Source organism: Melopsittacus undulatus, chromosome 3, assembly GCF_012275295.1.
Source record: "Melopsittacus undulatus isolate bMelUnd1 chromosome 3, bMelUnd1.mat.Z, whole genome shotgun sequence".
NCBI classification, from domain to species: domain Eukaryota; kingdom Metazoa; phylum Chordata; class Aves; order Psittaciformes; family Psittaculidae; genus Melopsittacus; species Melopsittacus undulatus.
The window spans coordinates 7,264,014-7,365,867 of NC_047529.1; the positions used below are offsets into that span (position 1 = coordinate 7,264,014).

At 38.4% G+C, this 101,854-nt stretch overlaps 1 protein-coding gene across 2 annotated transcripts; it reads right to left on the reverse strand.

Moving 5' to 3' along the window:
• Positions 1 to 6,262: 6,262 nt before the first annotated feature.
• TASP1 (taspase 1) lies at positions 6,263 to 91,050 on the reverse strand. Of its 2 annotated transcripts, none has more exons than XM_034061155.1 (14): positions 90,991 to 91,050; positions 87,785 to 88,002; positions 86,595 to 86,662; positions 85,308 to 85,376; positions 76,820 to 76,940; positions 75,268 to 75,352; positions 69,042 to 69,106; positions 56,581 to 56,687; positions 50,038 to 50,157; positions 49,011 to 49,089; positions 35,241 to 35,351; positions 25,697 to 25,807; positions 20,980 to 21,053; positions 6,263 to 7,800 (listed from the first exon to the last, which is right to left on the reverse strand). In XM_034061155.1, the coding sequence occupies exons 2-14, from the start codon at positions 87,927 to 87,929 to the stop codon at positions 7,708 to 7,710; spliced, it is 1,248 nt and encodes a 415-aa protein (XP_033917046.1). In that variant the 5' UTR covers positions 87,930 to 88,002; positions 90,991 to 91,050; the 3' UTR covers positions 6,263 to 7,707. The 2 variants fall into 2 exon arrangements, with proteins under 2 accessions (XP_033917046.1, XP_033917045.1); XM_034061154.1 differs by having other exon boundaries at positions 69,027 to 69,106.
• Between the last annotated feature and the right edge of the window lie 10,804 nt (positions 91,051 to 101,854).

A 101,854-nucleotide genomic window follows, 5' to 3' on the forward strand; every position in this document is an offset into this window, starting at 1 on the left:
GTGCAATGAGGAGGCAGTTTCATTTTATACCCAATGTGATCGAACCATCAGCCAAAAGAAAGCTATCCCACCCTCCCCATCTCTCTTCCAGCTGTGTGCTCCCGTGTTTCCTTTACATTAGCTCTAACAAACATGCAGCTGCAGAGCACAAGAAACCAATTCACTGGCCCAAGAGAAAACGAACCTACCAAAACTATACCTCCTGCAACGCTTTTAGTCCTGAAGAGAGTTCTTGGTGCAATTGTAATTGATAACTGTGGTGGCTTTCAGCACCCACCCAGCCCCTCTCTTCTTTCCCCTCCTCAAAAGGACAACAAGGGGAGAAGATGAAAAAGTTATTGGTTGAGGCACTTGTCATATGCTATCATGGGCAAAGCAGACCCACGAATCACAGAATCATTAGGGTTGGAAGGAACCTCTGGAGATCATCCAGTCCAACACCCCTGCCAAGGCAAGGACACCCAGAGAAGGTTACACAGGAATACATCTAGCTGGGGTTTGAATGCCTCCAGGGAGGGAGACTCCACAACCCCCATGGGCAGCCTGTTCCAGTGCTCTGACACCTCCATGTAAAGTTCTTCCTCATATTGAGATAAAACTTCTTGTGTTTTAGTTTATGGCCATTGCTCCTCACTCTGCTGCTGGGTATCACTGAAAAGTCTGGAATCATCCTCCTGGCACCCCCCTTTGAGATATTTATATGCATTAATGAGATCCCCTCTCAGTCTTCTCTAGACCAAACAGGCCCAGCTCCTGCAATCTCTCCTCATAAGAGATGCTCCAGACCTATGATCATCCTCTCCTGGACCCTCTCCAGTAGCTCTTTGTCTTGTACTGAGGTGCCCAGAGATGGACACAGTGCTCCAGATGTGGCCTCAACATGGGGAAAACGAATTTAATTTCTTGCTAACTAAACATGGTTTGGATAGTAAGAGACAAAGGCAGATTAGAACAACTCAAATTTGGACAACTTGAGCTCAACTTTAAATCGAATCTCCTCTGGCATACAGGCAATGGGGGAAGCAGACTTCCAGCACAGCATCACAATGCCCAGCTGTATCAGTCATAGACAACTCATGTTTTAAGGAAACAATCCAAAATAATACATTCAGTAGGAGTTCTACCACAGGTACAGTACATACAGGTGTAACAATCCAGGCTAGCATCATGGTTTGCTTGCACTTAACATCAAACATAGTGGTATTGGCAAAGGTATCCTCGCTAACATTTGTGCTGTGATGGTATGTGGTCTATACCATCCAAACACATGCATCCAAAGTGAAACCAGAGCTGTGAGAAATTATCACCTTTAGGAAAACTGTTTGAATTATAGAATCATAGAATAGTTAGGGTTGGAAAGGACCTTAAGATCATCCAGTTCCAACCCCCCTGCCATGGGCAGGGACATCTCACACTAAACCATGTCACCCAAGGCTTCATCCAACCTGGCCTTGAACACTGCCAGGGATGGAGCATTCACAACCTCCCTGGGCAACCCATTCCAGTACCTCACCACCCTAACAGTAAAGAATTTCTTCCTCATATCCAATCTAAACCTCCTCTGTTTAAGTTTGAACCCATTACCCTTGTGCTATCACTGCAGTTCCTAATGAAGAGTCCCTCACCAGCATCCCTATGTCTCCCCTTCAGATACTGGAAGGCTGCTATGAGGTCTCCACACAGCCTAAATGAACGAATGCCAAGAGCCCTTGGCTACCGGAGCACTCATTGCGTGGCTGCATCAGATTATTTGCCCAGAGGAGCCTGCGGTTTGGTTCTTCCACTTGGCTTTTTGAGCCCTGCACACCCACCAAAACCCAACAAATAAGCATGAGTCATCAAAAACATCTCACATCACCTCATTTCCGACGTCTCCAGTGTTGACAGTAAAGGACTCATAATGCTTAAATCCTCCAAGAGAAATGCCTCCAAGGGTGATGTCCTGGCTCTGTCAAAGCTGATGGCTGAGCTCCAAGTGGCCTTGCTGGTGACAGGACCTCACCTCAAACACTTGCCTTCATGTGGTGCTTTCTGAAAAACTGCATTTTAACAACTTTGAAAGGCTTTTTGGTTCAGAAAGATGAGTTTAGTTCATCTCTGTATGTCTATGTGAACATTCACAGCAATATAATGGAGTATAATAAACAGGGCAAATCCAGCCTGAATATCATATCTATGATGATATTGTAGCTGATGAGCTCTGAGAGAGATGATGAGAGAAGCTATGGGAACTTCTCCTCTGAGAATCCACCTGGATGTCTGATTTATACCTGCATAGAACAGCCATACATGTCCAAAGGTGCACAGTCTAGTGGGGGTTAATCATGCAAGGATGTGACATCCATAGTCCTTAGCAGGCTCGTACAAACTCCAGGATGAGCACTGACACATAACTTCACAGCTCTTTTCTCTCTGGGATGATTACACTACAAGCAGGTTGAAGCCTGCCAGCTTTACTGCTTTTACACCCCACATCACCCTGGAGGGACTGTAGAACATACAGCTCTCTGTGTCTCTCAGATGCTGTTTAAGAAACAAGGAAAAGCAGCTGCTTCAGACTCCCTAAGGAAACCACACTTGCATATTCATACCATCTATCTGTACAACTTCAGCAATTCTTGCACCCGTCAGCCAATTTCTACACAACGAAGTGGATTACAATCTGTCAGGTGCTCACTGGCACAGAAAGCTTGCACAAAGTAGAGCCTGGGGGCTACAGACAACACAAAACCAGCAGCCAAGAAGTAGGAGTCACACAGTCACCACTTACGTGTGCTGTTTCTTGTGTAACAGACATGTGGACACTGGGAACATGAGGGTTGGCTGTTATATCCACTTGCAGTGGATGAAGGCAGAGGAGCTGGCATAGAACTTCTGTTCTGGGATAGGGAACATGGGAGGAGGAGCAGGATATTACCTTGCAAGGAACTGTGAACTCAAGAGTTAGTAGAGAAGCATAAGACATAAAGAAAGTGGATCATGTTACCATGACACTGGAGAATTCTAAGGTGAGGGCATTATGTTTAAGGCACAAAGCCATAGGAAATCAGGTCTTACTGTGCCCATGTGCTCATTAATGTATTTTACTGTGTTCATTAGACAGACAGGAATGGGTGACGAGACATTTATTGTGTTCAAATCATTATTAAGTGATGCTAATGATCCTTATGAGAATTTATTGCCCAGGTTATGGGGCAGATAAATGCTGTATCACTGTAGGATCTAAAACTGTAACAGTCAGTGTACAAGTCCTCCTTATCTCTGTGTTATCTCATAATGGAGTGAATAAGCAAGCACAGGGCTATTACAGAACAACCTCTCACAAGCTTCCCTGTGAAAAATGAGGAAAAGTGAAGTTGTATTAATAGACAGCACTGTCTCTAGACCCACAATCTTTCCTTTACCATAAGCTATTGGTGATGTCAGCTTCCATATAAAATCTCAATACAACTTCCTGCAAGCTATAGGTTCTCTGCATCTCTTGGAAGATTTGAACTCTGATACAAGGCAGTGGCACTTTCTCAACACCTCTGCAAGGCATCTACCAAAACCCTCTACTGACAATCCATGCTAAAGCCATGAAAATTCCCTTTGTCCTCACTTTGCCTTAAATCAAAATAAGTCTATCACATGAAAAGCCTGGCCAGGTATAAGGTAACAGTTCATACTCCTTCACCTCTTCAAATATTCCTTGGAAGATGAGCCTTATTAGCACTGTGAAAGATAAATCAGTCCTTACCCAGGTTTCTTGGAAGTTCTCACAACTATTTCCTCTTATTCTTTCTCTCCTTCAAAATAGTTATTTGATTCCTGTTTTCCCCTGTTGGAAAAGTTTTTTTGCATGCTTTGCTTTTTAACAGGAGCATTCATTTCCTTACCTAGCCACATTATAAGCTTTCCCTTCAACTCTCCATTCTCTTCTAAGCCTTCTCCTGATAATCAAGCTCACCTGAAAACCAGATTCTTTCTTCAGTCATATTTTAACCTGAAAGTTGCCTCTGGAATTAAGAGGACAGGATTTGAGTCACCTAGAATTACCTAAGTCCAAATACTATAAGAGTGGCAAACCTTTTGGGGTTCAGGAGGTGCTTTTAAAATAGGACTTCATACAGACTGCAGATGGCATTCAGTCATTTGCAAACATAGCAACATAAAAACTTCCCATGCAATTCAATGCCTTTGAATAAATTAATCCAGCTACCACTGAATGACTAGAATTCCTAGTCAAACTACCTTGTACATTCCAAGTCACTCCCAAAACAACCAGAAGAAACAGAAATTATGGTGGAATTCCAAATTTTCCTTTTTAAAATCTGTAGATATATAGTTTCATTCTGCATCACTCGGCTCAAAACCGAGCTCTACAGACTGTCCAGCTGCACCACTACCACAAGCCACTGTGAAACGTTGCACCTGCAATCTGGTAATACCCAATAGTTTTACCTTCTTTTTCTAGACTCTACTATTAACTTACATTTTAAGTCACAAAAGCTGTTACCATAGCCTTGCTAACACCCCTGGATTAATTACCAGCTCTGCTTCCTCTTAGGCCTCTTTCTCCTTTCATGTATTGTTCTTTACAGGTGAACAGCTGCCATTTCCCTAAATCAGGACCCCTCTTCCTCCTCAGTCAAACCTCCTGTATTTCACAGCTTTTCCAGAGGTTCATTCACAAGCAGAGGAGCATACTCTCCACACCTATAGAGTCCCCCAAATGGAATTCAAGTAACCTCCCAATGCTCTTTGGTATACCAGGCCTCTCCTCCATGACTTGCTCAACCACAGCTCTCTGAACATGGTGTTAAGATGCAGAAGCAAAGATAAAGGCACAGAAGCAAAGGAAGATGGAAAAAATATGGGCTGTATGTTAATTTGGTTTAGGCTATTACAAGCTTTTAGCAGTGAAATTTACCATGGCAGAAGACTGACTACTCTGGCACCAACCTGTCTGCTACAGAATACTCTGGGACATGTAATTGTGTGTTTGAGTACAAAATCAACAGTATTCAAATTGTTTGTATTTATATGCATTTCGTCTGGTTGCCCTTCCTTTATAATTTTAGCCAGCTATTGCTGTCAACTATGTAATTTCCTCTTGGACTGCATCTGCTTATGCCAGTGGCAATGGTTACTCATCACGTACAAGAGTTTACAGACCACGTCATTGCAAAGTGTGTCTGTGCTCACCATTCATTTTTCATAAGCCCCTTTCAAGTTCAAAATAGAACTAGCAGTAGAATTAGACCCATGATTAAAGTAGTGTAAGATCTTTCATTGGCTTCAGTGGGAGTCGGATGATAGGAAATTCTGCTCCTGCCAGTCTTCACAATTACTGACACAGACATTCTTGTGTGCCAACAGTTTTCTTCTCAAAAGTAACTTATGAGAAGCCCTGTACCTGCTTTGTGCTCTGGACCTTGCTTGTGATTCTCAAGACAAGAGAACCCCTTTCCTATTCATTTTTCCTCTACCTAGGCAGGAGGAGGAAAAGTCAGACAATGAAAAGCACACTGCTCCACTTCAAACAGTGATTCCTATGCAGCTTCCTGAAGAAGTCTGGATTATTTGACCGAAATAAGTTAAAAAAATATATTGGAGTATTATATAGATACAAAACCAAAGTAGACACAGAACATGTTACCTGCTGTTTGAGTTATGGTTTGTATCTATGTGTGTATATATACACACAAATAAAATATTGAGATAGTGTGGGGAAAAAATATATCTTGGAATACAAATCTCCATAAAGAGATATTAAGCAAGTAAGGAGAAGAAACAATTGATCAATTTACATTTTACAAGCCATTTTGATTCCATGAAAGAGTGAATTTATGCCAAAGTTACTATGACACTGACACTGAAAAGTACCTTCAGAATGAAAGCAGGCTAACACTGTTACCTTAGCTTTTCCCACAACAATGCCATTTTCAAATGTGGGTATGTATAAACCAATTTTTCACTCATTACATAGTGAAGCACTCACACAATGACTTAATGCTGCATGTTACAGCACTGTGAATGGCTGTGACAACACAGCTTCTTGGTTGCAACGTATCTGAAGTGTCATGGTACAGTTCTTCATCAGACTGAAGGATCCAGTCTGGTATCTCAGCACAAACTGTTTCAAGACAGATCATAGAATTATGTCTGCAACATGGAAAGCCCCTGTTTCATGTTATTTACAGAACTGCATAGAAATATCTTCAACTACAGGACTACGTTGATATCACAGTTAAAAAACCCCACAAAGATGACAATATCTCAATGTATACTATAACATAATAGTGAAAAATGACCTCAGGCTATTAAAAAAAATTTTATTAAGATTCTTTTCCATGAAAGATTGGTACTACAATCAATGTAACCATTTAATCAGTCAAGTATGTGTGTTATAGGCAGGCACAACGTTACAAAACAGGCAAGTACAATGCCCGATTAAGCGAATACAGTCTGAATTCATCCACTATTTCTGAAAACAGAGTTATCAAATATCCACCAGGGAAAAAGATGAACTGTTTTAGTTTCTCTTTGGCATACTTATCAGGACAATTAATTAATTGCAAGTGTCTTCCATTGCTGCCAGTGCTGTGAAGAAAAAAAGTACTGAATGGAAGATTGTATGTCAGAACTCAGTTTTAGGACTCGGGCGAACCAGCTAATGCATCAGAACTGGTGACAAATGACCATTCAGCTGCCAATGCTTCACAAGGCAGACAAGGACTACATTGTTTCATAATGCAGTTTTGTGGAAGGTATAAAAAGAATTACAGTAAATTTATGCACAGTACATACATATTACACACAGTTATATAAATACCCATGCTGTGGCTGGACTTCAGGAAGTTGATTTATCAATAAGAAAGCTAGTATCAGACCTCCCAGCATCCATTTAATACACATTGCACTTCGCATCCAGTAATATGTTCATTTCTGTACCTCTCTTAAAAATAGATTTTAAACAGAAGCGAAGAATAATATCGAATCTTTCCATAAACTTTGTTTTCTTATTTACATTGTAATATTCCATTATACATAAAGACTGCATTACGATACATTATCTTCATATAGCTTTTTGTGATACATACAGCTTGAAGCTATTAACATCTTGGTTTGGGAACGGAGATATGACCGATAAGACTATTTAACAACAATTCTAGCCTTAATTTTGCTTTAGTTTGTTTCACTGAAACCATTCTTTGACAAAAAAACAGTCCTCCTTATTGGGGAGGAAAAAACCAATTCATGTTGAAACCACTTCTGGATTTCCTTAAACCACTGAGAAACTTAGAAACCATAATAACTTTTGCATAATGATATAGCCACATAAAAGGCCTGTTACTTTTAAATTTAGACCATGAATGACAATTGTGACCATATCTTTAAATTAATTTCCTTTTTCTTAAGCTTTCAGTTATTTTGCAAACATTAAACAATGAAAAAGCAAACATTAATCATACATAATCTTAATCTTTGCACAACTGGGAAGAGTTCCTATTTCATTTGGGAAAAAATGAACATGCACACACCCCCATTCACAGAGTGAGAACATAAACTACAGCAGCACTTGCCTCAAGTTATGGTGCACGTGGTTGCAAGACCAGGTATAAAACAAAGAGTGGAATTTTCAACATCTGTTAAAACACAAAAAACTTATTGTACAAAAAAAAGTCATTCACATTCTTTGCAACGAAGGGAGGAATCAGCTGTTCAGCTTTCTGGACTCTCCAGCCGGCAAACTCCTCCTTCTATTGCCACGGACTGTCCTGCCACAGCTCCAGGAGGAAGTCTTGAAATGTGAGTCTGTGGAAAGGTCAAGAGAGTATTACTGAGTGGGAAGAGAGGTAAAATTAGGCAGGACACAAAGCAAGCTTCAAAGTATCGAACAATTACAATACAAAGGATTGAACAATGTTCCATCACTGAAGTCTGAGGGCAAAATACAAAGCAAGTTGAAAAGCTGAAAATAACTAGGATTCTTTCTTTCTTTGCATTAATGTTTAACACATGAAGAGAAGTACCACGACAGATATGTAAAAAAGATAAACTGGATAACCTAGGGCACTTGAAGAAAGGAATGTCCAGCATGAAGACAAAAGAAAACTTTGGCATTCCATGGTTTGTAAGTCTGTTTCTTAGGGAGGTATGAAAAAATTCAGTACTGTACAGAAGAATATACCTTACAGAAATCTTTTGACACAATGATCTACTTGACAACCTAACACTTCAAGGCATAAGGCAACTGCAATGATCAGGATACAAAGAAGAACTTTCCCTGTATAAAACAGAATCATAGAATAGTTAGGATTGGAAAGGACCTTAAGATCATCCAGTTCCAACCAACCTGCCATGGGCAGGGACACCTCACACTAAACCATATCACCCAAGGCTCTGTCCAGCCTGGCCTTGAACACTGCCAGGGAGGGAGCATTCACAACTTCCTTGGGCAACCCATTCCAGTGCCTCACCACCCTAACAGTAAAGAATTGCTTCCTTATATCCAATCTAAACTTCCCCTGTTTAAGTTTCAACCCGTTACCCCTTGTCCTGTCACTACAGTCCCTAATGAATAGTCCCTCCCCAGCATCCCTGTAGGCTCCTTCAGATGCTGGAAGGCTGCTCTGAGGTCTCCACGCAGACTTCTCTTCTCCAGGCTCAACAACCCCAACTTTCTCAGCCTGTCTTCATATGGGAGGTGCTCCAGTCCCTGATCATCCTCGTGGCCTCCTCTGGACTTGTTCCAACAGTTCCATGTCCTTTTTATGTTGAGGACACCAGAACTGCACACAATGCTCCAGGTGAGGTCTCACAGGAGCAGTGGGGCAGGATCACCTCCTTTGACATGCTCATCCTCCTAAAATCCCCCAGAGACTTACTCTAAAATATTTGTTGCCAACTGTCAAATAAATGGACCCAAAGAACAATTGTGTTTCTGTCAACAGGCACTTTTTCCATTGTGAAGTTTTAAAAGCAGGCCTTTGAGATGGCTTTGTTATATTCCAGCCCGAACATAAGAGTAAAAGCCAAAACATGGGTATGTGTGCTTGTGGACACAAAAATTCAGCTTTGCAACTCAGCAACACAAATGAATCTGTTAAATATCCTGTATATTCCTAGGTGCGTTTATTATTGATCACAGAATTACAGAATCCCAAGGGTTAGAAGGGACCTTGAAAGATCATCTAGTCCAACCCCCTGCAAGAGCAGGGAAACCTAGAGTACATCACACAGGAACTTGTCCAGGCGGGCCTTGAATATCTCCAACGGAGGAGACTCCACAACCCCCATGGGCAACCTGTTCCAGTGCTCTGTCACTCTCACAGTAAAGAAGTTCTTCCTGATGTTAATGTGGAACCTCCTATGCTTTCAAAAGATACTCTGAATTAGTTGGAAGTAATGACTTTTTTCTCCCCATGAACACACTTTTCTGAAAACTGTTTATGTTTTCATCAACACTGTTGATTTCTGAGCTACAGCAAAAGCCATTTACAGATAGATCAACTGCTTTCATATAGGTCAAGTGGCTAAAGCAGTGTTAAATCAGAACAAAGTCAGAAGTTCTACAAACTTTACCATTTCCAATTTTCAGAGCCTCAGTGGAACCCCAAAATGCAATAGGGCTGATAACAGCATTTCCACAGGCTTGAGGCAGAACATGGCAATGGCAGGGACCCACCAGCTCTCGTTACACTCCAGCCATCACACCCAGCAAAGCAGGAGTGCTGGCCTTCATTCCCCTCATGACTTACAAGCTTCAAGTGATTCATTAATGCTCAGAAAATATAATGTTTAAGCAATTATTAAGTTAGGAACTAGGTTTTACTCCTGCTAAAATATAAAGCTCACAACATAGAATTTGCTGGCATTTAGAAATACAGCTTCCTGTAAGCGCAGCTAGCCACATATTTCAGTTTCTCTACTTACATTATCCCATTTAAAAGATTTAAGTGCTGCAAAATGTATAACTTGCAATGAGGCAAAGGGTTGTGAGAAAAAGTAGAGATGTAAAAGTTCAGTAAAAACAACTTGCATCAATTGAGCAGAAAGTGATTTGAGACAGTAACCACAATTCATTGCATTGAAAAGACATTTTGTATCTTGGAGGCAGCTTCTTTTAATTCTTTACTTGATAAGAGCATCCTGGTGTCTACTCTTACATGGTCTTGTTTCCAGTTACATTAGAGGGGCATTTAGTTGAAAACAGTTAAAGGTTTTCATTTTACTGCTAAAACTTTGATCTCCTGCCTTCCTGCTTGATACAGGAACATCTTCCTACTTTCAGACCAATTTTAATTATAGCTGTGATTGACTACTTCAAGAAGAAAAGTTTCTTTCCAAATCTGTTACAGTTTCCCCCAGAATGTCACCGACAATTTTTGGAGATGTTATTTTGTAAGTTTAAGGAAAGAACAATAAAAAAAGGAAGAAAAACAAGTGGAAGAAATGTATTTTTTTATTTTATGACCAACTGACCCAAGAGGTTTTTCCAGGTCTGTGAAAATTTCTAAATGAGAAGTGGGATAGGATGATGGAGCTAGGCTTTTTTCAGTGATGTCCGGTGATAGGACAAGGGGCAATGGGTGTAAACTGGGGCATAGGAGGTTCCATGTGAACATAAGGAAAAACTTTCTTACTGTGAGAGTGACAGAGCACTGGAACAGGTTGCCCAGGGGGGTTGTGGAGTCTCCTACGTTGGAGATATTCAAGGCCCACCTGGACAAGTTCCTGTGTGATGTACTCTAGGTTACCCTGCTCTTGCAGGGGGTTGGACTAGATGATCTTTCTAGGTCCCTTCCAACCCTTGGGATTCTGAGATGACACTGTAAAAGCAGCATTGTTCAATGCCAGTGATTTTCTAGCGAGATGCTGCAACTAAAGCAAACCAGTGGTCCACTCTAAGGCAGGTATCAGTTGTGAGATTGCTTATTTATTGATTAGTCAGAATTATTAGCAGATGATTGTAGCAACACAAGAAAAAGCATAAAAGGCCCCAAGATGCTGCCAAGAGGCATAAGAAACTTGTTACTGAAATAGAAGAAATATTGTTATGTCACGATTCTTATAATCAATTTTCTTCATTACAACTACAACAGACCTGACCTGTGTAAATTAGTTTTCTGACCCAAGTTATGAATTGACCTTCTGCATAGGCTTGACTTACCCCCAGCCCAAAGTCAAAGGTCTAAAAGACCCTTATGTAATTGCAGGAGCAAAATGTGAGGCTTCACTGAATCCATATGAAATTCATAGATCTTGTTATTTTAAAAACTTAGTTAACCATCATATTCTAATAAGGTTTTGAACAAGGAAAGGAAAATATGCAAGAGGGATAAGCAGATAGATGATACCTATCAATATATTATCAAGTAGCTATGCTTAAATAGATTGTCCAAAACACATTTCCTCTACAAAAACTCATTTCCTATAAAAGGAAAACCATGTTTCCCATACAGAAGACCCCAAACCACTATACATTGCCACCTGTAAATTTCCATTTACAGAAACACCCAAACCACATACAATAAAACCTTTCTTAAATCCTTTACTTGCATCCTGGTCAACTGCAGGCTTTATATGATGGAGCAAATAAGGATGCTGTTTTACACTACTTCTTACCACTTTCACCAACGGCTGCTTTATGCACAACAACAACAAGACAGATCTAAGATGATTGTGTTTAAAATATGCTACCTAATCAGTAATACAAAAGGATAACATTGCCAAGTCAAGACAACTTCAGGTAAACTCCCAAATGAACTCCTACAGCTATATCCTCCTTGTTCTTAGCCCTAAGAACAATCTCCAGTAAATAAAAGGAAAGATCAAAGAACATGAATTATTTTTAAACACAACCACAGAACTTCTTTGTAGAGTCTGTCACATTTTTATATCCCAACATCATACTTTACATTGAGTCCAGATTGTGGATTAGGTTTAAAGTATAACAATAAAATCCAAACAAATAAAGAACAACACTGGAAAGCTCTGAATTGAATTTTAATTGATTAGTCTCTCAGCTTTACAAGTTGAATGAACACACACCTGGGGGAAATTGTGCCTGAGAGCACAAAAACAGGAGAAGAGTTTTCCTGTATTAATCCTCTACTCAGCTTCATGGAAGTTCCTCTGAGGAAACCATATGCCAAGGAAAGGTAGATTAAGAATGAAAGGGCTATCTGCATCTTCAGCTCCATACACAGAAATTCCACCATCCCTGAGAAAGTTCTTATTTATTTTGCTTTCCTAGAGAACACTGAGGTTCATGAGGGCCTAGTATGAGCAGATGTCCTGACAGGTAGGAAACCAGTTAATCACCACAGATCTGTGTCTGCAGCTTAAAGGAGGAACCTTATGCCCACACTCCAAAAGGAAAAAAGTCAAGATAATATACTTGATTTTGCTTCCCTAAAGGAAAAACAAGCTAACCAACTTCAGACACTGATTCTTGCTCCATGCACTTGTCATCCAAACACACGTTTTCTTCTTTCCCTCCTAACCAAACCAAAACCATTGAGCAACCAACTCCCTCAACCCCAGTGCTGCAGACACTGCCCATGGAATGTTACTATCTCTCAGCCCCTTTTGATGCATACTGGAAAGTTTCCCATTACCCTTCAAGTCCAAAACCAACAGGTCTTTCTGCCCTGGAATAAGCGTTAACTGCTATAGGGACAATACAGGGTTTCATCTTTTCGTCAGGAACATTCGATCTACCTTTGAAGTTACATATTTTTAACATATATTTTAAAAACCCCAGCAAAACAAATACAAGTTATGCCAAGACTTACTTCATGTCTCACAGACAAATATTCTGGAATAGCCTTGAGAACAACTAATATCAAAAAGATTTTATTTTTTAAGTCTTTAAAGAGCCAGCCTCCTTCTTTTATTCACATAAAAGTATCAGTTTGTCACAACAGCTTTGTTTTTTCATTAAAAGCATAAATACCATGTAAATTGAGCATAAAGTGTAAGCCAAGAGACAGACAGCGCTGCATGAGAAAACTGAAGTCAATTAAATGCTGCCAAGAGGACAAAGTACAACTACCAGATGGCAGCACATTCAGTTCTTCGGCAAATCTAGAGAGTATTTCATGTGTTTAGCTTTCTTATTACATGCTCAGGATGTGCTTTAGACAGAGTAATTTATAAAACAAACTTTTTCCATCCATTACACTTTTGAGATGAAATATAATGAAAGACCAAGGACATCATACACTCAATGAAATTGCTTTTTGCAACTTTATGCCACCAAATCCATATATTCTTTCGAAATTTGGAGCATTTTAACTGGGTACATGCTTCCACCATGAGAACCACCTGGCCACACTATCTCATTTATTTTCTAGGCAGTAATAGCCCATTTTGGCAGCAACAGCCATCTTCTGCTGCTCTGTCTCCTGAGAAGCTGTCCTCCAACATGGTTTGAATGTACACCTGCCACATCACAGGAGACAGTGCTCTGCAATGTACTGATACTGTACTGGTAATGCTGCTATCAGAATATCCCATGTGCAACTTGTTTGGTGAAATCTTAATAAGGAAGGAAAAGAAGAAAATAAAAAGGGGGGTTGGGGAGGCAGGGATGGAAATGAGAGAGAAGATGGGAAGAGAAAAAGAGGGCTCCAGAATGATTGCCCTTGTTGGCAAAAGACAGAAGGATACATGTACCAACAGCTTCTGTCTCTCAGGCACTGAAAATACTGATTCTGTGTAAAGGTTGCTCAGGAATCTAACAGTTTTCCAAGCTCATATTCATTTCATGGGTTAAGGTTATTACTATATACTATTACATATCTAAAAATAACAATATAAAGCATTATAGAAACACAGACTTTTTTAAAAAAGGTGAAAACTAAAGCATTTTCACATCTCTAAAACATTCACACATGTATTTAGACAGTCAAAAGCCATGTACCAACCAATCACCTATTCAACACAGTGTCCCAGGCTTTTGTAGAGGTATTCTAAAACACTGCCATATGTCTTAAAATTCTGAATTGCAGGCGCTAGGTGAGGTTATCTCACTGACATTTGCATGCCTTGGATACACAATCCCATTTTCTCTGCTCCATTTTCAAATGTTTGCCAAAAATGAGGAGAGTTCCAGAACTACTAGCTTTATGCAAGAAATCAACCTAAAAAACTGAACTTATCTGCCCATCTCAGAGCCCATAATTTCCATGAAGGTCTATGAGCCAAGTAACTGGTATCTTAGCACTGAAGGTTATTTCCAACAAATATAAATACCTTATTTTTATGAGGGAACTGGATGCTTCACTGTATGCAGAGTTCTTTTCAAGTGAAAATTTGAATGACTCCCCAGTCTCCAGACAAGAGTCCAATTAAAGAAACAACAAAAAAAGTATAACAGTGACATATACTTTTCCTGTCTCATGAAGTTAAAAGACTGTCTCTGTAGTCTGAAATGAAAGACTGAATTATTTGACTTAGTATTTCTGTTAACTAAACAGGCCCAGTAAATTTTTCCAGTAATTTTCAAATTAGAATTAGGATTCTTCCGAGATGTGTTTCTTCACCCAATAAGCACTGGATAACTGCCCTTATCCCGACAAAGGGCTTTCATAGACCTTTAACTCACAAAGTAAAACATAGAAGCCCATCATAAGAAAACCAGCAATAATCACTACAATCTGTGTTTGTCACATGTATCACTTCAACCATAGAGGGAAGTAATTTTGCTACTGTTAGTAAAGCATTCTGCAACATTAGTAAAGGTGAATAAATCTGATTACAACAGATCTCAACAGGAAAAGTGAACTGGAAATGGTCTCCCTGCCCACTCTTTCCTCATAGTGGAAAATGAAATTAACCCTCAAAGATAAGTCTCTGCATCTTGCAACCACAACTTTCAGTGTAGACAGCAGTTGTTGCTGATGGATGTTTTCAAGCACGGCAATATGCAACACTCTTCACTACTGTTACCCTATATCTTACAAAGCAACTTGAATTTGTTTCATTAGAAAATGGAAAGAACGGCATATGTAGCTTTGAAGTATTAAAACCTGTCATAACATAAAGATGAGTAATTTGTAAGAACCAAATATCTGCCAAAAGAGAGATTTAAACTGGCAGCTGAACTGGATCACATTCAATATTACAACTAGATTTTTAGAGATGTGCTGTCTACGTCATGTAGCTGTTACACAAACTAAAACCTATTAAACTGAATTACAAGGGTATCTCAAAAGTACTGCAACATTTACAATAACTGCAAAAGTTAGAACATGTACATGCAGATCATACAGTACATTTATACATACTCAGAATCATAGTGAGCTGAAAAATATTTCAAATACCTACACATAACACAGGACCAAACCTGCACATTGTTGGTATTGAGATTGGGTTTTTCCCTGCAAAGAAAGCACGCTGACTTCAAACACTAGTGAAAACACAGGGAGGAAGTACCTGTTTTCAAGCCAAAACATCCTCCACCAACTACTCTCAATCACTAAGATAATGCAAGACATGTGGGAGATCCAGGAAAAAGAAGTTCTCTGGCACATCCTGCCTACTTAAGACTTTTTGCACACAAAATACTGTGGGCCTCGACTGAACAAATACTCTGCAGACCCTGTCTGAGATAAAAGGGCTCCTGCTTGATTATGCACAGATATACAACATTAAATCAAAGAAAGGCTGCCTACCCATAACCAGAACCTTCAAGAGATGCAGTTGGTATGTGAATTCACATTGCAGGCATACACTGAACTGTCACTTGAGATGGAAGAACTTCTTTTCCTTTGCAGCATCCTCCACTGAGCAAGCAGACAAGGAACAAGAAGATACGAAGACTATTTAACTAAGAGAAGTCAGTTAATTTTTAACCTACCTACTAACCTCCCTTCCTTCCCATTCTCCATTTGTATCTAAAATCACATTATGGGTGAATTTCAGGAGTTATTCCTCCCCCTCCCAAATTACATGGTGGAAGGTCTCAAATCCCTCCATGCAAACTGTTCTACTAAATGCTATATTAGCTTTTAAGACCTCAAATACTACACATCACCATGGCAGTATTGACAGAGCTCCAAGAGGCAACACTCCAGTCATCAGAATACAGATGTTTTCCCAGCAGTGATAACAAAAATGCTTCAGCTCTCAGAATGTAGCTTAATCAGTTCAGGAAAATAGAAACTGATTATCTGAAAGCTGCCAGAGTATCTTTAAAGTGGTCAAAGCTCTGATTACAGGATGACCTACTTAGCCAATGCTATGGATCAGCTGTTGGATCTATTATGGATCCACAAAAAAAACATCTGGAAGGTTACTCTGAGGTCTAGTGTCTCAGAAACAGGAGATAGTTAGGACAGGGAATCTAAAAGAGGGAACTGCTTATCAAAGATCTGGAATTCATATCAAGTAATTAATGAGTCAACATCAAAATACTATAAAAGAAAAAAACACACCTCCCCAGTTCATGAAGTTATTTAAACTCCCAGTGCTTCAATCTAGAAGTCTTGACCTTTGCTGATGCAGCAGTTACTGCTACAAAAGGAGCTGGGTGAGTGCAGAAGAAGTCCACAGACTAGAATTTCCTATTCATTCTCATGGCCACAGCCAGAAACTTCCACAGCACCTTAGAATAATTTAACAGCCTCACTAACAGTTACAAAGAGCTGAGTATCACCTTTCCTGGGTCCAACAGTAGCAGTCATTTTTGTCCTTCTTAGTAGCTGGCGCAGAGCTGTGTTTTTGACTTTCAGCCTGGGAACAGCACTGATAACACTGAACAGTTTGTTATTGCTCAAATGTTTAGTGTGGCCAAGGACTTTCTGAGTCTCATGCTCCCGGAAAGCTGGGAGGAAGCAGAGACAGGACACCTGACCCAAACTAGCCAAAGACATATTCCATACCACAGCACATCATGCCCGGGATGTAACTGCAAGTTACCCAGAAGGGCTGCCTCACTGCTCAACTGGGCTGCGTATCAACGGGTGGTATTGTATTCTCTTCCCTTGTTATTTCCCTTATCATTATTATTATTGGTGGTAGCAGCAGTGGTTTGTGTTATACTGGGCTGTTCTCATTTCAACCCATGGGAGTTACATTCTTTCGATTCTCCTCCCCATCCCTCTGGGAGTGGGCCTGGCGAGGGAAGAAAGGGAGGGAGTGAGCAAGAGGGCTGTGTGGTTCTGATTTACAGCCTGGGCTTAAACCATGACATACCTTACATGACAATTGTACCATCATATACATGGCAATGCAGGAACTTGCTTCAGGAGATCTTGGGAAGCCCATTGATCTCCCAAAGACCAAAGCTATTGTTGAAACATCTGTCATGGTATTGCTTCAGGAAGACTGGGACAGGCAACTTCTAAAATGGAGTGCATCTGTCCCTTAAGCTCAACATAGCTGAGGCTCCAGTACCCAATCTGGATAAGTTGCAGCAACAGGCAGTGTGGGTTAGTTCCAAGAAGTATATAAAACCATCAAAGCTGTTCAGACAAAAGGTTTGTTTCTTTGCATATGCAAGATGTGACAAACACTGGCACTGAATTATTATGAAACTGCTTATGTCACAAGGGATGAAGACTACAGTTGAACCAGCAAGGTTATATCTTCATTAGTTGCTTATTGCAGTGATGTAAGGGTTCAAGGATGTAAGAATCAGAGAGAAGTCAGTGGGCTATCCATTGTGCAGGTAGTTAAGATGACATTGCCAGTGGTATCAGTGATGGAGGAGCTGAAACACTTCCAGCTTTGAGAGCGAGCTCAAGGCAAGTAATAAGACACACCACCAGAGATGACTTGTCAGCATTAAGGTGTGAACTTAGTTCATCTGGCAAGCTTCCATGGTATTTTTAAAGTAATGCTCGACCAAACATTTTAAACCAACATTTAACAGGAAACGGTGACTTTTCCAGGCATCTGGCTTTCCAAAAAAAGACTGGACACCTTTCCAGAAAGTATGCTTTAAATCAAGCAATTATTAGTCACAGTGCAGAACTGTTCCACAGCTCTTGCAGGCTCAGCCATTTTATGCTGGTGAGTTAGCATTCAGGCAGTCTAGGTTGGAGATGAGCAGACGGCTGCAAAACCCAACCTTTCCCAAAACTGGGAGGAAATAAACCCCTGCTGCAAGGATACTTCCAAATCAGTACTTGGAGAGCTCACAGTGCTAAAAGCCAGAAGCACTGGCAGGTCAGGATGTACAAACCACTTCAAGTCTCCAATTCCACTTTCCTGTCCCACTGTTCTTTTTAAGGAGTTGCAGATATTTAATTGATTACGTTTCCACTTCTCAAGCATACCCGTGTCAGCAGGTAAGCTGGTATCCAGCTTGTAAGTGTCTAAGAAAGGCCTCCTATATCTCCATAACCTTCATCTGGGGTTCAGAACCACCATTCGCTAGGTGCTATTGTGAAATGCATTAACCTCCAACACACAAAGAACCAATGCAGGATCTTTTTTTCCTTAGTATGTACCACTTTATATAATTATGATTCTAATATTAGTCCAATTTGTAACAGTAGACATTTAACCTTCTCACTTTCTAAAAGTCTTGTTATAAAAATATGTTTTCATGTTCATCAAATTAAAGCAGCCCAAAATCACCCACTGTGACAATCCCTCAGTTTAAGAATAAAACTTGAGTCCTTGACTGATGAAAGAAACAAAAACTGAAGCTCTTTACCACCCTAGGAAAACAGGAAAGCAAGATGTTTCCTTACAAGCTGCTGCCTGATCATTTTGCTATGAACTCATAAACAAGTTATATTTTGTACTTTCATGAAATCTTATACCATTATTTCACGGCAAGCACTCAAAATTAACTGTACCAAAACAGTTACTCTATTAAAGAAAAGGGCTTTTCTTTTTTTCTTTAACTTGCAATACACTGTGTTCTATTTCAAACCCAGTTTTCCATCTATAACTTAGTCCTAGCTGTAGCAGAATAAAATTCCAGCTTTTATGACACAAGACTTTTTTTGATCAATAGAAGTCAGCAGCAAAAGCGTTTGCGGTTTTTCTCTGGAAAGCATTTGTGGCCACAGACTCAAAGGAGGAAGAAAGGGAGGGGGATTAACTCTTCAATGAAGGTCAAAAACATAATTTAAAAGTGAACCAAGAAGAGCAGCTGTGTCTGTCAGCGCAATCAAGATTACCAGCTGGAGAATTTACCAGCAGTATGAAAACAATGCACACCAGATGTCAAGTGTTGCAACTGTGAGTAGGAAAACATCTCTGGGCACTGTCATGCTAGTACTCATTAGCAGACAGATTTAATATTTAGCATTTAGTTATTAATTAGATAGTACAGGAAGAAACAATGACATTTGAGCCTTCAGTGTAAGTCGGGGGCAGGTGTGCATGCTGGAATAATTTCACGTTGTGCATTCTAGGAATCCTCCTTTCACTGCGAACAGAAGATAATGATTTTAAAGCTAACTAGTGAGTACTAGAACATCTGCAGCTGAGCTTGCTTTAGTTCCACTCAGTCCAGTCTGTACTTTTAACTTGAGTTTGGTTTCTTTTCTAATAAACCTGAAATAAATATTAAGAAAAGAAGTAAACCCACATTCTATTCCATGGATAATTAACTGGAAAGAATTCTATGTAAGCCATGAAAGTGAGTACTTGACTAGCACCTCTACCAGCACTTCCTTCACCAGCTGCTTTTTATCTTCCTCTTCCTTCTGGAGCATTCTTGTCTTTTTTTCCTACACATTTTACTCCTAGAGAATGAACTCATCCATTCCCAGTGCTTTAACCAGCATGTTACACCATCCTTGCTGTTTGAAATATCTGATGTCAATTTCCTTCTTTCGTATGTTTTCTTGTTATCTTACTCATATCCTCCTTCATACTTATAGCAAATGGGATACAGGAAAAAGGAAGAAAGGAAAAAAGGAAAGAAATAAATTTTGTAGTCTGCTGATGACTAAACTTTCTTCTTCAGCAAATACATAAGAAGCCATTTCTGAAGAAAGTCAACAAATCCAGGCCCTCAAATCCTTTCCTTTTCCAGGCTTTAATATTCATCTTTCCATCAAAATGCTGGGTGTGTGTCTTGGGCTTATCTCCTGGTATAAACTTGCTTGCTGTCATCTTCTCCTTTAAGGCATGCAAGTATTCCAGTAAATGCTTCCACTTCCCCCATTACCTCAACCATACTGGGGAGCCGCCTTCTTATTCCCCCACTTTTGTCAGTTCCTTTAACTATCTCTCATTGTTCACTCTCAATCTCGAATATTTACAGCTGTACATGTATAAATAGTTACAAAATTATGATCCTGTTTCTGCTTGCAGCTTCTCCCATATTCACCCTTATTGTCCAAACACCTCTCCAAAATGCTTTCATTGCTACACTGTAATACAAGCCTTTTTCTCCCTTCAATGCTATGTGCCTAAGAAGAGGTGGCTCATCCTCTTGGTTAATCCCTACTCTTTCATCTTGACCTAAGGACTTCTCCAGGTTTCCATTGCCAAGCCCAATTATGACATATTATTTCTCTCATTAAAAAAAAAAAGAAATTATTAGGCTCCAAGAGCCTGTAAACATGGACATCAATATCCAAAATATTTATCACAGAGACTATTTTAGGAACCAGCTTTAAGGTTGTTTCATATCCTCTCCATTTTTCCTTGATGGTGCAATAGCTTTCTCTGAAGGAAGACATGCCCACAGAAAAATACCATACCACCCTAAATAGCCAGTATCACTGAATCAAGCTGGATAAAGTTACTGTATTATAATTACTTGTTAGCAGAGGAAATGGACATGTGCTTGTGGCACCTTTTTTGATGTAACACATATGTTAGCATAGGCTAGTTAACTGCTGTAATTAAAATAAAGGAATTAGAAATGCCCAATAAATACATTTAACTGCTTATGCCACCACTACTTTTTCCATTCTCTTAAAGACAGAAATTTCTTATATATTTCATTGTTTCATATTCTCCTTAGCTTCTGCCCTCACTCTACTGTATTACGGCCTATCCCTCATGGCTTACCTTAGCTTTGCCATCCTGTGCAGACATGTATCCTACACACATGCTCTCTGTCGTATGGCTCCACAGAAATTCCACTGTAAAGGAAGTCACAAAAAAATGCATTGGTTAAATATATAAAATGTAGGTTAACAAAACTGGAATCTTGAGAAACATATATAGCTTAAAACAGTTTGGGAAAGGACAAAAAGAACAAAATCTACTTACCAGGTTAATTTTATCTCAAAAGAAACAGCTATCAAATAAACAAGACTTTCCTGCACCATTTACAGTCACACACTGCAGAACTAATATCCAGAATGAGCCTCCAAGATGAGAAATATATCAACTACAACTACATTTAAAAGATGGGACTAACACTTAAAGCAGAGGCCCATTCCACCCATTAAGTAAAAGTAGATATAATTTGCATTTGCTTGCCTTGAACCCAGACAAGAGCACACTACAGCAGCATAAATGCAGGCAGTGCACAAGAATTCTGTAGAATTGCAACACTATAGACAGAATAACCAGTAACAAGCTTTTTTTTTCACAGAATTGAGGATAAACATATACATAACATGTAACTAAGTACCAGTGGGTAAATGGAGTTTCGTGATTTAGCTGCACAAGTAGGACACAGGAAAACATGTAGAACTAGTGAAAGTCTGCAAGATGAGAGCTGAAGGTATAGAGCAGGCACAAAAGACATCTGGTGAAAGTAAAATAATCCTGCAGAAAAAGCAGGAGAGATGACTGATGGAAGCTGAATAACACAGCTCAATAAGCAAAGAAGATACCTGGCAAAATTAGAGCAAGACCTGGTCCCAGAAGTATGGTAAATAACATCAAGACCATATGCAATCACCCAGTTTCTTTGGGGAGAGGGTAAAGAGCACCAAAGTTAAGAGAGGAAAGAAAGATGAGACCAAAGAAAGAAAGAGACCATTTTGATTTTGGCTTCCCTATCAAAGCACTCTCAGATCTGATCACCTTTGCTTATAGCACTAGCTATACACAATCTGGCAACCTATACTCAGCGAGATAATTTAGGCTATAAATGTAGGATATTTTATACATCCTACATTAGTATATATGCCCTATATATCCTAATGTATCCATTAGGATATATATCCTATACTAGGATATAAATATAGGATAATTAGGATATAAAAACACAACCAAGTGCTGTGTTCGTAGTGATAATCATTAAGGAAACTAACCACTGCTAACATATATTGTTAGTGTGTGTTATTCCAGTGAGGTGTTGTTCTTAAGTTTGAAAGTGTCACAATTTATCAATTGCTTAAGCAGCTCATCACATTGATCTTTAACTCCCTGATAGATACATAACTCTCTTTATACATGCACACACACTCCTACTCAGCTACAACACAAAATTCAGGCAATGAGCACATTATTCATATGTTAGGCTTCCATCAAATGGAGCCTTATAAACACTGCACTGTATTCTTCCTGCTCTATGTCACAGCCAGTGTTCTTTGTGTCCATTAAGTACATAATTGGGAAGGGAGGAAAGACAAACAGTAGCTGATCAGAATTCAGGGTGTTTCATAGAATACTGTAAGAGGGTTAAAAAATTGCACTGAGTTCTACATTTTTCCTCTGGATTACAGGAGCAGTTTTACATGAATTATACAAGAAGCCATGGAAAGCTATTTCCAGGTATTTCTTTACAAAGAGACTTTCACATACTGCAAAAAGCATCATTAGATGGTTTTAAAATTCTTATTCATTCCTATCCCTCACATTCCTTTAATATGGTTGATGAAGGTCACAACATGCTGAATGTGTTTATCCTTTGAACCATTTATCCTTGAATAGCAATTAACCCAGAGCAGAAGATCAAAGTTTAGACAGTCCCGGCAAGACTTGAAGATTCTGACAGATATGTAGATATCATCTTAAAAGAAAAATGAACTTCATTCAGGTATGTGCTTTGCTCCCCCGTAATAGATTCATGACTGATATTGCCAAAGGTTAGTCAAAGCTTTCAGAGAGTGAAACATATTTAGTGCAATGTAGCTGTGGTCGATGAGGCCAACCTCTCCCTAACACCCTGAAGGTTCAACTATCAGTGAAAGCATTTATTTTTTGGAGACAATCTTATCTATTTTGAGAAGTTGGCCAAATACCCTCAAAATAGTATGTCTTTGCCTTCTATAACTCTAGGCATACGCTTTTAACAACTTTTTCCTTCTAAATTGTACAACAAATGTGGCATGTTCTAGCATGAAACATGGTTACTGCTACCTATCACAAGTAGTGGAATTTCAATGAAAATCCTAAATTACATACTTATCTGAAGACATTTCACATATTTTCAACAATTTCATAAATCACTTTTTTGCAATTCATTTCATTACTTAAAAATAACCCACAAAATATCCCTGCAACAAAGACATGAGATTTCATTACTTTGCACACCATGTTCTTCAGTGTTACACAACTTATTTTAAGTCCAAACACCACAAATACTAGGTATGTTTAATTATACATTAACTCAATAAGCACTGTAAGGCAAGAAATTTCTGTGGTACAGAAAAAATACCTTTTAGAATAAGCTGCCCTGTATGAATCCTATTTCAGTGGAAAGAAAACCAAAGATCAATGGACAAAGAGTCTTTATTTATAGAATCATAGAATAGTTAGGGTTGGAAAGGACCTTAAGATCATCCAGCTCCAACCCCTCTGCCATGGGCAGGGACACCTCACACTAAACCATATCACCCAAGGCTTCATCCAACCTGGCCTTGAACACTGCCAGGGTTGGAACATTCACAACTTCTGTTGGCAACCCATTCCAGTACATCACCACCTTCACAATAAAGAATTTCTTCCTTATATCCAATCGAAACTTCTGCTATTTAAGTTTTAACCCCTTATCCCTTGTCCTATCACTACAGTCCCTAATGAAGAGTCCCTCACCAGCATCCCTATAGCCCCCTCTCAAATCTCTGGTTCTTTGGAATAGCAAAATATGTAAATGAAACTCTTTTGGGTAACATGAGATGTTGACCAAAAGCTTAAACAACACACAAATTTCAACTGTTAGGTAGAGAAACATTAATGTTATTGACTGGATTGAGCTAAATTACTTATTAAACGAGTGAAAAGCAGGAATACAATCAGGCTCAAGTTGATCAACACTAAGTAGTTTATGATATTTAAAGATTCTTGTAATGCAAACCAGCAAGGTGTAATATGAACAAAGACATGAAGTATAACATACACCTCATCCTGTACAACTGTAATAACTTGACCCTAACATCCTGGAAGTCACTGAACAGCCAGCCATAAATACTGGATTATGAAGACTATATTCACCAGCTCACCTTTAGCACACACTCTGCCTGCTACTCCAAGCTGGCTGTAAGCAGGCAAACACTGGTGACAGAATACTAGGATATAGTGGGACTAAAGTAGTACTAAATTTAAAACAAAGGTGAGGTGTCATTCTAAATAATAGCCTGTAAATTAAAAAGAAATGCAATTTAAGAATTACCAGGTAAGACTCTATAAACATGCCTTAATACAAAAAGTTAAGGCAGGTGATCAAATTTGTCATCTCAGATTCTAAAAGACATGAAAGCTACTTTCAATCTGTAATTCATACTTGGAATTTATGATGACAGTAGTTCATAAAACACTTGGGGAAACAATCATAAAGCAGATGATTATACAAAGGAATAAAACCTTTAATTCTCATAGCATAACATATATTAGACAGGTCCATTGTGACCCACTGCATAAGAACAACAAGACACATATGCCCACATCTGAGGAGCACCACACAAAAGGAGATGGTACAAGTGTCATAATGAAGTAATTCATATGCCCCCAGTCCCAAATCCCTGCCTTCAAAGAGGAACATGGGCCCTTACTGTCTCAGGGTTGTATTTCCACCACTGTCTGCTAGTGGTCAACAGCCTTTGGTTTCCTAGCTGCTTCCCTAAGATAAACCACATGATGGTTTCCTATAATACACTTGCTCTGCTGTAAGCAGCAAGCCATATGAGGATCTTATTTCTAGGACATAAACATGGCTGAAGAGCTGCAGAGCTCAGAGCTTTTTTAACCAGTCAGCTACTGATGGAGGTGAAATAGGAGGTGAAGTAGTTTTCTCCTGATCTCAATATAAACAGCAAGTATTCCTGTTGTCTGCATATGCAAACAGGAACCGTGCCCTAATTTGAACAGATTTTTCTGGGTGTAACAAAAAGCTTCTAGCCACAAAATAACTTCCCCTCCACATTTTAAATGTATCCTCCCAATTTTCACATTTTGTCATGCAATAAGGAGGAACAAATAACTTTTTAGATAGCATGTTTAGCATATAAACCACTGAGAAGCAGTGAACAGTCATATGCATTGCCCCCAAGTAAAAATGCAATGGTTTTCCTCTGAGGAACATACCCTGCCTTGCCACAGGCAGCCATTATTTCTCTGTCATGGTTTTAGAAGGATCCCACACAACCCTCTGAATCACAGTTCTGCTTAGAAATAATGAGTCAGAAAGAATGCTCTTTTCCACAGTTTTAGAGAACAAACAAGGCAAATACTATTTCACTTTCTAGTTTTATTATCTCAAACAATTTCAATTGTGTGTGTTTTCTCTGTGGCTTCTGAACAATGATAAACATGCACAGACAGTTCTTATTTCATCTTTCACTCTGATTTAGCACCTAGCTCAAGCTAAAAATCAGTAAGAATTTCTTACCTAGTAAACTTGGCTTTTCCTGTGATGATTCAGGCTCTGCTGAACACCTGCATGACCGAAGAACTATCACACCTCCGAGTACACCATCTTCATTGGCAAGAAAAGGTGAACCTAGGTAAAAATTGTTGGGGAGAATTATATGGAATAGGAATAGGTTTTTTGCTTGTTCGTTTTTTAATTGACTTTCCTGTCTTTCCCCTTTACTCTTGTCACCAAGGGTTGAAAAGACTGTCAGGTCAACCAATGCATCTACAAAAGCATCAGCTTTATTTTTACTAGCGTTGCTAATGAGTAGGTTTCTAAATAGACATCTACTGACTTACCAGTAATCACAGAAAGGAAAAGATCTACACAGAATAAAATAAACATACTGGAAATTACATTTGTGAGAGCAAAACCGTTTGTTCATGGATCAGTGAAGGTATAATAATGAAAAAATGGAGTGTCAAGTTGAAAAAACATCATGACTCATTTTGTTCTTGCTGTACTATAATTAATATAATAATGGTTGCATATGAAAACAATCAAGAAAGTTTGGGTCACTTTTACAGTTTATTCATTTTCCCAATTTAAGGCACTTTGTAGAGAGACATCACCAAACTGCTACAGACCGCCTTTCTTGCTGTTTTATGAATATTAGCAGAAAAGCCAAAAGACATCCTCCTTTTTACAGTGGCTTTTCTGTTGTTAATTTAAGACATATGATATAAAATGTCTTCTATCAGAAGCTGGAAAAGATTTAAAGTTAGTTGAATGAAGTCTAAGTATTCTGTTTTCTGGCTGGTAATTTGAAACGAGGCTCCTATAGTTTCAAATGTGGAAACAATGGTATGATTTTTATACAACATAAAACATCTTCAGCCACAAAACTAACCAAGTTCTTACACTCCAGCCCAAGGAGACTCTAGTCACACATTTGCAATATACTGTGATTTAAAGCTGAATGTACCACTGCAACAGGCATTTCATGCTATTTCTTTTAACGATCTTCTTTGAAATAAATTAACATATTATGTCTAGTATTATGGACACTGTAAAAAACTGGCTGTCCACAAGAACTTTGGAGCAGATCAGCCTCCTTCAACTTGCCCACAGCTATTTGTATGATTAAAATTACTTCTTTCATGCAAATAACAACAAAACAATAAGAACCAACTTGAAGCTTTACTGTAAGGAAAAATAAAAGCTTTACCATGTTGTCTCTTGCTGTAAGAGCAGCCATATTTAGAAGTGATACAAGGTGGTCATTAAAACAGAAACCCACATTGTAGGAAAATAATGTGTGGTATGCTCAATAAACAGCAGTATCTTACTTGATCTAATAAAAACAGATAGTATCTTTAAAGCACCACTTGCTTTGCACAAGAACTACTACTAGGTACCAATCACACCTACTCTATTACACATCGAATGTGGCCAAATCCCTGTGAATGAAGAATTCAGCCAAGCATAACATAACAGATAATAAAACAGGAAAATATGCTTGGTTAAAATAGAAATGCAAGGCCTGGGAAGATGCAAAGAGCTTTCCCACCCAAATCAAAATCCTTTACTCCAAGATGCTAAGTATCTCTCATACTTTCACTGCATTAACCAAGTGCTGGCTAAGTATCTGAAATGATTTCTGCAATCAAATGAAAATAAGTGGTTTTCTTCAGGGGGGACATGCACACTTTAATCTTTGCTTCAGAAACTCAGGTACTTCAAAGACAATGTCTTCACCTGAACTTGGTCTGCAGACCTAATCTTATATTTGGTTGCATTAATTCTTCAGGCTATAAAACATGATGTGGTGAAAGGTCACTGCAGACAGAAAAAGTTTTGGTTTGTTTTTTAACAAGTAACATTTCTCCTCTCGCAAGGCCTGTGAAAGCTTCTTTCAAGGTTCTAGTGAAAAATAACAATGATCTCTTTAATTAGAATTGTCAAAAATGTTCTACTTCAGCATAACACTGCCAAGCAAACAGTTTAAAGCAGATAGCATATTTAAGGCCATACTAAAATACTAAGATCGCACAAGTGCACATAAGAAGACAGCCACTACTGCTTATAGACTCAACAACACTAAGTCTTGTTTTAGAAATGCTCGCATTGAGTTAATTCACGTCATATGCAATCCCAGGCACAGCTACAGGTTGGGCAGAGAAGAGATTCAGAGCAGCCCTGCAGAGAAGGACTTGGGGGTGTTGGTCAATGAGAAAATGAACATCAGCCGGCTTCAGTGTGCGCTCACAGCCCAGAAAGCAACTGTATCCTGGGCTGCATCAAAAGAAGCCTGACCAGCAGGTTGAAGGAGGTGATCCTGCCCCTCTACGCTGCTCTCGTGAGACCTCACCTGGAACATTGTGTGCAGTTCTGGTGTCCTCAACATAAAAAGGACATGGAACTGTTGGAACAAGTCCAGAGGAGGCCACGAGGATGATCAGGGGACTGGAGCACCTCCTGTATGAAGACAGGTTGAGAAAGTTGGGGCTGTTCAGCCTGGAGAAGAGAAGGCTGCGTGGAGACCTCATAGCAGCCTTCCAGTATCTGAAGGGGGCCTACAGGGATGCTGGGGAGGGACTCTTCATTGGGGACTGTAGTGATAGGACAAGGGGTAACGGGTTGAAACTTAAACAAGGGGAGTTTATATCGGGTACAAGGAAAAAATTCTTTACTGTGAGGGTGGTGAGGCACTGGAATGGGTTGCCCATGGAGGTTATGAATGTTCCATCCCTGGCAGTGCTCAAGGCCAGGCTGGACAGAGCCTTGAGTGACATGGTTTAGTGTGAGGTGTCCCTGCCCATGGCAGGGGTGTTGGAACTGGATGATCTTAAGGTCCTTTTCAACTCTAACTGTTCTATGATTCTATGATTCTAATTACCTTTTCATTTCATGTTTTTCTTTCTCCCACAGTCAGGAAAGAGCAGATGAAAGAAAAGTGTGTAAATAAACCAATCACATATTTCTTCACTTTCTCAGTATTTGTGTCAACTATGTGTCATCATCACTGATCAGATTTTCAATTATCTGGATAACTTGCATATGCTAGGTTCTCTCTTATTAAACATTAGGAGAAGACTTGGCAATATATTTCTCTCCATGTAAAGAATCTGCAGCAAAACACAACACTAATTTTCATGTGGATTCTTTGATTCTTTTTCACCTCCAAACACATGCAGCAAATAGACACGAACACACAGACACCTGCAAACCCCTGCAATGGCTCATGATCTTCTCCACACACCATTTCTTTCGCCACCTGTTTTGTCACTTCTTCTGAAGGCTGTGATCCACAGAGTCACCAGAAGTGAATTGTGTGACTACACCATCATCTATTCCCTTTGGTGGCTTTCACTACCAACTCTGGGTAAACCATTTCAGTTCAAAATCAGCAAGAATATAGTACATGCCTCCAGTTCTCTTCTCTGGCTGAATTGTGGGGAATCAACCCCTAAATAGCAGCAGTAAAAACCAGTTGTCTATTACAGTATTCTACATTACAGTAAATTCAGACTGTTTCTTTCTCTTCTCAGAAATCAGACTCTAGCCAAATTAAATACACATTGAACAGCATATTCCTTAAAAGAGAGAATGTATTTTATTTTCCAAATAAAGCAATTAAAAACATAAAGTGAGAAGAGGGACTAATTTTTTTAAAACAAAGGTATTTCTGGATATACAAACTTATTATTGAGGATTGCAGTTATGCTGGAGACTGTATATTAACACAGCAATTCATTGCAAAGGAGTACGTTAAGCAAGATTCTGGATAGCTGAACACTATGCATCCATCATTAGATCTGTAAAAATAATGGTACAAAAGGAGTATTATACTTTACTTCTAAATAGAATCCACTCATTGGACACAGGAATTAATTTGAGTGTTTTCAAAACACTGAATTCAAAGTCTAGGAACACATTTCATTATTTTAGTTCTAAAAATACTTTTGCTACAGCCAAGCTATTGAGAAATAATAATGCAGTCTTCTGTAAAAATAACCATGTAGGTAACAACATTTTTTCATATACATTGTATTTAATTACTATTTAAACAGAAAAAGGTGCAAGTGAAATACTGTCATGTACATTAAGGTCATAACGCTTTCTCATCAGAAGGAGAAAGTAATCTGGCTCCCACATTCTTCCTCTCTCCACTCTTAAGAACGATTGATCTTGCTGTACATTAAAAAAATCAGTTAAAATAAATTAAAATATGCTTGCTACCTTAAATTTATGTTTTTCTAGGGCAATAAAATAGGATTGCTAGGCAAATCTTTGATCCAATAGCTTGCTAACGACAAAACTACAAAAACCTGGGGCTTTAAATACCATTTTGAAGTCTCATGAAGCTCATGGTTCCTTCCAGTTACACTGGCATAGCACAGAAGAATTTGGCATGAAGAATCCAAAGCAAAACTTCAACTACAGCATTAACTAATAATGTTAGCAGTGGCTGGCCACACCAGAGAGAAAGAACAGGAAAAAACAAACAAAAACTATCTTTCAATAGTTTTGGTTTAATCCTCACCTCCCCCAGTCACAAAATTATACTTTATGAAACACATTTCCCTTCTTCAAAGCTCCACTGTTCTGTTACAGATATCTGGCATACAGAAAGCATTACCAAGGTTTTATTTATATATTTTGCATGTTATTAATTTGCTGTAATGGTGTCTTAAAAATAAGCAAACAGGTCTTTGGAGCAACTCCACGTTCACTAATCCCATCAGTTCTGTAAGAGCAACCATAACTGAACATGAGGATCCAGGTTCAGCCTCAGACCGTGGATAGATCATATAGATGTTTTAACAGTATAGACAGTGTTAAAGCAAATAATGGCCTCAATATTCAGCTTTGTTCTGAGGAACTAGAGCTACAATAGAAGACTTGTCTCTTCTACGCCCCTTGTAGATTAAATCTCCTCACACTCAAGATTCCTTCCTCCAGAACTTGTGATCTTCCCCCAGAGCTGTGATTGATACGAGTTGTTCATTTCTTATCCTGTACTTTTTTTCCCAGTTGTAGCTACTGGACAGATCCACTCTAGCACAGACTCAAAACTAAGCTGTCTAAGTGTTTTATTGACACTAACCCAGCTGAAGGACCAGCCGGCTGTTCATCGGATGTTTTACATTCATACTCTGCCACAGTAGAGAAAGCTTTATTGTTTGCATTAGCTTTCAAAGCCTTCAGAACTTTGGTCTAAACATTGACTGTGGCATGGTGTAACCAATTAAGTGCTTCAGCATCCCCCAGTTTTAAAGGGGTGAAGCTAAACAGTTCTAAACCTTCTTGTACTGTTATGTGAGTGAAATTCAGACTTTTTTAGGTCCACATCACCTGCACGACTGGACTTAGCTTGTGTACACACCCTGTTCAAAGTGAAACTCTTTGCTACTCTGCTTTTACTACGTATCCCACTAAACTTCAAGCTAACTATTTAAATAAACATTAGAGGACTACACAAGCACTAAATGAAGCCTGCTTTTAATTTCATGCACCATTATTTGTTAAATGTTTAAGCGCACACTGTCTGAAACCAGAGATCTTTGTATTTCACGCTAAGTCAGTTAAAACATCTGGTTAGAATTTGTAAAGAAGCTGCAAGGAAAAGCACCTGTGCTGTCAAACTTCACAGATTTTAAGTTAGGTAACTAAGGGTACCACTGTCCAGTAAAATGCCAATGCTTTTGACAAGGAGAAGCACAGGCAGGACCCACACAAGCCCCCATCTAGCATCACCATGTTGTGTTAGTTTTTCCAGCTGGTTTTCTCACACAGATAACAGAGGCTGCCTATTCATCTTTGTCCACCATCAAATATAAACTTGTGAAGTCATAAACTTGCAGTGGATAAAACAGATTACCTGAAACTTCAGGATTACGCCCTGCTCAAATCCTTTCCTCTGCATCACTCAGAAGACACAATAATGTTTCCATAGCATGATTCCTTTGTTACAAAACCATGAATGATACTGCAAAGTTTAGAGTGATGCAGCACCAAAATATGAAGTAACAATAACACCGTGCAACGACAGTCACTGGCAGTCTTGTAACTGTTTCAAGTATGAGGCTTTTTCTCTCCTCAAGAAGCATAACTTGTAGTAGGAAAATTCATATCCTCTGACTCCTAATTGTCCAGACCCCTGCTCCCAGGAGGGGTATCTGACACAAAATTCCTAACAGAGAATGTGTCAGCATTATCCTTCTGCAGACACTGCTCATTTGTGAAATGAAGTACAACTTAAAAAATACAGGAATAGACAAACATTTTTCTGCTAAGGAAAGAACAAATATCAGATTCTAACTATGTCTTTCAGCTTATTAATTTCTAATACTTTATAAGAAGCTTTAAAAGAACAATTCAAAAGATTGGCATTGTTAAAACCCAGATTTCCTGCCAGTGAGATGACACAAACATTTACTTTAAGACTACATTCCACAAACTTGGCCACATTTGAAAGGAATGATGAGTAAGAAAACCCTCTGTTCTTCTGCTTGGAAGGTATTTGTGTCTACAGAACACCATTCTTCAACTGTGTACCAAGCCTTCAATGCTCTTCAACTAATGATACCAAGGCCATTGAATTTACAAATAAATCTAAATTTCATTTCTCTCACCTCCAATTCAACCACCAATTGTACATTATCCATAGCAAGCTGGCTCCGAGAAAAGATGAGTGAAGCACATCTGCCATTAGTTTGCTCATCACCTGCTGTTTAAACAGCACTCACTGTTTAAGCCAGGCATTCCCTAGCTGGAAGGATTCCCAGGGCTCTGTGGAGAACTCAAAGAGTTCTGTAAACAGGAAGCGCTGATCTGATGGCAACTGCCAAAATCAGCTGTTCACCCCTCCAATACAAGGAACGCTCATTTTGACTTCTGACAAAACCTTCTAGATCTGCTTCGTTAAAGCGATTTGAAAAGAGTATTTTTTGGCCTTGTTCTATTATAATTCTGGCAAAGTTTGAGAAGCCCACAAAATAGGGCTTAAAGAAAGGCTAGCAAGGAAAGGATCCATGCCAGCAGCAAGTAGTCTGGAAGCCCCAGTATCCTATTGCTTCACAACAGTAAGAAACCCTGCACCACGCCAAACATCCTGAGATATCCACTAGCACATCATCTATGAAAACTCACAGGAAAACCCCCCTATTTGATACAAGTCTTTTGTTTTAAGTGCATGCTTAAGTTATGTTTTTAACTGTTGTGCTACAGTAGCAAGGCATAACTTTGCATTCCACCTGCAGAGTTGCCAAGTTGTCTTATATTACACTACTAGCTACAAACTTGGTACTATGCCACTGGTCAACAGCAAAACGTATTTGGGTTTTGAGGTTTTCCTCAATCAGTTTTCATTCTAGATTTTATCCTTTCTCACCAAATACAGAATCCAAGCACTTCACCTGCACACACACAAAGAGGTGGCTTTACTGTTTTTCTCCCATGTCAGCACTACCCCAAAGTACAACTGAGAAGATAAGACACATAGGTGCTGTCAGGCAACACAAACTTGCAGTGGTAAGTTTGTGAAGACACAAGACAGACCTATCCCTAACTAAAACATGAAGCTTTAAAAAGGAATTATAAGCCCTTTTTTCCCCACATTTTCCTATCATGTCAAGCATTACTTGGGTCCTGTTTCTCATTCTTTTCACTTTCCCTTGGGTTTTTTTTGGTTTTAAAGTGTTTTCCCAAAGCAATGATGTCACACTGCTAGCCTGGTATCCCTGTCTGCACAGCTCCGCTCTCTCTGCAATTGATAACTTCAGGTATGAAACAAGCTTTAGCAACATTAACCATGTTTTTAAGCCCAATACAAATACTTGCACATTTTCAGTAAAGAATACAATGCATGTATCACAGACTAACAAGTTACCATTTAAAATAAAAACACCTGCTATGCAAATTGGTGGCAAAATACATTTGGACTAAACAGAAAGAGAAGAACTGCATTTCTGCTAGCAGGTACCAAACAAGAAAAAAGAAAACCCAGAAAACTCAAAGCAACTTAAAGCAGATATGTCAACTAAAAAAAACCTGCATTTTTTGGTCTTCTATCAGACAGTTTCCATGAATTACTTGGCAGTAGCTTTCTACTTTCTGTGTGTGTGTGCATGCACTGACATGAAACTGCACAAAGCTATGCATAATTTGTGCTTGCTTTTAGTACTCCTTGCGCAATAAATTTTGAGAGTATGAACTACAGATCTGACTTTCCTGAAGTCAGTCACTTCCATACAGCACCTTCAGAGTAGGGCTACAAATTAGTGAAGCTATTGAAAGCATCCTCCTTAAAGGCTTGCTTTGGGTAAATAAATCCCAAATTTTGTGACTCAGTGCACTGGAATCATAGAATAGTTAGTGTTGGAAAGGACCTAAAGATCATCCAGTTCCAAACACCCTGCCATGGGCAGGGACACCTCACACTAAACCATGCTACCCAAGGCTCTGTCCAACCTGGCCTTGAACACCATCAGGGATGGTGTTCAACTTCCTTGGGCAACCCATTCCAGTGCCTCACCACACTAACAGTAAAGAATTTCTTCCTTGTACTTGATATAAACTCCTCCTGTTTAAGTTTGAACCCATTACCCCTTGTCCTGTCACTACAGTCCTTAATGAAGAGTCCATCCCCAGCATCCCTATAGCACCCCTTCAGATACTGGAAGGTCTCCACACAGCCTTCTCTTCCCCAGGCTGAACAGCCCCAACTTTCTCAGCCTGTCTTCATACAGGAGGTGCTCCAGTCCCCTGATCATCCTCGTGGCCTCCTCTGGACTTGTTCCAACAGTTCCATGTCCTTTTTATGTTGAGGACACCAGAACTGCATACAATGCTCCAAGTGAGGTCTCACGAGAGCAGAGGGGCAGGATCACCTCCTTTGACCTGCTGGTCACGCTCCTTTTGATGCAGCCCAGGATACAGTTGCTTTCTGGGCTGTGAGCGCACACTGAAGCCAGCTGATGTTCATTTTCTCATTGACCAAAACCCCCAAGTCCTTCTCTGCAGGGCTGCTCTGAATCTCTTCTCTGCCCAACCTGTAGCTGTGCCTGGGTTTGCTCTGACCCAGGTGTGGAATTGAATGAAGTGTACATCACTTTCTGTAGAAATTAATTTCATCATGTAAATAGCAAAACAAAATCTGTTTGTCCAAAGCATTTAATTAGAACATGCAGTGGTTTTGAGGCTTGTTATATTTAAAAGGGTTAACATGACGGATAATTTGTATTAATGTTCCTAAACCACGAATTCTAAAGTATGCAATTGTACACCACAGGCAATGATTCAGGCAGGAAATTCTTTCTTCAAACCTCTCCGGGTATTCTGTGACTCACATAACAATTGAGATATTTCCAAGGGTTTTCCTTTAGATTTCCTAAAATATTCTTCTGTAGTTCGATTTAACATTTTTCAGATGTAACTCAACATGAATCTGAAGCCAACTGCAACATAAGGCTTCAACAGAAATCACTATAATAAGTATCTAAATTTTATTTCATAGGCTTAGTTGCATTTTAAACCATGTTATGCAATGGTTAGGCAATTAGCCTCACACACTTACCAATAAACTTATTTTGCATAGTCTCTAGGAGAGCTTGGTGGGCATCTTCTGTTTGCAATGCACATGAACATTCTCTGGCCAGTATGGTTCGGACAAGGTGCTCTCCACAACCTAAGGAAATATCGAGATTGGGAACAATCAAAATATAGGAATCGTTAGGAGGAAACACTGTCATTATTTTACATCATCACAGCCAAATAAAAAATAAAGGGTGGGGGGGAAAGGAGAGAGGTCAGTATGAGAGGTTTCTGCCATACTTTTTTATTCTTTAAAGAGAATGACGCTGAGTCACACAAAAATTTAACAATGTCAGCAGTTTTTCTCTCAACTTTCCTGGAATTTCTACTGCACAAAGTCATAAACCAAAAGTTAAATACAGGAAGAAGAAACAGAACTAGTGAGCATAAACAGAAATAGTGAGAAGAAACAGCCAGACTGTCTCTGACTTGTCATCTTTATCCAGATCCTGCAATCCTCTCTCAAAGAATCCACTTACTAATCATTCTCACAGGAATGATACTTGGAGGCAACTCTTTTCAAACCAAGAACATCTTTAGCGAATGCCACTAACTCCTCTACATGATGCAATCTTCTACTTAGCCTTTGTGATTTAGCCTTTTGTCAGCAGAGAAATACATGAATTTACCTGTGGTTTTTCTTGACAGGATGGCTGCTCATTGGACTCCTAATAAAAATTCCTGTAATTTTTGCATGTTTGAGAAACAAAAAAGCTCCAACAAAACAAACATTGCCTCAGTGCTTCCTGTAACTATCTGCTGAAACTTGTTGGAGACAAAGACAAGCAGGCCATGAGTGCTACTCTTACTATCAGAATGCTTCCACATCTGCTGCTTTTCTCCCTTACTCTTTTCCATTCCTGTACTGTGCTTTGGTACATACAGCTATAGCTGAATGGTACAGTGTGTGTTTATTGGATCAGCATTTTCTTGGACAGGGAAACACTCTGGTGACACCTTCTGTATGTATACTAAACTCATTACTCCTATTTGCTGACATTTTTCCTCAATGGCAGGGAAGCAGGTGAAGCAGCTACAAGAGGTCTAACCATGTGCTGGTTAAGCTGTAATGTGCTACCCCGTTGAGAAAAAAAGGAAAACGCACAACTAACTTATAGCTGCAATATTACAAGGATTTCAAATTATCTACATTTAGATAATTACAATTTGATCAGATCCCAATTATCTACATGCATATTTCTAGCAAATTTCTCATGACAAGGTGACTGGCTTTCTCATGACTGGCTCCATAGAAAATACTGTTACTAACCAGTTGGATTTATTAGCTCAGGTGCAGAACTACATAAATACATCTACATAGCTTCCAGAGACAACTTATGGCTGGAAATGATCTAGCTGCTTTCTCGTGGCAGAGAGCTGGAGCTGGTAAGAAATCCAATCTAAGCTGCCTTGAGAGAAAGAGCAGTCTCCATGGATAAAACTCACTTTACTGGAAGCACTAACAAGCCCAGAACAGAGAAAACTGCGCAACTCCAGCTGAAGGCAGCCTAGATCTGGCACAAGAAGAGAACTAATAAACAAACCCAATCCAAACTGGCTCCATTGCAGCCTGCTGAGCTGCACGGCACATTGATATGCTTCCCAATGTGCTGAGTTTAGAGCACTGACTGGTTTGGGCACAATGCTGCACAAACACACATAAGCAGGTCTAGTGCTGCCTTGGAGCTACTTACAGACTGTCTTCTTGTCCTTCCCATCATTTGGAAGCAACACACTGCAACAATCTCGCCTGCGTGGTTACTTTTCACACAATTATACCCTTCCCCTTACAGGCAAAGGGAGCTTAGAAACACTGTTCTTCAAACATTGCTAACACAGAAGGGAAAGAAAAAAAGGACCCCCAACCTCCCCATTTCCACTGCTAATGGGCAGTGTCTCCTGATTAATACAATTCAATTTAACTGAACTGTTTGAAGTGGGGTACTTTGGCATTGAATCTACATACAATTTGGACATCAGAAAGGCAAAAAATCCTCTGTATAGCAAACAGATTGAGTATAAACCAGTTATAAATTTAAAAGAAAACTTAAGAGCTGAAATACTACAACAATTACATAGCAGAGGGAGGAAGTTCTTGAGAGCACAAAAGAAGTGTTTTCATTGAGGTTAGCTCTCAATAGCTCTTGAGCTATTGAGAAAAGCATCCTAGTTAGGACAGTATCAAGAGACCCACACAATACAGTGTCCTCAACAGGAGGGTCTATCTATTCATTGCCTCATTATTTCCATGCTCGAAACTTTTGTCCACAAGAGAATTATCTAATATTTATTCCAGACTAAGTAATGTACAAAGAACACACAAAAACCTGCAAGTGCATTTTACCCATGGCTCTCACTGAATCATTATGAAGTTTTACAGTTTAGAACAAAACTTCATAATGCTCCAGCAAAAGCTTAGCAAGTTGACTTGTTTCTTGAAAAGAACCTGCTAATACCTTTAAATATCTCTAAATAGAACCCTGTGTGGTAAGAATCATGGGAGTTAAAATGTGAATCAAGCAAACGAGTCTATGCATTTCCTATGCATCGAGTAATGAAAGCAGATGTTACTACACAACTTTTGACTAATTCCTAATAAACTGGTGTCAAAAAGACAATAGCCATTTTTCAGTATGATGTATAATGTTATTTTCCTCCCAAGACAATGGCTTTATTGAAGAGTTCCCATAATATTAAGTCTGCTACAAAAAAAAAATTGAGAGAAAATTTAATATGGGTTAAGAACAGCTGCAGCTCACTGATGTGATCCAGGATCAACCACAAGGAAAGCAGCCCTGCAATTCCACTAACACATCACACATCTCTACATCCCCACAGACAAAGTCATTTCTTTCTGTCATATTTATGTCAACCTATAAGGCAGCAAACATATAGACTGCTGCGGGCAGTGTACGTACGAATATCTTTCAACACATCACATGCCAGCAATCTGCAGGGACAGATAACTAAGGAAAATAATCCCCCATTTTGAAAAGAAAGATTGGTTACTGAGTGCAGTTTTTGATGTAGGAACATCTATTTTGAACAAGAAAAATAGCTAAGCAGTGATTCACATACTTTGACCAGAAAAAGAATCACCCCAATTATTCCAACAGAATTGTCCTTCCTATTATCTCAAGTTAGAACCAAATACTGGAGTCTGAACTGTCTTGCAGGTTTAGCAGACCTATATGTCTCTGCAGTCTCAAACTAGGAAAACACTGTAGATAATACTAGGACTAGACACAAAATAAATGTACACAGAATTATAGCCATCAAAAACTGATTTATAACATATAATATAAAGTTGTGGGCTTAAGTTTATAGTTCCATTCACTTGTAATCCAACCACCAGCATTAGCCAACTTCTGAAAAACTTATATTAACATGACTCAATCCAGCAACTACAGTGAAAGCTACTTAACACATTACTGTATCAAGCACATAAGCTGATGAAAATGTAAATCTAGTTCATTTGCTCAACTATCTCACAGTACAGTACATTTAACTGCATGTATTAGTATACTTTGTGGGTTTTTTCACTAAATAATAAGAATTTTTCACTTCTACATGAAAGTCTCAAATACACTTGTTTTAGCAAACTTCCGGTAAACAGAGTTTAAATCAATTTATTATCTTTTCCCAGTTAAGATGATGACTTCTTCAGTAAACTGAAGCTCATAATATCTGAGAGGCAAATACTTTGCAATGACAGACCAAATCTTCCATAGGAGTGACTCAAATGGAGATGACTATCTGGAAAAATTTACTGGGTTAAAATTAGTGCTTCTCACTAAAATAACTGTTTCCTATAGTGAACTAATTATTTCCCTTACAGTAATACTGTGCAAACACAATGTTGCCTGCTCATAAACCCTCTGCTGACAAAAATACTACTGTTGTTCCATGTTTGCAGGGCTAAGTAACATCAGATTGCCTCCTCAGGGATCTCTATGGTCAACGTGAGCAATGTTTGTACAGGAATCACAGAATCCCAAGGGTTGGAAGGGACCTCGAAAGATCATCTAGTCCAACCCCCCTGCAAGAGCAGGGTAACCTAGAGTACATCACACAGGAACTTGTCCAGGTGGGCCTTGAATATCTCCAACGTAGAAGGCTCCACAACCCCCCTGGGCAACCTGTTCCAGTATTTAGATAAACTCTGCCTGACAAATTTGGTGGCCTTCTATGATGGGGCTACAGCACTGTGGGATAAGGGAAGAGCAATCAGTGTCATCTACCTAGACTTGTGCAAAGCATGTGACACTGCCCTGCATATCACCCTTCTCTCTAAATTGGAGAGGCACGGATTTGATGTATACCTGGTCGTATTAGTAATGAACAAGGCTTAGCAAAGTCAAGTTTTATGAACATACGAACCACTGACCATTATGCTGCAAAGCCAGGCCCAGTCTTAGCATTTAAAGTATTGTTCATCTGTACACATATAATGCTTTTTAAGCTCCAAGTCTTTTCAAACATTTTGTTTTGTTTGGCTTGTCAGTAAATGAAAACAATTCATTCAATGGTGTACCACTGGATAGGTGCATGCTGCAGCACGGTAACTATGGAGACAATTCAGATGCTGCCTGTGAATGTGTCATCTGTTGAACTGAGAAAACAGATAAGGCAGTAATATTGAAGACAGAGCTTTGTATTTTGTATTTTTCCTTCTTAAATGACCTTTAATAGTTAAAAGCTCTATTCTACTAGTTAGCGTATGCACAACTTTCACAACAACCATGGTACATGGGACTTCTTGTGGCTTTGTTTAGATTTTTTAAGCTCATTAACATCTCTTATTTTCAGCTATTGGATACAATTTTACACTGCATATTATTTTGAAGAAAAGGTAAGAAATCTGACCTGTAATACTTGAATTTTAATCTAAACTTCTGCACCAAACAGTAACTAATACTCAATCCAGAGGTTATACAAACCTTCACTTGCTGTAGACTTTGGTCCTTAATTTGAGTTCCATGCAAGAAATTAAGGATTAAATTACTGTTTTTTCCTCAGCACAGTGACCTCTCAAGTAGATTTCTAATGCTTAAAATAACCACAACAAGAGGAGAAGGATCCCAGCACAATATAAGCTGAACGTCCCATACAATGCATGCTCTGCATCTTATAATGTTCAACCAATGGAACCAAGATGGCAAATGAAGGGAAGGCCTTCTGCAGCGCAAGGGCCTCTGAGCAGCGTGTCAGAAAGAAATTGTTTTTCTGCTTCTTTTGATGGGAGATGCTTTCAAGTCAGGAAATTAGAAGCAGGTGTGCCAGAGGGCACACACACATCCATGCACCACACTGAAAAACACGCGTTTTCAATTTTCAGACATGAAAGAGACTCCTGTTGAATGGAAGGAGAAATGAAAATCTAGCTTGCTTTCTGCAAGCCATAAGCAGAGAGCTTATGGAGCTTTGACAAGCTGCCGGGGCCTGCCTAGCTATTGAAACATACTGTACCTCAACACGAAAGTGTTGGAACTTGTTTTAAAGGAGTACAAAATGGAAACTTGCGCTACTCACATTCATTCGAGAATGGAAAAATTAATCTAGTTTACTGAACTGCCAAACTATGACTCTTCTCTTTTCAGAAGCTTAAGACAGAAGTTACAGGTTATCTATATTTTATTATCTATTCCATACAGCAGAGCCTGAATCTAGTCTTCTTGTTTTAACTTTCACTTTGTCCCTGTCAGTTAAATAATAGTACCTAGATGTGTCAGTTAACAAGTTAAAAAACAACCACTTCTGCCTTACTTCCTGAGTAACTTCTAGTTATGCCTAATAGGAACACAGTGAAAACTGTATTTTAGTAAGCTCTGGTTGTCATTTCCAGCATCTCTAGCTGACTAAAAACATGCAAGCCAAGGGTTTTAAAGAACAAAATCTAGTACATTAAAAATATCTGATGAGATATCGATAAATTTACTTACATATTAATATAAAAATTGAAAGTGTAATTCTGAAAAGACATTAAATGTTACAGTCCAGCAGAATGCACTGCAGTGCTAAACTAAAGTTGAGTAACTTTCAGCTTGCTGCGCTCCTATCAGCTGCTGCATCTTGCCTGAGTACTAGCTGGGGAATTTTTAACTTACTGACCTGCTGCCAGGAAGAACACCTGCAAACAAAGTCCTGTCCAATTCCTAAAGCATTGATCCTAGAGGGATCAATGGAGCACATTCTTGCTGCAGACACAAAATCCTTAGATGATTTAACTTCCAAAGTAATGAACACTTACTAAGAATATGCAAATGGAAATCTTCCAAAAGGCTGTCACTTCAGTAAATTTGGGTAGGTTTCAAAGATAACAAAACCCAAATTCAACATCCAGACAAACTGTGTCTAAAGTATCTTCTCTAAGAAAAGGTGGAAAAACACCTCCTATAGCTTTAAGTTTTTAATGTGGGCAAAATAAGCTAAAACCACTCTGAAAACACATCCAGCTTTTCTGCAATTTTACAGATAAGGGGGGAAAAAAGCTAAAGGGTTAAAATATGCCAAATGCATGAATCCTTCACTTCTAAATAGTGGAAAATGCTAGATAACTTGAACTTTTTAAGAAAGACCTACTTGTTTCAATTAGCATGAACAAGAAGAACTTCAGGTATACCTTCCAGAGAGGTTAGAATGTCGGAAAAATGTAGTTCCATTAAAGAGGATGTGCATCTTACATTCTTCTTTATGTTGAATATATTTTAAAAGACTAATTTCAGCTATACTGTAAAAGAAAAAGCAACCTCTTTTTTTGCCTAGCCCTTCATCAGAAGCTTTGTTGCTAGATCTCCTTGTAAAAATACTACACCTTTCCAAACTATGTCACTTTCGCCATATAAAACTCATAGGAAAGGAAAGAAAATATTAGATTATGTATTAGCTAACTAAATATACCCAACTATTTTCTCCCTATCGCAGACATAAAATGAGAGTTCAGTTTGCTGTTATCTCCATTTCATTTTATATTCTTTCACCCACTTCAAGCCATTTGGGAAATACAGCAAACAGGAACCAGTGTTCAGAGTTCAGGTAATAATGCTCAGAGAAGACAATGCTACACATTTGGCTGCTGCCCCAGGTTATGAACATGTTGCTCTGTGAGAAGTGGCTCTTCTGCAGCAGACTACCACTTCTAAACAGCCCAGGCAGCCTCATGCTTACAACAGATTATTACATTAAGCCCAATTAAAATTTCAAGAGGCAATAAGCACTCTTTGATTATTGCATTCATCCACTTCTGCTTCACAACAACCCTTCCAAAGGCAATTCAAACAACCATTAGGATTATTTTGTGGACAAAACCCTCAGCTTTGAACACTGTGGTACTGTGTTTAATTGACTGCTTCTTAATGCTACCATTCCCACAAATCATCTCTGCCTGTTGCTTCCTCTCCTTCACACAGCCTTGTGGTGGTAGTGAGTTAGTTCAGACACCACATGCTATAGCACTGAAGCCTCCAAACAGCATCTGGATGCAAAGACTGAACTTTTGACAGAAGCATTCACTTCAGAGGTAAATACTGATCTGTCTGGAGATAGACTTCTTTCTTCCTCTACCCTCTGGTTCACTGAAATAATGACATAACTCCTCTCCATATGGAGCCGCTCCATCTGTGATGCATTAAATTACCTATTATTCCCAAAAACTTACAGGACAAGACTGTTTTTGTGAGATAACACATTTTTCTACAAAGGGATTAACTGTATCGTAATATCTATCTCATACAGTTTAGCTCAAACCTATACAGGATGCAAGATTCATATGTGAAATTCCACTGGATGTTTGGAGCACGGACTGAGATGGACGCAGGCCAGACAGACAAGTGACACCTGCCAAGGATCAGCAGTCCCTGGATCCCAGAACACAGCCACCACTATTCTCAATGTATGGGAATCACAAAGCCAAAGTGGTATATCACAAGCCAATTTATCAGCATTAAAGCTTCCGTGAAAAACATTTACTCTACAGATTTGCACATTACTGTCATTCCTGTTGAAAATGAGTTTTCAAGAAAGAATCTATGCTTCAATGGCATCCATAAAGAGAGACCAAAATGCTGGCTGATGGCATAGCTCAACAATCAATTGAATAAACACAAGTCATCTCCCCATAGGTGTCATTTCCCAGTTCACATTACCTGTTCCATTTTGTTAGCAAAAGCACCCATGAGGCACACAATGAACTGGAAAGAAGAACAGATATGTACAAAAAAACTGAGCAGGAAAAGGCAGGAGGAGGAAGAGTGGATTTCCTTACTCACTTATTCCCTTATTGATAAGGATTTCAAAAAACAAGAAAGCCCTCTTTGAGCATGGGGCTGGATTAGGTGATCTCCAGAGGTTCCTTCAAGCTAAGAAATTCTGTAATTCATCACAATACAAAATGTGCTATTTTTCACTTCATGGAATGATGCATCATATGTCTATGTATGCCCAGATTTTAAAGTATTTTGATGTAATCCCTAAAACACCTTTACGAGAACAGAAGCCACTGCTTTTGACCAGAACCTTAACAGCCAGTCCTTTAGTGTCCTGGTGAATTCATAACACAGTAAGTTGTTAAGGAAATAAGGGCACATTCTGCTTATTTATACAGAAAACACAGTCTGTGCATGTATTCCTAAAACACTGCTGTTATCTGTGTCAGTTAGGAACAGGGGAGAAGAACAAGAGACGTAATGGAAAGACTTTTCCCCGACCGCATTCTCAACTCCATGGCAGTTTGGGTCTGTCAGTCTGATGTCCCTGCCATTTTCTCAACAAAACAAAAAATAATTGATTTGTCAAAAAATGCTCAATAGATTTACAGATGCTACTGGTTTTCTTTAGGATTATAAACCATAATTAAGTCCCATTTAAATTCTCCCTAGGACATCTCATCACTGTACCTTTCTTGTATCAAATATTCTTGAATGGATTCTATTGCAAGCTGGAGCCTTTGCAGCTTTGTGTTACAGCACTTCTGCATTGTGTAAATAATGTAAGACCTTCTGTCCATCTTCAAAATGCAGTATTAAAAGGTTTGCCGGCTTCAATGGCTGACACACATACACAAAGCACACCAGCCATGCATGAAGAAGAGTAAGTGTGCTTTCTACTACCTACTGGTGTAAAGATGTAAAAGGGAATGTCACAACTTATTCTCAGTCTCTACACTTCTACTCAAAATCTATTTTATATTTAAGGTTCTGTGTATCCAAAGAGAATTAGCACTTTTCAACTTATCTCCCATAAAAAACACAGCCTGCCTCTTATCCTAGTAGTATTACTTCTGGTAGTATCTACTTCTGGTAGAGTTAGTAGATGAATGTTCACAATCATCATGAATGTTCCAACTGGGGAGGAGATTCAATGTCACAGATGATACTATTTTGAATTAGATGAATATACACAAAGTCTTTGATTCCTATTATGTTCAGGAAAAACTAGGAAATGCTTTCTCAAAGTACAGCCAAAAATATAGGCTATTGTTTCTCCTGCATTTGGGTTTTGTTCACAATGTTTTCCCTCCAAATAATACCCATCTTCCTGTGTTTACATTCATATACCAACAAAAAACACTCACTAAAAAGTTTCAAGGGGCCTCCCAAGTGTAGTTTTGGCCTCTTTTTTTGAAGGAGTACTTAAAGAAAAGGCTGTTCCATTTGTTTCTGTGTGCATGTGCAAATGTGTGCATGTGTGCATGCATGAGCTTGTAAAGACCAAATTGGCTTCCACTATGTTGAGTAAAACCCATACTTTAGCTGTTACTTACATTTATCCTAAATAAAGGCCACTGGTAATGCTCATGTAATTTAACAAGATCTCACTCAGTCTCTACCATCACTCTCGTGGGGAATGGCACTTGCATTGTGTTGTTACATGTCACAGTTAAGGTTGCTCAGGCATCTTAGCTATGCAACTGAGACATTCTCTGAATTCCTTGAGTTTTAACACTGCTTTTGAGATACCTACAGAATTTCTGTGATGTTTATTCTTCAGTTCAAATAAATTATCACAACCATATTGACCAAAAAAACCCAAGACAATAATACTTCAGAGTTCATATGTTGAAAAGGTTCCAAAAATTGATACAAAACCTGAATTTTAGACCAAGAGTTACAGATTAAACCTTTATATTCACAGCCATTCCTAAGCTCCACCGTCTCCCCCATCCTGTCTTCAGAAAGTCTTCAGCTATTGGTTTCAGTTGTCCTACCCCGTGTCAAACTGTAGCCATAAAATACGAGTTTTGCAATAGCCTGTATTTTATAAACCACAAAGTAACTTTTGAAAATCCCCAAAAAATAAAACCACAGAAATCTGGTTAAACAAGGCCAACAGACTGTTAGAGGTAAGAAAATACCGTTTAAGAACTTGAAGTCACACCCAGACAAGTTCAGAACCACCAGCACCGGCAAATTCTATACAAAAATCACAATAAAAATGGTCAAGAATACTTGAGGAACAACTTGCTAAAGGCATAAGAACTAATACCAGATCCTCCCTGAATACGCAAAAGCAGGAAGCCTGCCACCATCCACAGGGAAAACAGGAGATGTAAACGCATGTCTTCAAATGAGAAATGACCATTGGAAGAAAGCAACATGAATTTGGAAGTACTTTTAATGAAGTAATTTATGGTGATGCCTCTTGCCCCCCTCTCCCTTTTCTTCACGGAAAGGTATTGAAAGCTGTGTCTCAAACTGAAGCATAAATAGAAGGATTTTAGAAATAAATTAATAAAAACCACAAGAATAAACCCTACTGTGTAACTAACTGTGGCACTGAAACTAACACTTTTCTTTGCCCAAGAAAGCTTCTACAAAGGTAAACCACAGAATATGAAAAACATGCCAAGCAAAATTTAAATAACTGGTCTTCTAAGTACAAGAAGAAATGAGAAATCTCAAGAAAGCCATCCCGACCTATTGAAAACAAATATATTTCCAGCTTATAAAGTCACAAATTGCTACAAGCTTGGACAACAGAATGGAAGTGTTTTTCCTGGTCACATATTTTAACTTCAAAACCTGCAAACACCCTCTCTCTGAAACAGGACACCAAACTATCTGGAGCTCTGGTTTGACCCAGAGTGACCATTCTTACATTCCTGCCAATTCTGCAATGATTTCAACGTGCAAGAGTTTGTATTCTGCATACTTTGAATTACTATTCCAAACTCTCCTCACTGCACAGGTTCTCCCCAACCTGTTCAATCTCTTGCTGATCATAGCCTTCAAATCCCAAAGGCATGAGCAATTTCCTAAGTATGGAATCAAAATGGTTTACAAAACCTGGTCCTTAAAAATTGCTGGTAGGAAACTAATGCCAAAGAACATCCCTTTTCAAGACTAAATATATAGCCTAATATAACAATTCTAAAGACTTGAATTTTTACCTATCACAAAAAAAAGTTACAACCAACACAAATGTGAAACCTCTTACTTCCCAAGGAATCATAAAGTTAGAATTATTCAGTTTAAGATATACTAATACCTAATGATTTTGAGCATAATTTCAATAAAGCTTTATGGGAATCAGAGTTAAACTTTTCATTCAAGTTTGAGGTTTTTCTAATCCTAAATGTGCTTTGATGAATCAGCTACTCTGAGAAGTCATTTAACAATAAATACTAAGTCTGCGCTCACAGTACTCAAATACACACAGCAACCATAGGCTAATTTTCTTCTTTTTTCCCTTGCTATAGAAGAGAAAATATTCCCTGTAAAAAATGTTAAGCTAAATTTGTGCCAAATTTACCACCTAAACACAAATTAAAGAGACATGAAATTAAAACAATAAAATGTTATATTGTGAAAACCACGGAAACCTAAGCTGACTTTAAATTTCAGTTATTTAATGTACATATTTTAAGTGCTTTTACATACAGTGTATAATGAAACATGAGTTTTTATTTATATGTGACATGCAAGTTTCATTTGTTGCTGTTTTTTTAAATGCATGTTCACACAAAACCAGTTCAGAAACCTACAAGAAGGGGGTATAATCACTATTACAGATATAGTCTAGTCTGATTTTAGGTACACCAAGAGACAACACTTATATTCTCTTAGAGCTTTCCAAATTTTAGGCAGCACCTTTATTTTCTAAAGATTTCAGGCAACAAAGATATATGTTAACATTATTTTCTTGCTCAGCCTTGGCAATTTCACCTTTTGAATATTTGCAGATGTTTATGCCCCCATTCCCACTCCTGTTGTCATCCAGCCAAGCTGTAAGTTTCATTCTTCCAACCTTTCCTATAACTTAATTTTTCCATCCCTCTACCCCTTAATTAACTTCATGGTCCACATTGTTGGATGCTCATATTTTAAACAAAAGTCAGGCATCAATATATTTTAAAATGGCACTAAACATAAATTACATTATAAAATAAATCATTATGAGCTTCTGAAAATGGAAAAAAGAATGGTACTGATTACAGAAGAGTTCTCGCTTCCTGTAAACATTTCTATCTTGCACTCTCTCCCTCTCTCTCTCTCTCTCACACACACAAACACTTTAAAGGAAAACCAGAAACAAGAGTTTAATTAAACACCACGAGTCTGAATTTCAAATCACTGAATAAACAGATGGCCATGCTTCATAGACCGCCAGCAGTCTATTCCAATTAACTGGGATTGGTATTAATGCAATGCCATGGAAGCTAGAGGATTTGAACCAAAGTAACACACACAAATATATATGTGCAATAGTTATAAATAGTATAATGTTATTACCACTATATAAAATTGGTAGCAGCAAAAAGAAAGGAGGTTTCTATTTAAGACCATCATTAAACCCAGACATCTCTAAGTGTATTAGGGTGCTTCCTGGTACTTGTATAGACTTCAAATCCAGCTGACTTTGTAAAGAATGGTTTTAAAAGATTAAATAAAGGTGCCCTCAGCTTTTCTACTAACAATCTCTAATACTGGACTTATACTCAGTATTATTATGGTCCCCAGTATGGCAACATTTAAGTATATTGGCTTACATAGGTAAGCATTTATTAAACTAAAACTAATACGATGTTCCTTGAGTAGAAAGATCTCCAACATTTCTGCATTCAGTAGAACTTTCCTTTGCCTAAGTACTAAAAAGGACACTTGTTACTACTAACACTGAACTTAAGGGTGAGCATCTACACAAGTTTTCAACAGTGTGAGACAGACTTAAATATATGGGAAATTAGACATGTATAGGACTTCACAAGCAACACAGGCTATTTCTGATGCTCTTCAGTCTCTGACAAATTTTAGTTCTACAAACTGTTACCTTGCTCCTCCCACTGTTTCTGTAACAGGACTCTAATTTTACAGTACTTGGGTAATTTACATTACCTAAGTCTGAAATCTGCATATTATTTTCACTTCTCTCTATACTGACCACTGTTAACTCTGACTACTGTGTTTAGCACAGTATTAGGCTGGTAACAGCACTTCTTTACAAGAGAACAGGTCCTTTAATGCATAGCAAATGCAGTACATCCCTTCAGTGCAATACACGATGAAAACTCAGATGGCTATTATTTAAGCAAAAAGACAAAAATAAGCAACCAACAGGGATCAAATCATGGATTTAAAGACAGTACTGAGAGATACATAGATTTACATGTAAAGAAATCATATAAATGTATAATGTAATCTGGAAATAATGTTAGTATTTTAATTCACCATTCCTAGAAATACCTTAGTTGGAAATGGCAAACTAATTATTGAGAAAGACTGTAACTTTTTGAAATATTTATAAAAGTAGTAAATACCTGAAGTACTCACAGCAGTGGAGTAAGGGGTATGAGCTCCTGTGTTTTCAGCCCAGCAGCCACAACCATAAAGAGCTGCCTAAGGAAGAAGGGCATCTTTCATAAGTCTAAATAATCAAAGTGTTTTGTTTGCTCCCTCCCCTGAAAAAGAAAATTAAGCAAATCCCCCAAAAAACAAACCAACCTAAACCCAAAAGTCCCAACAAAATAACACCAAACCACCAACAAATAAAAACCTCTAAGAAAAATCCAAGTATTAATAGAAAAGATAAACAGAAAATCATAACAGTCTATTACAATTACATCTATTACAGTCTATTACATCTTTCTTTCACTGTTTTTCAAAACTGAGTGACAATCACAGACATATGGTAGTCTAACCTAACTTCACAGAAAATAAGGGTACAGGTATCAAAAGACAAAATAATGCCGGCTCTTCCCTGATTACATGAAGTCCTTTCCGCTCTGCTATTCCAAAAGAAAACCTTAAATGCATTTCCAAACTACTTTTAGGACAGTAGAAAAAGTCAGCCAAGAATACAGCTGTACACCCATGGAGTATGACATTTCCTATGTACCTCAAAATTCCTTTACCTAATAACAAAGAATGCCTCTACCTGATGTGTTCTTCCAATACCTCTGTCACCTCTATCAATTCACAAGATCATTTAAAAATTAATTAGGACAGCTTTCCTAAATATTGATGAAAGCTTTATTTAAAAACTACTCTAATTATTTAAGAGACTTTTAGTGGTATTAAGTAGATATCTTTCTTGGGCAAGCCCAAAAAATTAACTTATTAATACCTCTGACAAAAGGTAACTAACTATGGGACAAGTTCTTACCTATTAACATTTTATAACACTGATGGAGGACCCTGAAAACAAAACTTGCATTCCAATACAGTGGTAATGCCTTCAGAGTTTAATGGGAAGGAAGGGAGAACATCAGTTTGCTCCCTCAGCTCTTAATACCACAATTGCTTGTGACACTGAAGAGTCATTCCCAACTGAAAATTTATAATCACCTGACCAACTCTTCCAGGATGCTTTAGTGCTAAGCCTCCACTGGAGACAGCAGCAGCAACATTTCCTTCTTGGTCCACAACAACTGCACCAACTGTATCCAGTGTTCCTGAGTCATTCTCCTGCAGGACACACAAACAGAAACAACCAGTAAAAACAGTATATTAAAGTCAGCTTATGTTTCTCGGGAGTATGCAAACTTACATGCACAAAACCAAGTGACAGGCCTAGCAACAAAATGGATTTGTTATCATACATGTTTTGCTGCCATTGATCTTCCAAAAATGCATTCATGCCTCAGGCAGGACCTAAAGAAAACTTCTCTGAAAACAAGAAGGTAATAAAATATCTCAGAACTCATTAAATTACTAGACTACCTGAACGTACTCACAAAAGTACCAAAAATGGTTTTTCCTTAGTGGAAACTATGGAAACTTGTTCACTAAGAAATGATTCAGCTACCTATTCCAAAGATGTTGTGTCAAATGCCTTTTTCAAAAGCTCTGAGATGGCATTTTCAGAGACCCTGATCTCTAAAGCTATGTAAGAAAAAAAGAATCCATAAGATTGAACAAGAATCCAAAGAAGATGCTTACCATGTAAACAGAAAATTCTGATATTCTAACCAAGATGCTATGATTTCTATACAGGGAAGAACTACCAATGTGATGAAGGTTTTGTTATTCATCCCCTGCCCCCCTTTATCAAAGGAAACTATGCCCATAACAAAAAAGCTTGATTAATAGACAACTAGAGATATGAAAATCAACCCATCAATGTTAGGAAATGACAAAATTAAGGCCACCTGTTTAATCTTACTTCATATTAAATCAAACATTTGGAGCTCCCATAATGAACGCGAATACATTTGAGAAGGATGAGGCTTAGAATGATCAGTATGTTTTCCATATCATCTGACAGTGAAGAAGAAATGCTTGCAGCCTTCTTTGCAGCATCTGTAAAACTTTGCTCAATCTACCATCCATCTTCTACTTCGGCTCTCGTATAAAATATATGCCTTCTGTAGCTATATTACTAATTTCTGTTTTAAATGATATTTTAATCAAAAAAGCCCACAAGCATTTACAAGTATATGTTGCACAGAAATTTTCTTCACCATTATTTCCTTTCAAATAACTATTTCCTATCTGTACTTGCTGTAAATTCAGTAGTATAGTTTGCTTGCTCTGGCTCAACGTATTTTTAGATGCTGTAATTTAGGAGGCTGGAAATCTTTACCAAGGGAAGCATTTTTTTAACCTGGCCCATACAACCTTCTGAAGGAAGCCTATATCACTGAAGCAAAGTTTTTCTTCTCAGTAATATAAATCGGGGGGAAAGGGGGTGTGTTTGCTATCAGCAAAAGAATCATTGTTAATACTGTATATATTCTTACTCCACAAACTGAAAACCAGCAATGACCAGTTCTATTCCATATCCAATGGGAAAAATACATTGTCAGATCTTTCTAGACCTATTTTTATGTTTCCTCCCGTTTCAACATTATTGACTGACACATTTAGAAGTGACACCATGAATCAATTCTGTAGTTCAGTACTAAAAATCTACATTTGTAAACCAAACTGATGACCCTACAATTTCTGAACCAGTAAATGAAGAGCTCATCACAATTTTACAAAGGAAAAACTTTACTTCTCCACACAAAAAGGCATTTTGTGCCTGAGAAGTTCCAGGAAGAATGCAGCTGGTAAGAAGACTTTCAATGTCTCACATTTCAACTCTTCAAACCATATGAAGGCTGAAAATCCCAGGATCCCATCAAGATAATCAGAAGAAATATGTTAAACAGTACAATTCATGAAGTCTAAAATAAGTCCAAATTCTATACGGGTCCAACAAGGACTAACCAAGATCCAGCTTGTTTGCCATTACTTTTATGCATTTGATGCCTTAATTTAGCATGTTTAAAAACAATTGCAAATTCCAAAGGGACCTAGATTATTACTTGGTGAACAAATTCCACATCTGACTTCAGCTAGAAATTTATACTAACATATCCACTACAGAAGCAGTTTGAGGGTTTTAACAATATAGTATTGCAACCTAAAAATAATCTATGATGCACTTAATATACATGGAAGAACTGAAGGTCAATGTGAAAACTAAGACCTCATATTACTTACTTAGCACCTTGCACAGGAAAGGAAGTTAATTTCATTAAATAATGGACCAAATATTCAAACTTAGCTAAGAACACACACAAAGGAAGATGCTCATCTGCACAAAAGCAGAGCTCTATCAAGTATTTTGTAAATCTCACCCTTGCTTTCTTCTGTACATAAGAAAACACAATAAATAGTCCTCATTTTACAAGCCCCTTATGAAGGAGTTAACAGTTTAGGAGAGCTCTACCCAGTGCCCGCTGAAAGATAACTACACACTGGACATTTTGACTTGAGATGTTCTGAAATGCCATAAAAAGTAATTACCACTGAAGAAATTAATGGCTATATACTATTACCTAACTATCCACATGAATAAACAGGATTTTGTATTTCATGACAATTAGATCAAGACTGCCCTAAAAATATGGGGTTTCACAGTATCTTCCTACTCAAAACAGGGCAACACATAAATCTTCTATTATGTCCCACACTGCCCTTTACGGGAAACAGAGAAAGTACAGTAGTGGATATAAACACAGTAGTGTTGTTATAAAATAATATATCAACCATTAATATACTTTGGTCTTTTAAAATCTCAGCTTTAAGGTGCTCTTGATGGAGCACTTGTGTTGATTAAAGCAGCATTTAGCAAGCATTTATCAAGGCAAAAGGCAATCTTTTAAGCAGCATTTTATTTATTAAAGTATTTTAATTAATTAATTTAATTACTTTAAGTTATTTATTGTTTAATTATTACCTACATTCATTTAATTAATAAATTTATTTAATAATATTGAATAAATATTATTTAATTATTAATTAATTTAATTAATTAAAGTATTTTAAAGAAACATTTATAAATCCATCTTAGAAAAGGGAAAATGTCACTATTCTGTGAGCATTGGGACCAATTCATAAATACCAATTTCTGGAAACATTTTCCTCTAGGAAAATTGACAGCATAATGTACTCTCATAGCAATCTAATCTTGACAGTGTATGCATGACTGGTACAACATTCATGTTTTTGAAAAAGGGGCAGTTAAGATCTAATGCTACAAAGCTTGATAAACAAGCCTAGTTGTTCCAGTTTAATGGCTGCTTGGTATGTAAATAGAATATTTGGTCTGACCTCTGTGTTCAGAATGCGGGAATTATTTCACACTGAATTCCACAGATTAGTTTTGTTTTGTTTTTATTTTAACTGGAATGGATCAAGTCTTTATCTTTCTTTTCCCATATTTTAAAGTATACCTTTGAAGTCTAAACAGCATTATCATCATGAAAGATCATTTCAGTATGGATGTGGGACAGAAAATTTATTTCTTTAAGGGAAAGGAAATGCATAAAATTCAAACTCCTGTTCAAAGTGCAAGAATAAGTAAAACTGACATAAGGACTCCAACAGCTGCTGCTACTCTTACGATTGCCTTCAAACTGCCTTAAAAAATTGATGTGAAGCAAACTTTAAGTGATCAAAATTCACCATATATAATGGGAATAAATACATAATGCTATGCACTGACTGTTGCTCACTCAAAGTGTTCAAGCTGGAACTGGCTAAAAGTTCACAGGATATATTTAAGATGATCAATGACAAGAAATGAAATGCACTAAATACTGAAAGAAATAATGCTTTTCTGTTGGACAGATGTATTTTTCTTTTCTAAACACATTCATTAGTATTGTCCCAGTACAGTAGCCGAAGAACATGAAACTGAATTCAAACTGTTGTATACATACTTGAGTACATGTGTTAAGCTAGGCAAAAACAAAGCAGTTTTAATAAAACTTACAGAAAATCATATTATTTATGGCAATAAATAACTACCCTATAAAAAACTAACTTGGAAACACTAACCTATATAAAAGAAATTACAAGCACTGGAAGTTCTTAGGGCCACTTATTCAAATCAAGGACAGGACAATTCCTCTTACAACTTCAGCAGAGCCATAAGAAAATCTTGTAATAGCAGAAGACAAATTAAAAATAGGGCTTTTGGCCAAACTGCTAAGCTTTTTTCAATGACAATTTCCTCTGGTAGAAGACAGGCTGACTATAAGACAACAAACATTTACTTCTGATGTTTACTGGTGCTTGAAGTGGGAACTTCAGAATGGTATCTGGCTGAATTAACACATCATACAGTCACCCTATGAATGTGTTTACTCAGTTCACACAGAAACAAAAATGATTTCTTAGCTATGTAAATCAATATCTAAGTCACTACAACTTTCTACACCTTCACAATTTGTTGAAGTCATTAACAGACTGTGTGCAGCCTCAGAACCCTCTACAAATCCCACACACTGGGTAAACAATGAAAAACACAGCAAAGAGAAATCCCATTTATTTGGGAAGTAAAAGTCCTTTAGTAAGTTACTGCCAAATACTTTCTACATAATCTTTATTAAATTTTAACAACCTCTCATTCTTTTTGAGGTTGGTACAATTTAACTGTTACTGAAAAGTATTTTGTAAAACAGTATGTTTCGTTTTAGCCAGTAAAATTTATCAAGAGCTAAAACTTCCAAGTACCTTCAGCCTTTTTCAGTCTGCAATATATCTCCTCACATAGGCCTTTTAGTTATGATTCCCATTCAACTTTAACTTTCTTAACATCCTTTCTACCTTGCTCTTCTCCCAACTTCTAAAATTTCACAGATGAAAATATGACCAGAATTTATAACAACTGTGCAGCAGAAGCACATAAACTAAGCTCCAGCATAGGGCTGAAGCAGGTGAGGCAAACCAGACAATGAAACAGCTGCTAAAGCAGCCCTGCTGGAAGGGACAGGTCTGCAGCTCCAGAGGAGCACAGCAAATTGAAAAACTGAATACTTACCAGTTAAAACTTAACTTTGACAAGATTAACTTCTAATTATACAAGTATTTAAAGGGATTTTAAACAGTTCTTTTTAAACCTTTTACGGGAGCTCAACTTTGACAGGGGAAATTTTGGAATGACTCATCCCAAAGAAGTTTGGGGTGCCTCATCCTTGCTAAATGACCATTTCCTAATAGCTTAGAAAGAATTATTCTACTTTTGGGGGTGTTTGGGTTTAGTTTTTTTTTAGAATTTGCTCTTGTAGAATTTGATTTTTCATTTCCACTTCATTTTGAAAAACTGAACTTTATGTAAGGCTGCAACTGTCTCACACTCTGGGGATAATGTAAGCAGTCTACATTGATAGCATGGTTTGATTTTCATCCCCCCGTCATGGATAGGAAGTTGACAAGACCAGTGTGTTGTTACTGGATTACTTACCAGTGAGTAGAGCTCTATTTGATCACCTCCTTTACCTACCACCATTGGCCTTTGGGGTTCTCCCACAAGCGCTGCACATGACTCTGGAGCCCTTGAAATTTCAAATTGCAGGTTGGTAAGCTCATGCATTGGCATATGTTTCAAGCATTGACTTGCCCCTTATTACATGAACATCAATACTGTACAGAGACCCCTCCTCCCTCAAGTTACATTTTAATACTGTTAGTTTCACAAGGAGGTACGTGAAGTCCTGTAACTAATAACTAACTTCCTCCCCCCTCTATCCTTACAGAACATAAGGTCTCATGTACTTGAAAAGAGAAGTTTTAGCACCCTGCTTGGGGAAACTTCTTATCTAAGAACACAGAATATAACTGCCTAACTTATCACTGGCTTACATTTGCACAGAGTATAGGGAATAAACTTTCTTTGTCAGTTCTCTGGGATTTATATGTTATTTGTATCAACATATGCAACTATGTAAGGCAGTGGTCAGTTCAGCTTACCAAAGAAAAGAGAAATGGCCAATCTGAAAACCCACAGGCCCCAACTAATGCATAGGAATTTAATGAATGAGGCATATTTTAATATTCAACAGTAAACACAAATACTGTGATGGACATTTGAGAATGTTAAAAAAAGCTGTAAATTCAAAATAATAGTGAGGAGAACAGAGGGAATCCTAACAGTTTTGTAGTACAAGTAATATGGGCCATGTCAATGCTAGATGCATGCACAGATGCACATGTTTACCTACCTGATATTTCAAATTTCATCAATTCCAGCTCCATAATGCAGTGCGCTCAGGGAACATTAAAAAGTGGGAAACAGTGACAGAGATCCCAAGCTAAAGAAAATGTTTCAGTAAATAATTATCTGTTTGTGTTTACATTTGTCAAACTTCCAGTTCAAAATGAGCAAAAGAATTTTCATAGCACAAACAAGATACAAAGTGACAGTTTGGTTTTCAAATAGCAAGGCAGAAAGTTTTAGTTGTACTAAGTTATGATTATATCTGTCATTATACCATTAGGATGGCCAACAAGAAGTGGCTTCTATTTCTACATTAGTTTCATCATATATAACATTAAATGCATTAGCAATCTGCTATAAGTTTAGGATGACACAAGAAAATTTTAGGCAGAACTAACCTTTTCATGTGATTGTCTTCTTTTCTTTAGATGAATAAGATCTGTTTCCACCTTTTCAGCCAACTCCAACTTCCTCTTGTTCCTCTTAAAAGCTGCTAAACTAAACCCTACGAAAATAGTTCAAAAGCATTTAAATAATTACAGTTTACTTAATTTAAACAAATATTGATAAGTTGACATTTTGGAAGTCTCATCCCCCACATTTTTACTGATGCAAAACACACCAATAAAAATGCCAACAACTAAGTATTTCAGTTTCAGTACAAGATGTTTACATTTTTTCCTAAGTTAAAAAGTTCTACTATTGTTCAGCAACAGTGATGGGTAAAATATCTGCTAGAAACAACTCGCTGAACACATATGGAAGCTATGTTGGTCTAAATGTCTCTCTGGCACAGAAGCAGCACTGCACAGAAGAGAACGGAATAAGTGGCTTGTGTTAAAATTATTGTTTTTGACTGCTGACAAGTAAATAGATACCATGTGAACTCATTCTGATATCCATAAAATTAGGCTACTATTTTATTACCTTAATTGCATATGTGTATATTTACCCATATATTTAAAGCCACACAATAGTCTAGCAATATTTTTATGTTCCATAATCCAGCACAGTCTAAAGACCACCTAGTTCTTGAAAAGACAAACATGTATTTTCCACATCTAAGTTCCACATTCAGAAAGGAAGTGCTCTCTAAAGTGGAGTATAAAAAAACCTGTTATGCTTAAGAGACCAAAATGACATGTTCCCATTTTAGAAGTTTCAGTTCATGAAAGAAAAAATTGCAGATATTGACAGATTTAGTTTAAATCATTTTCGACTTAGCATTATCCATAGGTTGTTCTAACATCCCTTTTGAAATGCAGAGAAAAAAAGGGGGTGAAGGAAGGAAGAGGGAGAAATGTCTTTTGTCAACTGTTTAATCATGCAAAATCAAGCAATTAGGAGGGCAGAGTTATACACAGGTCAGTCACAAATTCAGTGGAAGTTAAAAAGCACAGGTTTCCTATTTAATCTATAAGCCTTAAAAACTGTCATTTTAAATGAAATTCTAAACATAGCTACATCACTATTATTCAGAAGATTGGAACAGCTGCAAGAACAGCCTATGAATAAAATCAATATTGCATAGCCAACAGAACACACAGCTTGCATTTACAATTCTCACAAAGCAAACAGACAGTGAGCATTTTACTTCTTTGAAAGCTCCCTACACAGGTGCCAAAATCACCTACTGAACTCTCCTTTAAACTTGTTTTTAAGTGCATAAAACTAGACCTTAAACTACCACAGTTATTCAAGTATATAACCTAAAATGAGAAATCTGTCATTTCTCTCCAAAAAACTTAACGAATACCAGTTTCTTAAAACTGCAAATATGTATTAATCTGCCATCACCAAGAAAGGAACTGTCTGGCATACAGAGCTGATTAATGCAGCTGCTTTGGACAACACATTCATGTTTGAAATGAGCTCCAAAAGGCAAAACACAAACACTTGATAAGGGAGAGCAGACAAAGAATCATTTTAGTCTACTAAGAGGAGGAAGAGGAGGAGGAGCAAATAAAAACCCTCACAAGGATCAAGAATTTGTAAACAGAAGTACCCCAGAATAAGCCAACCAATTGTTTTTAACAGTTTTTTTTCTACCAGGAAAGCTTACAAGTTGATATGTCTTCAGTAAATACCGCAAATACCTACAGGCAAAGCCACAATATGGGTAAGAATGATGCTTGGCCTTGGTACTCATCCAAAGTAGGTATGACACAGGGATAAATATGCCTAAACCTATTATCCACTGCTGCCATTGTCTCCTGTCAATTCAGCAACAAGGTGCACCTAGAGAACAAAAAACACAAGGGTGCAGGAGCCCATACACACAAACCTGAACACACCAAGTGTTAAGTTGTCCTTGTACTGGAGCCTAATGCTAACAGTGCCCTAAAACTGTCTGCAGTATTTGCATGTTCAGCAGTTCAAATATATGCACGAATATCACATCAAAACTAGAGAACATGGGCTAGTTCCAAGCTGCCCTGCCAGCTACAGAGTGCTGCTGTATGGCCACTCAGAGCCATCACTCCAACTATACCCTACTTGCCACTTATCCTGCCATTTTTTTCCACAGCATAAGAAATTCCCCAAGCTTGAGAGATGTTTCATTCATGGAAGTGCTCAGTCTCTGGCTAAGCAACTGCACCACTGTCAGAGTTTACCTTCTGCTTTCAGATTCTGTTTGTCTTTACAAAATAAGAAAAAACCTGAAGATTCACTTTGAAGGATCTAACTGTTAAGCAGTAACTTCTTATCTGCATTGTTAATTCAAAGTGGTACCAGTAAGCTTGGAAATACAGGGCACAAAAATCATTATTAACAAAGTAGGACATATTTTACTAGGCAATAAGAAACACTACGTAAGACATTAGGCTAGCAAGGGCTGGAACATCTTAAGTTCCTTTCCAACCTTAGCCATTCTATGATTCCATGATTGTCCATGTTTACAGAATGGACTCTATTCTACAAGGCAGTAATTCTGGCTGACAAAAAATTGTGCTTAGCCCCCAGGTGTTAGGAACATCTTCAGTTCCTGGGTACTCTTACTGCATAATCAGATATCCAGAGCCCCAGAAGATGCTGTGATGTGTATTGTTTGCCCACCTTGGACCATGTCAGACAGGCAGATTAAGAAAGTTTTCCATTAACGTACAATGATGTAGTTATGAAAGGCTATTAAGAGGTCATGTAGTCCAACCTCCTAGGAAAAGCAGGTCCAATTCAAAAGACCTCCACAGGAACTTGGTCAAGTTTTGTGTATCTTCAAGGACAGAGATTTCACAACTCCTCCTGGCCTCTGCTCCAATTCAATCAAAAGCTCAGAGATTCTAATTTAGATCAGTCATCTACGGTCCCCTCCCTGTGCATCATACAGCACCATTACTTAAGTAATATGCCTTAAGTATATTAGTATACTTATAATTAATATAATTAAGAATATTAATAATATACTTAAGTAATATACCTTAAGTAATAAATGCACAAGCACAGAACAGTGTAGGTTAGGGAAGGTAGCATGTTTGCCTAGTAAAACACACAAACTGTCCCAGCTCCTCCATCACACTATCTACAAAATCTAATCATCAGCTCCTACGGTGACAAATACTGCAATTACACTAGAGATAATAGGTGCCAGTCATGGTTCTGTACTTCCAGATGACATTAATTTTGACCAGAAACAGCTAAGTGTCTTCTGTCTGTGAGGGGGGCATTATTTTAGGGAAGTTCTTCTGCAGGGTTTAACATCATGCCTCCTTTCTCAGAGTTATATGAATTAATGCATTAATTCAATCACTTTTATGTTCTATTCGGTTTAGCATGAAATGTCGTATCTTTCCATATTGTGAGGGGAAAAAAAGTCTATTCAGGCTTCTCCAGGGGTGAAACTCTTGAGCTGAGGCTACATTTAACTTCAGAATAGTTATTAGGATTAGCTTTCATCTGAAAACTGAAGACTTTGTTTTAGCAAGGACTGATGAATAACTGCCTTTCATTATTTAAGGCAAATACTTATTATCAGTGATTACCAATTTTCTTAGCAAGATGAAACAGCAAACGCCTCCAAAGTGGCCAAAGAATCGTGAAACAAAGGGCTTGTTTGTAAAACAAACCCTAATAATTTCTCTTTTTTTCCTCTGCCATAGTTTTACGCCCAGCTTCAGACGATCAGTTAAAAATAAAATGCATCGAATCTTACACTTTATTTTTCTCCTAGAATAAGGGGATGAAGGCTAATAGCAAATAAAAGGCTCCCTGCTCACAGTTTATTCCTGCCTTCACAATGTTCTGTCTATGTAAAACCACTATAAATGCCATTAAACTGGCTAGTACTCTAGCTGTTTTATCTTCTACTAATGACAACAGAAACACAATTGAGCTTCACACTAAACAAATGAAAGATATAATTCAAGTTTTCTGAAAACATCCCGTAAGTTTGGTCCTTGACAAAGAATATATTATGCAGTTTAAAATACAATAACATTTTCTAAACTAAAAAAAAATCTGGGATTCAAATGTGCTTGGTTAATGGTGCACCAGAACATGGAAAAATAACCCACTGAACACCTACTTTGAAAAGAAGTGCTACACAGAGAAGGAAAAAGCCTACAAAGAGTTAAAGTTCATAATTCCCATTACTTCTAAACCTTAACTTTGTGGTGCAAGGAAGCTGAGAAATTTCGTTTGTCCTAAATGACAATACAAAACCCACTCTCACTTTCTCCATCAAGACAGCACATTCCAAGCTTGAGAAGAGGAAAGGGACGCAACACAGTGCTGAAGGCAGGCATGTTTTACTAAAACAAATGCAATATAGCTACATCAGCATGATGTTGCTTGGGCTAAGGAGAAAGGGAAGCAAGAGAGGGAGAGCTTACTGACTGGGAGGAGAGGAAGCAAAAGAAAGAGAGGGTAAATGGCATTTTAGTTTGAAAACTTCTTGGATCACAGTCCAGAGGTATTGTTACAGAAAGTTATTTGGAAAACACCCTTTGATTTTGCTCAAGAATTTGAAAGTTTAGATGAAAATCAAATATGTGCTCTTAGATAAAAGTCCCTGACAATTACTACCCTATGCAGTAATAGCATGTGGACTCAAACTCATTTAAGTGAACCGTGTCTCGGAAGCCACAGAGTACAACCAGCCGCTCTGTTTTGCTTTTACATTTATGTACGTACTATAATAAATAAAACTACTTCAGAGCTGCTGGAAGAGGAAGGAAAAAGAACAAAACCCTTCACAGCTTTACAAAATGATTGTCTGTTAGTGTTTAAATGCCATGGCTCAGGCCTCATCCAGATTAAAGACATGTAAGAACTGACAACAGAAGCGTATCAGAACATTAAAAGCTCAGGACTTCAGTCTCACATTTGCAATATCTATCACATGTCCCTCCAATGCAGCATGGAGCTGTCTCTTTAAGAATGAATAAACTTTAAAGATCTGAAAACATCTTCCCAGTTTTCCACATTCTTCCTTCAAGCCCACAAGGTACTAACAGGAGCTACCCACAAGTCCTCTGCAGTTACATGCACTGCATTTTGTGCTAGACAGTGGGAGCACTGGGCAGAACACTTGGTCCCAGCAGAGCTGCAGAAGTGTAAGGGTTTGCCATGGAGAAGGCTCAGTGGCTGAGCACAGAACAGGCAGAAGCAGCTCCTGCTCAACACTCTTTGCCTGCATGAGAGATTGGTATTAGCATACGTGGTATCAGAACCTGTGTTTGATACTATGATACACTATCTACAAATGAAGAAGAAAAATCCTGCAGCCACATCTTGCTTAAAGTTAAGACTATTTTCAAATGTTCCAGTGTTACTGGATACTCTCATGAGAATGGACCACAAGACCTGCATTACATAACTCATCAGAACAAGATCCATCTCCCACATTATCATGGCCGGACAATAAATACAGCTTTTCCACAGGCTTTTTACATCTCTATCATCCCTTCACAGAAGGAGATGAGAGTAGTTTTCAGCAATCAGGTCAGGGGAAGAAAAAGAAAGAGTTCAGTGATCTCCGAGTTCAGAGATGTCATCTGTGTGCCACTTGTTTGCCATAAAACTTCCACATTTACTCATCTCTTGTACTAATCCTGTTGGCACTTTGGCAGCCTGATCAGTCCCATAACTCCTTTTACCATTATACTATGTACAAGTAAGGATTTAACAAAAAATATGGACAGTTCTACTAAATAATGATATGACGAATAATGATGAATATGTGACATACATGATACTCATGATATATATGAATATATGATATAGATGAATAAATAATGATACAGTGAAAGACAACTGCATTCCCCATTCTACACAGCTCTTCAGAACTTTTTCTTAGTCACCTTTCAGAGTCCTTAGGAATGATCCAGGGAAAATCAGAATTGTCCTGTTCATGGAGTCCTTCAACCTAATGAATTGTACATACAGGACAAAATGCAAGGCTGAGGCACTTTTTTAAAGTGTGGTAAAATTGATACATCTCTGCTTGTTAATTCTAGCTCTGTGTACTTTAAATAGGCATGTAGCTGATACACTGGTTATTATACTACACTAAATTCTTGCCCAAAGTTAATACAAAGCATTTTTAGTGACAAGTCCATTTCCTTCAAATTACCATGCTTTTACAACCCACGTCTATTCCCTTATGCATTTTCAGGCTAGGCTGAAAATGGAGAAAATATTTAAGTGAAAAATTACATGTTCAAATAGAAGCAACAAATATAAGTTTCTAGCACCACTATATCACAAATCAAGGACAATGCTCAAACCTTCCTATTTACCATGGTGGAGCAGCAAACTAGGAACACAAACACTAAGTCCCACATTTCTATTACAGGTAGAACAAATTATAATACAACAAACCACTCCACAACCTGTAAGTGTTCGACAACCCTTGTTTAGAATCAAACTGTAAATTGAAAATACTAAGGAAAGTCTAAGAATATATTTAAACCTTCGAAGTACAGCTTAAGCTCTGACCAATCATACAGCACCCCCTGGCAGACAGTTCTTAGAGTCAACTGAAAGAACCAGCAAGGAGAACGTTCTGCATTTTATCTTTCTAGTCCATATTAAGAGAGAATACAACTATTGAAGAGAAGCAAATTAAAAAGGAATATACGAGCAAATTAGTTAACCCACAGGAATTAAAATGATCCAGTGAAGAATTCTGTTGAGCAGTTGCTAAAATAAATGGCACAAATGAAAACAGACAGATGAAAATTAATTTAATTTTAACAAAGCTACTTTAAATGACAAATTAACACCACTTACGCTCATGTTGGGACCAAAGACTGCTCGAGCTACTTTCCATGTTGCCACACTTTTAGCAGACAGCAACATGAATAGGGAAAACAAATGTACTTGGCATCAAAAGCATATAAAAAGCCCCACCACTCTTTCTCAGGGAACTACTATAGAGGTCTGTCCTTCCTTACAAGAACTCAGAGTAAACTGTTGCTGAACATACCATTTCCTATTACTTCCTGGAAGAAATCTCTTTTTTCCACCAAGAAGCCTTTCCTGCTCCCTGGAAGATTCTAATTTCAAAGCATCTTCTGGGTACTTTAACCAGCCTTTTTTCCTGTCTAATTTATAGCCATTCTATTGGCTGCACTTAGCTGTTCAGATTTCACAACTGCAAATGAACCTACAATATTATGCCCAACTCTAGGGAGCATTTACATCATGTCTGGCTTTTTTTCTTTCCTCCTTTTTTATTAGCAGTGAAAAACGTGCACTTAGGAGACCTCATTTACTTTGCATATTATGGAACAGAGGTGGCAACTTTTATTGCTAAAAGACACTCGTTTATCTGAGAAATACTTCTTCATTTCCTAAAACCAGATATGTATTCAGATTAACCAAGTGTCCTAATCAAATCTCCCAAACCCTTGGGTTTCTCTCCAGATCTCCTCCATTCTCACCCTAAATACAAAGGGACAAAACAGGCCCTGAGCCACTGCCTGAACCTCATAGCAGACTTCCAGGAAATAGGGCAAATGTTTTACCTAATGCAATAATAGTTAAGTGGAGAAAAGAACTGGGAGTGGGATGAGGCTTGGTGGTTTGGAGGAGATGCAGGCTAGATAGGAGACATACAGTGTCACCAGAAGTATGACAATCTGCATGGCACTTATCTAGAAAAGGCTCTCCTTCATTAAAGAATCCAAGCAGCTGTAAGGTAAAAGGGAATTTCCTTGCATACAAAAAACTAGTTAAAAATGCAAAACCAAGTATAAGTAAATAAATGGCCTGTTACAAGATGAATGACAAACCAAACTATATTTGCACTTTGTTCAGTAAGATGTGACTTTACCAGTAACACTAACTTATTCCTGAAGAAGGATTATGAGTAGTGACCTGACAATAAGCCAGCAGATTTTATTCAGCAAATCTTAAAATAATGAAAAACAGGTAGTTTTTCAGACACCCTATAGTTGTAAAGGTTTTTGCAGATGCTGGGAATGAAGATGGGCTCAAGAGGAAACAACAGTTTCATGGCAGGAAATGCCACTCATAACCTCCATATATGCAGGAACTAGTCATGAGTCAGGAATTTAAAGTCTGGGATAGCAAACGGGGTAGGGAAATAGAAGTATCTATTTGCTCTGTTCTTCTAGTCTTCCTGAAGCATCATTTGTGGCTACTCCTGGATTCCAGTCATCAAGCTATGTGGACTCACAGCAGCTATTTCTGTTCTTAGGCAGTATGAATTACTGAAGTACTAGTATTCACTTCTACATTGTTAAGAGCTAGAGGTACAAGTCTGCTGCAGATGTAACACTGTAAGTAAGATGCTGTCTTCCACCACATTATCTTTACCAAATCAACTACAGGCTGAACTGAAAAATTCAGATAAAAGTATTTTGGTTATTACTAGTGCAGGCACAGATATTGATAGTCGAAGATGTACCTCAAATTTACATTGTTTATTTAAAGTATACTTTTAACATCGATAAGAGGATGCATGATACAGTAAATCAGCATTTCTAAATTGTAATTACACTCTTATTACTTTGATCACACTTTCAAAGTGTGCACAGATAACAAGCCAGTATGGAATCTAGTACTGGCAAGAATTCAGCTCTAGTATGGGTAGGAATTAATAAATTCAGCTTTCTTGCAGACTATAAGCAATACAGGCAGATCACATTTCTTGATTTAAAAAAAAACACCCACTCACTACACTGGAAAGCCACCAGATTTCTACAAACAGTAGAAATCCCATTTCCTCACACACTTGGCAAACCAAAGACAAAGCAGGTGAGCCCTGACATAACCTTGATGCAGTTCAACAAGCAACATGGTTTAAAACATCATTTCAGTTTGGTGCTCAGATACTTTGATAGTTCTAAGAGAATTATGGAGTGTGATCACAAAGCTGATCGTGCAGCTTTCTTTGTTACAGATCATACAGAGTTCTGTCCATGCAAAACCAACCACACCATCCCACAGCCTCAGAGCACGTATAACATGATTCCTGCCATCTCAGGTCTGGGAAAAGGGAGACAGAATAATGTGACTTTATCCTCCATGTGCAGCACAGAGAAGCCAAAACATATGTCTGCATGTTCTCCTGCTAATATTTATTGCAAGTACATGTCTAAGATTTGGATTAGGGGTTTTGGGGGGTCGGGTTTGGGGTTTTGTAATTATATTACTAAACATATTTTCCTGATGTTTGCAATTACTCCAGTTTTACAGAGCTATTCAACAGTCACATAATTTCTAGTTATTTTTCCCTTAATTCTCCATGCAAACTCTACTACAGCAATTGTAGCAAGCACAATCAAAAAGTCTCCCTTTGGTTTTTAAGTTCGTTACATTATTTAATGAAATAGATCACTTCAGATGAATCTGTCTGTGGTTGCTTGGAAACAACATTCTCTTTCCAACTTTCCTTCCCCTGTAAGACTGGAAAAAATCCATTTTGTCTTTCTCACATGTTACCTGTAAGGCAGTTCCCAACTTCTTTTCAGCTGTAACAAGCCTCTGTTGTCACACACAGTGTTAACGGTTACTTTTCAGCCCTGCTGACCTCATGAGCTTGTCCATGTGTTACAAGACTAGCTTTGCTAAGCACTGGTATGGAAATCAACTTCACATTTTCTGGAACTGAGTTTTCAGGTTTTTCTTTGCTCTTTTTTGCTGTTACGATTGTTTTTCAAAAAAGAAAACCCTCAGATATACTTCCATTAATGATTATACTGCAAAACTGAGAGCATCTTAGGAAAAATTACAACTTTGAAGCAATATTTTCCCAGACACCTCTTAGAATCACTAATAATGCTGTCTTAACATAATCTAGTATTGTTTTCTCCTGTGTCCATTTTAGGCCATGAAATAGAAGACACTGCCATCTCATCTTTTTTTGACAGGGAAACTGAAGCACAAGACTATAAAAGTCATATACCTCCTTTCTGTAAATCCAACTAGACACAGACTATCATTTACACTAAGGTAGAGAAACAGAATTAGACAACATCCATGAAGAATTCAGTTTTAAGTAACTCCCTCAGTATGACAAAGAATATCTGATTGACTCTCAGTGTCTGCCACTGATTTTTTCAGTATACCCTTCAATTACTCTCATCTGAAATCATTCTTCCAGCTAAACATTCACATACACTGATAGAATGGTTTGGGGACCTTAAAGATAATTTCGTTCCAACCCCCCTACCATGGGCAGGGACACTTTCCACTAGACTAGGTTGCTCAAAGCCTCGTCCAACCTGGTCTTGAACACTTCCAGCTTATCCAGGCAACCTCTTCCAATACCTCTCCACCCTCACAGTAAAGAACTTTGCCCTTACATCTAATCTTAATCTCCCCTCTTTCAATTTAAAACCATTACCTCTTGTCCAGTTACTACATGTCCTTGCCAAAACCCCCTCTCCAGATTTCTTGTAGGTCCCCTTTAGGCAGTGTAAGGCCATTAAAAGGTCTCTGTACAAGAGACTCCTCTTCTCCAGGCTGTATAGCCCCACTTCTATCAGCCTGTCTTAACAGTCACAGTCTGCTTCACAGCATCAGTTCATTCCTAGAGCAGGTTCATCCTGTGCAATGGCTCAACCATACAATTATACAGATGTGTGTTCCAGCCCTGGTGAAAGCAGAGGGTACAGGGAGCTGAGGGGGGTTTGCAACTTTAATACCAATACTTTTTCCCATCTACATTGCAACAGCAAATGGCATTTCTGCACTGATTTTGCAATAGGATTAACTCCCCAATCCTGGTTGTGGTCATTGTTCTAAAACAAACTGGTTTGTTAAATAGAAGTATGCTGAATGTACTGAGGAGACAATGACTGGTGTTTAGGAGCAGGTTTGTGAAAATATATTGGCTGGGATTGTTCTTCTCATGCAATTTCAAAGCCTTTCAAAGTAAATTCAAATTTATGTAAATTCAAAACCTGGGTCAGTTAAACCAAACTAGCAGTGGTCATCATTATTTTTAAGCCGTTAATATGTAGATTTGCTCTGACCAGGAGATCTTTTAGCTGGTAAAATATCATCTAGCAATTAATGTTACAACATAAGCATCCCTGTCACAACACACTGATACTAGAACAATGAAAACTCAAGCATGCAAACAGATTTAGACAAGAAACTTTCCTTCTAGACTACTTCTCTATTTCCTACACATAAGCTGCAATGACTTTCTTAAAAACAAAACACAAAACCAAACCACACACACAAAAAAACCCAAAGCTTTAAATGTTTTTACTCTTTCTGTGACTCTCCCTAGGGTCACAGAAATAAAGGTTTTCTGCTTAACTGAGCCCAAAACTTGTTCTCCAAATGCTGCTTTGGACAGCAGATGGATAAAGCAAAATTTCAGTCCATAGGAATCAAAACTTTCTGTTCAAAATGAAATGTAGCATGAATATGTATGAATATCGGCATCATCAAGTAAAATGGTGCCACTGTTTCAGGACATTTAAGCATGGAGTACTGGCAACTTTGAACTGCAGTTTCTGGATATTCATCTACATTTAGAACTAAAACAAATAAAACGGTTAATGGGAGCCCTAGGTTAGGAACTACTCATATATTTTATTCTGTAATACTGAAAGTAACATGTAATCTTCTGTGTTCTCCTTCTTTGGGTGATTCCTGCATAACATAACGTAACATCCACAAGAAGTGTAGGACTTCTCATCTATAGCAAACTACAGACTAGTAATAATTGCACTTTCCAAACAGGAAGGCACTGAAAATAAGGAAAGGGAGCCACATCCTCCTTTTCACAGGTAAGTGCACTAATTTTTAGTCTAGCTTATAGATGGTGTAACAATATAATGTAATCACTTCTTTAAAAAGAAAAAGGCTCTTGTGAGAGACTACTGCTAGAATACAGTATAGTCTAAGTCCTTTTTCAAATCAGGTTATCCCACCGTATTACATGAAGTAAAGCCTACCTAGGTTAAAAAAAAAGGTAAATTAATTTGACAACCTATTTAAACCAGAGCAGTTCTGGACAAAGACTCAGAGATGGGTGTAACTACAGAATCTGAGAGTCAAACTGGCACCTGATGAATTCAGACAGGTGGCTAGCTGGTGCTTCTAGGATCCAAGATGGATTACATCTGGAGACCTGCAGGACAGCGCGGTTACAGAGCCTGCCAAGAAAAGTCCTTCACTGGATTTAATCCTAGAATCACACTTGAATTAGATGTTGCTAAATTGCAGCTCAAGTAGTAGTTTGTCATTTTTTTCTATTTACTTAATAGAAAATTAGTAAACTTAAACCATCCTTATATACCATAATATCATCAGCTAGTTGAATGTTAAGAACAGTGAAGTGATGTACCCCCCAAAATAGGAGGTACCATTTAAAATTACTCTGTCCTGTTCTTCCTACTGACACCACCAGTTTACTCACTTGTAGCCATGATACCTGGAGGACATGCTGGTATCCCGTGATCAACTGCCCATCTGTAAGCTCCTTCACCAACTAAAAAGCTAGGAGACACAGAAGAGGGAGTTTAAACAAAACCATATAGCAAATCCCCCTTTTCTTGCAATTACTTTTTTCTGTTTAGTTTGGTCAATTTAATATTGTAAGCTGTCTACATTTCACAGAAATGTCAGCTATAATTACATTTGGCAACCTTATGTAGTTTCATTAAGAGACTATGCAGCTCTGATAGTAAGGTTAGTATTGGATAAAAACAAGTGCTATTAAGTTTGAAATTAATTAATAAATAGCACCAGCTTTTAATTGCAGCTAAAAAAAGGAAAAAGCAGTCTAAAGTCTTGCTCTCTGTAACAACTTAGTGAGATCCTGAAGTCCAACAACATGAGATGAATGAGGCGAGAATGGTTAAAGTATTTCCAGTAAGTTAGCCAATGCCACAGGAATATCAAGAAGTATTTTGAGAAGTACAACAAAAGCTAAAGATAAGTCTTATTTAGAAGGCTGAAGGTTTATCTCATGGAGTTTTATTCAGCAGCTGCAAATAGGACAAGTTACTGAATTTTTAATGTACTTGCTAAAAAAACAACAACAACCAAGTCTTAAGTTGTTTCTTAGTCAGTAGTGAACACTTTGCAGTAGTGAGACAGTACACACTGCCATGACAATGAATGACAACAAAAAAATATACATAGACATGTCGCTTCTATGGAGAGGAATAAACAAAACTAACAAAGAAGTCTCAGTTATCTAAGCTTCCCTGTAAAGAAAACCATCTGATTCCATGAAAAGGGGAATGCAATATACAGAAATCATATACTTTCAGAAAGCTGCTGCACAACAGTACTGACAACAGCAACAGAACAAAGGACAACTACTTCCAATCTTAACTTCATATCCCACTTTTGAAATAAAAATAACACAGCTGCCTAAGGGACACGAGAAGTAAAGACTGTTACAGAAATACCAGACTTATGAATATGAGGCTATAGAAGATATTTCAGATACAGAGTAGTCTCTGGGGCCACCTGATACTACAGTTTCTGAGAACATTACTGAGATAACAAATTTGATAGCATTCATGCTGTTGGAAGTTTTCTTGACGGTGCTATATCTGACACCTGCAGCTTTCAGTACGTAGTATTTTGAAGTGGTACTTTCTATCTGATCACACAGAATCACAGAATGGTTTGGGTTGGAAGGGACTCTAAAGATCATCTATTTCCAGCCCCACTGCCACAGGCAGGGACACCTTCCATTAGAGCAGGCTGCTCAGAGCCCTGTGTGTGGCCTCCAGCAATCTTCTCTCTGACTTAACCAATGCAGGAGGGGTGTCCAGTCTTCCCTTACAAAACTCTCCAAAAATAAAGTTTATCTAGATGAGAATTTGAACTGTTAAATATGTATTTCTTACCATTGTTAGTGCAGCTCCAGATAAATACTGTTCACGTTGCAAGACACTGTAGGATAGTTACTGGGTACTTTGCCAGAACTCAAATGTCTCCTATTAGGTAAGCTAATGCTCAAGAAACAACCTGTCACTTTCATTAACCAAACAGAAATGCAAACCATGGCCAAACCTAATTAAACAGTATTCTCTACTGAATAAAGAAGAAGGTTTGGTAAAACAATTTATATTGAAAGGAAGGGTAGGTGGAGAAAGTATCAAGCTTAAGCATTAGGAGATTTATATATGGTAACTAGAATAGCACAGATCAGTCAGAAATATTGCATTTTGCAAGGAACATCATATTTGTCTTTTTAATACTTAAAAACACAGTCACTAGTATTTATGAAGACTGCAAGAAAACCACACAAAGTGATGTGCCTTTTTTGCTGCTCACGCTTTAATTCCTAGATTCTTCTCCTTCTTGTAAGATGGGCACAGATAAAGTATTTTACAGCTCTGGTCCCAAAGAACAGTTAGATTACGTGAAGCAGACATTTAATTGAGGCTCTGCAACACCACAGAGATCATCCACCTATTTTAAACTTTTCAGTTCAGATTTCTGGAAAGGACAGCAGAGTAAGTTAAAATATACAGTTCACCAAAAAAAATAAGTAAATCAGGATACTACCTAGACTGCATCTCCTATAAACTGAGAATTATTTGGTAAGAGACTGCTACAGAACATAGAGCATGACCTCAGTTCTGCAGGTAACCAAATAGGTTTAACTTAAAGAAGACTTTTTACACCATCCCAAAAAGCAAGTTCTGTAATCACACAGCCACACACATTTATACTAGCCAAAGATGACAGGGTGGCAAGAGGGTGGAAACCAACAGTCTGGCACTAGCAACTGCTTTAGTTGCCATGAGAATCATCCATGTAGCCATGTAGAAAAGCTGCAGCAGGCAAGGATGAGTAAGGAATACTATAAGCTGATATAAAACCAAAACTATCTTTAAACAGCTATCATTAACCTTAATTTTCTGGGGGAGATGAAATATAGGGAAAAAAGCCACTGGGCTACATGAAGCAGTCAAAATTCCTACCAAGTTTCAAAAGCCATTAGGGTAATTCAAAAGAAAATTTTCCAAAAGGGTGGAGGAACCCAAAACCAAACTGTGAATGAGTTTGTGCTCTGCTACTCTGATAGTTGGTTTTGTACAAACAAGATAAAAAGACCTCTTTGCAATTATAGTAACTTAAGAGTACTCTACAGTTGTTACAAGATCAGAATATGTAGAAAATGAAAACATCCTCCCAGCAAGGAGCCAATGCTTGGACACCTTAAGTTCCAGGCAAGTTAGACCATACTAATAGTAAATATGATTGAAGGTCTCTAAAAATGGTCCTTTTGGGGCAATTTTCTCCCAGAAGACAATTATCCTTGCTCTATCTGCTCCAAAGAGGACCATTTAATATGGGCTGTAGGGAGATAGGCCAAAGCAAGCTATACAGAAGGTGAGACTCATTAAAGATGCTCAAGGCAATCCTGAATGTAACAAACTCATTTTGTGATGTTTACTACAAAATGCAGCAATCACTCTGAAATCACTGCTACAAAGAAGAAATTGTTTGAATAAATATAGTTCAGAGATGAAAGGTGGTCTAAGTCTTCACTCTAGTCACTTTCTCGACTATACATTGCCCTGAAAGCTACACAAAGTACATAACCTACCTACAGTACTGTAAAACTGTGAAGTAACTATAAAAGCTTGTATACACAAAGCAGGGAACAAAACCCTAATAAGGGATTCTTTCCCATATGGGTTACTACTACTGCTATTATTAATACTGAAAAAGGGATACAGACATGAACTTAGGCATCAGTAGTACTAAGGAGTTCTGAGAAAGGAGACATCTGTACCATCCTGCAATTCTTACATGTCTACACTTAATAGTAAACAGATGTAAATAAGCCTTTTCCCTTAGGAAGGTCACCATTTCAGTATAAAAAATAGAAGATCTTCAAACATACAAAACATCTAATCCACTATTCCTATGACCAAAGATCAATTCCAAAGATCCATCCAGTTTGTAACTGCACTCAGAATAGTGTTTTCTTTTGTAAAATCATACAATGACCAGGACACATATCATCATCTATAACACTTAATATTTACAAGGTCAGTATTTTCTGTTCCTGCATACACAGGGAGAGAAAATCCTGACACTGAGCCAAATAAAATATGGCAGAAAGATGTAACTTGGACCTTAGAAGTTTCAGCAATTGCACTCATGCATTCATGGATTCTCTACTTCCAACTTTTGAAGTTTTAGTTTGGACAGTGGGATTCTGTGTTTTAAAGAAGAAAAGATGTTGATCCAGAATGACATGTTCCACAGATCAATTTACAGCGAACTGCATACACATCAGTTAGGACACTTGATCACTCCTTCCCAATAAGCTTACCACTTGGAACAAACTCATTCCCACTCATCCGGATTTCTTCTACTGAAAACTAGAAATGTACCACTTTGAATTTATTTTCAACTGTCACTATAAAAATGGGTGCAGAACAGCAATAAAGGGGCCAAACTATCGGCCTCCACATCTTCATTTATAGACAAGAGTCTCCAGAATGCCACTTTTACTAATCTCAGTTACTGATTTTTGTTGTGGGTTCATGTGCCAAACATTCCGGCCAGGAAACATCAAGTTAGTTTAAATTATGCTATAGTAACAGTGCCTACCACTAGGCTTCTTTAACAAAACAGGTCCTTAGGGTAAGCAGTACCTGGAAAACTCCCCAGTACATTATTTGCCCATGAAAAACACAATGAAATTTGGCTATCTTCACAAATAAAAATCAGTTATTAAAATCCTGACACTTGGTAGGAATGCCAAAATACAGCTGCTCTCTTGTCATTTGACTACATATATTCCCAGCTTGTGCGGGTATATATTTCAGTCCCAAAACAACGTGTCATGCCAAATCCTGCCAAAAAGGCAAGGCATTAAATTGTCAATATTCATCACCTACAATGAACATTAACTCTATCCTTCTAAACTTGGGATACCCCATATGTACAGGAACATCTATCACAGTAAGTCTATAGTGCAACCCATCATATCCTGCTAGTGTAGATTGTTTCCAGGATAACTAAATTGCTCTAATAAAATATACGTGCAAAATCCAGAATGGCAAAAAGGAAATTAAAATATGTATTGGGTAACTGAAGTCCACAATGTTTGCACAGTAAACTGTATGTGTTGGCTCTGAAGACAGTTCACCTTTCGATTTGAGAGTTCAAGCTCCCTTGTCTTTAAAAACATCTGCTAGCTAAGACTTTGCATAGTGTTTTAAAAGATTAAGTCTTGTCCTTTGAGGGTAAGAGGATATAGCTTGTTTTCCATTCGGGTTTTGGTTTTTTAAGTAACAGCAGCATAAAATAGGTCATGACGTTACAGCAAACATGCTAAAACGCCCAAGTACTCTTCCTTACAACAATCTGAGAGAACACTGTGATGATACAGACAAAACTAAATCACAAGTGCTTTTTCCTGTAGCTGACTTCAGTTCTAGTTCAGGAACACCAAAAAACCCACCTCATTTGATACTCTCTTTAATGTAACCCAGCTAAGCCCCGCTTTCTCCTAATATCTGAAGAAATGAGCTACTAACAGCAATAGAAATTGAAGTTCTTATTTCTTCTGAATACTTCTTCCCTGAAAAAAGAGTAAGTTCTCTTACTAACTACAGTTACTCTTTTCTTTCTTCATTAAAGAAAAGTTTTAAATGCACAATCTGCTTGTTGGTGGTTTGGTTTCAGGGTGGCTTTTTTTTTGATCTAAGAACTTCCTTTGCAGCATGACGGAACACTGAAACAGTGCTTTTCCTCACTGTTTACATTGGAATACTATACCATCCAGCTACAGACTACTTGGCTGATTTTACAGAATAACATAGGAAGGAGAGTAAACTTTGTGAATCTAAATATATATATTTTAAACTACATAAATCATGGTTTAATACATCTGCAAATACTGTAGTTCATTATTTGGCAATTGGTAGCAAATCTCTGCCGCAGGTATGACAACTGAGTATAGCAGTATATTAATATGAATCACTTCAGTTCTCTACTTGTCAATTTAAGCTGCTCATGAAAATAAGACAGTTTTAAGAGCCATCAATTCTGACACATCACTTAGATTCTTCCCAAAATGATGCATAGTATTCCATCTAAGTATTAAACCCATCTTAATAAAGGAATGCACATTTTCATTGCTGTTGTAAATGCTATTAAATCTACCTTTAAGATAACTTCCCATTTTGGCTAAGAGGAAGTTACTAAACACAGCACATTTCCATGCTATACCTACCAAACAAAGCCACAAAGACAGCAGTAAAGCAGGAATAAAGCAGGATTCTTTTATATACTTGTAAGAATTATATTGGGTTTTTTAAAGGTAGATGGAAGCAAAGGCAGTAGAATTCCATTTTAATCTTGATGTACTCAATGATTTCTCAAAATGCTACAGTAACAAATGTAAGAATTCATTATGACATAACTGGAAATAATCACACAGACAGAAATTATCACAAAATGATGTTGCCATCTATACACAATACTTCATTCTAACCACAGCTTCACCAAGTGCACAAGATGTTTCAAGATCAGAGAATAAAGCTCATCTTCTTTTTAAAGGCTGGTATGTAAAACAGCACCAGCCTTCCTGGGGTAGGATATAACCTTCAAACATTGCATGCAGTAGAGACAAAAGACCAAAGTAAAGTCAAGCAGAACAAAGCAATTACCAAGGTGGAATTCTGCCAGCAGAGAGTTTTCCCTTCTGCCCTTCACACAACAATCTATTTGCAACTGAAACTGGATTCTTGATTCCTGAAAAGAAAAATTAGCAAAAAATGGGAACAGATCATTAACATATTTTTCCACACAGCAATGTAGTGTTCATTTTGGCAATGGAAGTCAGCTTCCTTTAATTTCCAGAGCTTTGCCAAGTCAGTAAGAGACACCTTATGTTATATTTCAATGTAAAATCAACTTCATTACTTTCTCCTTCACATACCCTATCAGTAGTGACAAGCCTTTCTTCTAATCAACACACACACACTTTCTCTTTTTTTAATGAATCATATTGAAATATTAGGAGTGACCTCCTACCACAGAAATCTTAAATTCAATCTATAGTATGCTACAAGCCAAAGATGTTTTATAAGCATTAATTTTTCACGATGGAAAGAGCTTTCACTTGAGTCGATCCAGACAGAATAGGGATTATAGGATTCAGGCTTAGCTTTCTCTCACTCCCTCATTTCCTCCTTTGCCACGGTTGGAAGGATACATTTTGTAAGAACCAAGCCCTGAAACACTTCATTTTACTATTTAAGATTCATATCTACATGAGGAAGTTATTACCAAGGTTTAGAACTATTCTATGACAAAGAACAAAGCTTGAATTCTTGTCAGAAAAGCTATTAAATAGGAGCAATTAAGGCTGTTTAACATACTTGAGAGAAACCTCAACAACCCCTATTTGGGATGTATTACCTGTATTTGTTTTGTACTGAAAGCTAGAACTGGACACAGAAAAACCTCCAAAACAACCAAGACACAGAACCACACTAGTTCTCAGACTAAGTCCTGTATTCAAATGTATCTAATCTTGTAACAGTAACAACATAAAATAAACCCAAGTGTAACTGGCCATGTGAAAGGAATTACAATGAAAAAATATCTACAGTTCAGAGAAATGTTATGTCCCAAGCAAACAGCTTGACAGGTGAGCAGCTGTGCACATTCTCACCAATACATAAGAGGCTTCAGTCTGGAGGCTGGCACCCTACATGGCCTTCTGATGCTATAAAGGAAGCTTTGGCCCTGTAGCATTCTAATCTGACCAACTGAACTGAGAGATCAAAACACCAAGCAACCTTATGATTGAATTACATACCACTAAGTTCTTCACGGAGATAGAGAACAAAAACTAATATATGCTTAATTTTAATATGTTTTAAGATAATTCCATTTTATTATGAAGTTATCATTCTACAAATTCATCTGACCAAACTCTTCTCCATTGTGAATACTGTATAGTACTGTACAACTGTTCTGCATCAAAGGATTATCAGTGAATCAATAAGACAATATTTTACACAAAGCAAATGAACACCAAACAGTATTTTAGGGAGCAGGAATGCTTCCCCCTTTTTTAAAGGGGGCAGGTTTTATTTAAACAAGGAAGTACATACAATGTGTCCCTCCCAAAACAAAAAAGTAACAAAAAATAACTAAATTGATCTTTGCACTTAAACCAGTAGTTAGCTTTATAATATGGAGTTAACATACCACTCAGTGCTCCAACTGCTCCAAAATTCAATGACTTCCCATCCATTATACTGGCATCACATTCTATCTCACCCAGAAGGTTTAGGTTAGACCCCAATCCTGCATTTGTAAAAGGAGAATCCTAAAAATAAGAACAAAACACTGTAAGGCCGTATCCATAACAGACTCGATCAAAACCTTGCTGTAACTGGTAAAATGACACAGATCTTAGTGCAGTGCACTTTCTTATTCTAGTGGTTTAATCTTCCATGACAAAAACATCAGTGTGAACAGAATATCTCAAATTACAATAATAGAGACCTTACACCTTCTACAAGGTGTGATGTATCTCAAGTGTAATGATGCGCTAATACAAAAAAAAACAATCACTCAACAATTTAAGAACACCATGTATATGCAAGCAGAAGCCTGACAACACAAGTGAAAACCTCTTCTTCCATCCCCCAAAATACACACTTCATTTGGTCTCTAACCCACCAAGTAACATTTTAAGTAGTATCTAACAATCACCGTACAGAACACAGCCTACCACTGAAACTCACTGAAACTGTGACATAGCAGCCAAACAGAACTGTATCTTTCCTTAACATTCTAAGCCTACGACTGCAGCTGGCACTCAGAAATCAAGACATTCAAGAAATCAAAACAATTCACTTTGTAAGATCTCTGTGATCACTAGCATAAGGACAGTCATTACTGTGATCTGGAAGCTTCCTGAATAAAAACCAAAATGCATTCCATAGCAAATATGGAACAACATTGAATATACTAGTTATAGACCTAACTCGTCTTGTATTAGCACCTTCTTGTAGCTTTTTGCAAAATCAAGGTTCTCAAAGAAGCTTTGTATGCTAGAATTAAAAACATCCATTTCTGCCCTTCCCATTTCATCAGAGCGTCCCCAGGATTTTAAACCCACAGAATGTCTAAGCAGCCCCAGTTAAGGTATCTCACTGCCAGCTCAATATAATCCCCTTCCTAGGTGCAAGAACAAAACAAATAAGAAAAGAAAGGTAACAGCCCAGACCAGGCAAACATTGAAATTTCAGAGATGCTGTTTTCACAGTTTTATATCTGTTTTTATTCTATAAAATAACCTATGACTTACTGATGCAACTTTATTTCCCGATTTACTGATGCAACTATAACAACCTGATGCAACAAAGAAAAATGATTGTCCAAACCACGTGTGAATATGTCAATGAAATTAGATGGCCATGCTTTTAAAGTATATGTAATAAAAGCTGAATCAGGAAACAAGCTACTGGAAACAGCTCAAAGTTCTGTCTTAAATGTTAAGCGAACTGATTCTTTTTTGTACATATTACTGTGTATTGAATGCAAAGAAACAAAAGAAAGAGCACCCAAGTGAAAGACAAATTTGATGTACATCAGTAAGCTTTTGTTAACTTTAAAATTAACAAATTCAAAACCTGTTTTGCAAGATGTTGTTTCTAATTTACAAAGATGTTTGACATGTTCTTAGTGTTGGAGTCATCAAAACACTATCTTCTTGGAAAATCATGAATATATAATACATGATTAATACATAATCATGAAACAGATTATAATCTCTCCATCTTCACTTTGTACGACTCATCCATATTACCTGCTTTTTCCTTCTGCATCCAAGAAACAACACAAGATTTTATCCCAATTTATTGATCCTATTTTATCCCACACCACAACAGACCTTCAAACTCACTGTGTATATTCACTGTGGTGTTCATTTTGATAGCTATGCCTCACAGCAAATAAGTAAATTTGAAAAGATTTTAGGATAATGAAATATTTCCAGTTTAGCACACAGGGAATAAATTTCAGGGATTGGGGTGGGATATGACTGAAAAAGGCTATCAAGATGATGGCCTTGAAAAGGTGGAAGACTGCAGAGCAGCTGCTGGCTGAACCGACTTCATTCTCCCCAGGCTCTATGAGTATGAAGAAAAGTAATCAGTGAAGTTTGCAACAAAAGAAGCAGGGAAGTGAAGAAAGGAATCTGTACACAAACAGTGAAAGGTACTTGGAAGATGAAGGAAAAACAGGCACGTGTTAGGATGAACAACACTTACTCCTAGTGCTGTCCAAGTTCCTTGCCCATGGGTAATCAAGAGAGCATCGACCTGCAAGCCTGGAGACAGATTTCTAATGTTGTGTTCCAAAAACATTCACTCAGTACATTATACTCAAAAGCATTAGCAAAGAGGAAGAATTTTATGCAGTACAGATTTGTCACTGCCTCAAAGCAAACACAGCTGTTACCTTAAGAGCAGATGCCATGGCCAAATAAACGGAGTGAGAAGGACCCATCAGAACAGAAGCCCTAGTAACACTGTCCAGAGCCCTTCTGCAGCCAAGACACAAAGGTCTCTATCCTCCCATAATAATCAAAAGAGGGAAAGAGGGTAGGGAAAAAATACAGGATAGAGTGTCAAATCTAGGTATGTTCAATGCTTTGGCATAGCACCTTCTCTGCCACAACATCAAGGATGGATCAAGGGACAACTTACTCAGATGATCTCAAGACAAAGAGAATGCCTATGGAATATTTATCAGGATACCACAGAATGTTGCATAAATAAGAATTCTACATCAACAAATCTGTAAATGCCTCTTTGGTGGCTTAACTCTTTCATTTCAGGACTCAGAAGGAATCTGACCAGTACAATCAGTCACAACATGAGCAACTTCTCCAGTAAAAGAAATAAAGACCCAATTCCAAGCACCTGTTCAAAATTTCTGTGGAGGTTTACAACCAGACTGCAATTATGAAGATGGTCTCAGAATTGCCAAGAAGATGGTCTGCTCTATCTTTACAGATCTAAAAGGAGATCTGGTATAGACAGTGCAAACATGAAAATTTTGATACCTACCCGAGCATCTCTTGAGATGAGATATAAAGCCTTTGAAATCAGACAGGGGAAAACCATTATAAAACAAGGAAACAGAAATTCACACCTTCTTCTATGAACGGGCAAAGACATGAAATACACCAGACAAATACATTCCTTTTTGAAAATACAAATCTCTGTAAAGCCTGACCAAAAGATTTCAAGACTCTGATATACAAATGGAGGAATACAGCTTATGACAATGAAAGTGGATTTTGACATGAAAATTCAAAACCTCAGAGGAAAGCAGAAGTATTATTAAAACAGAAGTGTGCCTGTTTCAATGGGGGAAGAAAACAGAGTTACCTGAAGCAGTCCCTTCATACACTCAAATAGAAAAATGCAGTACTGCAAGAACTATATGACTACCATGGGATGGGGAAGAACCCAATCAAAGCATGTATCCAATAACAGGGAAGAAGGGAAAGGAAGGAAAAGGTTTATTCTATCATTCTATTATAATAAAAAGGTTTCTTCAGGAATATACTTTTATGTGTTTCTGAAGACATAAGGAGCCCAGGCAGAGATCAGTCTGATATCACTAAGGTGACTGAAAAAGACAAGAAAATCTAGTGTGAGCTTGGCATGTTAACAGCAAGCCCTATCACCATAGAAAAGCTGAAGAGAGAAAAGACAAACAAATGGCTATTCAAGGAATTTTAACAAAACATAAGCTTTTAATTAGGTGAAAAATTCCAGACTACCTGGCAACTACTCCACCACTGAAGTATCTCTAACTTGCAATGTAAACCTGTAGCAAAGGAGATAATACAAAGCTTTAAGATGGGAAACAAGTTTAATTTTCCCAAGCCACCCATCTTGTAAAAAGCTTTAAGCTACCGAGGGTATCATTTTTATTTTTAGAATCCTTTTTACTTCCAGATATATTTATAAATCTTCCAGCAGCAAACACAGCCATGCTGAAGTTTCTAGATGTGGTCAGAGTTGGAATGCTTGAAGAAGTTACTCAACGCTATTACACTAATACTCCTGAATTACATCTAGGCAAATAGTTAACAGAGCTCTATTTTCAACATGTACTAGAGAACATTCCAACTATCTTTGATACAGTTTTGGCCATGGTTAATTTCCAACTTTAGAAGGGATTCAATGTCTACAGGCATTTTTTTTACACATTCTAATTAAAAATTTATTTTTTGAAGAAATTTAGTGACAAGAAGTAATAATCTGCAAGGATGTCATGTCCCTTTCAATGACAGCAGCTAAATTGTTTTCAAAGAACACTTTAGTCGTCGATTACTGTTAGCCACTCTGCTGCAAAACATCATTGTATTGTTTTTAACTAGAATTAACAACTTCCAGTTCATTACCCATTAAAAGTTCATCTGTGGTAACTGCCTTAATACAACAAGGCCACTGGCATTGTGCTTTCATCTTGGAAGACAAGTTCTTGGGTCTGACATTGTGTACTCAAAAATCTTAATTACTATAAACTTAATAAAGAAAAATAAATAGTAAGTTATTTCACTGCAAATTTTGCTAACGACCACACAAACCCACTCCTTGAGTAAATCCACAGGTTCAAAATACCCTTTGCACTGATCCACAAGAAAAAAAAACAAACAAAAAAAGATATCCACAAACAAAAAGGTAAATTGAGCATTTCCAGTAGCAAGCAAATCAAACCCCAAACTGTGACCTCCACCTCCCCATCATATTCATTTTCCATTTAAAGAATGCTCATAACGAACATTCTACTGAAGTCAGATTAAAGAAACAAGTGATGTACACACAGTATTAATAAAATCAGAGTAAATTTAGAAGTTTGAAGTCTTCATCATTCTTTACAACCAACTTGGGTTCTTGTCTCCACTACCTGAACAGCAGACTTCCTAAAGTGCTCAACAGTTGAAGAAGAGCTTGAAATTGTACATCATTCTCACAGCCAGCCATAAATGCAACCAGCATGTAGTTTTGTTGAAAATTGCAAGTTCTAAGGAAGTTGCACAGAGGGGGACCTTTTTCCCCCCAGAAAAAATGCCCAAATTCCTTTGTTTCAAGAAAAACTCAGACTTCATATGGTGGCTGATAACAAGAGCGCAAAAAGAAATGTTACTCCAATACTGTCTTTGTAAATGATGAGTCTTACAAAGCACCTTGTCCAGAAACAATTTATTAACAAAAGCTGAAAGAGGTAACATGCTCATTTGTTTCTCTGCAATGACAAAAGTTCACAAACTGAAAACATAACTGCCTTTAATCAAGTTGTCAAATACAGCTGATGCTTATGAAGACCAGCACAGTTATTTTAACAGTATTCTGGGTCAGCTGCTCTTGTTACTTCACAGAAGGAATCTACCTTTTCTCTAGTAATTATTATTTTAATCACAGAATCAAGATTCACATACCCCAACAAAGAAAGGCCGCTCTTTCTCCATTTAGAGGCTGCACAAATAAAACAAGAAAACAGACAGCATACCACAAGCAAACTGTCAGCTTGCTCATAAAAGATCAAGAGCAAGTCTTGCGCCTCAACAAGTCTTTGAAGTGATGCCTCTTGGATTAGCTGAAATACCATGTAATGGGAGTTGTGTAATTGAGTGGAACTGAGGAATAAAATTAATCTTTCATGACACTTCCATGAAAAAATACTTGTGCTGTGCAAAGGCCACAGATTTTTGGAATACAGCATTGAAAGTCCTACAGAACTGTAAAGGTGATTAAATATTAGAGATAAACTCACTGCAATGTGTCCTACAGCAACCAAAATATCAAGTAATTACATACAATGCTCCACAATGGAATTTGTTATCACATGTTATGCAACCTTTTGTTGTTCTGTATCTTAATCTGTATTAGTGACATGTGCAGACGTCATTTTCATACAGATTTTCACTACGTATTTGCCAACTCAAAATACTGAAATACTTTGAAAAAACAAAGTCAGGGTTTTTCCTGCATAAACAGAAGTGCGTGTCAGCTCATTAGAGAGACAGAAGACATCATACAAACTCACATTTTTACCAATTAAATGTTGTGATTTATGAGAAAAACTATTCTGTTTGCTTTGTTGACTTGTCACATACAGTTTCTGTTTTCCACAGAGCTATATTAAAAACAGCAGAATTAAAACAGAAGATGCAGCTCCAGAAAAGCCTGGAGGTGGTGTTCAGAATGAGACAGGAGTAGATACAAACCTTTCAACATCTTGAAATCTGAACTTGGATTTTGGAGTTTCTCATACCAGATCCAAAAACCTGCCACTGCAATCTGCACCATTTTCCATTTTGAGCGTACCTTTGATTTTTCTCAATGTAACTGCATAGCTACGTACCTTAACTTAAAAGAAGCCCAAATCTCAAACCAAAAATTCTTTATCCCAACAACAGAGAACAACTCACAATTAAGAGGTTATATAAACCACTTAATGGATAAATGAAAGCCATTAATGGAAGCAGTACAACCTAAATAAATTGATATTTAATCTGAAAAAACAGGGAGAAGTGGGGGAAAAAGTATGTTTTGTGCAACAGTACTACCTAAGACAATTATTAAACCAGAAAGCGTAATGATGGTACACATCATCACAATAGTAGAACAACAGACAAGGAAAAAGAAAAGGTTTCTGACTAATTTAATAAATTGAAATAAATTTCATAAATTGAGGCACTGGAATGGGCTGCCCAGGGAGGTTGTGAATATTCCACCCTTGGCAGTGTTCAAGGCCAGGTTGGACAGAGCCTTGGGTTACATGGTTTAGTGTGAGGTGTCCCTGCCCATGGCAGAGGTGTTGGAACTAGATGATCTTAAGGTCCTTTTCAACCCTAACTATTCCATGCTTCTATAAAAAGGTTTTAATTTCACCTTAAAGCCATAACTTTTTTACACGGAAGCCACTTGAGAGAATTTACATCTATTAAGCTTAAAGAAAAATTTCTTGGGGACAACAAAAGATAAAATATTTACCCCAGGTGCAGCTCCAAAGAGATATGTAACTGTTATGTTCAGCTTCTTAAAACATGTTTTCTTCTGTGTAGCTCATTAAAAAAAATCCCAACACAAAGCAGATCTTTTTTTTGCCTAGCTGAGGAGGTAGCTGACACACAAAACAATCTTGTGAAGTAGCAGCAGCCTCAGCTTATGGAAGTTCATTAGAAATAACTCCATTAGAGAGAGATTGTTTGTTTTCACCTAGCTATATTCTGATGTTTAAGATAACACATGAAAGCATATTTGAACAGCTCAGTGGAGACCAAAACTACTGTTTAAATCCAAGAAGCTTGCCAAGTTAAAAGTATGACTGAAGTCTTGGCTCCTAGTCAGCATGTCTAACACACATTAAAGTACATACTGCCTGCCTTAAGCTAACCCTATCAAGTATGTTAATTTACACTTTCCCAACATATGTGTAAGCAAATACACTGCTAATCCTCTTAGAATACTACCATAAATTCCAAACCCAGCACAACACTTACATTGCCTTCTATCTTTTCTAATAAAGTTGGAGAGGAAGAAGCAATTACTACTTACAGGAGAAGAGGAATACCTGTTTCAATCATTACTGCCATGAGAGATTAGTGGACTTGGGACAATAACTAAACTACCTCATTTATATATCAAAAATACTTGTAGTTTTACTCTCTTCTACATTATTTCATCGGGACCCTTTACTAAAGTTAGATGCCATAAAAGCTTCACCACTCCAAAAAGAGGTTTCCAGAAAGCTCATAAACACCTACCCATCTCTTTGTGATTATCAAGACTTTATCTTAATTAATAAGTACTATTTTGAAATAAAAGCGGTACTTATCCTTCTACATATATTTTATCATAAAAATCGGAAAAAAAACCTCATTATATTACACTGAAGTCACATATCTCTGACCAGCCTGCTTCTAGTCTCTAATCCTATCAAGAGATCACAGTAAAAATGGAAGGAAAAATGCCTTTGGAGTTGTACTAATTTAAGCTCATAGCAAAAGTATGTTGTGGTATGAATGAGAACTTAAAACTCCTACTTGATTTTCACTGAGTCCTTTAATCACATAGAGAGACAAGCAGCATTACATTTCTACAATCACTTGTAGAATTACCCTGAAGAACTGAAAAAGTTACAAATAACACAATGCAAGAAAGAATCCTCAGAAACAGGTACCTAACTCTAATTACTACATGAGTGTTAACAGAACTGCTAAAGACTAACTACATCTAAAATCCTTGCATCATAATTTCAAGATATGACAACATAGCTCAGTGTGAGATATTAATGCAAAGAAAAAGAACAAGAACTTTTAATTTCTAATCAACATATACGACCAATAACATGATTTTCTTTCCTATCTAAGAAGCAGAGCCAGTAAGTCCTTAATAGCTATTTATTCTTGAAGGTTAAAGACAATCTGACAAGGCATCCCTAAGATGACAACCAAATGGCACCAACTAGACAACTTCTCTTCAGCTTGCATTTTTTAAAGTCTTTAAATACATTTACTCCAAAACAGAGTGGAAAAACAAGATAAAATTAGTGTAGCACAAAACGGGAAATCTCAGTAGACTTCCCACTTGAATTAGCATCTTCCTACAGAAAAATCTGGCAACTGAAGAGACCATATTTACTCCTAGTCAAAAATTCATACCTCTAATTCTATAAGTGCTGCAGTCACTGCATCTGTTGCAAGAGCGCCAGCCTGTAGCTTTTCAATTGCCTGTAAAAACAGAAGTATTAGTTGATAATTAGGAAATTCTAACATTATGTGACTAAGCCCTACATTTTCCTAGTCCTGTACAAAACAAAATCTTCACCAATTAGTTTGAAATGTAATCTTCAAATTATATACACACACTAGTTTTTAGATCCATATTGTACAAGACTTTACATTCAAGCTCTCTCTCCCCAGGAAACAACTATGTCTGCAGCTTCAGTTGCAGGACAAAATGCAACTGTTTGTTCTTCAGGTAAGTTATTTAAATTGGATACCAAGCTTAAGGAATTATATTGAATCTCAAATTAGAATTAAATACAACAGCGAACAATCTTTTTTTTCACAGATAATTAGCTGGAAAATTGATATTACCAGGGCTAATGCATAATTTTAATGAAGATAGTATTAAGTTTGGATGATTTTTGAGACTTTTCATTACAAAATTAGATAGGTATTAGGATTGAGCAAGAGAACTGCAAGATGAAGTGATAATTATCAGAGGCCAACTCTGAGACTCTTCTAAAAAGCCTGCCAACCTCTCTAGCTCCTTCTCCCTGGAGAAAGCAAAAGGCAACAGAAATTTTGGAGGAAGATCTTCCAGCTTCTTGTTCAAGACACAGCAGACAAGACTTGCCAGTTCCAAAGCTAAGTTCTTAGGGGAGATACAAAACATTAATTTTGATGGAAATCCAAGTCTTGCCATTACTCGCTTTACAGGGTTTAGATTTTTTTGTTTTGTTTTTCCTGTTTCTACCACCCCTCTTATTAAGAAGTTAAGAGCTGTCAAGAAGAAACAAATTACAGAAATCTTTGCATTCACAGAGCAATCTGGATGCTACAGATTAAGTGCATTTCAGAAAGAGTGGACATCGATAAAATAAAAATATAGATACCATATTTAGTTCCAGAAATCCTACAGCCTCAGGAACAGTACAGGAAGCTGCATGAACATTCCACACAGGTACCACTGTTCCCTCTCCTGCTCCTCCACTGATCCTTTGGTGTCTGCTATTTGCAACACTGATAAGAATGCTGCTGCACCTCATGGCCATGCACTCTATTGACTTGGTATCATGTTAACTGCTCCATTTTCCCTCTAGAAATGCATACACCCTGTGTAGCTAAACCCAGATATGCCCATTCATAATGAAGGGACAGTACTAGCAAATACCTTTCTTGTATACCCACTAAAGGGTATATAAGGAGGTGGTTAAGACATACCTTCTGACAGGCTCTTTTGCACACATGCTTGTATTCTCTAGCTTTGGATTCGGAATGATAACCTGCACCTACAATTAAGGCAAAAGGAAAAGAGATTATGCTACCTATCAAAAGCCTATAGTTCGCATAAAGATACATGCAGATACTGCCTTCCTGATTCCAGATTACACTGGCATTTCCTTTTTGTACCAATGACTGACAATTTTATGCACTTCGACACTGATTCAAATACACTCAGTAAAATACAGGATATAGAGCATATATGCAAAAGCATGCAGGTATAAAATTCAGCATCATACAATCTCTTATGAAGTTCTTTACTGTGAGGGTGGTAAGACACTCAAACAGGCTGCCCAAAGAAGTGGTAAATGCTCTGTTCATAGCAGTGTTCAAGGCCAGGTTGGACAGAGCCTTAGGTGACATGGTCTAGGGCGTGAGAAGTCCCTGCTCATATCAGAGGGTTGGAACTAGATGCTCTTAAGATCTTGAGGTTCTTTCCAACACAAACCATTCTATGATTCTATATTTTCAAGATTAATAGTACTTAACTAAGAACCTACTAGAAAAGAATTAATAAGAGACACGTAACACATTATTTGTGCATCACATCTGAACAGATATCTTTTCATTAGATGTGGAAAGAATATATAGTAATTCACTAAAATATGGACAAGATAAAAAAGTCAAAAGTTGGAGGAAAGCTTTCAAAAGGCTAAAAAAAGTGAGTTTCTAGAACAAACAGCCTAAAGAGCTTTCAGGAAGACTTGACTAGACTGCCCTTACAGTCAACTTAGAGAAGAAACTGTCAGTAGTGAAACAGCTATGTTTCATCTACCCTTCTACAGGATAAGGAAATAGACCAAAAGACCTCTCATATTTTGTAGGTCTCCCAAGCTTAGCAGATAACTGCAGAATTTGACATTTTATAACCATTTAAACTTAGGGGGTTTCTTTGTCAAGGAGAAAAAACAAAATACCATTCAGATCATCCCAAAACTTGCATTGTTATTAACAGTTTCCAACATCCTCCAGCCAACACAACTTCCAATCAAGCTCTCCACTCCCAGATTTACACTCAAAGTTAATGTCATTTTATTAACATACTAGCAGTACAAAATCCATATAAGATTTTGATATTTAGCTTGTATATGCACTATTTCTATTCCAGCTGTTATGCTTCTGCATCTTACCTGCATGGACAAGCACAAATCCCACTCGTGTCCCTCTTTGGGTTTGCTCTGTTTCGGGCTCTTTGACCATCACTTTTACAGCTGTAACCTGAGACGATTCGGAAGGTAACACTTCTACTGAACTTAACCCCTTTTCCATGATCATACATTAGGATCACCATCTTCTACTGGAAAAGAGCACTCTTCCATTCAGAAATAAACTCTGGAGAGGAATCATCCTAAAACCGAACCACATGCATATGTTAGATACTGATTTCAAGAGATGAATTTCATACAAGTAACTTCAGAAAGCACTTTTGGAAGAGAGGTTTGAAACAAGAAGATTATGCCTTTTGAAAGAAGGGCTTGTAAATTCTGCCTCTTTCCTAGCTGGCAGTATTAATGAGACTTAAAATAACCAAAGCCCATGGTACAAGTTGAAAGCAGCCCTTTTTTATGACTTACCTTGAACCTACTAATCCTTCTAGACATTGGAGGGAATTGTTGATAAAAGGCTTGCTCGTGCCTGAGAGAAGACTGCTTTCCATGCTCTCCTTTTATTCATCAGTACAACTTATTTCTCTATTCATCATGCTTAACTAGCTTTTAATGTGATGATGCTCCATAGCCATAATCTTTACTTCTTAGAAGTGTCATTCCCTGCTTGCTTGTAAAGTCCTAAGCAACACTTGTAACAATGCTGGCAAAGCTGAGAGAGACATTCTACACGCTGAATTAATCCAGGAAATGAAAAAGCATGTAGTGTTAATACATGCATGGAGAAACTCTATAACATTTTGAGACATTCCAATATGATGCCTATCACTCCTACCACCTCGAAAGGGTCTGCTTGTAACCTAAGAAGCACAGAAAGTGAATACAAGTGAAAAAAGAGATGTTTAATACATGGGATTTAAACCACAGTTTTTGCAAACACTATATGGCTTACTCCAGTAACTAAATACCACTCCATTCAAACAACCAAAACAATGCAAATTATGTTTAGCAAGACTCAGTACTGGCACAGAACAAACTTTCTGGTTTACCACAACCATCCTTTCAATAATGAAAACTAGCACAGCTTTCTAGGAAGTTATTTCTTTTCATTCCTTTTTTTCTTAGGTGCTAAACATACACAGGTATCTTCATATATTTAAAAAAATAGTATTTAAAAACTAAATATGAACTTATTATTGTAATTATAACTGTGTATATTGATACAAAATGAGACCACTACAATATGTAGATCCTACAGACAGAAAAAGCACATAAGGACTACATCCAATGGTAACAGTCCCCTGTATAAACTTCAGAGCTAAAATTTAAGTCCTGATCACTGCATTTATTTCCTTTTTGCTTATAAAAATGAAGAAAGTTCCAGCAGCCAATAGTACAGGCAATAAGCTGAAACAGTCGGTTTTCCACAGACTCCACTTTGCTACATTGTATTACACCACACAGTATGTCATTACAGCAAGGGCACGACAAAGACTTAAGTAAATGGACGGAGGAATAAGTGAGGAACCTATATTCTTGCAAAAATGGAAGAAATAGCGTCGTGGTAGGGAAAGTAATAATGATGGTAGTTAAATCAGTTTTGAAATTAAAAATACAGATGACACAAAGATTAAATAATAGCATAACTCCAGACTGAAAACCATAATTAGGCCTTTGCATACACTTGGGTCTGAACATATATGTTTATTTTTACCAGTCAAACCCACCTCAATAATTTCTGTAACATTCACTCCACATCAACTCGATTTTGTCAAACCTCTTCTATCTCAAACCATTCTTCAATTCCTTTCAAATTTCACTCACAAACCTGCTGGACCCAATCTGTCCCTTTGTATCTTCTTCTAGAATTCAGCTGTTCTCCTTCCTGGCTGTCATACATTCATCACTTCTGATCCCATCCCTCCATTTTACACAGTTCACTGTTCTATATCTGCACAGTCACAGGAACACTGGAGGAATATACTCTACTTTGATTCCTGATGAATGCAGAATGGTTTGGCTTGGAAGGGACCTTAAAGCTCATCAGTTCCAACTCCCTGCCATGGGCAGGGACACCTTCCACTAGAGCAGGTTGCTCCAAGCCCCCTCCAACCTGGCCTTGAACACTGCCAGGGACGGGGCAGCCACAGATTCTCTGGGCACCCTATGCCAGCGCCTCAGCACCCTCACAGTGAAGAATTTCTTACTAATATTTAATTTAAATCCATCCTCTTTTAATCTAAGGCATTCCCCTTTATCATATCACTACATGAATCATAAACCATAATAAAAAGTCATGAACCAAAAGGTAAACCAAAATGATTTCAAACTGCACTGAAAATGTAACTCTGAGTCCTACACAGGCACTCAGAAAAACGAAAGCACATGTGTCACACCTAATGTAGAAAGACTTGCTTATGCTTTCACAGGGCGCTTACCATAAGCACTACATCTAATCCGCCATTCCTCACAGATTTAAAGCTCTACCTAACGCTCACTGCACAGAGAACATCCCTACAGAGCAAACACTTACAAACTCAGAGGAGGGATGAAGCGAGAGATGTACACACCAGTGTCTCCATCTCAATACTGGGAATGTGGCAGAACTTCTAAGAGCTTTTAGCGTTTACAGTAGGAAACCTGAGAGCGGTAGAACGAAGAGCAACAGGGCGAGAGAGAAGCGCTTGACCCCACGACCGAACAGCCGTGTAACGCTTCGATACCCGGGATGGAACAACAGCAACCGTGACGGTGTCGAGGAACCGGACAACCAGCAGCCACGGAACGAACCGGAAAACAAACTTTTATTGACAAAACACCCCCTGCGGAACCGATCGCGGCCGCTGCCAACCCCCCGGGAACCCCTGGGCCAAGACGGGCCTGGCCCAGGGGCAGGAAGGAAAGGGTCCAGGCCCGGTTCCCCCCGCCCCCCCCCGGCCCGTTACCACAGCCCGGTCCCAGCCAGCCCCGGTGTCCCCATGGCAACCACCAAGGGGGACACCCCCCACCCCCCCCCCGGGAGGTGGGGCCGCAGGGGCGGGGGTGACGTCACCCGGGGAGCCCGCGCGGCGCGGCCGTTACAGCCCTGAGGCGGCCGCGGAGCCCCGGGACGGCGGAGAAGCGATCCGGGGGTGCGGGGAGCGGGGAGAAGCCGGGCCGGGGGGGGGAGAGGCGGGACCGGCGCGGTAAGGAGGGGCGGGGCAGGGCGGAACCAGGCGCGGAGCACTCACCCTCCGCCGCCGCCAGCCCTGCGCACACCCGGAACCGCCCGCCCGCTCGTTGCCTCGGTGAGGATGAGGCGTCCCGCCCACAGCCTCGCTCTGATTGGGTAACACAGGCCAGGCGAACGGAAGTGGCGTATGAGTGATTGGCGTTCTGATAGGCGAGTGGTGCGGCAGCTGCTGCGGGAAACACCAATCGCGATGGGGGGGCGGGTCTCAGACCCGTGAGGGTCCCCGCCCCCCATTTACCTCAGGACGGGCGGGCAGGTGTCTCCGTTCTCTTACCATTGGCGATGATGGCGGTAGGTTCGGGAAGGGGCGGCTGGAGAGCGGCCGTGCCCCAGCAGCTCCATCGGCTTCCTCGCGGGATGGGGAAACAGCGGCCAAGGCCTCCCCGAGGAGAAGGCAGCGATGAAGGCGCTGCGAGGGGAGAGCCGGGGCTTACCCGGGACTATGGGGAGTAAGGTGGGAAGCGGGCACGGCTGGGCCTTCGTGCCGCCTCTCTCCCTGCGCTTCCTCACAAACGGCTCCTTCCACCGTTCCTCGTAAAGACCGAGTCCCGTCTCTGAGATGGGTTCTGTGTGAGGAGTTCGACTGTGGCCTCGGGTTTCGTTACCTCACACCCAGCAGACATGAGTTGTGACAGCTGCCCAGAGCAAAGCACAATACGGTGATTACAGATGAATACATTTTTAGTTATGTCAGAGAATGCTCACAACAGCTGGATATTTTACATCCTTCTGCTTCCATTGGCACTTGAGTCTCATGTAGTGCTACAGAAATACTCGGTCCCAATTAATTTCTGCCTGCTTTGCTGTAAAGATGTCACCCAGGAACAAGGGTGGCCATCTCTAAATTCTATATCCTTGGTACCTTCTCAGGTGAACATTACCATCAGCCTTGAGATCCAGCTGTGTACTGGTGCATTCCCCCAGTCATCCCATTGTCTACAGTTCCCAAAGTGCCTGTAGACTTAAAGGCTCTGCTCCTCTTCTGTGTAGGACAATGAAACAAGACTAGATGTCTACTATAGAATAGAATGGTTTTGATTGGAAGGGACAATAAAGCTCATCCAGTTTCCTGCTACAGGCAGGAATGCCTTCCACTAGAGCAGGTCGCTCCAAGCTCCGACCAACCTGGCCTTGAACACAGCCATGGATGGGGACTTGCCTGTGTTGTAGAGTACGCTACACTGACGCTAAGATGAATGTACTCGTATTTAGGTAATATATTTAGATACAAAGATAAATGTACCTCAAATTTTCATTTGCAAAGGTCAGCTTTTTCAAGTTGAAACTGTACAATTTGCATAAGATCAAGGCAGGCTTGTTCTTTTGGATGATTCACTTAAGAGGTTTCCCTTTTGCTCAGGCTCCATTGCTCCAAACTGAAAAGCAATAGGAAACATTTTCTACAAAGGGTATATTTATATAAAAGATACATAATACATATATAATTTATTTATTTAAAAGATCTATAAAAGATTTCAATAACTCCCCATTTTTCTTTCCCTCTACCTGAGCACAGCATGCAGCTTTTGCAGCAGTTCCTGCCACAATGGATAGGATCATTCATTCTCTGCAGATGTGCTGTCAGGATATCACCCACTTCAGCCAAACTACAGCTACATCTTTAAAGGGAAGTTTCACACATCGAGTTTCTGCAGTACTTCCTCTGACACCCATTTCACTTGGTGGCCAAAATACATTTCAAAGCAAATAAATAAAGTAATAGATTACTTTACACTTTTTATCATGTAAGACAAACATAATTTGGTCTTCTTTTTACAGTGAATGTGCTTTAGACTGTGGCCACCATGTTGTACACAAGTTGTATTGTATATTAATCATTAACAAAAATTTGAGCACCGAATTGTTAAGAACCAAACAAAAAATCTGGAAACTAACCTTTTTACCCCAAGATTTTATTCCACCTCCACTGTGTCCTGACCTTCCTACAGCAGATCTTAGGCATTGAGGAGGCTCCTTCCTGGCCTGTCTTACAATCACAGAAACCCCTTTTATGGCTTTTTCCCCAATAAATAACAATGTGCTTCCATTATTTATTATTGATGTTTCTGTTTCCAAAGACCAGCCTTAATTTTTTTTTTTATGACACAAAAAATGCCAAGAACAAATGCAAGTCTCTTTTTTCAACACGTGTTCTTGGCACACAAAACTACGTGGCTTACAGGGATCAGCTCTGGTCTTCCACATTACCAGGTGCTTCCTCTTCTGTTGGATAAAACTACAAGGAAATAACATGAAGTCCTCAAACCCTTAGAAAATCTTTGGCCTCCTTTCACAGAGGTCCAAATCCCAAGTGTGTGTTGCTCTGTTGCCAAATGATTTTTTTTCAAAGTCCCTATTACTCTTCACAGCAATGATAAAAGTGAACCAAGAAGATTCCACAAAGTGCTTTTTTTGCCTTGCATAGTATGTTTAAGGTAGGACAATGTGATCTGGGGGAAAGGAAAGGTGTACCACACTTGCCTTCTGACTGCATCCTTTCTTTGACACACAGCATTGACCACGACGAAAGCAGCTTTGATTTGACCATGTGCATTCATCTCTTACATCCTGCATAAGGTCCTACACCCTGTCTGCCCCCTGTTTTCCCTTCCTCTGTTCACTTCTCCTGTGTGTTGGCTAAGAAAGAGGCAGCACATGTGGCTGACTGAGCTACACATATTTTGACTTGACCCTTCTGTCAGATCTCCTTGAAGTTGGCCAGCAGGTTCAAATTATGAAGATAGGCTGACAGACTGATGGATGGACAGCGCGATCACAGAGCCCTGCTTTCTTTAGGGGGGGAAGCTAAGAGCATGGGCAATGTTTGGTCCTACCCTATTCTCCAGAACAGTATTTCAAATCCAAATGTCTGTTTTCACTTGGGTTTTTTGATGCTTTTACTTAATTTTTCCCGTGCTGCTGGTGACAGTTTCCAAACTGTCCAAATATTTCTTTTTTTTTTCCCATTTTCTGGTCCTTGCTCTTCTCTAGATTTGTGGTGCTGCTCCAATAAAAAGGTGATCTCATTCCATAAATCATTCCTCAGTATACAGGTTTGAAATGAAAGGCTTCCTTTATTCCTTTTACAAAGTTCCCAGCTGTGCTTTAATGCCTGGTTTTGGTTTTGTTCTATTTCTTGTTGATTATCTTAGATTTTGTCTTACACTTTGTCTGTCTTGAAGCAGACTCTACTGGTTTTACTTCCTAATTTGATAAAGAGCTTATCTGCTGCTTGAATTTGTTCTGAATAGAAGTGGCTGTTTAAGCCCAGAGGCTTCCATGAAGCTTCTTCTCACTTGCTGCACCATAATGAAACCATTAATTAATTAAAATATGAGGTAAGAATGCAGACACACATGCCACCCCTTAATTACTTCTTGGAACTTGAAGTATTGTTTTAATATCAATAACATCCATTTCCTGAAGGAAAAACTCATTCCTGAAGGAAAAGCTCAGAGAATGGGTTATTTTGGGGGTTTTTGACCAAATATTGAGGGGAGTGATCCCATGTGCTCAACAAGAAGAATTTAAATGTGAGACACACACATCCATGAATATTCAGGCAGGTACAAGTACATTCCTACCAGAAGCACTTAAATGCAACACAGCTGGAAACTGCTCCTTTGATCAGGATTTTGAGCAGCATTCTACTAAAGAGATGTGAGCAATGCTCGGGTAGGAGCCACATGCAAGCAGTTCACGTCTGCTGTTACTCTTGGTGAGCTGCTTACTACCATGCCAAGCAAAATAATTTCCCTCAGCTCAGGGAAACAAGATGAAATTCAGCCTGTCTCATAACTCCCATTTCAGACTCTCGTCAAACAGGGTTAGGGTGGATACTCTATACATGTCCTATAGTTCCTCCACTGAGGAAACTCCTTGTGAGAAATTTTGGAGCTTCTTTGAGTAAGTCTAGGCAATCTCGTATGCATGTATGAAGTTTTCTCAAATCAGGCCCATGTGTCTGACAGTATACATTCAGGTATCAGACTGGATTGTTACAATGATGTGGACAAAGTAGGAAGAAACTGTTTGATATTTCCACTAGTTACAACGCATCTGAGACTGGGTTTTGTCTGTAAGATGACATAACTTCATTAAGAAACCTATAGCAAAGTAATTGTGCTACCTCAAGGCAGACTAGAATTTGGAGATGATAAACTGTGGCTTTCAGGTGCAGTGACAGCATATTCAGTTTAACATAGAAGACAAGAAAGGCAAGATTTTCACCACCGTTTAGATGTTCTTTCTAACAATTCTTTAGCCTTTTTTGTAAGGCATCAGGAGAGCTGCTTTGAATAAAGAGATCCTGACCTTAACAAAACCGCTTCATCCCTGCTTCACAAAAGGAGACATTCCAGGCAACACAGACAGCTGAACCAGGGAGGTTTCAGTGATTTTGGGCACCTGTTAAAGGATAGAGATGCTGAGAAAAGGCAGTAGAAGAGGAGAGATCCGTCTCCTATCTCTTTTGACCCAGATGAGAGGACAATTGTAACCAATCAAGTCAAGACTACTTTAGCATAAAGTGTCTGTTAGTGAAGTGGCCGTGAGGGGCAAGAGGGAGGAAGGCAAGCACCCAGAAATACAGCCCATTCTAGTTTAGGTTAGGAACTTTGCAACTCATTTCTACAGTCAACAGAAAAAGCTGAATTTCATCAACAAATGCGAACAGGAATTGTTCTCTGAATGACTGCATGTAAAAGGAGAATAGCACATGAAAGGCATTGTAAAGGTTGGAATCAGTCCACATGGATACCACATTGTTAATCCCCATGAAAGACCGGCTGATCTTTGCAGGTAGCATAAATAAGCCTGCACTCTTCTCCAAGCATGTTGTTTCCTCTGCCTATGAAGAGGCCCCTTCTTTGACTTGCAGCCAGTAAAATAATGTTTTTTCCAGATAATGAGCCACTTCACATGAGGAAAACACTCCAGTATCCTGGACCTGTCTAAACAGCATTCCATATACTCCCGGCTGCTCAAACACCCACGCATGGTCACTTCCAACACTCATTCTATCACATCTTAGAAAACTCTAATTCGGTGTGATTGCAGCCTTCTTTCAGCCAGCTTTCACAGTCGCAGCTCGATGGGGGCCAAATCATAAGACACAGAACTTTTGAGAAATTAAACTTCAAATATCCATATGTCAGCTGTTGCCAAAATAATCACTCGTAGTAAATCCCTGTGAGGTTTCGTCTTTATTCCTTAAAGATGGGAAGTGAGTTATATGTGTAGTGGGTACATACTGGCCTTTGTAGGAGGATAGTCATCTTCCCATCAACCTCTATGGGAAATCAGGAAGCCAGGACTCACACAGAACTGTGGTTTTCAGAGTCACAGATCATTTCAATTCACACCCACACAAAGCATGGTGCAGATTTCAATATGACAATTTAAAAGTACATATTTTGGCAAAACAGGTCAAGTTGGTGACTAAGTAAGTCCTAGATTAGGTTTTCAGCCCAGGCTTTATCATCTCATTATTTTTATGGGTTTTGACCTGCACGGTTGCTTTCTGCAGCTCTCCATGGGTAATGATTTAGTCAAAACCAAAGCTGGTTTATTGCACTCTAGGTATGATACAATTTCTGCAGGGCAGTCTTCACAACATCCTCCTCTTTGGATTCTGTGAGACTGACCCAATTGCAACAAAGAGAGTTCAGGATACTTAAGTTCACTGTGAAGCTTTAAGAATAACTGTCAGAATCATTCTCTCTTTGGTGAAGGTTGGATCTTCAGGATGTAAAATGAGAAGAAAACCAAAATCCCTTATCTCTCAGACTAGCTCACAAGTTCTATCAGCAAATTCATGTTTTGGAGAGGTTGCAATTGGTACAAAAATTGATGCAGGTTTATTTTAGGGCAGTATTTGCACTTTCAAACTACATCTCTTTTAATATGTGTGTTAAAGTTCATTATTGTTACCCTTCTTCTGTATATTGTACCTTTTCCCTTTCCAAAAGCTTGACTTACAGCAAAGTAAGGCAGCCATTCTGTGACTAATGCATCTTTGCTTGCCAAGGCAACTTGGTTTGCTGTCAAATGTAATCTGGGGCATCTCAAGTGATGGATTTACATTACTTCTAGGTGCCACTGGTCTGCTACACCTGTTATGATATTAACACAAAAGTGTTGTAAGTAGCTTTATAGACATCGCCTTGTGTAGCATCCCTTTGACTCTAAACTTCATAAAGGGCCATACACAGTACACTACCTACCAACAGTTAGGACATTCCTTGAAGTGGTCAGTCTGGTCTTCTGGATTGAGAAGGTGATGATCCATCCATGAGGCAGATGGGCTTTCACAGAGCATAAGGGTTGTGGGGTTTATTATAATAAATTAAAACTAAAACCCTGCTACGGAACAGATCATTGTGCTAAGTCAAGCACTTGGACACCAAAATACAGAATAATGAAGATAGCTTCCCCTCATGGCATTTTTATGTCAGACTACAGGTTAAAGAAAAGTGTCCATTTACATAACCGTAACAAATGCCAGAACCGATTTCAGTTGCACCATGCTTGATTATCTCTCTGACATGGTTTTGGTTCCAAGGAACGTGTATTTATTTTCCTCATACAAAGATCTAAAATATACCAAATGAGAAACATGCAAGAAAAATAGAAGTATACCTCGTGGTTGGTTTGGGAATTACTGACCTTCTTTCCCACCTCTGGCCGTAAGGATGCACTTCAGAACAGCTCTTGGTCAACACCAGAGGCATCACTCATCACCCCGCATCTTCCTGGGCTCTCTTCCTGCTGTTGCTGCTCAGTCTTTACTTTTGCAGAACTCTGTAAGTAAAAGGACTGACGGTTCAGGCTGTCCTGTCCCGAAACCATCCTAAAGCCCAAGGCATCCATTCTTGAGGCAGCTCAGGAGCCCACTCCCCTCACTGAGTGCCCAGGCATTAACCTAAGGGGAAGAGCAGATAGGGGAACAAGGAAGCAGCTTGTGCCTAGGGGCTTTTGCACTCCAGAGCAAAGTTTTAACTCTTAATCACCTGTAGAAGTCAAAGCCATCCAAAAACAGCCACTTCGCTATTTTAGTCCTTTTGGTAACCACTTCTGTTCAGACTTACATTTTCCATGGACAAACTGCCAAGCCATTTGAGGAGTGGTTCAGCCACACACGTTGCTCACTGCAAGAGGCAGTTGCAATGTCCGTCCTTGACTCACGCTGTCGGAAGTCAATGCAAACCCCATCTGCCTCAGTTGCCCTTTCCCTCCTTCCTTGCCCCAGAAACACAGAGGAAGGTCTAAGTGCACTGGGCAGGATTTCAGTGCAAAGCCAAGGGATTTGTGCGGTGCCAAGGAGCGCAAGGGACACAGTCCAAGAGCATTTGCCCATGAAAACGTGGCAACCAGCCTTTGGATCGAGTGTCTCCAAGAATGGGACAGGGTGAGGTTTGCCAGCAGGCTCACTGGAGGCTAGAAGTGATGTTGTTTGAAACTTGCATAGTCTGGCATGGCTGAAACACAGAGCTGGAACAGTGCTGAGTAGGGATTACTCATATGCTAGTGATGAGGAGGATATAAAGTAATAATGACCTTAGGTGACATTAATCTAGGTTGGATCCAGAACCCTGACAAAAATCTTCCCATTTGTAACACCATATGTAAAGAACAGAAAAAACACACAAGACATAGATCTTCCTGTCACCTTGTCTTGCTTTACAGGAATACAGCAACCTCATCCTGTGTGTGAAAAGGCACATTTTAACATTAGGAAGGTTGCAATACTGAAGTATTCCATGCAATAATGAAAATTACTGTGCTATCTGAACTACTTCTTGCTCTTACCATAGCTACAAAGCCGAGGTTGAAGCATACAGCTCATGATTTAAGGCAAGTGCAAACCAACCTAATTACTGTACTAGTTTTAAATATATATCAGACATAAGCTTTTTATTTAAAACCACCCACAGTATTTTGGTTGGTTGTTTTGTTCACTATAAAAGTATGTGACAGCACAACTTACTGTTATTTTTGGACACTACTGAAATATGAAAAGAACAAAAAGCCAACTTTTGCTATTAATTGGAAATAATACATTTAATTTTAAGAAGGAAGGAATAATAGAAAACATACGTGGCTCTTCATCTCTGCTTGTCTGATCTTTCCTGGGTTTTAAATAAATCAAACCCTCTTGTGATTTCCACTTGTAATGTTAGATCTTTAAATGTCTGGCTTACACTCTGGCTCTGATGGCTGCCAACTTGGAGCCAAACTTCTTTCTACTAGACCTCCATATAAGTTGCTAGAAAAATTAGTTCTGTCTCACTTTTAACAGGCCTGGTTTGTAATGTGTTATTTTACTTCATTGCTGTCACTTCTGCTGGTTCCATGACATTTAGTGAAAGGGAAAAATAATAATATTTTAAAAGTTCAGAGGTTAGAACTTCTAGATCCTAGTTTCATGTTTAAAAGGACAAGCTGGTCAAAAACAATCCTTTGTTTTGTTTATACGAAGGGCAATGAAACGCAAGGAATTCTAAAGGAGGCACAACCCCTTCTTACCAGACTGCCAAGATACGATTCTGCTGAAAACAGTGAAAGAAATCACTTCAGATTTGGTTAGCATTGCTCTGGAATCATGGTGATTAGATGATGGGATTTGAGCTATTAGCAATTAGTAATTAATAACTTGATTTTTAAAAATAAAAAAGGAAAAAATCCATTTTAAATACGTTAAAAATAGGGTTTACACCTAATAGTTTTATAAACAGACTAAATATTTTCCATTGAAGATGCATGCTGGGGCAGATCCTGCAGTTCTTCCCAACCAAGATGTCACCCTGGGATTTAGCAGCTTGAGCACAACAACAAAAGAATGTCTGATTAGGTAAAGTTATCACACACTAAGCATTTATGTGATACCCAATACAGGTTATCACACAGCAAAAGAACTGTTTTCAACCAATAGTTAAAGTCACTGTCAAGTCTGCCTTCATATTTTTCTGCATTTTTTCTTCCTGTGATTTCCAAATACAGGCAAGGCTTCCTAAAGGTAAGAGAGAAGAAGCCAGCACATGTACACATGAAGAAAAGACTTAGACCATCTAATTTCAGTAAGAAATCATCCCTGTTTGTGACTTTTTAATTGTAAAACCATTTTTGTAAACCAGTCCTCCAGCAAAGTTACTGTAAAGGACAGAGGCCAGAGGCACGGAAGTGCTGTTGGAGAGTTTTTGTTCCTGTAGGTCATTCAGCATACCCAGGCATTCCAGAAGAGCAGAGATTCACCAATGCCATGCATTGTTGTCCAGTAAAGTTATAGAAGCAAGGAGCAGAAAAGAGAAGCACTGATTCAAATGAGTCTACTCAAGTCAAACACAGCAGGCTGTGCCTATTGCTAGTGCACAAACAAGGAGCACACCTTTGTAAAAGGGCACACAGCAAATTAATCATAGAATCATAGAATAGTTAGGGTTGGAAAGAACTTCAAGATGATCTAGTTCCAACCCCCCTGCCATGGGCAGGGACACCTCACACTAAACCATGTCACCAAAGGCTCTGTCCAACGTGGTCTTGAACACTGCCAGGGATGGAGCACTCAAAACTCTCCTGGGCAACCCATTCCAGTGCCTCACCACCCTCACAGTAAAGAACTTCCTTCTTACATCCAATCTAAACTTACTCTGTTTAAGTTTTAACCTGTTACCCATGTCCTGTCACTACAGTCCCTAATGAAGAGTCCATCCCCAGCATCCCTATGGCCCCCCTTCAGATACTGGAAGGCTGCTACGAGATCTCCACACAATCAAAACACAAGTAGTTGGTAGGACCTGGCAGGGTTGGAGGATCCAAGAGACCATGCAGTTTGTTGCCTTTCATCTCCCACCAAGTTTACTTTTCCATACAAATTATTACATGAAGTTATGGGAGACTGGACTGGGGAGGTGGTATTAAAAAAGAATTTGTAAGCTCCCTGACACAGAATGAAACTGCATGGTTCCTACAGCTATAAAAGGGTATTTTAACAAAGTACCCGCAACAATTAGTCCTACCAAAGCTGTATTTCTGAAAACAAACCCAAACCAGACAGTTAAACACAATCATGAGCTTACCTCACTTCCCCATTGGCAAGGTGTAATATTTTAAGTGCACCATGAGTACCTCCTGTTACTGGCCACTGGCAGAGACCGGGCACCATGCGAGGTGGATCTGTTCACTTAAGTGTCTTTTCTGACCTTATGCTTTCATTCTCACTTATCCAGTTTTCCACAGACTTTACACCTAAAGACTTGCCCTTCCATCACCACTAAGGTTAGAGTATCTCTAAACCTCATTCTATCCAAGCTACTGTCCCTAGCGCATTTCATATGCCTGTAACATACAGGCCACACAATCAATCACATTGGGAACGATCTGTACTAGTACATGGTATGTCTAAATTTTGCATGACACCAAACATTTTCTTAGGTAGCAACAATTCATTGTCCTGTTTGTTGCAGGATTCTTCCCTTGGTGGAGTAGTCTGCTTCCCAAAGCATCTTTCTTGCCTCTCTTTCTTTATAAATTCATGTCTCACTGAATATCACTGCGCTGCTTTCCACTGTCCATCCATGTTCAAAAGTTTCCTGCTACTTAGTGGACAAGCTTTCCTTGTTTCCAAGCTTTCCAGTTGGTCAGTTCAAGCTACAAACCATGGTTGTGCTGGGTCCTGCCATATTGCTGGAAAGGCTAAGAAGCTCAATCAAATATACGCACAAGACTCTAATCTTTTTCCATTATCTGAAATTCAACCTGAAGATGTTCAAGCATCTATGAAGAGCAATTACATCTAAAATGTTTGAGGTCAGCAAATATTCCTCAGGGACATTGCAAAGCAGTCTTGCAAAAACCATCTCCTC

Excerpts from the sequence above, each read along its gene's own strand:
- TASP1 (XM_034061154.1), bottom strand. The coding sequence starts at position 87,929 with ATGATCATGGAAAAGGGGTTAAGTTCAGTAGAAGTGTTACCTTCCGAA. Across the intron at positions 69,107-75,267 it reads GCTGGCAGAATTCCACCTTG|CTTTTTAGTTGGTGAAGGAG; the intron begins GTAATTGCTTTG and ends TGTGTCTCCTAG. Across the intron at positions 49,090-50,037 it reads ATCCTGGAAGAGTTGGTCAG|GCAGCTCTTTATGGTTGTGG; the intron begins GTGATTATAAAT and ends CTTCTTCCTTAG.